The sequence below is a fragment of the Chiroxiphia lanceolata genome, chromosome 18, assembly GCF_009829145.1.
Source record: "Chiroxiphia lanceolata isolate bChiLan1 chromosome 18, bChiLan1.pri, whole genome shotgun sequence".
NCBI lineage: Eukaryota > Metazoa > Chordata > Aves > Passeriformes > Pipridae > Chiroxiphia > Chiroxiphia lanceolata.
Genome location: NC_045654.1, coordinates 24,558 through 137,795, shown reverse-complemented (window position 1 = coordinate 137,795; position 113,238 = coordinate 24,558). Strand labels below are relative to the sequence as shown.

Sequence of the window (113,238 nt, the reverse complement as noted above, 5' to 3'; positions counted from 1 at the left end):
CGACCTAGAACTTCAGCAGCTTCTGTCATGACATCTACAGAGGACCTTGCACCCAAAGGTAATGCCATTTTTTCCTTCCAGAAAAATGAAGGATAAAGGAAAGACCAGTAAGCCCCTGAGGATTACTTGTGATCTCTCAGATTTATTTTTCACTGCCTGCAGATTATTTCACTCCGACAGTGAAAACCTCATTTCTACAATGCAAAGGTTTACATTTCTTCATGTGCATAAACACAGAATAAAGCCACAAACAGTTAATTTGGGAGACCTCATGAGAGTGTGGAAAAGATACTTTGCTGCACTCACAGCACTTGTCTGGTGCAGAATCTAGTACTCGCCATGGCGACTCATGCATTAAATACTGGCTTGGAAATCTGGTTTCTTAAAATATAGGGGAGACAAAGAATAATCGTTAACTCAAGGCTCACACAGGTGTAGAAGCAGTTACCTTCGACTTGCAGAACAATGGCCACATAAACAAACTATTCAACAATCTCAGGCTATGGCCTGGACTTAGTGGAAAGAGGCTTAGCAAAATGCCATGCCAGGGTAAGGACCCAGCAAACACCGCATGGGACTGCACAGGAGCTCTCACACCACAGTCTAGAAACACAGACTTTGACCAGTGCAGAATCAAGACTAGTTTTACAAGGGGATTTGGGGATTATTTCAGAGTAAGAAACTCAGCCTTAAGGTTAAAGAAGAGCAGTACAGTTTGCCCTAAGCTCAACATGTACAGGCTGGACAAACAACCAACCCACAGGTCATTTATCATGAAAGTTATGTGCACCAGAGCAAACTGCTGCTTTCTACTGCACTGAGAGCCTTCAAGGGTGTGGGGGTACTGCCTGTGACACCTGAGCAGCCAGACTTGTTTTGCTCATTATTGTAAGGGATTTTGCAAAGATATTGCTAATACAATATACAGATACACGTAAGAGATACTGCAGAGATCCTGGTGCTGAACAGAAAGTCATGGAAATGGTTCCGGTAGCAGAAGGAAAAAAAAAAAAGGAAGTTGCCTGTCATAACCAGTATATCTGAAAGATCTACAACTATTTAAACAAAGTTTGTGGAGAGAGTTTCCAACATAAAAGTGCTGCCCCAAAAGAGGATAAATGTGAATTTGCAGTAGGAAGACTTCCATCTCCAAAATACTGAGGAAATTAGCAGTTTGCAGCAGCAGCAGCACATAGGCCTAACAAGCCTATTATCTCTCCATCCACAGACAGAGAGGTTCCTACCAAAGCATAGCTCTGCCATGGCCAAGGCAGAGCTTGGTGTGATCCAAATGCTGCTTTGCAAAATGTAAATTCATTTCACTACATCTTGGAACAAAATCTGGCAGCTCAGAGAGCCAGATAACAAAGAAACAATCCTTTCCAGACTTGGGCAAAAGAGATCAAAGAGCAGGAGTCAGTAGCATGCCTGAAACCTACTGCAGAACAGCTATGGAAAGTGTAAGAATTTAATTTTCATTTCACTTTTGTCAAAGAAAATAAAAAAGACGTGGAATTCACCACCACCAAACGGCGGAATGAAAATGAGCAATTTCCTGCCTGGGACTGGCAAAATGAAATGGAACTGCCAAGTACCGGTCTTCTCCCAAGGGACAGATGAAAAGGACTGGCATCCAGCCAGCCCTCCCTTGGAACAGGTCAGATCTCACAGGAGCAGCAAGAAGGTGCCCAACTGCTCTGTTCCACAGCACTGCAGTACTAGGATGACGTTGTCAACCTCACCAGTGTCAGGAAAGGAACACTAATTCCTCTCTGAAGGTAAGATGATGCTAGGAACAGAGATGTTTAGAGTACCTAAGAGGACAAGGCTGATGAGATGCATAAGTTCAGGTTCATCTTCCTCAGGAACATGTATCTAGGTAGCTACTTTGCCCTTACACTGATGGGATTTACATTGCTTTTGAACATCTGCTGCTTATATTGACTGCAACGTGACAGAATAAAAGCTGAGCACAACAGATGATGTTATGATCCTTAAAAGACTCATGTTGATTATTGTCATAAACCTAATGACATGTAAGTACAGTTCTTGCCAGTAATTTTCCCAATTCTTTCATGCAGCTTTGATGTCCTGCTGCGTGCAGCTTTCCAGAGATAAGGCCTAAAAGAGCCACTGCAGTGGCACGTACGCAGTGATTTTTTTGATGCTTACAAAAGAACACACAGAGAAATTCCTGTCAGCAGGAAGGATATAACTTCCTGGCCTGAAGGAATCTTTAGATGTGAATGGGCTAAACCGAGAATGAACAGAACTAAATGCTGCACTGGGAAGTGAAGTTCTCAGGCCAAAGCTGCAGACTTGGCAGCACAGGCTCACACACCACTGGGGATGAGGGGCAAAAACCTCAAATATGAAACTCAGGTTTTAGTCATTCACCAATCAGGATTAACAGATTTAAATTTGACTTTTCACCAGATAGCTCGGATACCACAGAATCATGGATTGGGTTGGAAGGGACCTTAAAAATCATCTCATTCCACCCCCCTGCCATGGGCAGGGACACCTTCCACTAGACCAGGTTGCTCCAAGCTCCATCCAACCTGGCCTTGGACACTTCCAGGGATGGGGCAGCCACAGCTTCTCTGGGCGACCTGTGCCAGAGCCTCACCACCCTCACAGGGGACTATGTCTTCCTAATATTTAATCTAACCTACCCTCCTCCAGTTTAAAGCCATTCCCCTTGTCCAAAGTCCCTCTCCAGCTCCATTGGAGTCCCTGCAAATACTGAAAGGCTGAACTAATGTCACCTCATATCCTTCTCTTCCCCAGGCTGAATAATCCCAACTCCCATACTTTTTTTTTTTCCTAATGGATTAGATTTTATTGCTGGAAAATCCCCAGATAAAATTAAACTGCTTCTTTCTTTTATGAAACCTTTACCTTTCCCCTGTGATGTCCTACAAATAATCAAATAATGTTTATTCTTTTAAAACCTGCAATCTTACATGTTTCATTCTTGCTGGACATTCTTCAAGAAGGAATACGCCACATCAGTTTCTGCACAGACTGAATTCCTTCAGATTTTGGATCTTTAGTTCAGATTCCTATTATCCAAGACATGGGAGATGCAGCCATTCTGTTTCAGTGTCCATTTCAGAAGGAAAGTGGGGTGTGTTATTACACGGCACAACTCAAGTGTTCAGCAGAGTACTCCTGGCCTTCAGGGCTTCTGGGTTCGGGCTGTGGTTTGGGGGCACAAGGTGTGTGCAGGGCACAGGGAGGACAGCTCTTGAGCTCAATCCCTTGGCGTTTCAAGATGAACGAAAGACACAGGATTGAAGCTAGAATGATTTTACATATCGTCTATATTAATGTTTTTGCTAACTACGGGCACGTTCAGGCGCTTCTCCTCGGTGACTTCCCGGAGCCTTCACCAACACCGCAGGATCGGCACCCGCCGAGTTCCGTGCGGAGCCTCCAGAGGGGTTCAGCGGCGGGATCCTCCCATCCAGCTGCGTTCCGGAGCCGCTCCCACCGTCTGGGGCCGAGGGGCCTACCCCGCTCCGCTGCGGCACTCTACAGTCACCGTCAGCTGGTGCACTCCCTCTCCTCGTCGGCCCCGCGGCGGTGGGGCCGCCCCGCTCCGGCGCGTTCGCCCAGGGTCGGACGTGATTCATGCTACCGGGCGGCCTCTCCGCGCGGCCTCCGGCCTGGCCGTCCTGGGGAAGCCGCAGCGGCCGCTCCTGCGGCGCTGAGGCGCTCGGCGGCTGCCGTCGGGGCGGAGCCTGGGGAAAGAGTCCCCTGGGATCCCGGGGGAATGTTACGGGGCGGGGGGAGCTCCACGGGGGTCCCGAGGCGACCGCGCACTCACCGCGCACTCACCGCGCACTCACCGCCGCAGCTCCCTCCCGGCGGCGCGCGCCCGTCACGCGGCGGCGCAGAGCCCGCATTGGCCGCGCTGGGACCCTCCCGTCACGTGCCGCGGCCCGGCCAATGGGTAGCCGCCGCGTGGCCCCGCCCCCGCCGGGGCCGTTGCGGCAGCACCGGGTGCGATCGCGGCGCGGCGGAGACAAAGCGGGGCCGGCCGGGGGCCGGGGGCGCGCGGGAGCAGCGGCGGGGGCAGTGCGGGAGCAGTGCGGGAGCAGTGCGGGAGCAGCGGCGGGGGCAGTGCGGGAGCAGCGGCGGGGGCAGTGCGGGGCGGCACAACGCGACACAGCGCAGCGCCGGCCGCCCTGTGGGGGCCGTGACCGGCAGGGGGCAGGGAGGCCTCGAGGCGCGCGCGGCCGCCGGCGCACGCGGCGCGGGCCCGAGCCCGGCCCCGGTGACGGCCGCCATCATGTCCCTGGGCAATTACAGCAGCCTGAACCGAGCCCAGCTCACCTTCGAGTACCTGCACACCAACTCGTGAGTACCGGCTGCGGCGGAGCGGGCCCGCGACACCTGGCCTGCTTGGGGCGACGGGTCAGCGCGGTGTGCCCGGCCGAAGCCACGCGGGCCGACGGGGAGAGTGGTCTCCCTGCCTCAGGCCTGGCTGTCACACCGCAGGCGGGTCCGTGGGTCATGGAGAGCCGGTGTGTGGGGACGGTAGGCCCGGGGGGAACGGAGGGGCCCCTCGGGCACTCGGACCCCCGTGGCCACGCCTCTGCGGAGCAGCGTGTGCGCTGCTGTGCCACCCGCCATCCTGCTTTGGCATCTGGCTTCATGCGTGCCCGCTTGTGTTGTGCAGATTTATTTTCAACAGGAATATGACAGTCTTCTTCCGATCAGATTTTTGCATGTCATCAGTGAATCCCTCAAAATAACACATCCTGAGAAGAGGCAAAGCCCTTGTTTAAAATGAGGTTCTTCTGAGTACCTGCCTAGAAAATGGGAAGCATCACCAGCAAACAGTGCTTAGTGGGGTCAGGCACCTGTTGAAACCTGCCTGCCCCTCCTAAGCCTTGTAGTTGCCACGTACAGAAGAGATGAAAGAAAATGCTTGTTCTTCCTGAACTGGCCCAGAAGAACGGTGTTGAACCATATTTGGTATTGCTTCATTTTGATTAGTTGGTCACCGGCCTAAGATTGTCCGCTGATGTTCTGCAGAAGAGCTGACTCTTAGTGTTATCCATCGATAGAAGAAGTTTATCTTTTTACTTCCCTTTTCATTGCGTGAAGGACCACAGCAGTTTACAGCAGTCTAAAGATGGCACAGAGACATGAGCGACTTGATTTCAAAGTAGATCTCTCTGGTTGTGTTGGTAAACAAGATACATCTGCAAGAGCAGCCAAGACTAATCTCCCTTATGTATGCCAAGAGCATACGATCCATTTCTTTTCATAATCAGAAAAGCAAAGGGCTGTTGCACAGGAGAATAAACCTAGTAACAACTCCATGTCACCTTTGGCTCTGTGTCCTGTGGCCTTGCTCTCTGGCCCAGCTGGTGGAGAGTGAACACTTTGGTGCATGAAGGTGGACAATACTGAGTCATGCTCTAGTGCTGTTGTTGATTTGTGAAATTCTGATGCCCAGCTGCAGAAGACAGTCTTTTTTATGGATTAGAAGACTGCATGGCAGAACTCAGTCAGCAGTTTGTTTGCCTTCAGAACTCTGGAACTATGTCTTTTTAAGAAGATAACATCTGTGCTGCAGAAAAGACTGAGGTGTTGGTGCTCTCCTCGAGTATATTAAAGCTACTTCATGTTACCACCGTGCTTATGCTGCCTGGTCTGCTTGCAGTGTGCTGCATGTCTACAGTGATACCCGCATGACCAAATTGTTGGGAGGAGCTGGAAGCTGATTCTTGGATAAGACAAAGCTGGGGCTTCTTGTCCATCATGAGCAAAGAGCCTTCTGAGATTATGGGAATCAGTGCATAAACCAAATGCTTCCCTAAGAATGGGAATGGAAAAAATGGAAGTAATTTAAAACCAAGACTCCAAACCAAGCCATGGCAAACAACCTTTGTGTTCTTCCAGTAAAACAATGACCAAAAAAAAAAACCCCACTCATACCTCAAAACAACCCAAAACCAGCATAGGACTTTTCATAGAGGAAACTGGTCTTTTGGACTGTTCTCTCTTGCCAAGGAAGACCATCCCATCTCAGATAAATTCTAGTTCAGTGCTAAAAGTGTTCTAATAGTCAAGGAGGCAGAAGTTCTTTAAATTGGAGTTAAAGACCAGCTGTCTAGCTGTTAGGGTGCAGAAGGAAACCATGACTTTTTTTTTTTCTCCATTTGTAAGACCTTCTTTAGGAAAAGTTTTGTTAAGTCTAACCCAGAACACTCAGTCTGAAGTGCTTTATAGGAGACTGTTGATCTGGTCTCTGAGCTTGAGGACTTGCAGCAGATCTTTCCAATAGCTGTTTAATGCTTCCATGTCTGATGGCAAGGTTCACAGCATGTATATGAATCACTTCAGTTGCCATTTTTTTTTTTTAAATAGAAGCACCACTGTGGTTTTCCAGGTGCTTTATTTGATGAATAGGTGAATGGGGACAGACTTTTTAGAAGGTCCTGTAGCAACAGGACAGAGGGTAGCAGTTTTAAACTAGAAGAGCGTAGATTTAGACTAGATATAAGGAAGAAGTTCTTCCCTGCGATGATGGTGAGGCCCTGGCATGGATTGGCCAGAGAAGCTGTGGCTGCCCCATCCCTGGAAGTGTCCAAGGCCAGGTTTGATGGGGCTTGGAGCAACCTGGTCTACTGAAAGGTGTCTCTGCTTATGGCAGGGATGTTGGACTGGATGACCTTTAAAGGTCTTTTCCAACCCTTATGATTCTGTGTGAAAGTCCTTTTGGATCCTAGAATGAAAACCACTGTACGTAAGCACATGAAAATTACCCATGTGTTGTTTTTACGACTTCCCAGAGCCATCTGCTTGCCTTCACATTGGTTTTCCTTAAGAATTAAATGCTTTTACTTTAAGATCTGTCCAAAGTAATTCATTGAGACGATCCCAAAACCACACCTGAGCCCAAACAACTTATGTCTGTATATTTTTAATATTTGTTATAAACATTTGAAGGTGTTTGTTAAAAGTCAAACACCTGAAATTGTCTTCTAGCAGTAGGTAGCCTTTAGCTTGTGATGGAACTTAGTGGTTTCCTGTAACTAGACTTGTCCTATTGAGTACAAATAGACAGACTTCAAGATGACTGAATGGTGGACTTGAAGAAAACTAGTAATAATAGACTGCAAACATTTCCCCACCTTCCAAACTCTACTTCTTCTTGTGTTTGTTTTCCGTTCTGACCTGAAAAGGAGTGCAGAGTACTAAGAGGATAGCTCTTTTTCCTAACACACATGCCAAAACCCCCCCGTGTTTTCCCAGATGTGACCACCTTTAGAACAAAATTGAAGTCTTACATCTGTCATTAGTAATTAGGTACTTGTCTGATTATGCAGGGTCCAGAGTCAAACTGGGTTCAAAAAGGGGTGATCCTGTAGGAACCGCTCACAAAACAAGCTTAGCTTCCCTTGGCACGTTACTCCAAATGATTGTTTGTAGAGATGTTTGAAGCTGGTCATGTTCTAGAACAGTCTGACTTGACCTTTTGTAACCTATGTTTCAGTAAATCAGCAGCATTGGACTACCTGTTTGTTCCTTGTCAAGCCTGTGCTCCTGAGTGAAGCTGGCTTAAAAAGAAGTTGTGGGAAAGTCCGAGCCAGTCTGTCTGCCAAAGATGAGCTGTTGCTGAGACTCTGGATTTTGATAACACTTCCCTCTCTTCCATGTGTTGTTTCATCTGTTGTATGACCAGTAATAGTTGTATTTCAAATGCTCTGATGCTGGTTGCTGTTGCCTCTGATGATGCCCGTCTACTTATGCTCAGATATTTCCGGGTTACTTGATAAGACTTCATTTTGCCAACAGCTTGCCTTGTGTTTTTTAAACTTGTGTTGCAAGCTAAGTAATCCCAAAGTTTTTCTGGGAGGTGGGAGAAATTATCATTAGTCGATCATGCTGGGTATGAAGTATTTGAGGCACTCTTGGCTATAAGACAAGACCATGGGGTTTGTTAAAGATTAGTTGATTGAACCAGGCCAAAGCACTTCATGTGACTTTAGTTAGATACTGACAAGTGTGTTGAGATTCATAAACTGAACAGAAGATTTTTATACTATATATTCATTTTTATTAGTGATAAATAGCTGGAGTGAATTTCACTTGCTTGTAGCATTGCTTCCCTTCATCAGCAGGAGAGGTTGCAGTTTTGGAAGATTTTCAAGTTCAGTACGGTGTCAGGCTACATGGAGATGTTTTCTTGCCTCTCTTACCACCTGCAGCTGTGTTCCGCTGTTTTGTTCCAGCATCTTTCTTTGGAAATTCTTATTTGTATCTTATTTGCATCTGAGACTGGATGTGACACTTAGTGCCATGGTCTAGTAACCACGGCGGTAGTGGAGCAAGTGGACTTGATCATCTCAGAAGTCCCTTCCAACCCAGCTGATTCTATGGTTCTATGATTTACTTACTTTGAAGTATTCATTAAGTTGTGGACTAGAAGCTGCTAATGAAGCATAGTTACTAATGCTAAAGCATCCATTTGCTTATGGGTTACTTCCTAAATAAACTTCTGGGATGTTGATTTGTGGAGCTGAATAGGTAATAGGTTTACAATAGCTTGTAAACTCGAGAGTGCTTGAAATCTGTGATTGTCCCACACACCTTCTCTTTCACCACCCCAGTGGAATGGGGAGGTGAATTAGAAAAAGGTTAAAACCCATGAGCTAACCTAAGAACAGCTCAAAAATTGAAGTAAAGTAAGATATGGTAATAATAAGAAAGAGAAATAAAGCTCAAGAAGGTCAAGTGATGTCCAATACAATTGCTCAGCCTCCACTGACTTGTGCCCAGCCTATCTCCCAGCAGTGATTGGCCTCTCCTGGCCAACTTCTCCCAGTTTATACACTGAACAGGACATTCTGTGGTATGGAATATTCCTCTGTTTGGTTTGGGTCAGCTTCTGACATTTGTATTCTAACACTTGTATTAACCCCAAGCCACTTCTGTACTCTGCTGTCAGAGAGTAGAGTAGAAAAGCTGCTTTTCACTAAGAGGAGGCAGGTTGAAGGGGTGTTGTGCTATTTCAGTATATCACAGGCACCATGTCATTTAACACTGGCAGACATTATGGAAGGAGGTAATAGAACTAATCAATTCCTACAGAAGTCACAGTGTCATTCTTCATGGCAGAGTTGTACTGAAGGACAGATCGAAGTGGTTCTTTGCTGGGAAATGTGAGCAATGGAGACTTGGTGGCAATTTCACAGACACCTTCATACCACTCTTCTGGCCAAAGACCTGGAACAGAAGTATAAAGAGGAAGGTGGGGTGAGGGAGAAAAAAAAAAAGTTTCACAAAGTTACCTGTGTTACCAAGCTTGGCACTACTTCCTAGGGCCAATGTTCCATGCACTTGAGCATGAACAGTCAACACATGTTGACTGTCCTGACTATGGTCCCCCCAGGTTCTTGCACAGCTGACTAGCAGAGTACTCATGGCTTGGCACCAATCAAAACATCAGTATGTTATTCTCACACTACATCCAAAACACAGCACTGTAACAGCTACTGAGAAGAAAATTAACTCTACCCTGCTGAAACCAGGACAGCAGGAAATCTTGCTCAAAGGAAAAAACCAGCAGGATTGCATTTCTGTAGAAGCTTTCTGATTGGATAGATAGTCTTCTAAACACTATTCCCATCTGTCTTGTCTCTGCATGGGCAAGTGGGAGCTTGCAAAGATGGAAATCTCCATTCCCATGGTCCTAGTGATAACTTTGAAGGCTGATATGTTTTACCTCTGACTGTAGCTTGAGTTGGTAGGTTTGGTGTCATGACACTGAAGATGGATACAAAAGCTTCTTTTGTGGTTATTAGCAGTGTGGACTGCTATATATTTTATATGTAGGAAGTACCTATGTGTCTGTTCTTGGAAAGCTGAAAATAGGAATAAGTGTCTTCTGTTTAGTCACCTGTTGGCCTTTTTGGGTAGTGGTGAGAACAGGTTGTTTGTGAGGGTTTTGTGCAAACTGAAACACATTGATAAAACCAGTTTCTGAGGCCTTGATCTCTCCATCAAGCATCTTAGAAGAGCAACAAATCCCAGCAGCTGTTTTTCCAGGTCTTACAGCTGCTGTTAATATTGTGGTCAATAAGGCTCATCTGCATTTGAAATAATGTTGGATTTTGAAGCCAAGTTGCCAGTTTGGGCACTAAGTGGAGATACAGCATTTATGTTGGCTGACACTATATTGTAATGATTTTTATTAGCTCCTTAAGGTTTCTCACCATGTATCTTCCTTCAGTGTTGAGGCACATAACTAATGGCTTCCAAATAGGTGCTGCTTCTAAGAGATGGCAGTTAAGAGGCTGGAAACTAAACATGGCTCTTGAGATTGTGCTGAAGTGGTAGCTGGGTTCGTGATTTTAGCATGGAGTTGCGAAGGCCTTGTGGTACCGTGGTGTTAGAAGACTCTTTGTCTGGATTAGCAGCAGTTGTAGCTATTGAAAGTCTCCCAGGATCCTGAAGCTTTTTCGTGTCAGAAATAACTTTTACGATGAGACTGTGTACATGGGGGAGACCGACCTTGTGCATAATGTTGTCCATGTCTTGTTGCCCAGAGCAGCTGTGGCTACCCCATACCTGAAAGTGTTCAAGGCAAGGCTGGATGGGGCTTGGAGCAATCTGATCTAATAGAAGGTGTGCATGCCCATGGCAGGGGGATTGGAATGAGATGAGCCTTCAGGTCCCTTCCAACCCAAACCATTCTGTGATTGTGTGATAACCCTCACTTGTCTGTGTTTACATATAGGCAGTGTTTAGTTGCTCTAAAAAGACCTGTCAATGATGTGAGTAAGGATTGCCATGAATTATTATCCGTGTCATAGGCTGGTTCATTGGGTCCATCATTTTCTCTGCTGTGTCTGCGTACCTGCCGTATGTTTTAGACCATATTGAGCTGCAGTTTGGGGCAGCCTGGCTTCTGCCTGGCTGCCTCTGGGAGGCACTAAATTGCTCATTCCTAGCCTGCTGTCAGCCAGACCATAGTGTGGTAGACATTTGATTGGATTTGTTTAAAATGTGGTTGAGATTCTTGTTTATTTAAAGGTCTCTCTTTTTAAGTGTTGCTGTAACCCTGCTGATTTCTGTGGTTTGTTCCAGAACTACCCATGAGTTCTTGTTTGGTGCCCTTGCTGAACTTGTAGATAATGCCAGGTACGTACCTGAGACTATGTAATTCCCAAAGGTAACTTTGGTTGAGATTTAATTCACCTATCTATTAGTTGATCTTGAGGAATTTTCACTTCTAATAAACTTTATAAAAAATACAAAATATGACTTCTGTTAAAAAGCCAGTGATACTCCCTGTCACCAGATCTGGTTGTGTACCAGCAATGTCTTGTGCTGGAGTTTAAGTTCAAGTAGGCAAAAAGTAGGAAAATATGTCTTTTACTTTTCTATCAGTGCTGGCTGTGGGACCTCTGCAGACTTTGATGTGTGCAGCCAGCTATTTTGGAAATTATTACATAGGCCTGGATTTTAGTTTAATTTCTCTTTGACATTTGAATAACAGTTGTGTTTTTATTGCTTTGTAGAGATGCAGATGCCACGAGAATAGACATTTATACTGGTAAGTCACTCCTACTGCTTCCTTGCATGTCAGCAATTAAGTCAGTAGTTAACTTGGATTTAGGCTGCAAATGTGTGCTGTCCTTGATAGAATAAGAGTGAGGGTGTTTATGCCCCAATCCTGGAGTCAGTTTTGGGCCCCTCACGACAAGAAAGGCATTGAGGGGCTGGAGCATGTCCAGGGAGCATGACCCTGGGAAAGGGTCTGGAGCACAAGTCTGGTGAGGAGGAGCTGAGGGAACGGGAGAAGCTCAGCCGGGAGAAAAGGAGGTTCAGGGGGGACCTTCTGGCTGTTTACAACTCCCTGACAGGAGGGTGGAACCAGGTGGGTGTTGTGCTCTTTTTCTAGGTAACAAGTGATAGGAACAAGAGGAAATAACCTCGAGTTGTGCCAGGGGATGTTTAGATTGGACACTAGGGAAAATTTCTTCACTGACGGGATGGTCAGACACTGGAACAGGCTGCCCAGGGTAGTGGTGGAGTCACCATGTTAGGTTTTTGGTTGGACTTGATGATCTCCAGGATCTTTTCCAATGTAAATGATCTAGTTTTCTACCATTTCTCCTGTGCCCTGGTGCCTGTTGTCTTTCAAAACGGAGTACTTTTACAAATACCTCGGGGAAGCACTTAGGTCAGCCTTCACCTGAGGTCAGGTGAAGTGAGTTGCAGTTTTTACTGGGTGCTTAAGAAATCAGCTATCACAGTACACTCTTGGAGCACATGGTTACATACAGTATAAAGTGCAGGAGAAGTTCTTAGTCATTCTGTAACAAAAATCTGGTGCTCTTTCTTACAGCTTAGCCATATTGGTGTTGTAAAAGTCCCATTTGTTGTGTTACTTTTGTTGCTAACACCAATCCCATTTTATGGAACTTTTGTTTGTGGGAGCAGTGAATGACCTTTCTCTTGCAGAGCAACGAGAGGACCTACGAGGTGGATTCATGCTATGTTTTTTGGATGATGGAACAGGAATGGATTCAAGTAAGTGACAGGAAATTACACTTGCATTTGCAAGCTGAGGTTTCATGTTATGTCTTAGGCTGAATTAACATCTTAGTTCTGTTGAAAAGAGTGTGTTTCATGCCTGTATGTGTGTTCCTACCTCTGCACTGGTTCTTTTGTACCATGTTATATATAAAACTGTTCACCTCTTCAGTTGCAGAAAACTAATCTGGTCAAAAGAAAATTGTTTTGCTGCATTGTAGAGTTGGGTCAGCCTGGCCTGTAGGTTTCGAGCACACTGAAATTTGCCTTAGGGCTGAAAGGAGAATAGTGTAGCCAGATGGGAAACAAGCACAAGCTTTGATGGGCATAAGCCTTTTCCCCATCCATGGCTGCCAGGTGGTCAGTGTATCTCAGCTCTAGTCAGGTGTGTCACGGTGGAAATTGAAGACTCAGCTTTGAAAGCACTTTGCCGTTGTTTCATCATTAACATTGTGATGGACAATGCTGGACAATACTGGACAATATAAAATCTTAGGAATATGAGAAGAATATAATATGTACTTCTGTCTTGTTATAAGGATTTATATAAATCTGTATTATATCTATCAGGAGAAACCTAAAAGCTCTCCTGCTTTGCTTCAGCATCAATAAACCTACTGTCAACCCACACCACCTTCTTTCAGTCTTGGGGACTGGTAAATCGTCCTGTGAGGAGTTCTCCATGGGACAGAAAAGTTGGGTGAAATTGGGAGGTTTTGAAGAAGGCAGGGGAGGTGGGTGAATAAGCAGCGACTAACATTTTTGTTCCGATCCCTCAGTACTTTAAGTTCCTCTTGTGATATTGTTATAGTTTAACCCCGGCTGGCAACTCAGCACCAAACAGCTCACTCCTCCTCCTGTGGAGTGATGGAGAGAGTCGGAAGGGTAAAAAGTGAGGAAACTCATGGGTTGAGATAAAGACAGTTTAGTAGGGAAAGCAAAAGCTGTGCACACAAGCAAAGCAAACCAAAGAATTCATTCCCCACTTCCCATGGGCAGACAGGTGTTTGCCATCCCCAGGAGAGCAGGGCTCCATCATGCGTAACGGTGCCTTGGGAAGGAGAGTACCATAACACCAAACATGCTCCCTTCCTCTTCCCAAGCTTTATCTGCTGAGCATTACACCCTGTTTCATGAGGCCTGGAGCAACCTGGTCTAGTGGAAGGTGTCCCTGCCTATGACAAGGTGGTTGAAACGAGATGGTCTTTAAAGGTCACTTCTAATCCAAACCATTCTAGGATTCTGTGATATGGTCTGGAATATCCCTTGGGTCAGGTGGGGTCAGCTGTCCCTGCTTTGTCCCCTCCCAACAACTTGTACACCCCAGCCTACTTGCTCGTGGGGCGGCATGAGGAGCAGGAGAGGCTTTGATGTTGTGTAAGCCCTGCTCAGCACTAATGAAAACATTGCTGTATTAGCAACACTCTTTTAAGCACAAATCCAAAACCATAGCCCCATGCAGGCTAGTATGGAGAGACTGAACTCTTAGCACAGATACAAGACGATTCATTCCATTTGTTAGTGCACACAAGATGCATACACATTTGTTGGTGCATACACAGATTTGTGACCTCCATGAAAGAATTTGTTTGAACTCTAGGTACCTTCTGTATATTCTTAGAAATACAATTAGGAATGCTAGACAGGTCTTCTGAGAGTACTTTTCCACCACCTGTGGAACTGAAGGAAGCAATAAAGCCTCATCTATAAAAAAGGCTCTGAGACTGAACTATGGCCTTCTTGCAAGCCCTTGTATCAGGGAGAGGAAATACAACCTTTTCTACCTGTCTTGAAAACTACCTGTTTGTCTCTGGAAGGTGGCAGATGTCTGTTCTGGTGTCACCAAGTTTCATGACAGCTTTTACACTGTTGTTGCTTTCGTATTGCTGGTTTTGTGACGAAGTGGAATTTAAGTATTGGCTATGTATTAAGTTGCTTCCTTTGACTGATCTTTCAGCTAAATGTTGAAACATTTTATCCTGACTGTTAGTCTTAGATGCTCAGTAAAGGAGATTGGCAGCTACTACGGGTTGTAGTGGTATTTCACAGCACTATGCATCAGATACAGCAAATACCATGTAATTCATGTCCTTTGACTGTCTTGATGCTTGCATCAAATTTGGGTTCATTCTGTGTCTGAAAAAAAAATACTGTATTTGGTTTTTTTAGATACTATTTTTTTAAATTTTACCTAGGCTGTAAAGTTACCTTTGCCCCTTTCCAGGACATCACTTTTCAGAATGTAAAATCAGTATGCAGTGTCATTTAGAGCTTTCAAGAAAGCCTTTCTTAATTTTCTGTAGTCTCAAATACATTGTTTGATGTGCAGTCTAACTCTGATCACATCAGCACTGGGCATTCACCTTAAGGCTTGATGAGCATCTGAAAGTCACTTGACTAAGGGCAACTGGGTGGAAGCTCCATGTGCTGCACAGACTGCATGGACAGCCTGTCAGCATGAACAGAAGCAGCTGAGGAGAGTCTTTAATCCAAGCTCCCTGCATGGGACTCTCTTTGGTTCCATCCCTGGCTTTAGGGATCTGAACTTCAGTTTCTCATAATGCAGACCTGCCAGTTTTAATGGCATCCTGAAGATCTCCTTGATCCATCTCAGATGACTTTAAGAGATGTCAGCAGAAGACCTTTTATTGGGCTTTTCTCCTTTCATACCTTGCTTCAACAGAAATCACAGAGCTTGGGAGTGTTTTATTTTTGTGCATGCTACCTTTAATTAAGAATTAATTTTATCCCAGATAAAGCTGACATGCTAAAAAGAATAACTCTGTGACTTGCCATTGTGTGTTGGAACCCATGGGATCTTCCCAAGTACAGTGAAAGGACAGCTTGGAAGGCTTGATGAGTCACCATCTGGGGAGGATGAGTGCCTCTGGGCACTTCTACACAGAGGGAAAAACTGAAGGCTCTGAACATTCCATTGACACGTTCTTGTATTACTCTATTGCTGTTCTCATTGGTCTTGTTCTGTGTTGGACATTTCTAGATTTCTTTGGCAAGCTCTGAAAACAGAGCGAGGCAGTTGGCCAGATTTGAGTGCTCTGTCTGATGGCTCCTGATTAGCAAGCCAAATGACAGCTTCTCATTTCTAAAAACGAGGAGTGTTTGTCAAGTGGTTCAGGTTGCATTGAGTACTTGCTGCATTGGCTCTCTTAATGATCACTCTGGGTTGTGTGGTCTGAAGATCAAAATGCATTTGTACTCAAGCTGCAGACATCTCATACTGTAGAGTCATGAGTTATCAAAAGGTCTGAAGATTCAGCGATGCCACAGGACAGCTCTTTTCAAAAGAACCATCATGTCCCACAGGGAGATATCAGAATTATAGAATATCCCAGGTTGGAAGGAACCCACAGGAATCATCAAGGCCAGCTCCTGGCCCTGCACAGGACAACCCCAAAATCGCACCATGTGTCTGGGAGTGTTATCCAAATGCTCTTTGAGCTCTCTTAGGCTTGGTGCTGTGACCACTGCCCTGGGAAGTCTGTTCATTGCCCAGTCACCATTGGGGGAATAACTTTTTCCTAATATCCAGTGTAAACGACCCCCGCCCCTGACAGAGAGGGTAATAGTAGTAGCCCAAAAGTTTGGCTTTTTCATAAGGGACTAGATAGGAGTCCATTAGAAATCTGAACAACAGTTCTCATGCAGCCCGTCTGAGGTCAGCATTTCCCAGATTTTCAGTGGAATCACTACTGAGGATACTTGGGCTTGAGAATTTTACCTGCTGCCTGGCTCTGAAGGTGCTTCATGAATTCAGTGAATCAAAATACAGGTTGAATGATTCAGTGAGTCAACTTGTAGGTTGAAAAAGTGTAACAACTAATTTAGGAAGTGATCTGTAATGTTCTTAAGCGATTGAAGAAAAAGAAGTCTATAACTTGCATTTTAGAATCATGGAACAGCTCAGGTTGAAAAGGACCTCAAAGATCAGCTGCTCCCTTTCATGGGAAAGGGAGGAGATGATTTAGCACCCTGTTCCTCCAGCGATGGAGGCTTCACCACATCACTGGGGAGTTGTTCCAGGGGTTGATTGATTGATGTCTAAAAAATTTCTTACTTACATTAAGAAGAAACCTCTCGCAGTGCAACTTGTACTGTTGCCCTTTGTTTTTTTCCATGTGGCTCCTAGGGAAGAGAGAGCCTCCATCCTCTTTGTAGATACCCCTCAAGTACTGGAATACTATGATGAGATTCCCCCGGGCCTTCTCTTCTCCAGGAAGGAGATCTAGCTTTCCTCATAAGGCAGGCTCTCCAGCCCTCTGATCACCTTCTCCTTCGCACTTTGTCCAGTCTATCTGCATCCTTCCTGAACTAAGGAGACAGAACTGGGCACAGTACTGCCAGAGGGGCCTGACAAGCAAGGAGTTGAGTGGGATGATCACATCTCCATCTTTGTGGCAGTGTCCCCATGGATACTGTCCCTGTTTGCCTGTTTTGCTGTCATGGGACGCTGGTCGATCATGCTCAGCTTGTTGTCCAGCAGGACCTCTTAGTCCCTTCCAGCATGGCAGCTCCCCACACCCTGCAGATCCCAGTCTATGCTGGGCTCTTGGGTTATTTCATCTCAGGCGCAGGACCTTACGCTTCCCTTGAACTTCAGACAAGTCTTGCTTGCCCACTATTCCAACCTGTCCAGGTCTCTAAGAAAGCTTTCCCTATGTGCCCAGTTCACCCCCATCAGCAAAGCTGATATGGGTGCCTTTGATCCCATCATCCAGATCCTGTATGGAGATGCTGAGCAGCATGGGCCACAGCATCAATCCCCAGGGGTCTCCACTTGTGACAGGCTGCCAACCAGAATGAAAACCACTGATGATCACCTCTGAGCACAATCTGTGAGCGAGTTCCCTTCTTGTCTTGCATATGACCTGTCTGGTCTATGTCTCCCCAGTTTGTCCAGGAGTAGGCTGTGGAAATCTGTGTCCGACATTTGGCTGAAGTCCAGCCAAACAATACACACTGCTCTCCACATAAACAGAAAGGGCTGCCTTGCAGAAGGCAACCAGATCAATCACCATCAGTGACTTGCCTGGGTAAATCTTTGTGGACTTATCCCAGTCACCTGTCTCAGCTGGCTTGTAATACTTTTTTAAGAGGACTTGTTCCATTGTTTTTTGAGAGATTGAAGTAAATATATCAGTTCTTGCTCTTTTAAACTGTATTTTTGAAGTTTGGAAGCTCAGAACAGTTTTTGTTTTCCTGGAAGCAGTTAAATAAGTACTAGTGTCTTGGTTACTTTATTAGATCTTATATTTTAAAAATACTATTTATCCAAGGCTCACAATGGTGAGGAACACTGTTTAAATGTAAATGGGATTTCAGCACTTATTTTAGAGTGTGTACACACTTGTGTGTGTGGGCAGAGACTCTTGGAGACCATTTTCAGGGGAGCGGTCTACACGTTTCTCAAGGGAAAATGTCTGTTTAACCTTGTTTAAGATTAAACCATAATCTTTAACACTGACATTTCCTCTCAAGTTAACAGATTTTTGAAATAAATTGCAGAAACATGTATCAAAGTGATTTGTTAATCACTGGTGGTTTCCAGCCATCACCCAGTGGGGCTGGTGTCTTGTGTGGTGGTTATAAAGAACCTTGGAGCTTCTCCCTTTTTTCCCCTGTTCCAAGGAAAGCTCAACTTTACTTTAGGCTGATTTCCCCTATGTCGTGAATTAGATTCTTTGGCTCTGAGCTATCTTTTGTGGATGCTGTTGAGTCCTCTGCAAGTACTCTACCTAATATGAATATAGCAGGTGAATTTGTGGAGAAGGTAGGAAGAATAATTTTCTCTGCTCAGATCAGGACCTTCTTTAGTATATTCTCAGCTGGAGAACTTTGAGATATGAGAGGACTTTCCTCAAAGGGTGAAGCCAGGTCTGACTTCAGGAATGCTCCGGAACTAGACAACTCCATCTACCGATTTCTTCATCTCTGAGGTCTGATGTTCCTTATTAAGAATCGTTTTATATGTGCTGTCATGGTTTGAGAGCTCCAAAATCTAATTCCCTAGTCCAAGCCCCCCTCCCACATCTCAACCCAGTGTGAGATGGGTTTTCCAGACACCACATGAGACTCAAAATGGGGGGAAAGGGTTATATATTACAATGACTGTACAAAATAAATACTACAATACATTATATACAATCTTAACTATTTCTACCATGACATAACAGTATTTACAATGGATCAAATCTCTTCTCCCTTCCAAATAAAAGTCCAGGAGGGAAGAAGGAAAAGATCCTTTCCACTTTCAGAGCAGCATTCTCTTCAGAGTAGCAGTCTATCTCTCTCTCTTCCATGCAGCAACTGTAGCTGGATCTCTGCCAGTACACACGAGGGGATATCCAAGCCCTCTCGGCCACTCGTCTTCAAGCGAGGGTCTTATCTTCCGTGGGCTGCGTTCACCCGGACAACGGTTGCCTCACCATGGTCATATCAATGAAGCTCAGGGGTCTTCGTGGCAGTCCGTATCTTCAGGGGATTCAAGTCCCCTTTGCAGAGCTCTGTGCTCTGTCTCAAGCAGCGAGGGGGCCAAGGTCACCCCCTCCACATTCCTTCTCTGAGCTTTTCAGCTCCTTTCTGCAGTGCTGTAGCACTCCAAGACTAAAAGTCCATCATCCTCCTCTCTCTAGGAGGTCTCAGAGGGGTTTGGGGTCTTTTGGTTCAGTTCTTACCCCAAAACTCTGTCTCTGTCTGTAGAGCGTAGTCCTGCTCTCTCTGCTGCTGGCTCTCTTTCTCTTGAGACAACTCTGTGTCTCTCATCCTTGGCTGCAATGCCTGTTTGCTGCTCGTTCTTATCTCTTCTGGCTCTCTACCACTTTCTCCGTCCGCTGCTGTCTCTGCTGCTGCTCCGTCTGCCCACTCACGGTGGAGGAAACTTCTTTAACTTTCTAGCTACAGGTACTTAGCCCGGCCTTATGCTGTTCCAAGTCCCTGTAGCCCCCCAGCCGGGGGCTGGGGGGGCTCAGAGCCCCCCAGGGGGCTCCTGCCCTTTCTTCTCGTGGCTTTACAACATGGCCACTTCTCCAACAACAGCTACAACAACAACAACATCACCTTCTCTTCCGGTCTGCTTGTGATATGTTTATATTTTGCAGAAGCACTCGTTGGCTCAAACCCCAAGAGTCTCCACCCCCTGTGGGTTTACCATTTTATAACTTCAGGGGGAAAACTGTTTTCCCCCACCACAACTCTACTTCCACCCCCCCCTTCTGCGAAAAATCATATATCGCAACAATTCCAATACTCTACAACTAACATATAACCTAAAATGAAATACAACTCCTTCTACTATACATTAGCACAACATTACTATGAACTTAACTCCATATCAAGCACTTACATTCTAACTAAAGCTCTACCTTATCAGCCCTGGTACAGTTTGTTATGTCTGAAAGCTTCTCTTGGTTATGTCAACAAGTCTCATGTTTTCTACCCACAGCCAATCAGATTATCCGAGTCACGGCACCAAAAGTTGTGGCAGTTTGAGCCACATTAGAAATCCCAAATACAATTTTCCAGGCTCCCCGCACCCCTTCCCAACAATTTATCCTAACACCGGAGAGAAACTTTCAGGCTAGAGGCTTCTGTAGGGGAAGAGGGAAGTATATACATTTATTTACACAAATAAATACTATACAAACTAAAGGCAACTATTTATATATTACATTTCTATCAGTCAGTCCTTTCAAGCCCCTGCTTTAACTTTAGTCCAGGAGCAGCTTTTCAAGGCTGATATGTAACACAGTCTTTTGCTGTGGGACTGTTCTGGGCTCCTGAACGCTTCCCCCTCACCAAGTTCCAATTGTTTGTTGCAGTCTCTCCTCCTCATGAAGTCCAAGAAGATAGCTTTGAGTCCTTGCTCTTCTGCTGCTGTGTGATTTCTCTCTCTCATACCTCGGTTCATAGGCTGCTGCAGTGTAGTTTAGCTTATCAAGCGTCCACGTCCTGGAATGTTGATTTCTCCTCGGGTTTTCAGCTGTCCTGCGTTTTAGATCACAGCAGAGACATCCTCCGGGCCCCCCTCTCTCTCTCTCTCTGGGGGTCCACCTCCAGTTCTTGCCTGGGATTTTCTCCCTAGCAATCGAGCTTCCTCCAGCCCGTCCACTTGGCTCTGCTCCAATGCTGAGCCTCGCATCCACTCTCACTAAACAGCCCTCCTCTGCAGCTTGGCTGCAAAGGTGGGGGGGAAAGAAGAAGAGGGCCTGGCCGCAGGGCCTGCCTCTCTCTCTCCCACTTACCAGTTGTTTGTGAGTCGCATCCCTCACAAACACGCACTCATTCCAATGCTGTCTCTAACTCTGGCCTAGGCAGAGTTAGGGGGGCTGCAGGGCTCCCCTCTTCCCCTCGGAGGGGGAGAGAAAGGGAGCCCACCCACCCCCTGGCCTTCAACACCTACCCGCAGCAGACACCAACAGCAAAACAACCAAGACAGAACTGCCAACAGCTTCCGGTGCTGTGATATATGATTTTGAGCAGAAGCAAACAACATGAGAAGTGCTGATTGGCTCTCCAGGGAACACTGCCCTGGCACCCAATCACCTCTGAGCCCCCCCAGCCTCTCAGGGGGGCCAGTTTCAGCCTATGACAATGTGCCCTTGATTTCTTGGGCTCTGAAGATCAAATCTGCCATATTGAGTGAATTTCTTCAACTTGTTTTTCTCTCATCTGTTTGGCATAGATCCCCCCCTCTCCTCCTTTTTCTTGCCAGGGAGTTTGCCTTTTTTTAATCTAGTAGCTCTGAAACATGACAGAACAGAACCACTGTGACTAAAATAGCCTTAAGTGAAACTCCCTCCAGAGCCTTAACTCAAAAGAGCTGGAAAAAAATTCATTTGTTTCTTGATTCTTTAGAGGATGTAAAGATTAAATCTCTCCCAGAGACAGACAGTCTGGAGCAGAGAGGTGCTCCCTCACAGTCCCCTCTGCTCAGCACTGCCTTCATCTCTCTGCCCTGAAAGAAGAGTCGTTATAGAGTGGTTTCAGACACCCAGCACTGAGTGATGAACCATATGGTCACCTTTTCTAAAAGAGGAAATGCTTTGGATAATTACTCTTAACTGTTTTAGCTTCCTGAAGGCTTCTTAAAAATAGTTACTGAAAAATGTTTATACAACAAAAAGGTTCCAGTAGTCCTTCTCTTCTTAGAATATTCCCTATCCCCTTTCCTGACCAGGCTTTAAAAATAACACAGTCATAGTAGTTAGAGTAATAATAATAATAGTAATAATAATAATAATAATGTCATCATGGACATCTTTACCCATATCTTACATACAAGATATTCCAGTGTTTTCTTTGGCTAGAAAATACTACAGTAGGCTGAAGGGAAGGCAGAGGTACCCTCATCCAGTCCAAAGTTGGTTTTGGAATAGCTGTGGAGCTCCATTATGAACACCCGCAGTTGAGACAGTGAGGGGTTTGCACAGTTGCTTTCCTGTATTTGTGGCTTTAAATCTGAATATGATTTCAACTGAAAATGGCATTTTGACACCAGCTCAGTGATGCCATGTCAGACCAATGTTGTTAATACTGAATATCTTACTGTAAAACTGGCTGTCATGGCCAGTGAGCCTGGGTGCTGAAATCTAGCCAGTCCATGGGCTCAGCCTCCCTCAGCCTGGTGGGGTGAGTGATGTCCTGTGCTCCCTCACAGCTTGTGTATGCATTTGAGAGCTGTAATTGTTGTTAGCCTTCCTGTTAAGGCACTTTGTGTTCCTTGTCTCTGGAATTGCACTTCATTTCTCCCAGTAAACCCTCTGGTGGAATGATTGCTATCTCTTGGGGGAAGGGAAAGGAATCATTCTGTCCTAGGGATGATGTTAAAATTTTGGCTTTATCCCTTGAAAGTAGAAAGGCTGGAACTAAAAATGACAAACCCTCTCAGCTGTAAAGCCATCATATCCTTTCATTTTGTCCTGTGCTAATGAGATACTCCACTAATTGCTGTGGGACCTGCTCATACTGCCTTTCCTCCCAGCTGTCCTGCTGCCAGGGGTCCAGCAATCTGCTGCCAAAGTTAGCTTCTGTCTTACTAGTGCTTTAATTAACCAAAGTGTTCAATTCAGCACTGTGAAGAAATAGTAGTGTTTATTCTGGATTCCTGACCTTTTTTATAGTCCTGACTTATGCTCTAGTTCCAGTGCTCTCAAGTGTGTGGTGTCAGTGGGACATGGGATGCAGCAGAGCTGCCACTTCCCAAGGTTTTGGTTTATGAGTATTGATAACTGTGGTGGACATAAACAGCCCATTTTTATGGATTTTTTTTTTTTTTTTTAACAAAAAGAAATGTCTTCATGTAGTTCAGATGGGACACTGGACTAGGCTGAAACTTAAAAACTCTTTTTGTCAGCATCATGCCACCTGTAGAAAGTTTCTGATAACGTCAGTGCCCTCGAGCAGCACACACCTCACAGGGCTCTGTGGTACAGCTTCAGGATGGAACTTCAGCTTGGGCTTTTGTCCTCTTTCATGCTATAGTCTTTCTGTGCTGTTTCCAGCTGGTGAAGTAGTTATCTTCCTTCTTTATCTAAAAGATGTGTGTGTGTGTCTGTACATTAAAATAAGCTCTTTTTGTTCCCTGTCTTTTGTTGCAGACGAAGCTGCCAGTGTTATCCAGTTTGGTAAATCAGCCAAGCGATCACCTGAGTCCACTCAAATTGGGCAGTATGGGAATGGCTTGAAATCGTAGGTATAACAAAAGCCAGCCTTCTGAGGTTGGGGAGGTCAGAAGCCAGGTGGTTGGTTAATGTATTTTTTGCTTGAAGGTGTATATCTTTTTTTCCAGAAAAAGCAGATGAACTCTAGATAAGATGCCCTGGTTTGGTAAGGCAGGAACTCTGTCAACATCTGCTGTGGTTCTCCCGTGGCCAAGAAGGCTGTCCACAGCTGATGACAGTATTTTGGCACTATGTTTGCGTGAGACAGAAGGTACAGGTCAGAGCCAGGGAAAAATAATGAAAGAGCTGGAAACCAAACCGTAATCTGAAAAACCTGCCTGCAACAACCAAGTAATAAAATTAGAACAAAATAGTGTTGCAGCCTCTCAATAGGAAAGTTGTCTGGTGCAAGGCAGATGGACTTTAACTGTTTCTTTTTGTTCTTAAACCAAACAAAAGCAGAAAAAGGGGGAATGATGGAAGGAATGAGAGGAAGAATGGGATTAAGTGCAGAGGAACAGAGGTGGGGAGGAAATCTTGCTGGAGGGGATTTGCTAGGAAAGAGGAAGATGCTTGCTATGTCTTTGGAAAAGTTAGAGAGCTTTATGGCTTACTCTGTTCTGCTTTGTCCTGGCATGTGTGGCTTAATTATATGCATTCTACTGGGAAATTGGCAGGACTCTATAATCTGGGAGGAAAAAAACCCAGGATTTAGGGGATCTTGAGACAGTATTGATTCAGCTGCAGCATAGGACATATCCCAGATTCTGACCTGTGCACTTCCAGGACAGATCTGTGTCCCTTCTTAACCTTGAGTAAGAGTTGTACTGTATTACAGCTGAGAAATGCTGCCTGAAGCCCCAGCATGTGAAGGGTGAGCTGTGGTATCGCTGTGATATGGCCTTAAGCCAGTCTCAAGTCAAATGCGCTGATGTAAGACTGATACCTCTTTCAATGCAATGTTAATTGTTATCTGTTAAGGTTTTTTGGATGAGTTTGGTAACAGCGTAACAGAGAAGATGCAAAGACACTATTTTGGATAGGAGAGTGAGGAGGAAGATGGGACTGTCCCTTTTTGTGACAATGAGCTGCTAAGCTGCCTTGGCTGAAGTGTCAGTGAGGCTTTAGTTAGATATTAGGAAATTAATTTTCTGTCTCCAGACTGCTGCTGTTCATTCCAGATACAGAGAAATGAGAGGTATGCTTGCTTTGTCACTGACATTTCTGCTCAGAGGTTTGAAGGTTACTGTCACATCTCACCCTAGTTATCTTTTTAAATGTTTTTATTTAAACTGTCTACATAGTAGGAGTCTGGAACGCTGTGCTGTACTTCTGTATGTTTTAACTGTGACTGGTGTTAAATGTTTTGAAACACTGTGAAAATGTCTAGATTGAGATGTCTTCTGAAAGGAATGAGATGTTTAGAGAGAAATGGTAGTTGCTCTTTCTGCCCTTCTGCCTAAACTGGTTTTGGCATCTTATAATTGAACATAATGGGAAGAAAGCTCAGTAAAGTGGTCTGTGTTTTGAACAGTGTGGTACATCAGGTGTAACACGGAGCCCAATCTCTGTCTACAGGGGTTCTATGCGGATTGGGAAGGATTTTATCCTCTTCACGAAGAAAGACAACACCATGACTTGTCTCCTCTTGTCACGGACATTCCATGAGGAAGAAGGCATCAATGAGGTTTGCATGTGCTTGTTGTAATGAAGTAATTTAGTGAATGCTGCCTTGTCTGAACTTGCCCAGCTCTCACAGGAGAATGGTCTGTGTCAGGGCTGGTTGCCACTCTTGTAGGATCGAGCATATGGTTTTCTTTTAGTGATATGCTTGTAGGGCTTCTGCAAAGTCAACAAAGATTTCTTCCTTTTGGTTTTAATTCTGTTTGAGAAGTCTCTCTACAGCAAGTTTGAAGGGCTTGTTTCAGTCACTTAAAGGTGCTTTTGCTGAGTTCAGAAAATGCTCAGACTTCTTGCATTTTCCTTTTCCCACAAAATTTGAGTGTGAGATGTATTTAAATTTATTGCTCTAACTTGATTTTCTGTAGAGAATAAAAGGTGGTGTTGAAGTTGCTACGCATGGGTCATAAACTCCAGGCATGTCTCTTCTTTCAGATATTCTTCTTTTTAATAAAAAGTCAGTGTGGTTCAACCTATGAAAAACTTGTATATCTCAATAGATAACTCAGGCAATGTTGCTCCAGGCAAGGCCGATAATGAAAAGTTTTAAATTTGCGTTGGGATGGTATCTCAGGAAACATCTTTTGTCCTGAGGGAGGGAGTGAGTGTAGGGAACTGTGCAGAGCAGCTGGGGAGGGGCAGTGCATGCTGGCTGCCAGCCCATGACTGAAGTCCTTTGTGCAGTTGCAGTTTATAATTCTATCTGTGTTTTTGCTCTAAATAATAGAAACCACCAGTAACCTTGCTAGAACCCCATAAAATAAAGAGTAAGATCGGGATAAATATGAGTGAAGGATATTTGAGTTCATGAGAGAAATTAAGCCAGAGGTTTACATTTTTAAAAAAGGCAAGTTTGAGTGGTTTTTTAGTGTTATGAAAGTTGCTACAAGGGGAGGGGAAAAAAAGCTATTGAGTGTGTGAGTAGCTGGTACCATATGGGTGACTCAGAGGTGGTTCAATCTGAGACTGGTGTTGTAGGAAAGCAACTCAGAGGCTGGCAAAGAGGGTCTTCAAGCATTTGACAGAAGTGCAAACCACTGAAAAGCTGGAAAGGACTCATGGTGAATTAGGGGGCTGTCAGGAGGGGTAAGTCACTGGGCTGTGACCCACAGGAGGGGCTGACTGGAGTGGGAGAGCTGGAGTCACTCTCAGTACAATGGGATTTGCAGGTCATTGTTCCTCTGCCCACCTGGAATGCACGGAGCCATGAACCTTTGACAGACAACATGGAGAAGTTTGCTATTGAGACGGAGCTCATTTACAAGTATTCCCCTTTCAAATCAGAACGGGAAGTGATGGAGCAGTTCAGTAAGATACGTGGTGAGAAAGGTACATGTGGATGGTGCAGGTCATGGGCGAGGTATTTGGGGTTTGACTGGGATTTGCCTGATCGTCTTGTTACTTGCTCAGGCACCCTGGTGATCATCTTTAACCTCAAACTAATGGATAATGGAGAGCCAGAGCTGGATGTGACTTCTGACCCACAAGACATTCAGATGGCAGAAACACCCCCTGAGGGAACGTAAGTGTGATGACCAGTATTACAGGCCCTGATCAAACTGGGTGTGGGGTTTGGCTATATAGTGTGTGCATGGGGTTTTCTAGAGCATCTCTTTCTGTACTGAACTGGAGAATGTAGAAGATCTGTAGTTTATTCTGTAGTAGTTTGGGATTCATGTGTGTGTTAGCCCAAGGGTGTTGTGGCTGTGTTTTGGGTGAACACCTGTGCTAGCTGGTCTCAGCTTAGCCAAAGCAGCAGACTCAATGCCCTTTAGACAACTTAAAACAAGGAGCCCTAAGCTATAGGTTTAATTTTCTACACTTATCAAAGATGTTTTCATCATCAGTCTGTGCTGCTTCTAAACTTCTGTTTAATTTTGTGATTAAATGGTAAAACATGAGACGCTGTTCAGGTCAGCCTCTATGGGTGGATGGTGCAGGGGGGCAGGTGGGGTGTATAATCACATCTGTCTGGGAGCAGGGGCCGTTCCTGGACCTTCCTGCATAGGAAGAAGAAGGATGTCCTCTGAGGGCAGCTGGAGGAGCAGAAGGCCCTGTTCAGAGAGAGCTGAGTGTTTGCTGGGTTGATTATGTGTAGCCTGAAAAGGAAAGACTGAGCTGATATGAGCCAAATGTTTGATCCCAGAGCTCTGTGGGGACACTTAGCAAGCTTTACCTTTCTAATGAGATTACATGCTTCTTCCCTGAAGTGCTTGAATTTTCCATGGGAAGTTTCAGACCCTGTAAAGCAGCTCTGTCTCTATGTATTAAGAGTGACGTTATTGAGTGCGCAGTGCAGCAAACTCCTTTGATCCCTCCAGGGATCTCATGTGCTTCTCAGCCTCTTTAATGCGAGCTCTCAAGGCATCACTGCTTCTTCCTCCTAATGTTGTGGTACCATGTCTGTGTGTGAGTAGTGCAGGTTCTGTGGCAGCACACTGTTGACTCACCGAAGGGTAAGAAAGCTCTGGCAGATGGGCACACAGTGTTAAATGGTCCCTTTTATAGCTTTGACGTTTATTATGCAGATGTATTCAAACTCCCTCTTGAAACTGCAGTAGTGTATATCAGTATTTGGTAGAAGTAGTTACAATGTACAGTTCAGTAGAGAGTCTCTGGAGAAGAGAAGACACAGATAGAAAAAAACTTTAAAGAAAAGCCTCACTTAATGTAGCTACATGGTAGTTAAAATAGAAAAGCCTTTTCTTTCACCTGGCTGTCTTGCTGAGGGCATTGTTCTGAAGTAAATGGCTCTCTTGCAGCAAGCCGGAGCGCCGCTCCTTCCGTGCTTATGCTGCTGTGCTATACATCGATCCCAGGATGAGGATCTTCATCAACGGACACAAAGTGCAAACCAAACGACTCTCGTGCTGCCTCTACAAGCCAAGGTAAGTGTTGGACCCAAAATCTGCAGATGTGTGGGACCTTTTGGCATTAGAGAAAAGGTTTAGCATTTTGCTCTCCAGCAAACATTCTGCATAATTCCATGTTAAAGCCACAGAAACAGACCATAAGAAAATGGCATGTGGTGCTGATGTCATGGAAAAAGAGGTACATTTTGGAAAATCTAATGTTTTTAAAAATTGCATGAGTCAATGGTGCAATTTGGCTCCCTTTCAGAACAAACTAAGAAATGAAGATCCTTGTTCAAAATACTATATTCACACAAAACTGTTGGGTAACTGTGTTGTTTTTTTGAGCAGGACAAGGAAATACATATAGTTGGTGTTGGGATTATTACTGAAACGAAACTAGACTGAGCAGTTTGAAACAGTTGCTTTTATATGTAGCTAATCTAGGTTTGAATAGAGATTGAGAAATAGCTTTCTCTCTATTCTTTTAAATTCCCTTAAACAAAAAATGTGACAGCTGAGGTGTGCTTCCAGTTGGCTGAACAGAGACTGGAAAAGGTTAACAGCGTGGGAGGGGAAAGGGAAACGTATTTAAGTCTGCTTGAGGCAGTAGTGTTCTTCTGTCCCTGGGAGCACACAGTCTGCATTCTAGATACTTTAGCATGATTTGGTTTAATAAAATCGTAGTAATTTTGTAGAGTATTAGCTGATTGTTTTAGTATAGCATTTTGGCTTGCAGTGGTATTTCAGTAGTATGGGCCCACTCTCAGCCCACTAAGGCGCTGTTACCTACCCCAGGCCAGTGTCATGTGCCCAGTGGCGCCTGAAGAGTCTGGCTGGTTTCTAACTCAGGGCATGGTCTGTCTGTCAAGCTCATACTTCCTCAGCTCCTTATGTGAGAACGTGTGAGATGTTATTAGAAATCTGAGCAAAGTCAAGGAATGTTACACCCGCTACTCCCTGTGCTGACCAGGTCAGTTGTTTCCCTGCAGATGGCAGGAAACTTGCTACTGTAAATCCTGATTTGCCGGATAGAGAATTTCTGGATTTCTGACTCTGTTTTTCCTACATGGGCTCCTTTGGGGTCAGCTGATGCAGCATCAGTGCTCAGCTCTTTAGCATGACTGTGTTTCTAGCCCAGTAGCCTGGACCAGGTAAGTGTTGAACTTTCCTGGTCCAGCAGAGGGATGGAACAGGCAGCAGAGGTGCTGCTGCGTTACACCCTGCGTAGCTGGTGTGGGACATCCTGGGGGGCTCTTTGCCTTAAGTGGGGGCTCCCTCCTGCAGTAGGACTGTCAGTCAGATTGCCTTCATCTCTGAAGTGGCTTGTCTGCAGGTTCCAGTGTTGGTGTTAGAGAACAAAGAATGGAAATCCACCATGGATTTAGGGGATGTAAATGCCTTTACTGAAAATTAGGGGTTTGCAGCCCTTGTGCTGTTTTTCAGGAATAACAGTGTGTCTCCTAAGCTAGGCACTTGTTTTCTGTTTGTCATCTGCCCCTTTTGGAAGCCATGTTTCTGTGGGAGAGGCTTCTGCTCATCTTTCTGGAGCCAGTAATGTGCCAGTGGCAGGGGCAGGCTGGTTTTGTGGAGATCCTTCACTAGCAGTCCCAGCTTCCTTGGGAATGGCTTGTGTCTCCTGAAAGGTTACTTCCATCCCTTCCCCAGTACCAGCTGGAGCGTAGGTTGTGCAGGTAGAAGTAGCCAGACCATGTGCAAGTGTGTCCCTTTACAAGGACACTCCAAGGCAGTTGGAATGAATGTCATGAGGCTGGTGATGGCTCACGGTGCCATCATCTGGGACACCCTGCAGTTACTCACAGTGCTTCCTGCTGTCCCTATAGTCCCCTCAGGAGCTGCCCTGCCTCTGAGCTGGGCATGGGGGGATAATTCAGCTTCACCTTGCTTCTCTCTTTTTTTTTTTCCTCAGAAAAATCGGTTGGATATGGATGAGGTAATGTGGTTATGCCAGCATGTTGAAAGCAGCCTGGCTTTCAGTGTGCTCTCTCTCTTGCCCCCAGGTAGCTTTCATCAATCTTACATAAGTTAGAGATGATACTGCCAAAATCCTGCCTCTACAACTCCTGTCATAGTGACTTCACCCAACTGAGTGATTTCTGGAAGCGTTAGCACCTGCCTGCTTTTTTGTCACTGAGGAAATCCTTATGAATAGCAGAAAATGAGTTTAGCAAAATGTATTTCAGGGAACTGTGCTTGTGGTGTGAATTTTCTAGATTTGGGAGCAAGGGATTCCTGTTGGGGAGACTATTTCTGACCTCAGTACCAACATCCGTATGTGCTCACCCACAGAAACAAACCTAAACAAAACTTTTCATCTGTACAGTGTGGTTTCTCATGAGTCCTGACAGTTTATCTGCCATTTGGAGGTAATCTTGTCTCTCATTGGGATCTAAATGTGATTCCAGTCAATTGGTCAGTCAAGCCTTATGTCCCTATGTAAAAAGCATTTCTAGTGGCTTTTGCTTTGGCTAAATGCTGGAAAGGTTTATTTTCCATAAAGAGTTTTTTGGAGTAGGATTTTCCTCTTGATACATCTAAAACCTTGTGTCTTAAGATGATCTGAGTTCCTGCAGGCTTTGCTTGTCCTTGGTGTCGTCTTCCCTAATTACGTGCCTCTGCTCAGAGGCACTCATAAGCTTTGGCCTCACACACGCCCGTCTCTGTTTTTCTGCTTTGAGCTAGCCCTGTGTGAGATGGACCTGTCAGATGGCACTCGTGGATAGCTGTTTCCAGGAAAAAGGAAAGATTATTTAGCTGTAGTGGGAGGATTTTGAGAAGCTTTCCATATATATTCATTCTTCCTTTCCACTTCTGAAGAAGAAATTATTTCTCTAAGTCTTGCAATTTCCTCAGAGTATGGGTATATTTTGCCCCCACTGGCTAGTGCAGAAAAAGACAGGTTATTGTGGTTGCAACTTCTACTAAAACGTCTCTGACTTAAAGAGATTTTTGCCTAGGTTCAACCAAAATGTTCAGTTCCTGATATGTAAACCTCTTCCATTTATTGAGTCTGTTGGGAGGAGTATACAGTAGCTACTTGTAGGGACTTTTTTCTTTTTCTCTCATGCAGTGATGAAATCTTGGTTTGACCTTTCTGCTGAGTTTGCTGATTAATAAATTTTGATCATCACAGGATGTACAAATATACTTCAAACCGTTTCAAGACCCGTGCAGAGCAAGAGGTGAAGAAAGCAGAGCACATGGCAAGGATAGGTGAGTCCTCAGGGTATGCATATGCCCTCGTTCAGCTGTTGCGAAGGGAAGGTCTGAACGCTTGCTGGATTGCTTGCCTCTGGGATCATTGGAATTGCTCAGGAACTGAGTTATTACAGTGACTACAGACGACCCAGACTTACTTCCATGCAATGGAAGGAATGTACATTGTTCTCTGAGATCATTTCATCTGGGTAACAGCTGTACAGGATGCCCCTTGGAGTCCCAGCTGTCTGCCCTCACTCCAGCCAAAGCCTGGTTGAACCCTGTCACCCCACAGTTCTGTTCTCACCTTTAGCATATCACGAGCTCTTGGTTGTGTTCTCCTTTTGCCCTTTTCTGTTGAGGCAGCTCAAAAAGTAGACTTTTGTTCCGTCACTTGATGTAAAGGGATTGGTCCACTTAGAAGTGGAGCTCTAGTGTCTGACTCTGAAAAATGCTGCCATTGGTGTTCCAGTGCTGAGAACAGGTCTCATTGGCATGGAAACGTTACTCATTTCCATCACCAAACCTGCCTGGTGCCTCTGGCTGTGCAGGGAACCAGCACTGTGCCCAGGTGGCCAAGAAGGCCAATGGCATCCTGGCCTGTTTTAGAAATAGTGTGGCCAGCAGGACTAGAGAAGTGATTCTTCCCCATCTGTACTTGGCACTGGTGAGGCCACACCTTGAGTACTGTGTCCAGTTCTGGGTCCCTCACTTCAAGAAGGACATTGAGGTGTTGGAGCAAGTCCATAGAAGGGCAACGAAGGTGGTAAAGGGTCTGGAGCGCATGTCCTGTGAGGAGTGGCTGAGGGAGCTGGGGTTGTTTGGCCTGGGGAAGAGGAGGCTCAGAGGAGACCTTGTTAGTCTACAACTCCCTGAAAGGAGGTTTTAGCAGGGTGGGGGTTGGTCTCTTCTCCCAGGCATCTAGTCACAGGACCAGAGGACGTAGTCTCAAGCTGTGCCAGGGGAGGTTTTAGGTTGGACATTAGGAAGAATATCTTCACAGAAGGGGTCATTTAGATGTTGGAATGCCCAGGGAGCTAATGGAGTTACCATCCCTGGAGGTGTTTAAGGGAGAACTGGATGTGGCACTTAGTGCCATGATCTATTTGATGTAGTGCTGTTAGGTCATAGGTTGGACTCGATGATCTTGGAGGTCTTTTCCAACCTAAATGATTCTGTAATTCCGTGAACCGGCCCGGTGCCTCCAGGGGTGCAGGGATCACTGAACTGTCCCAGTGCCCCCTGGGGGAGAGGAGGTGCTGAGCAAAATGCTTAGGATGCGGTGGTGAAAACTCCCAGCTGACCTCAAACTGTTACTGCAAGATTGGGTCACATGGAGCCTCTAGGACTAAAATATGCTCATAGCATTATCTTCAGCCTCAGCAGCACACATCTCATTGCTTTGCTTGTAGGAAAATGGATTTAATCTGTAACAACCAAGCTCTCTTGTCCTGTTGTTGATAGAAAAGATTAATTTCTTTCTCCAGCTCTCCTGAGGGATTCTCACCCAGGAATGATTTGCAGTGTGCTCTTTCAAACCCCGGGAGTGCATTGTGAGAAATGGTGGGTCTCAGCTGAGCAAACAGCAGTTCCAGGCTGCCAGAGCAGCCTGCCAGAGATGTGTTGGAATCCATCAGACCGAGAGAGTGCTGATTCTCTGGAATGAGCTTGTGGAATGAAAACTTAGGATAACCAGAAAATAGCTGGAGGAGGAGGATGTGTGGCCAGCTGTGACTATTGGTGACATGGCTTTGGCATATTGTAGGAAGAGCCGTGTCTAAGAAGTAAAGACATACATATGTTTAAGGTGAGGAAAAGCCATTTTTTTCATTCCATGGGAACTGACTTCCTGCTTCATGTGATAGGCTGTAGTATCCAGATCCCTAAGTGAGTGGGTGGACCTAGGAAAAAAGTACCATTCCTGGGCAAGGTGGCTGTGAAAGACCATCAGCTGCTTTCTGTGTCCTTCAGAACCAAGACTGAGTACTGCACTGAGGCACCTTGGTGTTGCCATTGCCTGGCTTCTGGAAATCCCCTTCCAAAGTTTGGAAAGCAAACAAACAGGAGAGGTGAGGAATCATGCAGGTGTCCGGTACTGGAAATCGTTAACAACTCTGTGCTGCACTGAGTATTATTTTGGAGTATTTTGGTGTGTCCAGTGCCTTGCTTGGCAGTGCCATGGGTATACTGTGCCTTTTGTCCTCTGGGAGGATGTGGATGCAGGTACCAGCTGCTGTGTGCTCGCTGTCCTGCGTAGGACACGCATTTTACCCACTGGGGCCTCAGCCCTGTCAGCTGTCTCAGTTGTCACTGTGTTAGTGGAGCAGGTTTGACGTGTGCCCTTCTGGATTACTGCTGTGTTCTTTCCACTAGCCACAGATATTTTTAGCCCACCAGCAACTTCCCTACAAGCTCTGATTGAAGTGGACCGAGTGCTTTAAACAGTCTCCAGATTCCTGTGGGTTTGATTTAGCCAGGCTGTCTCTTGATGATGGTTGCTCACACAGCACAGTCCTGCTGTGACCTGCTTGGTGGGCAGCTGTGAACTCAGAGAGTGCTGCTGTGGGAATGAGGGGAACACAGCTCCAATGAGATGCTGCATAGGAAGGAAAAGGGATTGTTATTGTAGTGGTATAAGTGAGCTGACTGGCTACAGACTTTTGTTTCCTTCTGTCTGGCAACTGAGTGCTGCTTTTCAGAGAGATGCTGGTAATCCCTAGGAGCCAGTTGCTACCCTGTCATCTTTCTGCTTACCCCGTCCTCTGTAAATCTTAGACAAGGTTGTTCCTCAATTGTTGTGTTTCTTGTTTTGAGAGTCTCACAGCTGCAGTTTGTCTCTGTGTGAGGAGAGCAGAGAGGGAGATGGCTTTTGGGTGTGCTGTAACCGTGCTGCTGCCCCCCTGTTGCGAGGGTGTGGGCCTTCTGCTCACCTTGGTGTGAGCCACACCGTCCCTCAGCATGCACCCATTGTATTTCCAAATCACAGAATCACAGAATGGTTTGGATCGGAAGGGACCTTAAAGCTCTTCTCATTCCATGCCCTTCCACTAGGCAGGACAATTTGCTCTAGACCTGGATGCTCCAAGCCCTGTCAAACCTGGCCTTGAACACTGCCAGAGATGGGGCAGCCACAGTTTATTTGGGTAACCTGTGCCAGTGCCTCACCACCTTCACAGGGAAGAATTTCTTCCCAACAGTTCCTCTAGCCCTATTCTCTGTCAGTCAGAAGCCATTCTCCCTTGTCCTGTCATTCCAGGCCCTTGTCCAAAGTCCCTCTTCAGCTCTCTTGGAGCCCCTTTAGGCACTGGAAGGCGCTCTAAGGTCTCCCTGGAGCCTTCTCTTCTCCAGGCTGAACACTCCAAGTTCTCCCAGCCTGTCTCCAGAGCAGAGCTGCTCCAGCTCTTGGAGCATCTCTGTGGCCTCCTCTGGACTTCCTCCAGCAGCTCCATGTCCTTCTGATGTTGAGGCCCCAGAGCTGGAGGCAGCTCTGCAGGTGGGCAGCGTCTCAACGGAGCGAAGCAAAGGGGCAGATTTCTCCCCTCCCCTGCTGCCCACGCTGTGGGATGAGCCCAGCACACGGGGGGTTTCAGGGTGCCAGTGCACACAGCTGGGGCATGTCCAGCCTCTCACCCACCAGCACTCCCAAGGTCCTTTTCAGGGCTGCTCTCAATCCATTCTCCTTGCTGAAAATGAGGTTTATTGAATGAATCTTAAGCGGTATAAGGGTTGTGTGCGCCTATCGCCAGCATTCCTCTTGCTCTAGGAGAGAAGTGGAAAGGAGAGTATCTTTTATGTATTAAGTTTCTTGCATGCAAGAATCAGGTACAGGGTAGGTTTTCAGAACGCTGGGTCCTATTTCGTGGATAGCACAGATTTCTCTTTTTCCAGGCAAAATTTAGCTATTATCAGAGACAAAAGCATTTCTGAGAGTAGTCTTTTCCCTTCATCTCTGCAAGAAAATGATCTCTTTGGAATTCCTTTTCAAACCTGTTTTTGTGAGAATCTTTCTGTGAATCATTGCCAGGCAGAGCGGGCAGGGCCACTAGTATCCTTATGCTTTCCAGTTCTTTGTTGACTTCCTCTAGGATCCTTCCTTTAAACGTGCTTTTGCAGAGTTTATCCCTGCAATTGTGACAGTGTTGACTGTGACCTCTGAGCATGTTTGAGATGCTGTGTTGGTGGGGCCCTCTCATGTAAGGTTTGATTTTTGTACCTTTTTGTGTTTCTTTGTACCCTTGTAACACATCTGTGCAGCAAAGGCTCTCTGGAATCGCTCTCCTGTACTGACTGGCTGACATCATCCTTGTCCCTGTGTGTTTCAGCAGAGGAGAAGGCTCGTGAGGCAGAGAGCAAAGCTCGTGTCCTTGAGCAGCACCTTGGAGGGGATCTCACGCGGGAGTCCAGGGTGAGCCTTGTGCTTTAGCAGCATGGTTTGTTTTGGGCACTGAGGGACAGTTCAGAGCACTGGCAGTGGAGCAGTGCTAGCTGAGCAGCACCTATGGCAGCCCCCCCCGGCAGCATCCTGTGTGCTGGTTAAGCAGGTGGTGACTCCAGTCGATGGTGAGCTGCCAGCAGCGTTCAGGCAGCTCCGTAATCTCCTTACCACTGTATGTGCTTCACGTTCTGCACTTGATGTCAAGCCCAAGTGGGACGCATGCTGGCATTCCCTTGCCCACACCCCCCACATATCCTGGGTGGGAAGGCGACCTCCAAGCCCCAGATGCTGTTTGCTGTCAGACTGTGGAAGAGGCCTGGGGAACAGGAGGTGTTGGAACAGGAGTAGAACTGGGGGCTTTTTGGCTGTTCCCCCCTGCCTGTGCAGCTGTCTCTAAGGCATTTGGGCAGGGGCTTTTGGAGAGGGGCTCTTTGCTTTCTCCCAGTGGGACTGTGGCTTTGAGAGGGGCAAGGCTGACCCCAGTGCCGCAGGGGGGGAGGAGGGCTCTCAGGGATACCGGGAAGGTCAGCAAGTGACACCAGCTTAAAATCAATGGGCTTCCTATTGGCATCAGATGGAAACAACAGTATCCAAGTGCCCTGGCTGTTTCCCTGTGCTCAGTTGCCTCTAGTTTCAGTTTCCTGGGACCTTTAATTACATTTAGACATTTTTTTCCAAGCAACTGTGTAGCTGCTTAAACTACAGAGGGTAAGTGCTGCCCTACATGTGGAGTCATGCTGGTTGTCACCTGCCACCCGTCATGAATTCTTTTATATTTAGAACGATTTCTCAGATTTTTTTTGAAAGGGGAAAAAAATCATAATTTGAGTGAATTTTATGAATTTCCCAGCAGCAGCTTTACTGTGCAATGCCTTTTTGCAGGCAACACTGCGTCAGGTCCAGAACTCAGCCATCACCATGCGGCGGGAGGCTGATGTCAAGAAAAGGATTAAGGACGCAAAGCAGCGGTGAGTGCAGGGGCTTCCAGGCTCTAGAGTTCCCAGTGGTTAGTGCAGGGGCTTCCAAATTCTGGAGTTCCGTGGCTGTTCGCTCCCAGGTGCTCAGATGTCTCTTGTGTTTTGTGCATGTGGTGGAGGAGGAGGAGTTCAGCTCAGAGCTTAAATATCCATGGGCATCCAGTATGCCCAGGCTATTAAACCAAGCAGCTAGGTCACTATTCTGGTTGCCTCTGCTGCTCCCCTCTTATCTGCTGAAAGACATGTGGGTGCGTGGGTTAAGTTGTTTGCTATAGATGTTTACTTGGTTTTCACATCAGCTGTTTTCACTCTTTTACTTTTCCACCTGCAGGTAAGATTCAGGCTGGTGAACCAATGTTCACAAGTTACAATGAAAACAGCTTTAGGAATTGTAGGGATGTTTTCTGAAAACATGCTGAATTTTGTTGTGGTCAGTGCTGTGAAATTTGAAGATATGCTTCTAGTTTAGGTCTGATTGCAATTAACTTTGGCTTTTGATGTACTCACAGGAATATTTCACTCTTTATATACATTTTTTTTGCATTTCTCAAATTAAGTGGTAACCAGAAACAAATGCTCTTAAAACAAATGCTGAGTCTGAGGAAGTTGGGGATTTGCGTACAGCATGTCTCTCTTCCCACCTGGTTGTTTGCATACTAGTTTACATGGCTGCCTAGGTCAGAACTATCCCAGACTTGTTGCCAGAGATAGATCTAATGCATCTTAAAATGCTAAAAGGAAAGACATAAATACAGCTTTAATTTAAAAGTGCTAGGGCTGAGATCTGAAGGATGTAGAAACTCATGGGAGAAACTATTTTGTTGAGCTTCCACGTACTTTTCCATGTACAGTTTGTCCTTTAATTCTTGAGTTTGGTGACATTAGTGTGCAAAGGAAAATTTTGTGAATGGTCTTCTGCCCCTTGTGCCCATGGGCAAAATACTTTTTCCTGTTAATAAGCTGACCCTCGAAAAAAGGTCTGGGCAGGCACATGGTTTTCCCTGTGTCCCTGCATTCATCACTGGTGATCAGAGACAGTTCAGAAGGTCAGGCTTTTCCACAACCTTGTACTTCATCCAGAAAACAGAAGAAATTCCTGAAAAATGTATATAATAGGAAACCTTCTGTATGAACCTTTTGGAAAACTCCTGAGTTAGAGAGGATGTCCTAGGACAGTTTTCTGCTGTTTCTCTGGTGCTGAGTGCATCAATGAAAGACGTGCTTTCTGTTTTCCAAAGCCTGCATAAGATCAGGTTATAAGTCCAAATGATAGGACAGGTACTAAATTCTTAGTAATGAAATCCCTAGCTTTTGAACCACCACTTAATTTTCCATGGTTTGGTTAATAATTTGACTTCCCATCCTCTCTGATAAAAATGAGGAGATGCCCTTCCTATTTTGTGGGGGAGTGCATGGTATTACTTGAAATGTAAGGCTCTGCATCCTTTTCCAGAAGTTATAAAAAGAAAATAAATCCCTGAGATGGGTGTTTTGCCACACCTCCTCATGCTCTTGAATCACAGTTGTCCACCTTGATGAGCTGGGACCAAAGGGTCACATTCCAGCCCAGCAGTTGGCAGTGTTGAAAACCCCTATTGGCAAAAGTTTAGATTTAAAAGTACTGAAAATTGCTATTACAGATGTTTTCCTAGAAAAGTATTACAGTCACCTACTTTAAAGGAAGGTGTAACACAGGGTGCTGTTACATCTGTGTGGGGGAGGATGGCCTTAAACAAAAAATGAATATGAATTCCGTCTATTTTGGGGATTTATTCTGAGGTGTTTCACCATTAAGACAGACTTACATCTCATATATGCAGGTGATCACAGTGCAGGGCTCAAGCATGCACAGCTCAGGTCCTCCTAATGTCTGATATTAGTAGACAGCATGTCATGGTTTGAGATAGCCCAAAATCTAATTCTCTACCTCCATTCCCCCTCCCACATCTCAACCCAATGTGAGATGGGTTTTTCCAGACAAAACACAACCAGACTCAGAATGGGGGAAAGGGAATATATTGCAATGACTGTACAAATAAATACTACAATACATTATACACAACCTTAGCTATCTCTACTATGACATAAGTATTTACAATGGATCAGATCTCTTCTCCCCTCCAAATAAAAGTCCAGGAGGGAAGAAGGAAGAGATCCTTTCAACTCTCAGAAGCAGCAATGTCTCTAAGGCAGCAGGCTCTCTCTTCTTTTCTTCTGTCTCTTGCAGCAGCTGATAGCTGGATCTCTGCCAGCACACGCGAGGGGGAATCCAAGCCCCTCGTGGCCCCGTCGCCAACCAACCGAGGGGTCTTTCGTGGACTTCGTCGCCCCAGACAAGGTCGTTTCACCAGGTCATATCACGAAGCACAGGGGGTCTTTGTGATGGTCTGGTATCTCCAGGAGATTCAAGCTCCTTGCAGGGCCTCTGTGCCCTGTCTCAGGCTGCGAGCTTCTTTGTAGCTTGCAGCAAGGGAGAGCCCTCAAGGCCAACCTCCCACACTCCGTCCTGGCTGAGCTCTCAGGACGACCGAGCTTCTTAGCTCCTTTACCTATTTAGGACTTCTAATCAGTAAGAGTCCACCCCTCCATTTTTTGGAGGGATCTCCAAGGAAGTTTAGGGGAGTTTTACAGTTCTTACCCCCAAGCTTTCTCTCTGTAGAACTTAGTTCTGTTCTCTGCTGCCGGTCTTTCTCTCTCAGGTTTGCAGAAGTTCTGCCTGCTTTGCTGCATGGTTGTTTTGCTGCTCTCTTATCTTTTGGCTCTGTGCCGCCGCTTTTCCTCCGGTCAGCGCTGGTCTGCTGCTGCTGTCTCTGCTCACATTGAAGAACCATTCCCCAGTTCATAGCTACAGATACATAGTCCAGCTCAACACTGTTCCAAGTCTCTGTAGCCCCCAACTGGGGCTGGGGGGGGGCCCAGAGGCCCCGAGGGGCTCAGAGCCCCTTCCTCTCGTGGCTCACAACATGGCTACTTCTTCTAACCTAAAAACTACAACTCTTCTCTTCCGTTTGGTTGTGATATGTTTACATTTTTGCAGGAGCGCTCATTGGACAGAATTTCAGAATTTCCAGGGGTCTACCACTTTTCTTATCCTCTGGGGGAAAACAAAGTCCAAACCACTACACAGCAGAACATTGTAAAGAATTCCGCTGTCTTCAACTAACCGCTGAAGCAGAAGTCAAATTCCTAAGTGGAATAAAGCACATAAGTGCTAAGAACTTTATGAGGGTGAAAGGGGGGATATAAGTGAGGTCAAAATTGAGAGAGTTGGGCAGGACTGTGGTATAGGCTTTGCTTTGCAGTAATTACAGGTTTGGACCTTGCATTTGAGGATACCTTCAGCCTGAAGCTGAGGATCCTCCCTATGAAAAATCCTCAGCGTGGATTTCAGGGAAACTGTGGAACCTGATTAATTTAATCTGGTAAAGAGCAGTAGTTCTGTTTGTGAGACACAGGGATTTTGTTTGATTTACAGCACAAAGAGATCAATCTCAAGGCTTTCTGCCTCGCTGGAGACAGAATTTCCGGTAACCAAAGGTTCAGATTCGGAAATCCCTATGAGCTCACAAACATATTTGAGGCCAACTTTTGTTGGAGTCATCCGCTGCACAGATAAAGGAGAAATCATGCAAATTGATATCCTGGCATGAAAGAAAAAAAGGTCTGTTTGGGCTGTGCGTTGTATCCTCCAGCTTTCCAGCTTAAGGAACAGCCTTTCAAAACTTGGAATTAGGCGAACTTTCCAGAATTTGAAAATCAAGACTACAGTTTTGTATCAAAATCTGAATTTTCATGGTTTATCTAGACAGGGATCTGCATCTGGAAAATACAAACCAAAATAGCATTGGAAAGGACCAGTCTGTACCAAACAACACTCTCATGAAACTAGTTCACTGTCGTTTTTTGAACAAGCACATCTGAAGTAAAATCCAGAATCTGTTCTGAAGGAGAAAACACAACCAAATGAATGTCCATCCTAAAATAGTGTCTGTATTGCAAAGTTTTTGTATTTTGTTCATGTTCAGTTGTAATGCCCATTCAACAACTGCTTTGTATTTTTCAGAAATAGGAGATTACAGGATTAATTTAATGCTCAAGGATGCCAGATTTCCATACCCTCTCTCTAACACCAGTATATAATATGCTTTATTTTCAGCATCTCTGAGGCTCTGTTTCGTTCCCTTCCAGGGCACTGAAGGAACCCAAAGAGCTGAATTTTATCTTTGGGGTGAACATTGAGCAGCGTGAGCTGGACGGCATGTTCATTTATAACTGTAGTCGGCTGATCAAGATGTATGAGAAGGTGGGCCCGCAGCTGGAGGGCGGCATGTGAGTCTTGCATATTTTTCTGCAGTCTTTTTGCTTAAGCCTGGCACATTTCTACATCTAACTTAGGTTGTGCAATAACCTGGTTATGCGTTAATCATTCTTCATGAGCATGAGGCCTGCTCATTTTGTCAGCCTTCAGTTTGCATTCTGACAAATAAATTATGTTTAATACTGCTTAATATTTCCCCAGTTTCTTGGTATTGAGTTCTCTACATGAATTTTGGTCATCCCTGCAGCCGTATGAAGTACTTGGGCTCAGTGCTGGCGTGTGGCACTGATGAGTGCTGATACCAATAGTGCCTCATTCTAGGGACAGGGAAAATAGGTCTTGACAGCAAATACAAATATTTGAGCCCACCTTACTTTTTGTATGATGGCTCAGGTTGCAAACCTGGCAGTTTAATGTTTGTGACTGTGTGTTCCTCTTCTAGGGCATGTGGAGGAGTGGTAGGTGTGGTCGATGTGCCCTATTTGGTTCTGGAGCCAACCCATAATAAACAAGATTTCGCTGATGCCAAAGAGTATCGACACTTGCTGAAGGCCATGGGAGAGCATTTGGCTCAGTATTGGAAGGATGTTGCTATAGGTAATGAAGCTTCATGATTACCAGGGGGTGAAAGGAGAAACTTGGGTGTCTGGAGGGCAGCCGAGAGTGCAGGTGGTGATTTTGTGATAATGGCTCCGTACTGAGCAGGATGTGGTTTGTTTTCCAGCCCAGAGAGGTATCATCAAGTTCTGGGATGAATTTGGTTATTTATCGGCAAACTGGAACCAGCCTCCGTCTAGTGAACTACGCTACAAGCGCCGGAGAGCCATGGAGATCCCCACCACGATTCAGTGCGGTGCGTCTGATCTGGCTGCTCCTCCCTGGGGAAGGAGGGGCGCTCCTGGCTGCAGCTGGGGAGCAGCTAAATGCGTAGGACATTTGAGATGGGCTTCATTATTGTTATCCCCTCTTAGGGCTTGTCTTCTCTGTGAGTTACCTCTGTCTGCACACGATGGTACACTGTGACATCCTGGCATAAGGCTCCTTTCCTGCACAGTTCACCAACTGCCATGTTCCTCAGATCCCCTGACAGAGCGGGGCAGGTGTGGCCAGTAGCAGTGTTGAGAGTGGGCTCAGAAATGTCTTATGAACTGGAACTGGCCAAAGCCACCCATCCCAGCAGCAGAGTAAAATCCAAAACTTCCCCGTAGGCAATGGGAAATGGCCAAGTAATTTGCACCCTAATGCACTAACCTGCTGATCAGTACTGGGTGTGAGCACAAAGGGAACATTTTACAGTTTCCTTGGAATGTAATGCAAGTTCTCTTCTTTGCACCTCTAAACAGCTCTGGGTAAGCCCTTGCCAGGGTTAGGGAGAGCTCAACACTATCACTTTGTCTCCTGGTAGAGGGACACCAAACTCCCTTATTTTCTCCCCAGGACTTGGGGATGAGGATGTAAGAAAAGAATGGGAGGCCATTCTTGTGGAATTATTTTGTTAGGTTCTTCTACTTCAATGGTTTTCTCAGACCTTTCAAAGTTCCTACCAAAGAGGAGGGGCTTTACTCTCATTCTTCTTGTCCTCCCATGTTGACATTCTTGCAGAGCCTGATTTAAGGACATTTGGATTTTCCTGGCAAAACTTGATTTTGTGAAGCTGTTGGTTTCCTGGTAGGCCAGCAGTACTCTCAAAGTGTTCCTGGTTCATCAAAACTGTAATAATTATTATAATTTTTTTTTTTCTTTTAGTGGATAAGTCTCTGACTTTTGTTGTGTTGGTATCGGTAGGAGACAGCCTGATTGCTGGGCTGAGCCATGATGTCAGGATTGGCTGTTCTGACTGATTTGTACATGCCATTGTTGCAGCAGGAGCGTGAGGTCCTCTGGTATCAGTTGATGCCAGGCTTCATTGCATTCTTGTTAGGGATGTCTTTGAGGGTTTCATCCAAGCATTTGGTGAGCATGAAGCAAGAATTGACTCTGTATCCTGCGACTGTCTCACTTTTTTTGGCCACTAATCTTATTGTTGCGTACACTTTGGTGTGGTACTTGGGCTTTGAATGGGCTGTGGGAAAAAATGAGGTTATATGTCAGACTGTGTATTTTTAATTTGCAAAGTGTCTGTGTGACAGATGTATGTCTGAAGTGGCGGACTCTCCCGTTCCAGCTAAGCTCTGTGGAGAAGAACTACCCTGATAGCTGGGTGTGCTCCATGAACCCTGATCCTGAACAAGACAGGTAAGAATCAGTTAATATTAAGACTTTTCTGCAGTGTGTCTTGCCTGTACATTTGGAGCTTTTTTCTGGTCATCTGGTCCTTGAGAATAGTTGGAGGGATTGGCAGTAATTCGGTACCTTTAAACTGTGCTCACAGCCTGTGAAAAGGCAGTGATGACGTGTAGAGCTGAATGTTGGTGGACATTTGTGTGATGTGCAAATTGCAGAGGGCACCCTCGGCAAGTGAGAGATGACATCAAACTGGGAGGAGCAGCTCACAAACCAGGAGGTCACGAATTCATCTAGAGGGACCTGCACAGGCTGGAGAAATGGGCCAACAGGAACCTCCTGAGGTTCAAGCGGGAGAATGCGAAGTCCTGTCCCTGAGGAGGAACAACCCCGGCAGCAGTGTGTGCTGTCCATCCTGGAGCTGAGCAGGCTCAGGGAGCTCTCATCAATGTATACAAACACCTGAAGGCAGGCTGCAAAGAGGACAGAGCCTGGCTCTTCCACTAGTGCCCAGTGGCAGGACCAGTGGCCATGGGCACAAAACGGAACACAGGAGACTCCCTCTGCATGTCAGAAACACTTTTTTCCCCTTTGAGGGTGACCAAGCCCTGGTCCAGGTTGCCCAGGAAAGGTGTGCGCTCTCCATCCTTGGAGATATTCCGGGATGTGGTCCTGGGCCCCTGGCTCTGGGTGGCCCTGCCTGAGCAGGGGGTGGGATCAGAGGGACCCCAGAGCTCCCTCCAGCCTCAGCCAGTGATTTGGTGAAGTTTGGATCCTTTGTGGCTTTTCTGCACTGGCACTGGCAATACTACTGTAGCCTTAGATCATGTTAATTTTGCCATAGGCAGCATAGATAACAGTTGGAGAATTGTCATGGTGAAGGCGGGGAGTGACACATCTTCAGGGGGGCTTTGCAGTTGTCTTTATTGCTCCTACAGCTCCCACCCATCAGACACCAAACTGCAGCAACTGCACTGGGTTGGGGTGAGCCCAGGGGGGACATTTTGCATGCTTGAGGGAGCAGCACTTCCCAGCGATGAGTTTTACAGTTATAAAACATAGATAGAATCTTGTAATTTATTTGAGTGAGGAAAATGATTGCTCCAGGCTGCTTCTCTGTGGAGAGCAACACTGCTGGAAGCCCATTCTTGTCTGTGTTAAGGAGGGAAGCTGCTCTGCTGAAATTCAGATGCCTTGGCTCAGGGCTTAATGACAAAGGGGATGAATCCAGGTGGTAGCTTTTAATTGGAATAAAAATTTTAACATCTGTGGCTGAAAAGGCTACAGAGTATTGATGTTTCTGTTTGACAGTACTGATTTTCTGGCTTCTTCCTTTTGGCGCCTGCCATTGGAAGAATACATATTCTGACTTCCCTGTTGCTCCGTGTGTGTGTGTCCCGCTGTGGAGCTCTGAGGAGTGTGGCTGTGCCAGGGTTGTTTCTGGCCAAACTGCTGGGGCAGGGCTGAGCCTGGAGCCTGAGGAGGGGCTGCCACATATCCAGCCTTTCAGGTGGAAGCAGTAGCAAAGCTGGGAAGGTGTTGCTGCTACACACACACGCAAACATAGACAGACCATGTATGTACACAGACATGTACATCCAGCCCCGCAGATCAGCACAGGTGGGTGCTCTCAGCACTCACACAGACTGCACCAGCAGCCTCATCCTTTTCCCTCTTGGTTGGTCAGGATGAAGGACCACTAGTGGAAATACTCATGTCCATATCTGGCCCCTGTCTCTCTGATAATTTGCACTGGCATAGATGGGCCCTGCAGCCTGCAGTCCCAGGGAGCGAGGGGTACAGACCTCCTGTGGTTACACGTAACATACACACTACAAACCTCCCAGTGTCTCACCTTGAGCATCCTTCCATCCTGATCAGATGGAGATCCTTGCTCTTCCCACGTGCTTCTTGCCTAGAGACACCCACAGCTCTGCCTACGGCCCCATACCCATCTCTATCAGGCAGGACTCCCTGGTCCCTCCGGTAGTCGGCTCCTGCGGGTCACCCTTAGACATCCCCTCCCCCTGCTCCCAGGTCACCTCCTGGCTGGCTCCTCTGGCCCAGCGTTTGCTGTGACTCATGTTCGTGCACATGCCAGTAGTCACTGCAGCTGGTGGCACTCACACCACTCTACCCAGGTGCATACGTGGAATGGAGCCCCTCACCCAGGAAAAGAGGAGACATAAGGTTACAGAGGTGTCCTGACCAGCTGATGGGTTATTTACAACTGGTCGGTTTTAGTCTATTATTTCTTTGTTTTCCCATGTTTGTTCTTCCCCAAATCATCTCAGTCCCTTTCTTTCCCTGCTTTTGGTTCCTCCCATTGGTCCAGAAGATGTTTCAGAGGACTGCTCCCACTGATTAGACACTGGGGCTGAGGCTGCCCTGGGACAGCCCGGGCAGTAGCCCAAATGGAGTATCTGTTCTGCTGAACAGATTTGCATTCCCCAATTCCCAGAAAACCCAATTTGCATCCCCTAGACTGCCTTGGGCCTCTGGGCTTGTGGAAATGGACCCTAGATGGGCTAGTGGCTCCTGGAATGGCCTGGGAGTAGCCATGGAAGGTGTCAGATCCCCCCACCTGTCTTTGTGCTCTTCCATCTGTGTGCAGACAGGGTTTTTATCATGTCACCTACCAGGAACTTGATTTACTCATCAAAGAATTTAAATTTTGTGTTTACAATACCATGAAAATTCAGTGGGTGGGGGGGTTGACTGCATTTCATGTGAGATGGATGTTGGGATGTTTTTTGGAGTGAGCCTGAGTGTCTGCAGTGCATGTTGTGCCATCCCATATCCTCCATGCAGGGAACTGGGAAAGGGCAGAGAGGCATTTGACACAGGTGATCCAAACTTCTGGTCATTTCAGCTTCAGAAGGGATCTCAGGAGTCTTACTCTTGGAGAATAAATAACTCCAGAACATTTTTGGATTGAGTAGGCTCTCGTGTACTTTCCAGCAATAAGTGCAGTTGTGTCCTTTACACAAGGCAGAAGATTTTCAGCAGAAGTTGCTCCAGCACTCATCTGGCTTTTAGCTGGGACCAGTTCCAAGTGCTGCACTGCCTGATTTTTCCTGCCATGTCCTTTTGCAAAGAGTTTGAACACCTTCACCTCTCCGTCCTGACTATTTCTGGTATTTGTAGTGTCTGAAGGATAACAGGATTTGAGAAGCACAGCCACCATGGGTGGGGTCCTCAAGCCTGTGTGCCATGAGGGTCTGTGCAGAGTGTCATTCAGCCAAATCAAAAACGAAGCAGTGTCAGAGCTGGTGTTGAGACTCTCCTGGCATCAGAGACCACATGGTGGTTTTTGCTGCCTTGGCACAGTGTCTGCTGTTGGCACTGAGCTGTTTCCCAGCCTTCTGGTTTGTCCACCTACACCTCAGTGGCTGCTGGTGGTATGTTATCCCAGATCATGGGAGCTGAATGCTCTTCCTCTGTCATGTGAAGCAATCACCCCTGCCAGTGCCACAGTCTGTGTTGGGGTCAGCACTAGGTGCCACCATTGTTCACTTTGTCACAGGAAAGGCAGCGTGCCTGTTCACACTGCAGTGCCAGGCTTGCTTGCCTCTCTTCTCCTACCTGACGTCCACTTGGGTCCTAAATGGTATTTGAACTGGTGGCTGAAGCACCAGCTGAAGATGACTCTGTGTCTCAAAGCTCCTTGAGCACCACCAGAGTCTGGGTCCTGAGTTCCTGGCCATTCTGACTACCAAGATAATTCCTTTGTTCTGACTTGCTGCTTCCAGTGATATAATCTGTGGGTTTGAATGCTGTGAGTTGTCTGAATTTTTCCTCTCCAAGAACTAATGGCGCTTTCATTCTTTTGTGTGCTGTAAGACACAACTTGGCAATGCTTCCGGCCTCAGGCAATGCCACAGGCTGGGAGATGCATTTCTCCACTGAGAAACCTGTGTACGGTGCCACTTGTTCAGCTTTATCTTTGGAAACTGCAGCTCTGGTGTCAGTCATTTTTCAGTGATGACACATGAAACTACATGGAAAATGCCCCAGCAGTGCTTCAGAGGCTGATGGAGAAACTGCTGCTTGTGTTCCAAAGCTGATCCCAGTGTGTATCTGACAGACTGCGAGATATCGCATCAGTTGGCAGGTTCAGGATCAGAGATCTTGATGAAATCATCTCTCCTCAGCATCTTGGAGCTCTGAGTGATCTACAGTGAGAGCACGGTCCTCCTTTTACCTGTAAGGTTCACACCTGCAGGTTGGCAGCTTGGCTCAGACTCAGTGTGGGATCTGCTGGATCTCTTGTGTTGTACAGGGGCCGTCTCGGTGCTGCTGCTTTCCTGGCTCGCACAATCCCTGCGTGATCTTGCCCCACCCGGGCTGATCCTGGTGTGTCTGTCCATGACTCCATTTGATGACAGGAGATGACCTGGGCACTGCTCAGTCCCCTCCTTCTCCTCTGACAGTGCTCCTGAGGGACAGCTGCTCAGCCAGCACTTTAAAGGTGATGCCAGTCCACTTGAGAGAGTATTTCCTACCTGTGTTTTCCTCCTCTCTCAAGGACTCTTCCAGGATTCTGCACCTGAGAGGACCTGGGGGAGTAGGATACTCACCACTGTTTTGTAGGCCATGGGCTGAACAGGACGGGAAAAGCAAATAGCTACAGGATATTGCAAAGGAAATGGTGTGGCCTAGGGTGGCAAGCCAGAGGGCATCTGCTGCTGGAAGACTTGTGGGAATGATGTCTTAGTCATGGGTTACTAGTACTGTGCTTTCCTTTCTGAAGGGAAAGGAAGTCTGTAAAACGAGGAACTGATATGAATACGTAATAAGCTGATAGGAAGGAAAATTGCTGAAAAAGTCTGGAGTACAGATGCAGTACAGAAACCAGTCACAGCTGTTCCTGGGCTCTGAATTGGTGATTCCCAGCATAAATGCATTTTATTAACAACTGTGCCTTCGCTCCTTAAATCATATCTGTTTCCCAAGAAGAAAACCACTGCTTTTGCGATTGTGGCTACTGCAGAAAGGAAAGTGGTTTTCCTGCTGCATTTGGGATGGGATGTTGGGGCAATCCTGTGTGAGAATGGCACAGGTCCTGCCGTCCTTGCTGATCTCGTCTGGCCTTCCCTCCATGCTAGATGTGAGGCTGCAGAGCAGAAACAGAAGGTACCACTGGGAACTCTGAAAAAAGACTCAAAATCACATGAGGAAAAGCAGAAACAACTGACAGAGAAAATCCGCCAGCAGCAGGAAAAACTGGAAGCTCTGCAGGTGAGTCTGGAGGTCTCCAGCTAAGCAGAGCAGGTTTGAGGGACCTCCTAGTGCAAAGAGATGCTCCTGAGTCTGATGCCACCTGTGTTCCTTCATGGGGCAGGGTTTGTTTTAATAACAGAAAACGAGCATCTAAGCTTGCATTTCATTTTCTGATGGGAAAATGGGAGTGACGTCTGTCTCTTGAAGGACGCGGAACACACTTTCTTATAATCGTTGGTTTTAACCTGGAAGACTGTTGGGCTGGGTTCAGGCACTGCCTGGCAGCTTGTAAATTGACCTTTCTGATTTATTTTTTTTAAATAGAAAACCGCTCCAATTCGATCTCAAGCTGACTTGAAGAAACTGCCTCTGGAAGTGACTGCACGACCTTCAGGAGAGGTAAATGGCGTACTGCTGTAGGTTTTTACTCTTTTGTGCTTCCTTAGCTGCTCTGAACAGCAGTTCCTCACTCTGCCACCCTTCCTCTCTCTGTACCCACATTTGTTCCAGCACACCCGACCTCAGCGCCCACGATCTCCTCCTTTGCCTGATGTAATCAAGAACGCTCCCAGCAGACCACCAGGATCTTCACCTCCTCCCAAGTCCAGCAGTCAGCTGAAAAAGAGCTCTTCAGATTGTCCAAATACCAGCTCTTCCAAGCTGGCCAGCACGCTCTTCACAGAGGAGGCCAGCACTTCCAGGACACACCAGAACACTGTGACATCTGGGAAGTCTAACAGCGCTTTAAAAACTCTTGCCAAACAAGGTACAGCCACGAAGTCCCTCTCTGCTGGCCTGCAGAGCCCTAAAAGCCCACGTGAGACACCCAGTCCAAAAGCTGCCAAGGTGCCAGCAGTAAAGAAATCTGCCTCTGGCAAATGCTCACAGGTGAGAATCAACAGGATAAAACCCCTCAGCTCCTCACCCACTGTCCTGCTCAGCCTGTCTACTCTGTCCCATGAGATGTGCACTGTGGGCCCTGCGCAAGACAAGAGAACTTTTACTTTACTCTGGGGTTAGGGTGCCATTTACACCCCTCAAGAAGACTTGTTTCATCTCTCTCCTGTTAGGCCAGATTGTTTCTTTAGGAAAAAAAGAATGTGAAGTGGTGGGGTGAGCATTTGCACGATCATGTAGCACCTCTAAAACCTTTCAGAAAAGCTGATCAACTTCCAAATTAAACACTGGATGTTGGGCGTTTTTTCTTTTTTTTTTAACTTGGCTGAAAGAAGGTTTTTGTTTGATAGCAGGGTGGAATTAACAGCTAGAGCTTGTTTGCTTCCTAAAGGCCTCCAGCACTCGGAAGAGGACCTTGAACATCCCAGAGGATGGGTCTGAGGAGGAGGGGGAGCACAAAAAGGAGAGGACAAAACGAGGAAAATTTGTGGCAGTGAAAGAAGAGAAGGATTCCAATGAGGTGGTAGTGGAGGTGAGAGTGTGCTGCTTTCCCCAGTAGAAGGTATTTGTCAGGTGTTTATAATCTTGGTGGGAGGCAGCTAATGTGAGCTCTCTCTCTGCTCCCAGCTCACAGACAGTGCTGGAGAGGAAGAGCTGGTGGAACTGAAGAAAGCTCAGAAAGGTGAGAAATGAGCCATTGGGCTGCTGCTGGTATCTGACATAAAAAAGAACTTGCAGAACTAGACTCGTCAGTTAAACGTGTGATTTCAGTAATGAGCTTTTTGAATAAGAAATAGTGTAAATTTGAGTCCCAGACCCTGAGATGACTCTAACTTGCATGAAACATTTTGGCTGGGAACCCTTTGATTAGGCCAGAGGCAATTGTGGCATGGGAGGCTCTGTGGTCAAGGGCTGCATCATGCTGACAGGTGTGGGACTGGGCTGTGGGGTATAACTGACATGTTCACCCTTCCTGAGTGGATCATGGAGCCGTGCCAGCTGGCAAATGCTCAGGACTGTATCCAGACCTGCTGCGCTGCTGTGAGAGAAGAGGGGCTGGGACACCCCAAAAAAGGTGATAGCCAATGTGGTACTGCACCTTCTGCCAGAGAAGGGCATCTCTTCAGCATGCTTCCAAGGAGCTGTCTGGAAACTAGGGACATGGGGCAAATTGTCCTAGAGACCTTCACGAGCCTGGAAAACCCATGTCAAACAACCTGGAGTACAGGAGAAACCTTCTGTCTGGAAAGCCAGGTCATTTTCATGCATCTTAATGTTTCTCAGCAAGAGCTGAGCTGTGTGCCTTTTTGTGTTTTGATGGTGTCTGTACTATTTGAGGGCATTGTCACAGGTTCACATGTGCTCCCCGCTGAGGTGCCTGAATCTCAAGAGCTCCTACGGAATGTGCTTTCCAGCAGCTGAAGGTTTGCGAACACCTTTGCTTCCTCCTCACAGATAAGGGGCTGCATGTGGAGGTGCGTGTGAACAAGGAGTGGTTCACGGGCCGTGTCACAGCTGTGGAAAGGGGCAGACATGCGATCCGGTGGAAGGTGAAGTTTGATTATGTCCCTACAGACACCACACCACGGGATCGCTGGTAACTATCTTGAGCTACTGGATTTTAGAGGCTTGTTTTGCTTTTGGGAAGAAGGGCCTGCTTTACTGCCATAGATGCTGAAGACAAATATGTTGCTGTCATGTCAGGGAGCATGTGAGCTCAGGACAGTGCAGTGGCTTCATAACGAATGGGCATGACAGACTCCATCAGTTATGCCATGGAGGCAGCTGTTGTTTGTCTAGAGGTCTGAGTGACACTTGGGTACAGGTTCTGATTAAGCTATTAATGGTGTTTCAGATATGTCCAATGTAGAAGATTCCTGACATTCCCTTAATACTTTTTCTCAGGGTAGAGAAAGGCAGTGAGGATGTGAGGCTGATGAAGCCTCCCTCTCCTGAGTACCAGGCTCCAGACACACAGCAGGAAGAGGAGGTGGTTGTGGCTGAACCTTCTACCTCAGACTGCGTCAGAATCGAGCCCGACACCACTGGTCCCAGCAGCAGCCAAGAAACAGTTGACCTTCTAGTCCAGATCCTTCGGTGGGTTCACTGCAGACCCTTGGGAGCTCTGCAGTCTGATTGCTTCAGCCTGGTTAACTCCCAGTTCTGGCTTTGTTTTTCTTTCCTGCACAGGAATTGTTTGCGGTACTTCTTGCCTCCAAATTTTCCAGTCTCCAAGAATGAGCTGAGTTCCATGAGCTCGGAAGGGTTGTTGTCATTTCCCTTGGTAAGTCCACTACTTCTCGGAACGTAAGTTTGGGGTTTTCCCATATATATTCCATTCTTATGGCAAATGTGCATACTGTTGATGCAAGAGCACACTCTTGAAAAGGTGACCTGGATCCTCGGCAGACTGACATAGCTGAGGAAAAGAATGAGAGCTCTGAGAGATGCCCTGAGTCTTGTGACAGTTGTCTGAGGATATTTCTAGTTACCGTACATCTATGTGGGAATGCTGTTGGCTACTACCATCCCAAATTCTTATCTATCACTGTTAAACTTTTAAAATAAGAGAGGCCAGGTTAGAGGTTTGTAGAAGCAGGATGCAGACATATCTGTAGTTTTTGCTCCCAGCCTTGTAACTTAGGGGGAGGCAATCTTAAAAATGGAAGAGAACATGGCCTCCATTTGTCTGGGTACAGAACAGGTGGGGCTGAGCTTCCACCAGTGTCTGTGAGCTGGTACTGGGAGATCCAGTGCTGGCTGGAATGCAGAGCAAGGGAACTGGCCTCTCTGACTTCTCCCTTCTCTGACATACCAGCAAGGGAGACCTTTCCAAGAGGCACACCTGTACATGACAAAAACCACCTGCAGATGACCAAAGCCAGTTCTGTTTGGTACTCCCATGCTCGCAGTGTGTGTATTGGCAGTTTGTCTCTTGTCTCCTCCTCTTCTCTCTGTTAACTCAGGCATCTGCTGGAGTTACCACTCCCACTGCTTCCACAGTATACCTTGGTCATGTCTGGGGTATTTGGCGAGTGCAGGTGTTCCTACCTCACAGTGACAGGCTGTGTTGTCTCGGTGATCTGTACCAAGGACACTCACAGTGTACAGGGGCTGTCAAGTCTTGCTGCAGCATACCTGTGAGTTCAGGCTTTTTAAAACACGTTGCACCCTTAATCTAAATTCAGGCAGCTTTGGGGGCAGTCCTGATACTGGAAGAACGTAAAAACCCCTTAGAGTTTCGTGCTAGCTGCAGTAGGCAAATCAGATACAAATGTGAGCGTGGGCAGGGCGTGCAGAGACATGCTGTGGGGAGGATTTGGTCACAGAGGCCAGGAGTTTGGTTCTTCTACAAGCCTGTGAGTGCTGCTGTTTTTGTGAGCTCGGTGCTTTCTCTTAACATGTCATCTGTTGTGTTTTGTCTGCTGCAGAAAGAATATTTCAAGCAATATGAGGCGGGTCTGCAGAACCTGTGCAATTCATATCAGACACGCGCCGATGCCCGGGCCAAAGCCTGTGAGGAAAACCTCCGGAACTCGGAGAGGAAGCTGAGGGAAACAGAGGAGAAACTACAGAAACTGAGGACTAACATCATGGCCCTTCTGCAGAAAGTGCAGGAGGTGGGTGAGGAAGAGAGGCAAACCCTGAGCTGCCCCAGAGTAGCCACCTGGCCTAGCCCCTTCTGGGCATTCCAGGTGCTTCAATCCAGCATCTTACTGGGCTCCAGCTCTTCCTCAGCTGGGAGCAACGTGGACTCAGCCCATCAATAGCAGACAAGAGCACAGCTACTGTCCCTGCCCACTCTTGGGATCCAGGCCCTTGGGATCCCATTGAGTATTAATTCTCACAGGATGATTTGTCATGGCATGTACATACTGCACAAGTTCTGTTTGTTCTCTGCATTCTGCTGCAGAATTTCCCCAGGCACAGGCAGTGCTCTGTAAGGAATTTTTGCCCCATTCTTGGGCAGATCCTGAACCCCTTACAGAAATGCAAACTTTTAGCAAATAATATAAAAAAATCTTATGGTGAAACCGATTTATTAATTATGCTATTAAATATTTAATTAAAATAGCAAAAATATATTTAAGTAAAACCCTTAAATAATTAAACTTTAAGTTAAAAAACTACTTAAAATTAGAATCAACCAATGGAGAAGCTAGTGAAAACAGCTGGAAGCAGTTGTTCCCTGTTAGGAAAATGTGTTAAAGCTAAAAAATCCCAAACAAACCTAACTTGACTCAGATCCACTCAGTAAATCCATCACTTGAGTGCATTGTTTGAGCCTCAGGTGCTGATGGGTTTCCAGATGTTGTCTGTCAGGTGCTGACAGGGAAAGCTGGGGGTGCTCTCACCACAGCTGTCAGCAGCTGATGGGTGCTGGAGGTTGCAGCATAGAGGCTGAGCAGACCACATGTTGAAGAGGACGCTGAGCTGCTCTGGGTTCTTCATTCTTGCACTCTTCTTCAAGATTCACTTCTCACTGATATTTCTTGTTTCAGGACATTGATATTAATACAGATGATGAACTGGATGCATATATCGAGGACTTGATCATGAAAGGAGACTGAGCAGCCCTAGTACGAGTCCTGGAGAAGTGCAGAGGAGCTGGCTGCTGCAGTGGGAGATGTGGATTCCTGCAGGGTTGGCCTGGGGCAGCTGATGACGGAAGAGGGTTTTTAAACAGTGCTCCTGTTGGTGTGCAACTTGTTCCTGTGACTGTACATGCAAAGCATTTGTGCTGTTGACAGGAAAATTTTCAACATTGTAGTTCTCTGAATCTCTTTTGTTTATAAATATTTATTTTTAAAAGAAATAGGAACTGTGCCTGATACGATGGGTGGGTTGCTGCGTGTTTTTAGCGATGTGAAAGTGTGAGTACCCTTCTTGTATCTAAACCTGGGAGCCCAGAGCATCCTGCCTAGCAGGTTGTCTGCAGTAAGAACCTGGCAGCAACTAAAAAATAAACCTTGAGTTCTAGCAGAGAAGGTCAGGACTTAGACATGGAAGATACTCAACTTGGGCTACAGAAAGCCAAGCCATGAATTTGAGCTGTTGAAAGGAAATGTCCCTGTATGAGCATGAGTGGAGGGGATGGAACCTCAGTAGATTGGGGGGGTTGGCACTGGCACATTCCTGAACAGGAGGTCACCATAAGCAAGTGGAACTGCCACCATGCTGACAGCGAAGAGGCTGAGGATCCTGGGCCTTCTGGGCTGTCATGGTGAGCTGTGAGCATCAATGGGAGAACACGGGAGTTCAGGTTCTCTGCTTGCAGTCACCTGTTTCTTTGAGACATAATTGCAACATCAGAAGAACTCGACCACCTGACAATAAAGTGACCCCTGTTCTGTTGTCACCTCCTCAGGTGTGTGTTGTTTTGATCAACTTACACTTCTGGGTAATTATTAAAGTGCTGGAATTTGGAGCCTTCAGAGCCCTACACCATTGAATGGCATCTGGCCCAGTGCCAGCAGCAAGGAAAACACCTGTCCTTTGCCCTCTGGCTGCAACCAGCTCCTGGCAGGCCACTTGTGGCCAAGGGGACTCGGTCTGAGTTTGCCAGCTGGTCAACAACTTCTCAGGCCTGCTAGGACAAGGTGGCTATGGACTCTCACTCAGAAACAAGTCCCCCTGCCAGCCAGGCAGTTGGAGGTACATGGCGTGAGCAAGAGCTGCCCACCATCAGGGGGGTCAGGTGGAATGGACCTTTGGGGTTCACTTGGCATCTGGATGTATAATAGATGTTTTGCAGAAAACTCTTTCAAATTAAATGTCTGTTGCACAGAAAATCATTAGCACTAATTGTTTTTAGTCCTGAAGACGTCCCAAGTTCTACACACCACAGGAGAGAGGGAAGGCTTTTGTGCATTTTCTGAATTCCAGGTGCTTGTCACAGCACAGTGAAACTGACTGCTTCCAGCTGGAATCTGGGCCCAACATCCTACAGTATATGAAGGTAAGGACATCCCCCTGTCCCTGTACACCTTTCATCACAGAGAGGCAGTGTTCCTTAGCTGGAGAAGCAGGCTCTGCTGACCTCCATTTCCTCATGCATACTGGAGGTTTGTTAGTTGTAATGGCAGACTGGTGCTTCTGATGAAAATAATCTCTCTGGAGAAGCTGCATTTTTATTAAGGTGAAAGAAGAAATCTTTGTCCTTCCCAGGAACCATCAGACATTCTAGAGAACCAAGTTTTGTTAAATTGCAGTTCAGAGCTGCTACTTAATCTCTGACACCCAGGGAACACCAATATGGGACTAACAGCTCTTACACAGTTCTTAAGCTTCCGGCACAGTTCGATTCCCTACTTCTACTCCTGATAGGAAAGTGCTACTCTGGGGTTTTCCCTCTGTTCTGTATAACTTCTCATTTCCAGCGTTAACTCTTGTTTTTTATTGCATTTCATTTATTTTGGACCTTGTTCCAAGGTTTTTTGCTAGGAAAAGCAAGCCAAGAATTTTTAAGTGCCAATAAAAAAGGTTTTTCATTCTCAAACTCTTCCTGGCAATCCTCCGCAATCCTCCTCCTCCTCTTTATCGCAGTTTTGTTTTTGTAACCTTGTGTGTAATATCAGTTCTTAGTAACACCTTTAAAACCCATAGGATCAGAATGCCTCCAGCAGGGAATCAAACTGCCATCTCCAAGCTGGATGCATTCCAAAGCTGTTACCAGGTTGTTCGGGGCCTTTCCTTGTAGAGCTCTTACGAGTGGAGGTTGTCCCACAGCTCTGCACCACACACTTCTGCAGGTGTTCTTCCATGGCATAACACAGGGGTGTCCCTGTCACATTTCAAAGGCTGTTCCAGCTGCCACTGAGAACCTATCACCTCTCTGCCACCCTGCCGTGACACCTCTGTGCTGTGGTTAAGCCTGTCAATACCTCAGCTCTTCTTTCAGTCTTCCTCTTCACTTTCAGCTGTTTCTTACAGCAGAAATACTAAGGAGGACATTGTTATAGTTAATAAAGAGACCTTTTTTTAACATGAACTTGAGGGACTTGAGACTATTTTTTCAAGCCAACTTTGCCTCAGTGCCTTGCCTGCTGTAGCATACAGCCCTGGGGGGCTCCTGACAGCAGGACCATAGTTGTCCATACTGCTTCCCTTGCTGAAATGCCACCCTGGCATTCAAGGGCTCTATCAGTGATCCTCCACCTGACATGGATTCGCCCAGTTTCTCTTGCAGAATGACACGAGGACCCTGAGCTCATGGCAGTTGATCCCTCTCCCAGTGTGGTAAAACGAGAAGATGCAAAAAAGGAGCTCCAGAGTCAAAGACACATCCTCATGGAGGTACAGTCAATGCTCTAACTTTATTCCAAAAATACACACATTATCAAGGGTCCTACAGGGTTCACACGCTCTGTTCTAACTTTCTATTGGTTACATTCATTTTCACACACTAAATCTATAACTTTATTGGCTCTACTAGCCAAGGCACATTTCCAGGCCCCCCCATCTTCTGGTTTCTCACACCCTGGATAACAACCTCCTTCCTTGTTTTCCTCTATGCAGCTTTCTGATATCTACTGCTCAAGGACACGCATCTGCTGCTGGAGAACACAGGTCCCTGCCGTCCAGCACGCAGGCTGGATTGTGCAAGCAGGCCTGAAGCAGTATATGTCCTGCATCATCTAAGATTCTCTCAACAATGTGGTCCTGCCTGCACATCTTCATAGGACTGTGTACTGCCGCTGTTCCTTAAGTGGAGGCTTGAAATTCCATGTCACCAGTTTCAGATCTGGGATTTGATTTTATGGCAACAGGATCAACTTTTTTTTTTTTTTGCAAGTAATTCCTGCAGTCCATAGCAGAGACCAGCCGGGCTTTGGGTGCTGCTGCCTTTCAGCCCTCTAACAGGGTTGTGGGGAACGCTCAAACCTCCTCTCCTGCCACTGCCTTGCCCAAAAGGCATAGCAACCTTCCCTGCCAGAAAGTCTTTCTGGTCTTCAAGACCCAGAGAGTCTTGATCTACTTGTACCTTCAAATCCTGAAATCCCTCTTAGCAGCATCTGCATGTGTTCATGATCTCAGAGTTCTGGTCATTCATGACATAAAATGGCTGTGTCCCCTGTGTGGGGTGGTGTTGGATCTTTATATAATAAAGAAATGGAGCCTGCTCCCAGCTGAGGTGGTGGCCAAAGAGAAATTTATTCGAACCTGGCGCTCTTTTTATCCCTTAAAACCATGTGACCTTATAACCAATGAGAATATAGATTCTGGCGCATGTCCCCTGAGCTCCCTCGCCCTGGGTGCTTCCCCTGCACCCCTGGACATGCCTCCTACATCTCCCCCTTCTCAATTATTCATAATGGTCATGAAAACAATGCAAAAAACAACAGTGCAAACAACAGAACAATACATTATAAACTACCATAGCTTCGCAATGACCCAGCACATTGCTTGCTTTGGCTTTTCAACAACTTATACATCTATTGTAAATCTTCTAAAACCTTCTTATATTTCTAAGGGGTAGTGCAACTTGGAAAATAACTTTATTAACCTAGGGACCTTAGCTCAACCATGTGTTACCTATAGATTTATAACCTTTATTAATCTGAGGGTTTAAATAACTGGGAAATTCAACTTTATTTCAAAAACAGGGTAAACATAGCAATCTAAATTCTCTTAAAGTGACCATGTGGCTGAGGTAGTGTTATTCTTGTGAGGTGTTTGGTATTTAAGGTGCTTTGTCCAGTCATACAGCTCTTTTATTCATTCACACACACATTTGCTGACGGTCGTCCATTCCATTCATCATACACACACTCATGGGTTTTGTTTAAGCTCTGCATTTTGCCACATTGGTCATCCTCAAATGTAAACCTGAAACGTAAACATTATTGCTGAAAAATAACTGGTTTTATAACTTTTGCGTTGCTCTGGTTCTTGCTGCTGTGGTTGTGTAACTAGGTAGGGTCTAACACACCTGAAGGAATCCATTTCAGCTCCTTTCCTGTAGCTGCACATGCGTAACCCCGCCCCCAAGTCACAAGATCCTGTCCACTGCCCTGAAATCAGATCCCTTATCATGGCTGGTGGTTTGGGGGAGGCGAAAGCTTGAGGTCTGTGCTGCTTTTCCTGCCTGCTTTTTTCAGCACTATCACAATTTAAAAAATGTATGACATATGTGGCTTTCCACAGACGCTCTTGCAGACTACAGACGGATCCCCCCCTTTTCTGTTTTGTTAACGTATCTTTTAGGGTGCGATGTGCCCTTTCTACAATTGCTTGTCCAGTGGGTGAGTGTGGAATACCTGTGGTGTGAGACATTCCCCAATTTGACAGGAAGTTTCTTGGTTTTTCTGAAATAAAAGCTGGTCCATTGTCAGTCTTTTTCTGTTTTGGGACACCAAGGGTCGCAAAACAACTGAACCAGTGTCTTATTACATCCTTGGCCTTTTCCCCAGTGTGTGCAGTGGCAGTTATGTATTGTGAGTGGGTATCAACTGTGACGTGTACGTATTTTAATGTACCAAATTCAGCTATGTGTGTGATGTCTGTCTGCCATATCTCATTTGCCGTTAACCCTCCGGGGTTAACGCCTTCCTGAGATGGCATGGGTGTTATTTGCTGACAACCTGGGCATGACATGATTATGTCTCGAGCCTTATTGAGTGTTATTTGAAATTGTCTCTTCAGTGAACGTGCATTCCGGTGGAAAAATGAATGAGACAATTTCGCTTGCTCTAAGACTCTAGGTATGGTGTTAAACGTACCTGCTCTGTCAGCCTCCCGGTTCCCTTCAGCTATTGGTCCTGGCATTTCTCTGTGTGATCTTGTGTGCATGATGTAAAAATCAAACTTTCTGTGATTGACAAGAAACCATACAGAACGCATTTCAAACAACAGGTGAGGGTTAGCAACATCTCGAAGAAATGAACGTTCGAGATGGAATACTAACCCTGCAGCATAACGGGAATCTGTAACAATATTAACAGGTTGTTCTGAAAACTTTCCCAAGGCAATACGTATGACTGCCAGTTCCAGAACCTGTACAGAACCCTGGTTCATGGTCTGTACCTCTCGTTCCCATTGTCCTGTATCAGCGTTTACCCATGTCACTGCAGCTTTTCGGGTCCGCCCAGATGCATCTGTAAAGACCGTGAGGCCTTTTACTGGTTCATGTTTGCATCTGGTTGTGGCTTTTAGGGGTAAATTACCAATTTCTGCCCACAGTCTGTGTTTGGGAAAATGAATGGAAATGTCACCATCAAAGCTTGCCAAGGCAACCTGGAATCCTGCATCCTCGCCTAGTATCCAGTCAAGGTTGTCCTTTGTAGCCGGGATGTAGATGGTTGCAGGATCTCTCCCATCCAGCTCCTGTAACCGTCCTCTGCTTTTAATGACAAGCTTGGTAAACATTTCATGAGTAGTCCACACAGTTTTAGGTTGTGTGTGGGGCAGAAACAGCCACTCTAGGATTTTCAGTGGATCTTTTTCAGTCTGATCCCACTGAAACAAAACTGTGAATGGCTGGTACCTGCTGGTACCTGAGGGCAAGGCAGATTTGCAGTTCAGGATTTCTCCTTCTGCCTTGCAAACTCTCTTAGGTGTACAAGCCGTTCCTTTTTCATGGGCCATTGGTCTACCCAAACTGGTTGTTCGCTTCTCCAGACCAGTTTAAATGGTCCTTGTGAAGCCAGGCAAGGCCTAGAGAGCAAATGTAATATAGCAATATGAAAAGTAGAGAGTTAAATTCAGAATATAGGCTTTAAGCAAAAGCACGAAGGATGTGATCTTAGAAACAGCAGAGACCATAGTTCATTAAAGAATGCAGGATGCATTGACACAGAAGAACAGAAGCATATGTACACAGGAAAACAGAAAGAACTAAAAGGCTAAAATAAGTATATAGAGAGGAAAACAAAGACTGATAAGGAAGGAAGATGAGCCAAGACCTAGGTATCCTTGCCAAGGTATCAGGAACTTCTGTCAAATTCACTAGGAAGGTAGACAAAGTAGGAAGGTTCACAAAGTTCATGATGATGATGGAAAAAGGGACAGGGGCGAGTGAGGTTGAAGAACAGGAACGACCCTCCCAGATTCTCCCCAAATTGAAGACCACACCCCTAACTCCACCTAAACTCCACCTGTTATGAATATTAAAAATGTATGTTGCAATATTATGAATATTTATATTGTATGATGCAATTGCTTGGCAAAAATTGTATAAAAAGTCCAGCTGTGAATTGCTAGGAGGAAGCAGTTTGTCCAGGGAGACCTGGTTGCTTCCCGGTGCTGTAATAAACATACCTCCTGCTTATAGACTGAAAACTTTGTCTTTGAGCAGTTCTATCTGTGCCTTTTGGGGCATAAAATTGGCATCACTTGGGATGGCTAGTCAATGGCCCCTATTGAAAAACCTGGCTGCTTGCAGGAGCAATTTGCATTACTGTGCCGAACTGTCCGAGAACATCCCGTCCACACAATGTACACGGAATGGGAGCAACAAAGGGAGCTATTTTGGCTATTTGTCCTTCTGGCCCCAAGAGCACTCTGTATGGGCCTTTGTGTGCCTCCCACCACTTGAATGGTTGCAACTGGGCAAACAGTGGGCCAGTTTAGTGGCCATTCAGAGTCCTTTATGATGGTAACATCGGCTCCTGTGTCCACTAGGCCTGTGATATGGTTTGAAGCTGGCTCCCTGCCAAGTCTCCAAACCTTACCACAAGAAGTCCCCCCCTCCACCAAACCTCAGGGAGAAGAGGGAGAAAAAACAACTAAGAAAACCTGAAACAAGAGAGAGAGAACTAAAGTGATATATATAAATATATTTACACTTATGTTACAATTATATACAATTGAAATATTTATACAATTTCACAAGGGAAAGGGAAGGGGGAAGGGAAAAGGAACAAAACCAAAATAATATATATATATATATATATCCCAATTAGTAGCCCAATATCTATCCACTAAAAGAGTTAGCAAAGAAATATCTCACTACTCTCCTTGGGACAACCGAGAGTCACTCCGGAACGATCGCCGGCAACCTCCGCCTCCCAAGGTCGACAAGGCCTTACCAGGCCTCGCTCCCCAACACGGCAGACTCAACAGCAGGGAACCTGCACCGCCAAGCCGCTGGAAGGAAAGAGAGCAAAGGCCTCTCCTCCTTTCTTCTTATAGCCTGGCTTACGTAAAAATCGTAGGGAATACTGGGTAAATCTGGGCCCTTCCTTGATTACAAACTGGTCACCAAGGAAGGCCCAGACCAAACTACCACAACCTGTAATTCAGTGCTCATCAATCTGGCACGTCATGCACAGCTGTGTGGCTGTGATGGCTGGCCGTAAATTTGTGGCTGGCCTGTGTTTCCGAAGGCCCCTGAACCCCGCTCCCCTCCCCCGCTGTAGAAGGGGATTAGTTGGGCAATGTTTTGTCCCTTAGGGATGAAACAAGGGGGTGAAGGGGTCCAGGCCATTATTTGAAGTTCACTACGAGAGTCAGAGTCTATTACTCCAGGTAGCACAAATAAACCCATTCTGCTGGTTGAACATCTCCCAATTAGTAGTGCATGCACCCCTGGGCTAAAGGGACCCCAAAGCCCCATAGGGATTACTACTACATCTGTGGAAGTTATGATGACTGACTCTCGGTTGGATAAATCCAACCCAGCGCTGACTGAGGTGGAGGGACACAAATCGCAAGCCTGTTCCCCGAGTCGCATTTATTTGCTGTACCGGGGTGCACGACAACACCTCTCACTTCCAGTTTCCCCGCTGCGAGGAGGTTTTTGACCCCCTCCTCCCGTTTGAGTACTTGTGGGATGCTGCTGCAGAGGGTCTCCTTGGGCAAACTTTTTGCAAGTGGTCAAGGGCACCACACCTAAAGCAACCACTTTTGGGTCTGGCTCCTTCCTGCACTCTTAGTTGGGCGCTTAGGGCTGTAGCTAGGGAGGCAGACTGGTGTTCCACGGAGCCAACCCCTTGGCAGGCTTGAACCAACTCAGCAATGCTACAGCTCTCCCTTTTAGGAAAGGCCTGCAAAGCTCTTTTACAGTCGGGGTTTGCATTCTCAAAAGCCAGTTGCCTATAAAGCATCTCTCTGGCTTCATCATGCTCAACCTGCCTGTTTAAAGCAGATTGCAGCCGATCTAGGAATTGTGAGTATGGTTCAGTAGAATCTTCTGTATGTATGGCCAGTCTTCGCGAACGAAGATTTGGGAAGGGTCTTTACCCTTCGAGCCTGCGCAGTGGATTTTTTAGGTGAGACACAGTGTGCGCTGAGCTGAGCCCACCCTTTAATCCTGAGGTTCATCTGCCGGGGCCGAGCAAGCTTGGACAGTGGCAGTGAGGTCCTCAGGACGTAGGTTTGTTTAGAGTGACCTTCTCTTAGATGGATGGCCTTACAGGGCTGACGAGCTCCATCTGCTCGGGGGAGTGCCCTGACCGGGTTAGGGTTAGGGTTAGTAATACCTTTGTGAATGACACGTTGCTATCCCGATCTGTAGTGGGTAATTTCCTCATGGCTCTCAGGGCTTGTTTGGCTATTACTTCATATATTTCTCTGGGGTAATTGGACTGGGCATCTACTGTGCTGTAATTCCCCTCCCCGGTTAGTTGGTGTGTTGTTATGCCTGCTTGCGGGTTGTTAGCGTACACAGTGATGTTCTCCCAATAATCGGTTTACTAGATGCTGTACTGAATGTTAGTAAGAGCTACTTTCAGTAAGGTCTTCCAATCATGAGGTGTAAAAACATAGGTGGAACTCAGCATCTCCAAATATGCATAAGTATTGAGGACACACCAGTTTCCCTTACCAATTGCCTCAATTCCTTTGTCACCTCATATGGCAGAGGCTGGAATTGAGGGGGCTGACACTGGTGAAAAACAACTGGGCATGTATGTATAACCTGCAAGTCTCCCACCGGAGATGCCTCCTCCCAACACTGTTCCCACCTGTCAACCAATTTTTCCCCGCTTGTCCCCTCGTTCCCTCCTGGTGGAAGCATCCCTGGTCCCTCCTCCTCATTCTCCCATGCCTCCCCCCTGTGGCCCCAGTAAACCCGGTTCCCTGTGGGGGTTGGTGGTGGATGATGGATGCGGTATCGGGGAGAGGCCCTCCCCCTCCCATGCCTACGGCTGGAGCGGGGCAGGGCTGGGACCTGAAGAGACAGGTCGACTTCCCGTTTGTTTGGTGCACAAGATGGCAGTGCCCATGCCAGTGCACGTGGTCGCTGTTCATCTACAGCAAGAGGTGGTAAACAGGCTGGGTTCCCCCCGTCATCACTGCAACAGGGCCCCCTATGCTGACCCCATCAGCTGGGATCCCGTGTTAAAGGCTCCGTTCCCTCTCCACGCCCCGTGTTGCTGTGGCTAGAGGTGCCTGACCTGTAACTTAACTCGCAAGCGTTTCCCTCCCCTCCCGGTAAACCCCATGCATTTGTGTATCTACGTGTGGGATTTGGGTGTGACCAGCAGCATGGGTGGGCGTTTGTGTGTTAGTGGGGGATGATTGTACCGTTCACTCGTGGGCTCTGTGCAAGGCAGACATGATTTGCCAGGCTGGAATGGCATTATTAACTCAGGAGTCTCCTGCCTGAGCTTTCAGTCTCATGAGGTTTCTGATTTTGTCCCATATTTCTAAGTGTAGGGCTTCTACAAGCGGCATCTCTGGCACTACTGTTTTAATGAATTGTACAAGTTCTGTTAATTCAGTCCTTGTGGTTTGTATGTGATAAGATCTCAGTAGGATAGCCAAGGCATCTGTGTCTCGTGATATCTCAGTAGAGAGAAAGCTTCCCATGTTTGTTTACCTTCTGCTAGCCGCTGTGGGTCCACATGCATGCGGAGGGTCCTTTGTTCAGCAGCGGTGGCTCCGAATCTGGTTTTGGTTTCAGTGCTCTCTGTGGCAACTGTTGTTCTCCGGGTCTCTGCTGCTGCTGCTGCTGCTCCGGCGCTTGCAGGCGACTGGGTCGTTCCGACGCAGCGTTGGGGATTGGCGGCGGCAGGTCCTGGGACGGCTGTCGGCATCAGCGTCCTCGGCGGCTTGGGGGCTGTGTCCGATGACGGTTCAGTCTGTGGGCATCACGGAAGGTGCTTGCAGTTTGGCAAAAAACGGCGGCAGCGGCGCAGTCGATTCCTGGCGGTGATGTTCAGGCGGTGCCACTGCTACAGGTCCCATGTGGCTTCTAGCCTGGTGCGGGGCTCGCAGTGGGGGCTGGCGAGTGCAGGCAGGCAGTACTGCATGGAGCACGTGCGCTTCTCCGCTTGGCGGAATAGCATGTCGGCGGCGGGGATCGGCATCCCCGCGGCTTGTGCGGGGCTGTTAGGCAGCTGGTGCTGGGCTCCATTCACACGGCGGGCTGGGGCGGGCGGCTCCCGCGGTCTGTGGAGGGGCGGCGGCAGCCAGGACGAGGGGTCCCGGGGTCCCCGGGGCATGCGGGGCGGTGGCACGGGGGTAGCTCCAGCTGCCTCAGCATGGGCTCTCCACCGTTTTTCAACAGTAGGGGTCCCAGAAGCAGCTCGCGAGATGAACACAGCAGCTCCGAGTTCCTTCGGTGGGGCTGGGGGTTGGAGTGTTTGTACTCATTCCATTCCGCTGCTTCGCTGCCCGCTCTGCGTGGTCCCCAGCTCGGGTCCTCGCTGCCCGCCATTCTGTTTCTCTTCTTCCTTTTTTCTTTTTTTTCTTTTTTCTTCCCTGTTTCTGTGCACTTTTCCCTAATATTTTTTGAGCTCTCTGTACTAACCTGCATTTCTCAGAACTGACTGAGACAATGCTTTAAAGACATCTAAGTTTCTTTTGGTGAAAGAATTCCAAGTTCTGGAACGAACTCGTTCCGAATTCTACCGATTCTTCCCTGGTGCAGGGAGTTCTAGTCTACCTAATGTAGGTCCTATGGCCTCACGTTCGGGTTCGCCACATGTAGGTTCTTTATATAACAAAGAAATGGAGTCTGCTCCCAGCTGAGGTGGTAGCCAAAGAGAGTTTATTTCAAATCTGGCGCTCTTTTTATCCCTTGAAACCATGTGACCATATAACCAATGAGAGTATAGATTCCGGCGCATGCCCCCTAAGCTTCCTTGCCCGGGGTGCTTCCCCTGCACTCCTGGACACGCCTCCTACAAGGGACCAGTACAAACCAGTTTAAAACACTCTAAAACCCTTCTTCCATCACATAAACCACCTGGCATAGACCAGTACAAAGGAACGTGGATCAGTAACGACCAGTATGGACTGGTATAGACTGGTATGGACTGGTACAGATTGGTACAGACCAGTATAGATTGTTAGAAACCAGTATAAACCAATCTATAACCTTTCTTACATCCCATAAGCCACGTGGTATGGACCAACCCACAAGCCAGTGACTCCCAGTAACCCCAAAGCCCAAACCAGTAAGTCTAAACACCAAGTAAATACACCCAAACCCCATCCCAGTAACACCCAGTGACTCCCAGTAACCCAAGCCCAAACCAGCAAATCCCAGTAACCCCAGACCTAAGCCCTGCCCCTAGCACCTCCCTTCCATTCAAGTCAATACATGGGACCCCCCACTCATTTAAACCCCACCCATCAACAAACCCCACCCCCAAACTGAGTTTTGCCTCCAACCCCCTTGGCTCCACCCCTCCATCCCCTAACCTGACACTAGCACTGTCCAATCAGAGCCAGGAGGGCATGATTGGGCTGCCCCACCCTTTTAAGCCACACCCAGGCAACCTTACACAGGGAGTGGGTCCCAAGGGGCCCCCCCTTCTCCATGGCCCCCCAATGCTCCCCCTCCTCCACCAGAGCCCAGAGGAGCCCACCAACGAGAGACCTGGACCCCAAAACTACCTCCTGTGGGTATGGGGGGGGTGCGGGGATCCCCCGAAATTCTGGAGGGGGGAGGGAGGGGGCAAAAAGAGGGAGGGGCTTAAAGATTCTGGGGGCAACCCCTGGGATTTGGTGGTCTGGGGGGGAAAAGGGGGTCAGGAGGGGAGAGACCTCCCCAAACCCACCCAGGGAGCTCCCAGTCCCACCTGGGACCCCCCAAACACACCCAAAACCCGCCAGAACCCCCCATTAACAGTCCGAGGAACCCACCCAGAACTCCCAAAAACCGCCTAAAAATCCCCCTGAAAGAAACCCCACAGAAGTATGCCTGGTCTTAAACTTTTAATTTGTTTTTCTAACAAATGGGCATGGCCTAGAACTTGTCCACCATCCATTGTCTCTTTCACTGATTCAATCTCCTGCCAATAATTTCTCCCCACTGCTGCATGGGCTCCTTTGTCAAGCAATAGAACTTGTTGGGTAACAGGCCCAGTCCTGATTCATATTTTTCATGGGGATCTGATGAGGGGATTGAGTCTTCCATGAGCAAATTGGGAGATGACACCATGTTAGCTTGCAATGTCGATGTGCTGAAGGGTAAGAAGGCTGTGCAGAGGGACCTGGACAGGCTGGATCTCTGGGCAGAGACCACGGGCATGAGGTTCAAGGGTGCCTTCGGTGCCTCTGGCCACAATAACCCCCCGCAGCTCCACACCGGGAGCAGAGTAGCTGTAAAAGGTCTCCGTGGGAAAGGCCCTGAGGGTGCTGGTGGACAGAGGCTGAACCTGAGCCAGCGGGTGCCCAGGTGGGCAAGAAGGCTAACGGCATGCTGGTCTGTATCAGAAATAGCGTGGCCAGCAGGAGCAGGACAGTGGTTCTTCTGTTGGAATGGGCACTGGTGAGGCCACACCTGGAGTGCCGTGTCCAGTTCTGGGCCCCTCAATGCAGGAAGAACACTGAGGGGTTGAAGTGGGTGGAGAGCAGGGCAATGGAGCTGGGCAAGGGTCTGGAGTGCATGTCCTGTGAGGAGCAGCTGAGGGAGCTGGGGTTCTCCAACATGGAGGAGGCTCAGGGCTGACCTTCTCCCTGTCCACAACTTCCTGACAGGAGGGTGAAGCCAGGTGGGGGTCAGCCTCTTCTCCCAGGCAACAGGTAATAGGACAAGAGGACATGAGGACCTGCCTGTCAGGGGCTGTTTGTCAGGGACAGGAGCAGGACTTTTTGGACAGAAACAGGGACTAGGTATTGAAATGGGCTGCCCAGGGAGGTGGTGGAGTCACCGTCCCCAGAGGTGTTTAAAGAAAGATTGGACATGGCACTTAGTGCCGTGGTCTGCTTGACGTGCTGGGGATGGGTCGTAGGCTGGACCCCAGTTGATCTCCGAAGTCTCTGCCAACTTCACGGACTCTGGGCTTCTGTGCCATCTCAGCCTTTGGGGACAGCGTGCTGGTGGCTCAGAGGCTCTGTCCTTGCCTTGCCCTGCCCATCTCCTGGCTGCCAGGCAAGGGCCTTTTGACATCACAGCCTTTGTGGAACAGCACGGTAGCTGAAAACTGTCAGTGCTCCGTCCCTGTGCACAGAGCAGGGGCAGAAGTCAGCTGGTAGGGACGGCCAGAGACTGTGCAGAGGTGTCAGATCGTCCCGCAGCAGCACAATGCCCAGCCAGGGCATCTCCTGGCTCCTCAGGCTCTCTGTGCTCCTGCTCTTGCCTGGCACACTCGACCTTTGCAGCCGTGCCACAGGTGCCATTGCTGAGAACCGGGGTTTTCCTTGGATGGCACCTTGCCAGAAAAGGCAGGAGAGGCTGGAGAGAGGGGAAGGAGGGGGGTCAGGCTGGTGGGATGGTGCTGGCAGGTTGTGAGCCCGGAGCCAGCAAGACCTTGGGCCAACACGGTGTCAGGCGAGGACTGAGAGCCCCCAGGGCAGAGGAAAGCTGGGCAGGTCCCAAGGCTCCTGGGCCTCTTCCTTGCCAGCCCTTTGCCCAAGGCCCCGAGGCAGATGTGGGGCTCAGCCCCTGCGCAGCAATTGCGCATAGGCTGAGCCCCAGGGACACCAGACCCAGGCGGCCTGAACTCTTCTTCCTGTGACATCTGCCTGGGGCAGCCCAGCCAAGCCTGAGTCTCTCCAGGAGAGGCCAAGCCCAGCCAGAGAGGGCTCAGCCCTCTGAGACTGCACTCACTCCGCAGGGAACAAAGGGCTCTGAGCCAGAGAGGGGATGAGAGACGGGTACAGGCTTGGGAATTGCCGGGAGGGCTTTTGAAATGAATACAAGGGAAAGGGATGTCTGTATCAGGGTTTAATTACGCTGATACTTTTGGTCTGTGTTTGGCCCAGCCATCTGTGAGAGTTTATGGTTTTCCTGCCAAGTTATGAGAAAACAAGCACTGATAATCGGGAACTTTGTCCTTGAAGAGAGCTTCTTGTATCAACTATATTTAATTGCTGTTTTATGATTGACTCATCGTCCTCCAAGGTCACTGGAAAGAGAAATTGAAGACTAGGATGATGAAGTAAACCCCTAGACTCATTTGGAAAAGACCCCCCCAGGTGCAGTAGGACCGTCACGAAGACCCCTGTGCTTCGTTGATATGACCGTGGTGACACGACCATTGTCCGGGTGAACGCAGCCCACGGATCAGAAGACCCTCGCTTGGAGATGAAGGGTCGAGAGGGACTTGGATACTCCCCTCGTGTGTACTGGCAGAGATCCAGTTACAGCTGCTGCATAAGAGAGAGAGAGAAATAGAGCCTGCTGCCCTAGAGACATTGCTGTTCTGAGAGTAGAAAGAATCTTTTCCTTCTTCCCTCCTGGACTCTTATTTGGAAGGGAGAAGAGATTTGATCCATTGTAAATACTGTTTTGTCACGGTAAAGATAGCTGAGATTGTGTGTGTAATGTATTGTAATATTTATTTGTACAGTCATTGTAATATATAATCCCTTCCCCCCATTCTGAGTCTCGTGTGGTGTCTGGAAAACCGATCTCACAGTGGGTTGAGATGTGGGAGGGGGGTTGGGACTAGAAAATTGGATTTTGGGGTTCTCAAACCATGACAAGTGTGAAGGAACCTGAGAGGGGAACTTTGGTCAGAATGTTTCACTCAGTCAGTATGTGCCTTTGCCTTTGTGATTTTTTTGCAGTGGCCATCTGTATTCCCAGCGGAGCAGAGCCACAAAACATCATAGTGCAGTCCAACCCCTGTGCCACAGGCCCCTGTGTGATGTTATGACCTATCTTCTCCATTCCAGAATGGTCCCAGGAAACCAAAGAAGACATATAACACTCGCCCACATTGATGCCTTTCCTGTGTTCCTTGGGCCCCTTTGTGATGTCACGGCCTATTCTCTCCATTCCGGAATAGCCCCTGGCAACCCAAGAACCAGCGCCCCACATTGTCAGAATGCAGCCTCATCACGGCCTATCCTCTCCAATTCCTAAAGGTCCCTGGAATATAAAGAACACACATCCTACTCCCCTACATTGCAGCCTTACTTCTGTGCTATGGGCCCCTTTGTGATGTCACAGCCTATCCTCTCCATTTCAGAATGGCCCCTAGAAAACTGAGAACCAATGCCCAACAATGTCACAGTGCAGCCCCACAGGTGTGCCATGGGCCCCTTTGTGATGTCATAGTCCATTCCCTCCATTCCAGAATGGCCCCAAAAACCAAAGAACCAAGGCCTCACAGTGTCATAAAAAATCCTGAAAAATCAGGACTATGCCTCCTCCAAAACATCATTAATCCTAAAACATGTTGGAGTTCCTTTTTGCTTCCAGGAATTTTAACCTCTTCCAGGATAACTCTTTGTCAGGGGGAATGCATATAGCTCTTCCTCTCCACCATATACCGTCACCCTTGCAGTTCCTTGCCATGCCTGACCTTGTCTTGCCATGCCTGACCTTGCCTTGCCATGCCTGACCTTGCCTTGCCTTGCCTACCACTCCCTTGCCTTACCTTTCCTTACCTACCTCTCTGTTGCCTTGAAGACTCACCCTTTGCCTTGGTCTGCCTACCCCTGGCTTGCCTTGCACTGCATTATATACCCATCCCTCGCCTAGATTTGCCTACCCTTTTCTTGCCCTGCCTTGCCTTGCCTTGTGTATGCCTGCCTTGCCTGGCCTTGCCTTGCCTGCCCATCTATTGGCTTCCTTGTGTTGCCTATGGTAAACCTGCCTTCGTAGGATGTTTTCTACAGATATCCAGCCCAAATTACACTTTTTCACTCCTCATCCTTCATAACCTCAGCATTAGGGAAAGCACTCAGGTTCATTTTACTGTGGAAATAATTCACATCAGGTATAACGGCGGGGTCCTTGTATAACAAGGAATAAGTACGCTCCTCATGTGGTGGTGTGGACAAAGAGGCTTTATTTCAAAATTCCCGCTCCTTATATCCCTATATACCATGTGACTTTCTTAACCAACCAGTTTACTAACTCTGGGGCATGCTCTCTTGGCTCTGTACCTGGGCACATCCTTTGTGCCTTTAGCCACGTCTCTACAATCAGGTACAAGGCAGGAGCATCACAGACACTGAAACAGTCACAGTGACATCCCTGTCCATCTTTCAGGTACTGTGTCGTTTTTCCCACTCTCATATTCCTCACTGTGTTCCTTCTCACACTTTCCAAGAAGTCCAGCCTACCCCGTCTGGCTGAGACGAAGGTCTTCATTGCAGCCTGTTTGGTTCCATGGTTTGGATTTGTGACCAAACCTGTGTGGATAACTCACCCATGTTTTGGCTCTTGCTGAACAGTGCTGGCATAGGGCTGAGAGTTTTGCTGTTTTTTCCACTTTCCTGGCAGTGAGAAGGGTGGGGGTGGGCAAAAGGTTATGAGGAGACACAGACAGGACAGCTGGCCCCAAGTCACCAAAGGGATAACCTGTAATATATCATAAAATCATGGACTGGTTTGGGTTGTATGGGACCTTAGAGATCATCTCGTTCCAACTCCCTGCCATGGGCAGGGACACCTTAAGTGCTCAGAGCCCCATCCAGCCTGGCCTTGAAACACCTGCAGGGATGAGATCTCAACAACTTCTCTGGACAACCTGTGCCAGGGCCTCACCACATTCCCAGTAAGAATTTCTTCTTAACATCTCATCTAAATCTGCCCCCCTATAGTTTAAGGCCATTCCCCCTTGTCCTATTACTCCACACCCTTGTGAAAAGGGTCTCTCCAGCCTTCTTGTAAGTCTCCTTTAGGCACCAGAAGGCTTTTCTTTAGCATGACTGCGACATGCTTAGCAATGAAAGCTGGGGGAAGAAGGGAGAAGACATTCAGAGGTATGGTGCCGACGCCTAAAAACTATCTGACACAGTTCTACACCTTTAAAATGTCTCTGGCTGTTAAATAAGACAATCTGACTGCATCACTAAAATAGAGGCTTTATTCTTCAGTCCTTGTCATCCTCGGGTAATGGCAGAAAGGCATGCAATGTTTACATTAAGACATTTTTATCACACTTAGCACAATGATTTCTAGGCTACAGGAAAAGAGGCGTGCAGGGATCTATTTTACACACCATTACATACATCTTTCAAATTTACACACCCTATTCAAACTTTTTAACAACATACAACTATTGCTAAATATATACCGGTATATATTTCATAAGTGGTGTTAACTTTAACAGTCTCTTCTTCCTTATTTTTAACTTTGGTTGCAGGTATTCATCACAGGTATCCTTCAGTTGGAGTTAGCAGCTTCTTTTCTCACTTTCACAGGCTGCCCAAGGTTGCTTGGTAGATTCCAGCATTATCTCTGAGGCCTCTGGCTGAGCTGCTGCTTCAGGGCCTCTAACCTGAACACCTGTTTGGTTTCCCACAGTATAGCGGTTTTTCTTCCTAATTGACTGTTGCAGTACCACATGTGAAGTACCACTACATTTCATTTAATCCAGAAGCCATGGTACAAGCCATGGGGCTGCAGCTCCTTCTGCCTGCGATCCACCTCCTCCTGGCTGTGTACATTTGGGCTGCAGCAGCTCAGCTGTGACTCCAGGCTTGGGTGCAGACGGTCACAGGGAAACCTGAGCACTAATCCGACCACAGACTGTTCTACATGGAGCAGTGAGTGCTGGGCTGCAGGTACAGCCCAACCTTCACATCTGTACTGTTCTACAGATCGACCTTCACCCGTGTTGTGCTGTGCTGCAGCTACAGCCTGACCTTCACACCTGTGCTGTGCTGCAGCTACAGCCTGACCTATCCATTGTTGCAATGCTCTTCAATAGCCTAACTCCTGGGTACCCGTGAATCCATATGACGGACTTTTATAGCCAGCCCACCCCCCGCCCCCCCGAGTTAACAACCCCCTCTGGAGTACAAATAACGGGCCAGCACCGTTATTATTATATAATGATATAGAATAATATTATATATTATAGTATAGTACATATCACCGTTGTTTTGTTGTTGTCGTTGTTGTTCTTGCTGTTGTTGCTGTTTCAAAGGGAAAGGTTTGCATTTGAAAGGGAGTTTGAGGACAGGTTACCCTTTAAGTTCGACATTTAGACTGGCCAGACACAGCAATACCTGTTAAAGAAAAAATCCTGTTATTTTGGGAAGAGGCGAGCATCTGGCGTCTGCGCTTCGGCTCTGTTTTGATGCTTCTGAGTTGTTTTTTAACTTGGAATCCCGTGAGGGCGCCCGGGGCGGCGGGGGCGGCGGGGGCGGGGCGGGCGCGCATTGGCGGAGCGGGTAAAGGCCGGGGCGCGCGGGGGAGCGGCGGCAGGTGAGGGCAGAGAGGTGTGTCCTGTGTGGAGGGACCGGCGCCGGGGGGTTGGGGGTCCCTGAGGCGTGGGGAGCGGGTTTGGGGGTCCCTGTGGCTCAGGGGAGTGGCCAGTGGCGCCTCTGCCCTGCCCCTGCCCTGCCCCTGCCCGCGCTGGGCTGCCCGTGCCCGCCTGTTGCTTAGGTTCCGGAGGAGGGTGTTATCCCGGGAGGGCACAGACGGGGGTTGTTACCCCCGGGAGTTGTTACCCTGGAGTGTGGCACAAAGGGAGTTGTTGCCCTCGGGGGATGTACTGGGAGACAGGGCTTTATACCTTTCTCCTGCAGTCCTGAAACAGGAGCTTTAGGCATAATAAATCATAACTTTCAGGAATGGACTTCCTCAAACCATCCTCTCAGTCCTTGCAGTGAAATTCCAGGATCTGTCAGCAGAGCCCGTGAAATGTGCCCGAAGTTTGATTGCCTGAGGCATAAGGAACAAGAACTGAGGTGGTCTTTGCTCTGCTGTCTTCAGCAGACATCCCCTGTGAAACAGCACGGCAGAATAAGGAGCCTGTTTACAGTTTAGCTTTCCAGCAGGGAACAGATGGGAGGATGAATGGCCCATCAGGGGCCGTTGGCAGGGGCGGACACAGGCATGAGAGTGAGCTCCACCTTTTTTGTGGAGTCTTGTAGCATGTGCAGAGCACGGGGTGGCTTGTTCTCCAAAGTATTGGGTTGCTGGCAGGTCCCCAGCACCGGTGGCAGATGGTTTAGGGAAAGAGGATTGAGACTGTACACCTGTCTACAGAATTATAGAGTGGTCTGGGTTGGAAGAGACTTGAAAGATCATCCAGTTCCTACTCGCCACCATAGGCAGAGACACCTTCCATTAGACCAAGTTGCTCCAAGCCCCATCCAGCCTCGCCTTGAACACCTCCAGGGATGGGGCATCCACAGCTTCTCTGGGCAACTTGTACCAGTGCGCCACAACCCTCACAGAGAAGAATTTCTTCCTAATATCTAATGTAAGCCTGCTCTCCTTCAGCTTAAAACCATTGTCCCTTGTCCTGTGACTGTCTCTCCCTGTAAAAAGTCCTTCTCCTACCTCTGGAGATTTTCAAGAGGGTCCTAAGCACCCTGATCTGAGTTAGCCCTGCTTTGAATGTTTGGCAGGGGGAGTGAAGAAGGAGATGGATAATTTCCACAGACCCCTTTCCAATCTTCAAGAAGAAATTTATCCACATGAGAAATTATCTGCAGCACTGCATTTTATTTTTCCTTCTAGCACTTGACTTGTGGTTCCTAAAAGAATTAGCAAATCTATGCAGGACTTGGAAGTAACTTCCCCCACAAGTTGGTTTGGATCTGACAGCACTGTGAAAACTGGTTCCTGGAGATGAGGGTGCAAGGAAGGGTTCCAGAGAATTCTCCTTTGAAAGGAATTGGATCAGGAAGAGGACAAAGCAAGGACATCTAGGAAAGAAAGCAAAAAAAAAGGAGGCAAGGCACTTTCCCTGGACCATACCTCCTATTTCCTCTTTCTTGCCTTCTCCTCTCTTCTTTTTCTCTTCTTCTGCTCCTATAGGTGATGGTAGTTTGGGCTTCTAAATTCATGAAACCCCTGAGGCTTAATATTGGTTTGAGAAATCAGAAGGTAGTGTGGGAGAAAGGATTGTGCCAGTGCTTATTTGCTCATTGAAATAAAAGCGCTCAGAAATATTTCTGATCTGCATTCAGTTTAGCACTTAGTATTGGTTTGAAACGAAGGGAATATTCACCTTGAAATTGAAAACTCAAGCGGCTCAGCTTTGAAAAACTGGTAGGTTTTGAAATAATCCTGATCCAGTTCTAATGGCATCAGTTTTTTGTTGGTTTATGGGAGCCACATCCAGAGCCTTTCCAGTCTGGATTATCAGTCTGGCTTGGTCAGATGAAGAACTGTGTATTTGAACACAAAACTCCATCTCCATCTAATCCTAAGGAATTACTTTTTGCCAGCCTGAAACTCTGCTCTCTTGGAGTGAACATTGGACAACTTCTGGCTGCAATTGTGCCTGACCTGGACCTGCAGCAAGGAAATGATGATGTTGATGCTGTGGATGAAATGTTAGGGCAAGTTGCAAAACAAATACTCAGTAGTACTTAGGTGATCTTCCATTATAACCTTTCTGTAGGTTCCAAATTGTATAGAGTGCTTCTCCACTTGATCTCTTTGACATAGTGTGATCTCTAAGTGTATATACTTGACAAGTTCCCATAGGTGCAGTGGGTGTTCCCTTCACTTCCTCTTAAAGGAAGGAACACTGTCCATATTGACCAACCCTGATATACTTAGTTAAGGATTTTCCTTTTGAAATGTATTTGTAATTAAATTTGTAAGTGTTTTTACTATTAAGGATCTTAATACTTTTCTACAGAAGCTTTTTCGTTGACTTTGGATCCTCTATAAACATTAATACTTGTGGTTATTTCCTCTACTAAAGTGTCAGTAGTGGAATATTATCATAGAAATTCAAAAAAGAACTTCCTTGATTTCCTTGCCCGTCAAATCTCTGCAGAGCTCTTGTATCCTACAGTATTGTTCCATTGATCCCAGCAATGTTGTCTGTTGTATTAATGGGATAGAAATGTAAGTAGTAGTTGAAAATGTTGACCAGATGGGTAGTATTTGTGTTTTGCTATTGGAAGAGGAACGATTCTGTAAGGGTTTTTTCCTGAAGGTGATGAACTAATTGAATGGGACCCCTTGGAAAAGGCGGGATGTTTCCTTCCCTGTGGTGTTAATTACACAGTGAGCTAGAGATGAAAACATTCAAATTTAGCTATTTTAGACATCTTGAATTATGGGCAAGATAAGGGAGTCCCTCTTTGCCACATTGCCCCTTTTAGGGTTCTGTGCTCAAAATGTTCCCATTTTAACATGGTCATGAGAAAACCTTCAGGAAGAAAGAGTCTTGAGAGAAATAGCTGTTCTAGCATTCCCAGCCACTGGCATGGTTTTCTTTCCAAGTCATCAGGAATGATCAACCCGGTGGCAAAGACAGCAAATCCACCTTTGATTCCGTGGTAGGATTTAGCACCCGAACAGCCATCAAGAAAAGGGTTCTTGCTTTTAAAAACAAACAAAAAAAAATAAAAAGAAAAGAAAAAATCAAGTGTTCAAGATGTTCATTCCTAGGAAGTGGGGTTTTTTTAACAAAGCAAACATTTTTGGCTTTTGCACTGCTCCTGTCCTGAGTTCATTAGTTCATGTTCCTTGCAGCTGTAGTTCAGTCGTTTTCTTTCCATGAACAGTGTTTCAGTTTTAAGATCTTGTTATAGGTTAGAAATTCAGGTTAGAAATTTTTCTTCCCCTGCTCCACTCCAAGGAAAAATGGAGGGGCGGAGGGGTGAGGGGAGGGGGGGGGAAAGGGAGGTCATTAGCTTTACAAAGGATGTAACCAGCTGAGCTACATTCCTTGCTAATGGCCCATCAGAGGCTGGAGGCTGGTGGCTCTGCTCGAAGAGGGGAGAGGCAGACTGTGGAGTGGACGCTCAGAGGGAGACAGCGGTCTGCGTGCAGGCATTTGGGGAGAGGGACTGAGGATCTGGTTTTTGGCTTCTCATCCTGGTCAGTTCGGACTGCTGGCTTCAACTTGCCTGGCTGTCCCACTCCCCGGATCTGCTGTGTTTCATCAGAGAGTTGCATGCCCGCAGGAGAGAAGGGAGGAGTTTTGAGACACCGTCACCTGGGACAGCAGTGAGCCCCGTGGGAGTAGACTGCTTCCCTTCCCTTTTTCCTCCTACTGAGGGAAGGGTCCCCCATTTCCTTCTCGGATTCTCCCACGGTCCGGGACCACCCCCCCGACCCCTCTCCCCACGTGGTGACCACCGGAGCCCAACAGCGCTCCCTGCTGACCGCGACTGAGAACTGCAGGCTCTGCACCTTCAGCGATCCAACAGCGCCCCCTGTAGACCATGATTAGGACTGCGCTAAAGGACAGAGAAGTATCTCCTTCAGACCTTTTTTCTTTTTTCTAGGACTACTGTCTATTTTTTTTTGTGTTCTGTTACTATTTTTGCCAACATACATATATCTTTTAATAAGGGGTTGTTATTTCTTCTGGGTTTTTCCACACTTCCTTGATTAAAACCCCTTAATTTTGAATTTACAATTGCTGAGAGAGAGGAGTTCGGTCTACCTTATAACTCATCCTCTTTAGTAAACACCCCAGTCTCCTCAGACTGAGACAGATCTCTGTTCAAATATGCCAATAAGTGCCGTGGTCCAAAAAGGGGGGGGGACCGTGGCATTACATGAGTCCGGGACACGAGGGTAGGATGCAGGTAGAATGATTTGTTCAGGCGTGCGCAGGATTCTTATCGGTTCAGACAGGGAAAGGACCAGAACATAGGGTGGGTGTGGCAATGGATTTGCCATATGCAGGATGGAAGAAGTCCTGTCAGAGATGGACTAGTGAAGAAAATGAAAATAGTTCAAATGTTATAGAAACCGAAGTTTTTAAGGTGGTTTAAACAGGTTTTAAAACGGTTTTTACCTTTTTGCAGAGTCATTGATCTTCTTCCCGACACCCCCTGTGCTCCCACACAAGGTGTCCTGGGAAGGTGCCCTGAGGTGTTTCCCATTGACCTTTGTTAACCTCTTCCTATTGGCTGTTGACCCTTCACCTGATTGGTTTTTTCTATGTGACACTGAACTTGTGATTGGTCCCCTTTTGACCCTCCTGAAAGCCTTATAAATCCCTACCCCACAATAAACTTCCTCTTTCGTCCGTCCCTCCCTGGTGGTTTGTGTGCTCCTTGCGGGGTCGCAGGGCCACGTGCTGGGACGGGGGGAAGGGCATTCACCTCGCAGGTAATGGGCTAGCAGCCTAAGGCCTGGAGGTCTCCCCCCTCCCACTAATCCGTCGTAGGTGGGGTATCAGACAAATGGGAGAGCAGATCAGGATAGGGTCACAGGCGAAAGAGGGAGGAACGTGAGAGGAACTGGGGAGAGAAGGGGCGAATGGAGGCTGTTTCCTCCCTGCAGCTCCTTCAGCCAATCGGCAGAGAAACAGGGGAGCAGGGAGGTGAACAGGCTGGGATATGCCCGGAAGATACAAATTCTGGGGGAACATACAATGTGTGTATACATAATAACTATGAAGTCTGTATCATAAAGTCTGTTCAATCACTGTACATCCTTTTCCACTTCTGAGATTTTCCCCATTCTGATTCCTGGTCCTTCACAAATAAGGGCAATGCAGTACCATTGTACTTTATAAAGAAGAAATCGAATGTTTGATTTTTTAGTTGATGGCTGTAATAGAACTGAGTATGACTTTTTAAAAGTTTATATTTTCCATTTGTTGGTGTGTAGGGCTCTGGGCTTTGAGCACAGCAGGGGCTACAAGTCCACAAGCCCAGGGGCTGCCCTGTACTGGCTCCAGTCGGTTCTGCTGTTGATGGGGTGTCGGGTGTAGCCCTTTATGACACAGGCACATTTCAGGACCCTTTGTGATGTGCGACATTTTGGTGCCCAGAGAGCCTTGGGACATCACCAGAGCCTTGCCCTGCCCAAGGAGTATATAAAGGAGCAGGGAGCTTAACCCACTCCCAGGAGATCCACTCTCTCAAGAGGAAGTAGTTCACTGGATTTCTCTCTGCAGGAGACAACGACAGAGATAGACAAGAGATGGAGATGGAGAAGGGGAAGGGAACCCCAACTCCCGACCTGCCGTGGTGTATTTGTGCTTAATCAGATGCTGCTATTTTTTGGTCTGTGTTTGGCCCAGCCACTTGTGAGAGTCTGTTCTTTTCCTGCCAAGTTATGAGAAAACAAGTACTGACAAATGAAAACTTTGTCCTTGAAGGAAGGCATCTTGTATAAACTGAAATTAATTGGTACCTCACTACTGGCTGATGGCCCTTCAAGGGCATTTGAAGAAGAAAGTGAAGAGGAGGGTGATGAAATACGCCCCCAGACTCATTTAGGAAAGACCCCCAAAGGTGCAGAATGCAGGCATGGGGAAATGCAGAGTACCCATGCATGTGCAGAAGAGATGCCATTTGCATAACGGAGGGAGGGACTGAAGGCCTCTAGCTGGGCGGTGCTGGCCACACCTGCCCAGGTAGACGTCACCAATTAATTGCATAAAAAGCAGAGAGCTTGTGCTGGGAGTGGAACTCAAGCTTCACATTGAAGGACAACATTGCCTTTTGTGGGAACGCCCGCCATCTTGTGAGCCTGCCAACACTCCAAGAATGCAACTTCTGCTATGGGTAATTCTAGGCATTCTGGAGTCAGTAAGATAACTTTGTAAGCAACACCTGAGTTAGTGGGGGAGTCATACTGAGGGCTTATTTTCCTCCTCCTTCCTCTCTCAAGTTTTCGTTTTGTTGGCTACTTTTTTGGTAATACTGTTGAACTTTCAACAGTGTATGGTTTCAGTTCAGCATCCTCCCTCCCTGCTACACCTGGGCCCATGGCTGGACCTGCAGATGAGGCCAAGTGGACATCCCATCAGCCAGAGTGATGCAGCTGGATCAATGCAGAAATCAGGATTAAAATCAAGATAGATCAACACTGGAACCAGAACTTTTTCTATCTCTCTCTCTCTCTTTTTCTCCCTGCCCTATGCTTTTAGAGTGGGTTTAGGACTTTTCCAGTCATGCCCGTCTGTTCCTGGTCCATCTTGGGAGCAAGGCGAGTGTTGGCAGCATTGATAATCATGGAATCACAGAATGTTCTGAGCTGGGAGGGACCCACAAGGATCATCCAAGTCCAACTCCTGGCCCTGCAAAAGTCACCCCAACAATCCCACCATTTCCCTGAGAGTGTTGTCTAAACGCTCCTGGAGCTCTGGCAGCCTTGGTGCTGTGACCACTGCCCTAGGGAGCCTGTTCAGTGCCCAACCACCCTTTGGGGGAAGAACCTTTTCCTAATATCCAACCTAAACCTCCCCTGACACAGCTCCAGCCATTCCCTCGAGTCCTGTCACTGGGTCACACAGAGCAGAGATTGGTGCCTGAGGGAAGAGAGACTCACCTAGAGATTTCCTGACACCATCTCACTCTTGTCCAGCACTTCTCAAGAACGTGACAGCACACAGGGAAACTTTTAAAAACCTGGATTTATTCTTGCATCACTTCACTTGCATAACCAGCATATAATTTTTGTCCAACATTGCTCAACCTAAACCTGGTAGGTGCCCCTGTGGTGACTGAGGCTGGGAACTGCCCAGTTCCTCACACAGGGGGACACATTTAGGACCTTTGCTTAACTGGACCTTATCTGTAAATATTTCTTTTTTTTAAGAAACAAAGAAGAAACTATACCATTTATTTAGCAGTAAAAAGTGCACCAAATAGTAACACTACTAGTGGGGAGGGAAATTTCACAGTTTCAGGTATTAACATTGACAAAATAATGCAACTGCCTTTTTTTATTGACACTCGACCTCGACGAAGTAGAAGGTTTCCATCCCTTGATCATCTCAAGGATGAAGGAAATGCAAAACATCTGTTCCCAGATGTTCCCCTGAGGAATTAAAAACAATTAAGAATAAGCTTAAAACTTTACCAAAGGATAATTAAAATGCTCCCACTCTGCCACAGACCCTGTTAGATGAGGGAAATATGCTATGGGAACCAGAAAGATGCTCTGGTTTGCCTGTGGGAGAGATGCAGTGGTGCTGACTGGCACACTGAGGTCAGGAAACATTCCCAAGTCCTCCAAGTCCTCCAGTCCTCTCCACAGCCCCTACACCCCTTTGTCTGTCACTGCTGCAGGAGGATAACAATGCTTCAGGCAAGGAAGGAGAATGAGAGTGACTGTTACAAACTGCTGGCACTCAAATTAGTGGGGTGATGCAGGGATCAATTCCTCTTCAGCAGCTTGAGGACTGGAATAGGGGAATTCTGCACAAACTGTTACCAACACCAAAGCCTTCCTGGAAAACCTGCCACAGATTCTGTGGCTGCCCTGTCCATGGAAGCGTTCAAGGCCAAGTTGGATGGGGCTTGGAGCAACCTGGTCTAGTGGAAGGTGTCCCTGCCCCTGCATGGGGCTGGAATGAAATGATATTAAAGGTTCCTTCCAACCTTCTACAAATCATCCCAGAAGGGCAGGGTAACCCAGGTTCTTGTTAATAAATCCCTTGGGGTGGGCTACAGTGAAACAGTGTTTGTAAATATATATATGTAGGGTTTATTTTAGAACAATTTTGTTTCAAAAGTAAACAGATATGTTGCCGTTTTGGGTGTTATCATCTATAGTGGTACAATATTAAAGCATATTAAAGTAGGCAATATTAAAGCATAAAAATAATACTTGAGGAAATGTATAAGGAAAGGTAGAGAAAGAAAGGATAAAAGTGGAAAGGTATATATAGTCACCACCTGCTGAATCCAGCAATGAAACTTGGTAAGGGGATTCCAGGGGAAAGTGGGGGCTGCTGGGGATACCGATGTGGCTCCCACATCCAGCACAACATCCCTGTGGATCCAGTACCTATCACGATATCCCCTGTCTGTGACAGGATCAAGCTACCCATTCCCAAATTCTCCAGAATGTCAGGGTCACTTTTGCAACCCAATGAACTGTCCCAACCCCCATGCCCATTCCCCAGATTCAAAACCCAAAATCTGCATTTTTTTGAGCCCATCCCTTCCCATGGGAAGTTCCGCCAGGGGTTTCTCAGGAAAACATGAAGAAGCCCCTTCGAGTTTAAAAAGGAAGATTTTTGGGACAAAACCTTTAATTTGTCTAACAATAAGAGCCCTTGTAACTCTCTCTTTTTAACGATTTTTTTTTTTAAGGAAGAAACCCATTTTATTTGCCTTATTTTAATTTTTAAGAATCCTCATTCCTTAATTACTACTTATTTTTCAACAAAAAACCTGTTATTATCTCTAGTAAGGAAAAAAGTTTATTTATTTCTTCTTTAATAAAAACCCTCCACCTTTATTTCAATTTTGATATCCCTCCAAACCTTATTATTTCTTACCCCAGAACATCCTTATTCCCTGGGGCTTTTTAATGAAAAACCACTTAATCTCCTGCTTTTTTAGACATATTTTTTTTAAATCAAAGAGTTCTTATCACCTTTTCATTGGTTTAGGTGGTTTTTTCCCAGCAGAAGCCCTAATTTTTCTCCATTATTCCTTGGATTTGTTGGATTTTTAACTAAGAAGAAAAAAAAAAACCTTAAGTTTTTTTAGGTTAAAAAATAGCATTCTGGGTGGGAAAAGCCCTTAATCCCTGAAATTTCATAGACGATAAAGCCCATAAAAATGATTTATGATTCTTTTTAAATAGATATTATTTGTGTATTTTTATATATTTATATCTGTTATTGTCTATGATTATCTGTAGGACCACGGCCCAGCTCAGCAGCAATGACACCTGGTGACACCCCGTAACAGCTGAGGTGAGCCAGGAGAGGCCCTTACTTCCTCAATCCCTTCCCCGCTCCCCTGCTGTACCATCTCCCTGCTGATGTCATAACGCACCTTCCCAGGCCACTGGTGATGTCACAAAGTGGTGCCCCACATCACCGGGTGCACTCCACAGTGAGGACTGGGGGCTGCTGGCCCCTGCCCAGAGCCCGGGGGGGGGTGGTCAGGGGGCTGTTTTTAGGGCTGTGGGGGTTGTTCTGGCCCTTGGGGACAGGCAGGGCAGGGGTCATCAGACGGGAATTTGGGGAGCAGGATGGAGGGGTACTGCAGTGTCAGCATCAACAGGAAGCAGAGTTGCTTGTTCCCCACACTCTTGCAGCTCTCCACTGAGGGTGAAGATTTGGGGAACTCCCTGAGGGCTGGTGGAATGGTTGGAGAGGGTTGGGGCTACCTCGAGGCTCCTGTGAGTACGGCGTGTCCCCAATCCAGGGCCAGCTTCCAATGGGAGCTGACTCTTCTCACAGTTCTAGTTCTGGAGTGAAAAGGGGTCTGGGGTCCTGTGGCATGGGAGGTCCAACAGCTCTCACTGGGTTCTCAGGAGCTGACTGGGCATCAGCCGTTTAACTAGTCTCCTTTGGGAGACCTTCTGGTTCTTCCCATAGGATCTTCTTGTGACATCAACCTGGGTTTTGGGGTGCCATCTCTTTTTGGGGGTTGGATGATCACAGCCCTGGTCCTGAGCCCTTCCCACATCCCCAGTTCTGCCCCAGCCCTGCTCAGTGAGCAGAGGGAGGCAGAACCTGGGGAACGGCCTAGTCCAGGCTCTTTATGAGGCCCATCTGTCACTTCCCGGATGTCACTTCCGAGATGCCGCAAGTGGAACCTGATGCCTCTTTCTGGTACTTTCCAGAGGTGGTGGCCATCTGGGATGTTGTGTCTGTGTACATCCTGGGGCAGATGAAGCAGGACAAGGTGGGCTGGCATCTTGGTCCCCTGTAGTCCCCCCTCCCTGAGCATCATGGCACCACCCCAAGAGAACCCCATGTGCCTCAAGCTTCCAGGACTGGAGAAACTCAGGATCATGCTGGGTCTATGCCAAGGATCATCCCCAGGAATCATTCCCTGGGTTTGAATTCCTTGGGATCTTCTTTAGCCAAGGAATTTTGGCAAATAATTTGAAGAGGGGAAGTAAGAAAATGGAGAATGTGGGGTTTTCATTTTTCCCACAGTTTTAACATTTCTTATCTCCAAAGTATTCACTCAGCTGTTTTGTCTTCTTCCTCGGCAGGGTGTCCTGGTCCCAGGACTAGGGACCTTTGCTGTGGTCCCTGAGCAAGTTGATGGTGCAGAAGAGGTATATGTAGTGCGAAGACCTGTGTTCCAGTTGGACATGGATGTGTCCTGTCTGCAGGAGTTGATGTTCCCCACAGTGATGATCCCTGGTGAGAAGGGATCCTGCTTCACATTTGGGAGAGGGGTGTGCCCCTGCTCTTTGGGAGGGGGAGGGAATTGCCTCCAAAGTTGGGGGACAAAAACAAATCCCTCTTTCTCTCTGGCATTTTGCAGTGAATTCCATGTGGAAATTTGCGCAGCTGTGGTCATGACAATGGTCATCCTCTTCCTCCTTACAGGTGACATTGAGATCGCACCACTAGACTACTGGTGGCTGTCACAGACCACGTCCCTCCCGCCAGACATATTGAGGGACTGTGTGGAGGAGACCGTCCTCCTATACTCCTTTCAGCTGAGGGACAGGCAGCACCTTGCCTTTGCCTTTGGGGACACTGGCGTCCTGTCATGCCAGGACAATGTCCTGTGCATGCAGTTCCACCGCAGCTGCGTCAAGAAGCTGGAGAACTGGGACACCTGGGTGGCTCTACTGCTCACTGTGAGCTGGAATCTGGGGACACTGATGTGCTGGAGTGTGTCCAGAGAAGGACAGCAGGGCTGGGGAAGGGGCTGAAGCACAAGTCTCATGAGAAGCAGCTGAGGGAGCTGGGGTGGCTCAGTCTGGAGAAAAGGAGGCTTAGCAGGGACTGTCTTGTTCTCTGCGTCTACCTGAAAGGAAGGTGTAGCCAGGTGCAGGTCAGTCTCTTCTCCCAGATAACAAGTGACTGGACAAATTCCACCAGGATATGTTTAGGTTGGATTTTAGGGAACATTTCTTCATGTAAAGGTTTGTCCAGTAGTGGCACAGGCTGCCCAGGTTGGTGGAGTCACCATCCCTGGAGGTATTTAAGACGTGTGGATGTGGCATCTGGGGACATGGTTTAGTGGTGTCCTTGGTTGGACTTGATGGTCTCCAGAGGCTCTTCCAACCTTAATGATTCTGTGATTCCACGATCATAATATTCATGGATGAGGTTTGGGAAAAGGGGGTTGGAGAAGTGGCTCCTAAAGGAGCAGGAGACAGGTCTGCTTCCTCCATGGGAATCTCCTGATGGCTCCATGTCACTCTGCAGAGGCTGTGTGTGCTGGATGCTGGTCTCAATGATGGAGTTGGGGGGATGCAGGCTGCATGGGCTCACTCGTTCCCCAGGTGAGTGTGCTTCCTCAGTGGCTTCCTGGTTCCTTTCTATCCTGCAGGGTGTGGGAGTTGCCATTCCTCAAGCCTGTGTCCTCATTCGCTTCTGCAGTTGGCCTCAGTGATCCTTGTGAGTCCCTTCCAATTCAGTATGTTGTCATTCTGTGATTCCAGGTTTCAGCTTGCTGTGTCTGAGGCTTTCTCCACCTGGCACATGAAGGTTGCAGAGAAGCACAGGGTCAGAACAGGTACAGGATGGGTCCCTGCTGCTCTACCCCACATGGAGTGATCACAGCCTGGTGATCGCTCACCCTCACAGGGCTGTTCCCAAGAGCTGCCTCCTTTCCCAGGGGCACAGGAACATCCTGACAAGTTTTCCCTCCCCATGCTACCAAAGCTGAGGCCAGGCATGAGGCAGCAAGAGCCAGGGATGAAGCCACCTGCCAGGTGAGACCCTCGTGGGAAGGGATGGGAGGGGTCCTTGCACCCCTGGGTGATAGCCTCCTCAGACACTTGGGCTGTAGTGACTCGGAAAGGACCACGGGAAACAGCCCCAGCTCTCTGCTTCTCTCCAACATCTGGGAAGCTTTGGCCCCAGAGGAAAACAGGATATCTGCCTGCCCTGTGCTCCTGCTGACTCCTCATGTCTCTGCAGTGTGCTGCCCCTGTCCCCAGGCATCTTTCCTGGGATGGGGGAGACAGATGGGCAGGAGTCAGCTCCTTCAGCTAGGCTTGACACCACACTCCTGGCCTCTGAGAACTGCCAGAGAGCGCTGCAGGTATGTGCCAGATGGATCAGACCTGAAGAAAGCTCCTCCAAAGCTGAACCTAACTGTGCCTGACACCTCCAGGAGGTCTGTCAGCTGTCTGCAGAGTGGGAGCACGGGAATTCCTGCTGGAGAGAGCAGAAGGTGGAATGGGTGGCATGGGAAGCCTGGGCTGCCAGGGAGGATCAGCAGGTGCCCCAGGTATGGGCAGGGACCCTGTGTGTGAGGGCACCTTGGCTGCCTATAGAACCCTCCCAGAACAGGGGCACGGGGGGTGGAATTGAGGGTCAGAGGGGACCTCAGGGGGATCAGGGAAGGACCTCTGGGGGGTGGGGGAGGGGTCTCTTCTAGGCGTTGGAGATTCCTGGAGGGCTTAGGGTATCTCAGGGGGCTTTGAGGGTCCCTGGGGTGGTTTGGGGGTAATCCCTGGAGATTGGAGGGATCCTGGGGTTTTGGGGGACTCTTCCCAGGGAGATGGGAGTCCCTGAGGACCTGGATGGAGGGGGGCAGTCTCTGAGAGGGTTTGGTATGCCCTGGGGATTATGAGTATCCTGGGGCTTTGGGGGGATTCTTAGGATTGAAGGAGATGGGATTCCTTGGGGGAAAGTTGGGGGTCACCCAACCACAGAGCAGAGTTTGCCCACTCATTCCCCAAGGGAGAGCTCTGGGAAGCACCATCAGCTACCAGCCATGGTGTGGTGCGGAGTCTCCCGGCTCTCACCTTTCCAGGGATACTAGGAAGTGTCACCTCTCGTTTATTGAAAGCGTCCCCTCCTTGGCAGGTATCTGGCCCTGGAGGTCCTTGGGCTCCCCATCCTTCACTCCAGCCCCAGAGAAAGGGGGTCACTGTGACATGGGGGAGGGCTGGAACCCCCCTCCCTGTGGACGAGATGGTGGAGAGATTCCAACCTGGGACCAGGTGGGTGAATGCAGGACCAGATGGGTGGATGTGGGACTGGGTGGGCACAGGTTGGGATGAGGGGAGAGGCAGATGGCAGCTCTGGGAGAATGATTTCTTGTTGTTGCAGGCACCTTTCCCCACGAGCCATCCAGGTGCTCCATGCGCTGGAGCCACATCAGACACGGAGGAACATCTTCACGTTTTTGGCTGAGAACAAGCGGCGGCGGCAGGAGCAACAGAAGCAGCTCTGCAGGTAACTCCAAAGGGATAGAGTTCCCCCCATCCCTCCTCTGAGGCAGCCCTGGGGGACAGAAGTGGGTTTGGAGGCTACCTTTGGGCTGGAACCCCCTGATGCCCACTTGGACACCCAACATTGGCTTCCCCTGTAGGACAGAAAAGTCCTGGCTGGAGTCAGAGGGACTCTGACGGCTGGCTGCCTGCTTCCCAAACCCTGAGAGCCCTTCCTTGGTAGAGTTCTACCCCACGACACCTTGTCCTGACCAGGGGCACCCGTACAGGACACATATAGGGGACACCCAAGGTCTCAGCCCAACCTGACTTTGCCCCAGCTGCACCATAGGACCTTCTCATAGGCTGGGAAATCACCAGGGGCATCTCCCACTCCATGGACACCTTGAGGTGATTCCATCCCTGGTGCCTTAGCCAATCCCACAGGAATTCTGTGCCTTCTCCCTGCCCGTATGACCAGACACCTCTCTCTCCCACCTCAGCTCCAGGTACTCGTCCAGCGGCCAAGGAGCAAGGGCTGGAGTGGTGGCTGCAGCCATGGCTGGTAGTGACAGGTCTGGAAGGCTGCTCACCTGCTGAGGTCCACCCATGGATACAAAATAAATACTGCCAGGGATGTTCCCACCTGGACTGAGTGGCCTGGGCCTGGTGATGGAGCCATCTAATGGTTAGGACCGTGCTGGCACCATGGCGGTTGGGGAGCTGTGTGTGGGGGACACGGGCTCTTCAGGAAGATGAGGAGGTGGCTTACCTTCTGCTCAGGGTGGGACTGAGCAGCAGATAGGCCAAGGTGGGCACCATCTTAGTAGGTACCTGCTAGAGACCTCCTCTACAGGAGGAACAGTAGGTGAGGTTCCTTCACAAGCCTTGATCTTCATGGGGCACATGTACCCCCCTGCTACCTGCCAGGAGGAGAATTCAGACACCTGGGAGATCTCCAGAGTGCATTTTCTGGCACAGGTGATAGGGAATTGAGAGAGAAAGGTGCCTGTGGAGATGCCACCACTGTGGGATGAACTGGTTTTAATCCACCACTAGGGTTAAAACTTAGGGAAGACTAAGAATTCTAGAGTAAAATCCCTGGATGGAATGCTCCCCATACAATGATAAGCATCTGCTCAGCAGGATGGAACAGAGACTATGCAGCCCACTCCATTCAAATCCTGGCAGAAAGAGGGACATTGTGGTACTTTGTTAAGGAGACTGTGCGGTACCTATCAACCAAAGGAGATGGATTGAAGTGTTCTGCTGCTGAGTCAAAGATCATGTCAAACCCTCTCTTCAAATGCCAAGCCACATCCACCACCCCACCACCCCCATTAGGCGTGGCAGGAGAACTTTACACCAATCAGAAATCCAAAAAAAAGTAAGTTGGGAATAGGGGAAAAATTGAGGAAGACTCCAACAAAACTGCTGGGATCAGTCAACAGGCTGAACCTGTCTTCTCCCCTATAGGGACACCTATTGGGTAAGAAACATACTCTATGCACACTAAATGCTGCTTTTATGACTAGAGTTTTTGTTTGTGCTTGCTTTGTAGTACAGTAGGTTGCTTTAAACACATTTTTGCAGTCAGATGATCCTCAAACCTTATTAACCTGTCACAATTTATTTTAGTAAAGAGTGTTATTCCCTAAACTCTTAGAGTGAGCCTTTACAGATGCTGGCAGTTGCCAGCAGCAGATAACATGTTGGGAAGGCCAGCTGAGGGGTCTCCATGCTGTTGGCTTAACCCCCCCCCCCCCAAAAAAGGGCAGTTGAATCACCCTCCAGTCTTGTGAATCTGTTCAGTGAAGGGTCTCCCCTTACAAGATGCCAACAGACTGGTCGGACACTGACAGACAAATAAATCACTGAGGGTTGAGAAAATCTCCCCTCTCTAAGGGTAAGGTAAACCCCCTCCCCTTTCACATGACAACCACCCACAGAGTCATTGAAGCCTGCTGGGATGTCACTGCCCAAGAAGGTGCCACCATCTGAGTGGAGAGACAGGGGAACACTGGAGGGGGAATCGAGGATCGGTGAGGGAACACTGGGAGAGGGCACTGGGAAGACTGGGGACCACTAGAAGGTAGGTGCTGGGAAGTGGTGTGGCCCTGGGAGCACTGAGAAGACTGGGGAGCACTGAGGAGGGCACTAGGTGCACTGGGGCGACACGGAAGCACTGCAGAAAACTGTTGCTGGCCTTCACCTCCCCTGGGCAGCCCATCATCTGCCCCACCAACACTAGGGCTGGATATTTTCCTTCCCCAGGGAAGGAAGGCACTGTCATCCTCTTTCAGGAACCCACCTCCGAAATTTGGATACAGTACCAAAATTTAAACATGTCCAGGGGTTGCTCCCACACAATCAGAATCTCTACATACTGTAGAAGGGGATAAAATCCCTGTGATGCATATGAGAAATGCATTAGAGAAGAAAGTTTGGATCAGTCCTGCCGCAAGCAAAAGCAAACCCATCCATGGGACTGATTGTTTTTGCACCTAGTGGATGCACTTAGTGGGTCATGCAGAGGGACAGGGAAACATGATGTGTACCTCAAGGGGATATGATTTTTGGCTGAGCACAGTCTGTAATGTTGAATTGTATAGTATCAGTTGCTGAATGACACTGTCACTGCGTGCCATGACTACCATGGACGATGAAGATGGACTGCTGCAGATACACCAGTTGTAAGCTCCTGATGCAGCTTGCAACCAGTTGACTGTAGAGGATTTGGTTAGAAACGCGAGGACATATGAGCATGGCTAAGGCCATGTATGAGCTGCTAAAGTCTGACTAGGCCCGTGAGAACTCTGAGATAGCAGGGCCATGAGAAAGCAGCAATGTCCTTGGGCATTCTAAATTGGGCTGAAAAACAGGAGCTTGGCATTAACAAAACAAAGACCCTTAACGAGCCACCTGTGTAAACAATGAAAGGCAATTGAGATGATATCACCACCTAACTGTGTACCAATAAGGAGCCTAATCTTGTAATATTCATGAGCCCATTATAGAGTGTATATTAAGCTACTGTCAATTTTCAATAAACGAAGTCCCTGGATTCTTACATTAAGGTGTCCGGAGTTTCCCGTCGCGACAAATTTTTGGCGCCCGAGTACAGGGGACCAAGGGGGGTCCCTAGGGAATCAAGTCGGATTTCCTGGGTTAGGAGTCAAGTCGGACTCCCGAGAGCCAAGTCGGGTTCTCGCAGCCACGGTCGGACGTAGTGTTTCGGTCGGTCTTGCTGTGCAGCACAAGTAGGCGAAAGGGTTGGACGAAAAGAGCTCAAACCTGCCGCTGCCGAACGCCTCTCTTTCGAGGATTTTGGACGGCGAAGGAGTTTAGTTCCGCGTCCCACGTAGCGAAAAGAGCTCAAACCTGCCGCTGCCGAACGCCTCCCTTTTGAGGATTTTGGACGGCGAAAGAGTTTAGTTCCGCGCTTCCGGCAACTATTTAGTTGGACCCAGCGCCCGGGACGATTCCTGAAGAAGGACGCCCGCCGACAAAGCCGCAAGGAGTCTCGTGGAAAGGGCTGCACGAAGCGTGGTAACACGTTTTTTAAGTAATGGAGAGACAGGCGGCCTTATCATTGCTCCAATGCTTTTTAGAAAAGCGAGGAGTTAAAGGGTTAGATTTAAAAAGGGATTTACCGGAATTGCTTAAGGTGGGGTTTGCGAAAGGGTGTTTTGTGGACCCCAATACGGTTTTTGATGAGCGTGAATGGAAACGGTACGGGGATAAGTTGTGGGAGGATTTATTGAATGATGATAAAGTGGCTAAAAAGTTAGGCAAGCAGTGGCAAGCTGTTTCTAATGCTTTGCAACAACATAAAGCCGAGCAGCAGGCTGCTCGAGCCGCTGCGCAGCGTCTGGGAGACATCAGCAGTCCTTTCGGAGCTGAGTCTTCATGCCCGCTGCCTCCCTCGACTAATGTTGTACATATCCCGCCTGAATCCTCAAGGCAAACTCCTATTACTCCCACTGCCCCTTCCCTAGAGTTCCCTAGCCCGTCCCCTGAGTCCCAGCAGATCTCGTCTACCGAGGCTGCGTCACCCCCCTCACCCGATACATCAAACACTGTCGCGGCAGAGCGGCGAAAGCTCTGGCAAGGCATTGCCGCAGACGCTTTGCAAGCGGGAGATAAAGAAGCGGCAGAAACTTTAACTAATGCCTTTCCGGTAGTTTATGCTCCGGCACAAGGGGGTGGAATGGTAGCGAATATCACTGCCCTTGATTGGAAACTGTTGTCGCAATTGCGTGCTACCGTTAATGAGAGTGGAATCCAGGGTGAGCCTACCCGACAAATGTTAAATTATATCTGGGGTAGCAACTTACTTTTACCGGCAGATATTAAAGGCATCATAAAGTTAGTTCTTTCACAACACCAGCAAATGCTGCATAATGCGCACTGGCAAGCATTTTGCCAGGAGGCCGTAGCGGTCCAGAGACCGGCAGCTGACCCTTTGCACGGGGTTACGTTAGATGAATTAATGGGCTTCGGACAGTACACCAGAATAGAAGCGCAGGCATTAATAGGGCCAGATAAGATCAGGGAGTCTATGCGCCTAGCCCGTCTCGCTCTAGATCAAATCAAAGCTCCAGGAGGAGTTCCGTCGTATATGGGGATCAAGCAGGGAAGAGATGAGCCTTTTGGATCTTTTGTAGACAGAGTTGCTAATGCCATTCAATCAGCAGGGGTTCCTGAATATATGCAAGGAGCTTTGTTAAAGCAGTGTGCGCTGCAGAACTGTAATTCTACAACTCGCAGTGTCATTATCACTCTCCCGGGTAATTGGTCAATTGAGGAGCTATTAGAGCGAATGGCGCAAATACCCCAGGGGCCTAATGCTATGTTAGTGAACGCAGTTAAGGAGCTAGGTGATAGCTTAAAGGAGCAGGCGAAGGCTACTAGCTCTCAGGTTTTAGCTGCACTTGCGCCCTTACATGCTCCGACCGGAGCCATGCAGCGAAGCAGACCAGCAAAAAGACGCTGTTTTCGGTGTGGAGAGTACGGACACTTGCGAAGAGAGTGCCAGTCCGGTCCGGTGTGGTGTTCTCGCTGCCAGCAAAACACGCATGTTCCTGCTATGTGCTGGCGTGGGTCGGGAAACGGGAAAGTCAGCGCGAAGGGGTCTCGCGCCAAGACACAAGTGACGGCTCCAACCACTCACAGCTTCCCGGCTCAGACCTCACACTGCATCCCGCAACCAGAGGGAGCCTCGGCCTGGACCTGGCAACCGCAATAGACTGCACCCTAATAGACCAGCGTCCTCAGAGAATACCGACAGGAGTACGCGGACCAGTATTAATTGACGGCAAACCAGTGGGAGCGTTGTTAATAGGTCGATCCTCGTCCACGATGGCTGGATTAACTGTTTTAGTGGGACTGATTGATGCCGATTACACTGGAGAAATATCAGTCATGGTTAATACTCTGTTTCCACCCTTGCATATACCAGCCAAATCTCGTATCGCACAACTGATACCGCTCCCTCAGATCGCTTCTGGACCATCAGATAAGCCCGAACGAGGAGATCAGGGCTTCGGATCTACTGGTGCATCAGCTCTGCTAACAATAGATTTGACCAGACGACCACAAAAAGCTGTTCAACTCCAATGGAATTCTCAAACTGTACATTTAATTGCTCTTTTGGACTCGGGAGCTGACCTCAGCATCGTTGCAGCTCGTGAGTGGCCAACATCGTGGCCCTTGGTGAATTCAGGAGCATCAGTTGCAGGAGTGGGTGGTCTGACTCTGGCAAAAAGGTCCCCTCCGATATCTATCACGCTGGATACAATGACTGTGAACTGTGCAGTGTCTGTTCTTCCCCTACCTGATGGAGTACAAGCTTTAATAGGGAGAGACATTCTCGCTCAGATGGGGATGGTTCTGACCAACGAACCAGGATCCCCTTTAGCATGACGGCCATTGTCTGGACTTTCCCGATCCCGCTCCAGTGGAAGTCAGAAACACCAGTGTGGGTAGAGCAATGGCCCTTAAAAAGGGAAAGTCTTTTACAAGCACATGCATTGGTGTCAGAGCAGTTACAACAAGGACACTTGCGTTTGTCAACTAGCCCGTGGAATACCCCTATTTTTGTGATCAGGAAGAAATCTGGGAAGTACAGGTTGTTACATGATTTACGTGCAGTAAATGCCCAGATGCATGCGATGGGGGCATTACAACCAGGACTGCCAAATCCAGCTATGATCCCACAAAATTGGTTCCTGCTGATAATCGATCTTAAGGACTGCTTCTTCACTATTGCATTACATGAGCAGGACTGTAAGCGTTTTGCATTCACTGTTCCTGCTATAAACAAAGAAGGACCAGCGCAACGCTATGAGTGGACAGTGTTGCCTCAGGGAATGAAGAATTCTCCCACGCTCTGTCAGCTCTACGTGGATGCTGCACTACAGCCAATCAGAAAATCATGGCCCTCGACAGTTATTTACCATTACATGGATGATTTGTTGTTTGCCCAGCCGACTAAGTTTACAAAGGATCAAAAACAGCAGCTGGTTAATCAGTTGCAGCAGCAAGGCTTAGTCATAGCCACTGAAAAAATTCAAGAATCCAGTCCCTGGCATTATTTAGGGTGGCAGATCACGGACTCTGTCATTCGACCTCAGAAATTGTCCATCAATATAGAGATTGCCACCTTGCATGATGCTCAGAGACTCTTAGGAGACTTACAGTGGCTGCGTCCAGTAGTGGGAATACCTAATGAGTGGCTAGAACCCCTCAGACCGTTATTAAAGGGTACAGACCCTTCAACAGCAGTGATTGTCACCCCGGAACAGCGAAACCTCTTACATCAGATTGCGGCCAGTATTGCTGATCATGTCACACATCGACGGATAGAGGGTGTACCTGTCAATCTTACAATCTTGGCAGGAGAAAAGCATTTTATGGGAGCCCTCACGCAGCAAAAAATAAAAACGGGGGACAAACAAAAGCGGTTTGCAACATCAGCTAAAGAGCAACAAATTGTATTAGAATGGCTGACAACATCCTTGCAACCATGCAGAACAGTCCAGGAAAAGATTCGGACTTTATCAGAGCTCATCATAAAAGGCAGAAGCCGGATTGTGCAAGCGACCGGGTCAGAACCACATGAGATACAAGTGCCAATAAGACAGGAGGACTTGGACTGGTATTTAGTCCATTCTCCCGAGCTGCAAGGAGCATTACTTGTGTCAGATGCCATCATCAACATCCGTCCTTTGCAGTCACCGACGCTAGCCTGGATGGCTAACCAGGCGTGGCTGCAAATTCCAAAGCGATCTGCGACACCGCTTCAGAATGCAGTCACCGTATTCACTGACGCTGGAAAAAGATCGCAGCGTGCCGTAGCCACCTGGAGGCACGAAGGGCGATGGCATCAACACTTCCTAGATGCTCAATTAAAGGACTCTTTACAAACATTAGAGCTCGCAGCTGTTGTGTGGGCATTGTCTCACTGGCTAGGTCAAGCACTTAATGTGGTTACAGACTCGATGTATGTTGCAGGAGTGGCTAATCGAATTGAAGATGCTAGCATTAGAGAAGTTAAGAATGCCAGACTCATGCAACTACTACAGCAACTTCACAAAGCTATTGCTTGCCGGTCAGCCAGATACGCTGTGTTACACATCAGAAGTCATCAATGGAATATAGGACTGGGAGAAGGAAATGCTAGAGCAGATCGTCTAGTGTCAACAGTAACAGAAGCACCTATATCTCCTTTCCTGAGAGCACGTGAGGCTCATGCTGTGTATCACCAAAATGCAAAAGGTCTCAGTCACTCATATGGACTGTCAATCGAAGATGCCAGAGCGATAGTGAAAGCATGCCCTATTTGCAGTTGGCAAAATAAAGGAGTAGGCCTCGGAGTGGGAGTTAATCCCAAAGGACTAAAAGCTAATGAGTTGTGGCAAATGGATGTCACACATGTTCCTGCTTTTGGTCGACTGAAATACATGCATGTGTCAATTGACACCTACAGTCACTTTGTATGGGCTACACTGCAACCAGGAGAGAAAGTCCAAGATGTGAAGCGTCATCTGACAGATTGCTTTGCTGTCATGGGTGTCCCTAAAACGCTGAAAACAGATAATGGGCCTGCTTATGTGAGCAAGATTCTGGGACAATTCTTGCAGCAGTGGGACATAAAGCATGTTACGGGCATAGCTCATTCACCTACTGGACAAGCTATAGTAGAGCGAATGAATGGAGCAATCAAAAGCTACCTTGAGAAATACAGAGACATCAGAGATGCCCGAGAAAGAGTCAGCAAAACTCTTTTTGTCCTTAATCATCTGTGTATTTTCGGGGATGATTCAGTGCCTCCTATCGTCAAACATAATCAGAAAGAGCAGGTGTCAAAAGGACCACCCATGAGGGTTCATTATCGGAATCCTAAAACCGGGATGTGGGAAGGTCCAGCAGAAGTCATCTTTATAGGGCGAGGCTACTTCTGTGTGTCTACTTCTACAGGTACCCTGTGGGTTCCCAGTCGTTGGGTCAAGCCAGCGGTTGAGAGTCCTGAAGGACGGAGAGGAGAGACACCTGCGGTGCCTGCAGCCCCACCTAACCTCGGACCACCACCTCCAGCCTCTTCAACACCTGATTCCCCTGCACCTGCTGATGAGGGAGACACTGGAGCAGCATCTGAATTAGCTGAGTAACTGTACACAGAGGAACTGCAAGACTTAACGTGCCCAGACTTGATTTACTGTTTTTATGTATTGGGATAGCAAAAATGTTAAGATCTCTGTTTATTTCATTGTACAGCTGTGTAATAAGTTTTCTTCTTTTCAGAGGTATGATTGCCAATGTTGAGGCTCTTCCCACCATTGACCCTCGAAAAAACATGTGGGTCACCTGGGCAAATCAAACAGGACAATCATCCTTTTGTTTGTCTTTAGCATCTGCCTCAGATCCTTTTCGCACTTGTTTATTTGGTATGCCTTTTAGTTCCGTGTATAGGTTGAACTTAGTGTTTACTGGTTGGGTTTCATCGTCGTGTGAGAGTGAAACAGTTATCTCTAATACATCTGCGTGCATTATAAAAGCTCTCAATACCTCTTTACCCCAGAGTCCCCAGGAGTTAGACTTAATGGGATCACTGTCTGTACGTAATACAAGTGATAATGGGACTCAAACTTGTTTTATGCTGGGAACATTTCATTCTAGGTTAAGTGCACAACAAAGCCATGATTTGTCTAGATGGACCAATGTCACTTCACGTACCCCAGGGTTTAACTATAAAAATGTAGGAGACTATTGTGGCACTAACAGTACTAACAACCAAAGCCTTGGAGCGTATGGAGCTGAAGTCAAACCTTCCTCGCCAGGTATTTGGGTTAACAACACTGCCCGTGCCTTACCACCAGGTGTATTTCTTATTTGTGGTGACAGAGCTTGGCATGGCATTCCTGTGCGTGCCTTCGGAGGACCCTGCTATTTAGGGTCACTCACGCTGTTATCCCCATCCTTTTTACAACTTGTTAATCTAACTTCATCACGCAGACAAAAGAGGAGCCTAAGCCAACTTTCCTCAGATTGTGATGACAAGGTAGAGCTATGGGGTAAGACAGCTACTGTCTTTGGATCTATTGTCCCAGGTGTAGGCACAGCACAAGCATTAACATCTGTTCGCAAACTTGCATGTTGGGCTGTCAAACAATCAAATGTCACCACCCGAGTAATAGCAGAACTTGCACAAGACGTTAGTAGTTTACGTCATGCTGTCCTACAAAATCGAGCTGCTATTGATTTTCTGTTGCTGGCACAAGGCCATGGCTGTAAGGACTTTGATGGTATGTGCTGTTTTAATCTTTCAGATCATAGTAACTCCATACATAAACAACTGCAATGGTTAACAGATCACACAAAGAAAGTGACAGTAGCAACTAGTCCTATAGATTCATGGCTTCAATCTGTCTTTGGTTCTATGTCTGAATGGGCTCTAAGTTGTATTAAGGAAGGCCTCCGATGGGTATTGACAGTTATTGTAATCTTAGTAATAACTCGTGTTGCCTTTTCTTGTATTACCAGGCGTATAAATGCTACGACAAGGAAAGCATTGTTGGCCCAAAATAAAAACGGGGGAAATTGTAGAGGATTTGGTTAGAAACGCGAGGACATATGAGCATGGCTAAGGCCATGTATGAGCTGCTAAAGTCTGACTAGGCCCGTGAGAACTCTGAGATAGCAGGGCCATGAGAAAGCAGCAATGTCCTTGGGCATTCTAAATTGGGCTGAAAAACAGGAGCTTGGCATTAACAAAACAAAGACCCTTAACGAGCCACCTGTGTAAACAATGAAAGGCAATTGAGATGATATCACCACCTAACTGTGTACCAATAAGGAGCCTAATCTTGTAATATTCATGAGCCCATTATAGAGTGTATATTAAGCTACTGTCAATTTTCAATAAACGAAGTCCCTGGATTCTTACATTAAGGTGTCCGGAGTTTCCCGTCGCGACAGTTGACAGCATACCAACTATCCTGCACTGGAAGAGATCTAGGAGGGGTAGAAGACACAGCCATGGACTAAATGAACTCAACAGACATCTTGGAGGGGTGACCACTGACTATGGAAATGATACCTCTGCTTGTGTACATATATATAAATGTATATTTATATAGTGGGAAGGTATAGGATCTGGGCATGACTTTGATGGTATAGAATAAGGGTTAGGCCATGAGCAGCTGCTCTAGTTCTGGCCCAGATCAGTGGGAAGGCATGTGGCCAAGACACTGTGTTATTCAATAACATTCATGTCATTTTCAGGAGTGGGGGAAAGAGATTTTCTCTCAATTCCAAGAAGAAGGGGTGTGGTTTCTGGTCGGGAGCAAGCATGGTGGCTGCAGTGGTCTGGCATAGGGTCCTTCCACCACTCTTTTATTGTCCCAGGCTTGCTGAGCATTTTGCATGTAAACCGCCCTCTCTGAACACTTTCTTTATTAGTATTCTTGCTGTTATTGTTCATTTTCTTATCTCGTTGTTTGCAGTAAAATTGTTCTTGCAGCAACCTGTAACTTTCACCTTTTTGTGCCTCTAGTTCTCAACTCCACCCCTGTAGCTGGAAGGGGGAGGGGAACCGGGGGGAGCAAGAGAGTGGTGTTGGGTTTGGGAATATTTCGGGGGGGGGTGGCACACTAAACTGGGGAGTGTCATTCCTAAACCATGAAAACGTGTTTCAGACACAAGCTAACAGAATACAGAATCAGTCTCACGCTTGAGAATCCACCTTCCAAATTACACTGTTTCCATCTTGAGGTAGGACTCCCAGCTCGGTCCTACCAGCACATCTGCTCTCACAGTCACCAAGACAAAGACAAGCAAAGTGTAGAGGGCGTGTCCCAGGGGCAGAGAAATCAAGGGACATGCGCAGGGACAGACAACCCCATTGGTTAAGAAGGTCACATGGTATCTGGGTATATAGGGAAGCACCGAATTCAAATAAACTCTCTTTGATTACCACCTCGGAAGAGCATACATCTTTCTTTATCATACAAATGACCAGCATGTTACACATGGTGCACCCGAACATGGGATTTAGAACCTATATTAGGATAGTTTAGTATATCCTGAATCAGGCAGAAAACTCGGTAAACCCTGGTTATCGTATCGATTATTTGGATAATCGATAATTTGGGCTTTTAACTGAAAAAAAAAAAAACACAAGACGTCTGTAAATCCGTTGTCTCAGTAGCATATGAGAAACGGGAATTAAAATAGTGAGCTCAAAAATATTAGGGAAAGTGCACAGGAAAAAAGAAGAAAGAAGAAAAGAAAAAGCCGACATCAGGGCACCTGGAGAGAGTGGAGTAGGGCCAACATTTCTCAGAGTGGTGAGTGAGCTGAGAAAGCGGCGATACCAGCTAATACCATGGCCGAGGTTGCTCCCTGGGAGGCTGCAAGCCCCTGTGGCTCGAAAAACTCAAGCAGCGGAGCACGCCGAACCCTGCAGGGAGCCCCACCGCCTGCCACGGCTAAGCTGTGTGTGCAAAAGCGGTGTCGCTGCTGCCCGAAACACTCCCCGGACCACCGCGAGACCCCCGCGAACCCCACACCGGCTTTCCGCCCAGCGGAAAGCACTGCAACTCCACGCAGCCTGCAGCCCCCGCCCACGTCCGCCCACCGCCCCTGCCGGCCCCCCGCGCCACGTTCCAAACTGCGCGGGACCTGCTGAATCCGAGCCAAATGTGCGCCGCTGCTGCCGCCGCCGCTGCCAGAGCCGCGCTAGGACACTGTGTACCACCCCGCTGCCCTTCCCCCCGCGCCTGCCGCAGTCTGCAATGGCGGGGAAACAGTTAAGCCATGCTTGTGCCGCTGGCCGCCCCTCCCCCCACACACCTGCCACCGCAGGGACCCCATGCCGGACACACCGGGACTGCCGCAGAACGAAACCCAGTGCCGCCTAAACATTGCCCGCACCGCCACACCACGACCTCCCACCGCAGTGCCGGAACCCCCGCACTGCCCAGCAGACCGGGGGAGCCCCGGAGCCGCCTTCTGCCGACCCGTGCCTGTCTGTAACGACAACGCAACACCTCCACGCCGAGGAGAAACCCACCAGGAGCAGCGCAGACCATGAAGGAACCTCCCACCGCTTTCCCACTGCTTGCAGCTGCTGGAGCCGCGCTGCAGCCTGCACCGCCGTCATCCACCACCGCCCCCAAGCCAACGGAGCCAACGGAGAGCCCCACCGGACACAGACGGAGACACCGAGAGGAAAAAAGCCACAGAGAACCAGCAGACCCAGAAACTGAAAGTAAACTCAGCAGCCAAAGAAAGAACTCCCAGCCACGTGGGTCTACAGCACCGAGACTAAGGTAAACATGGGAGGCTTTGTCTCCATGGAAACCTCACGAGACATTGAAACATTAACTTTACTGCTAAAATCTTACCACATTCAAACTACAAAGGCAGAGTTACCAGAATTAATAAGATTTGTTAGGTCTACACACCCCACACTCCCACTAACAGAAGTGTTACATTTAAACACATGGGAAACACCGGGACACATTCTAAACCAAAGGACCGAGGCAGGCAACTGCAGAACTTGCAACATAGTACCAGTTTATACAGGGATAATGTCAGCCCTCCACAAAGCACACGAGCAAACGAAACAATTAACCCACATCTCACCCCAACCCTCCCCCTTCCCCCCCTTCCCCCCCTTCCCCCCCCCCCCCCCCCCCCCCCCGCTCACACTGCTAGCAGCAGCACAACCCCTAGGCATAGTAACAGAAATATACGAGATGTACTGAGAGAGCTGTTCGTGAGTTAAGTTGAGGGTCAGGAGCCAAAAGCCACGGGAACACAGGTCGCTGGGAGAGAACAGAGCCTGAAATGCGGGATCCCAAACCATGGGATCAGTGCACAGAGTTCTGTTACAGTGATGAGGGGGGTAACCCAGCCCCTCTGCCCCCCCACGCTGAGAATGAACAGCGACTGGGCTGTGTCTCGGACTGGGCGCAGCCATCCTGCCCACCAAATGGACCGGAAGCCGATCTGTCTCTTCCGACCCCAACGCTGCCCTGCCCCTCCTGTAGACATGAGGGGGAAGAAAGCCCCTCCCCCACACCGCCTCCGCCACCCAGCACCACCCCCCCCACAGGGAACCGGGCTCACTGGAACCCCAGGGGGGGAGGCAAAGGGGGATGAGGAGGAGGGACCACGGATGGTTCCAGCGGGAGGGAGCAAGGAGGCAAACAGAGGAAGGTCAACTAACGAGTGGGAGCAATGTCAGTATGAGGCATTTCGAGTGGGAGGCTTGAAGGATATTCAGGTATGCTCAATCGATACTAGCCAACGTCAGCCCCCTCAATTTCAGCCTCTGTCATGTGAGGCTACGGAGAAATAGAGGCAGTCGGTAAGAGGTGCTGGCATGTCCTTAACCAATACTTTCAAGTATTTGGAGACATTGAGTTCCATCTATTTTTTCACCCCACATGACTGGAAGAATCTAATGAAATTAGTTCTTAATAACACTCAATATATAGTCTGGTTAGCTGACTTTCGGGAAAATTGTGCTAAGTATGCAACTAACACCCAAGCAGGCATAACAACAAACCAATTAACCAGAGAGGGAAATTACAGCATGGTAGATGCCAAATCAGTCTTTCCCCAGGAAATGTACAGAGTAATAGCCAAACAGGCCTTGAAAGCCATGAAAAACCTTCCCACTACAGACCAAGATAGCAACCTGTCCCCTACAAAAGTGTTACAAGGCTGTACTGAACCAAATTCACAATGTTTTGATCAACTGCAATCTACTTTAAACAAGCAAGTTGAGTACAATAAAACCAGTGTTGCCATGGGATTTATGGTGCTGAAAAAATCTCCCGGAGCAGTTCATTAGGGGTGAGATAAGAAAGGGTTTCTTTTGCCAAGGCTAAAGATGTTATAAGACGCGAGTCGGCTGTGCCTGATACGTTACATTTTCTAATACCATCCATCCAATCCCAAATGTGTCCACCCTGTGGCCTTTACTCTGGTCCGCCCCGGGTCCACCCCCTGAAAATGGGTCTGGGGTGTATTTTGGGACCCTCTGTTCATCCCATCTTCACCATCATCAGAGCACAAAGGGTACATTGTCACCCAGTTTTTGACCGTGTTCTGTGGTTTAGGCCCTGATGTGCTGTTCTGCCAAAAATCTAGGCCTTGCCTTGACAAAAGACTAAACATTTCTGCTGTAGTCAGGGGTAGGAGTGATATAGGGAGCATAGAATGGGGTAAGAGGGTTAAGGAATGTGTAAACTAAGGGTGCTAGAGGGAAAGGGAAAGGGACAAGGGACAAGGGAGGGAGGGTTGCTGCTTTTAAAATCTACTTATAAAACTTACAAGGCTTAGAAAAATAAAAACCATTAGGGGCTTAAGGCATCACCAGAGAGATACTGTATAGGCAATTGGTTTTTAAAAAGGCAAACACAGGCTGTGAAAGAGCTTTACAGGCCCTTCCTGAAGGGGAGAGCTACAGCATTGCTGAGCTGGTTCGACCCTATGAAAGAGTTAGCTCTGTGGAGCACCAATCTGCCCCTCTTGCAAGTTGTAGCAAGAGGTTGGACACAGAGCTAGTTGTGTTAGATGTGGTGACCCTGACCACTCTCAAAGGGATTGTCTTTGGAGACCCTTAGCAGCAACATCCCACAAGTACCTAAACAGCAGGGAATGGGCTGAGTTATACCAGGGGTGCCGTGAGCGAGGCAAAAGCCACGCCATGAACATCGTGTTGCTTGCTGCCGTGCTGTTCGCTATCCTCCTCTTTGCCACCTGCTTTCACAAGCAAGAGAGGAAGCAGCTTGAGGCAAGCCACAATGTGTCAACAACCAGCCCCAAAAATACCCCTGTATTCTGCACCCCCAAGAAAGGTGAGAAGTGGAGAACACTGCAAATGTTAAGAGCAGTAAATGCAGTCACAGAGCTTATGGAAGCATCGCAGCTTGGACTTCCCTCACCTGCTATACTCCCAGCAAATTGACCACTAGTGGTAATTGATTTAAAGGACTGTTTCCTTACCATCTCCCTATACCCTGAGGACACGCCAAGGTTTACCTTCCATCATGGCCTTGAACAATACACAACCCATGCAAGGCTATTGCTGGGTTGTCCTTCCTCAGGGGATGCAAAACAGCCCGACGAGAAATCAAACAGCTATCATGCACCATCATGTAGATGACATACTAATAACCGCGGCCACAGGAAATGAACTGCCATTTACTCTTACTGTTCTAACCAAAGCTGTCTAAGATGCAGGGTTACAGGTTGCTCCAGAGAAGATCCAACCATCACAACCCTGGACTTACCTTGGATGAGAAATCATGCAGCCAGAAACCTCTCCACAGCCACTGCAGCTCGAGGTAAAAGACAATTTAACTTTACATGAGTTGCAAAAAATTCTAGGAGCCATCAGCTGGTTAAGGTCTATTTTAGACATAACCCCAGAGGGGCTATACCCTCTATTTGAGCTGCTAAAGGGGAACTCCAATCTAACGTCTAACAAGTCTCTGACAGCAGAGGCAAAACAGGCGTTAGACATTTGTGCCAAGGCAATAGAAAGCAGACAAGGCAGAAGGAGAAATCCTGAACTGCAAATCTGCCTGCCCCTTGTTCCCAGCAGGTACCAGCCATTCGCAGTTTTGTTTCAGTAGGATCGGATTGACAAAGACCCACTGTGAATTCTAAGTGGTTGTTTCTGCCCCACACACCACCTAAAACTGTGTGAACTACTAATGAGATGCTTCCCAAACTTGTCATTAAAGGTAAAAGACAATCACAAGAACTAGACGGAAGAGGTCCTGCCACCATCTTCACCCCAGCTGCAAAGAGAACTTCGATTGGATACCAGCTGAGGGTGCAGAATTCCAGGCTGCCCTGGCAGGTTTTAACGGTGACATTTCAATCCATCTCCCTAAACACAGAATGTGGGCAAAAATTGGTAGTTTACCTTTAAAAGCCACAACCAGATGCAAACATGAACCAGTGAAAAGCCTCACGGTTTTCACAGAAGCATCTGGAAAAACATGAAAAGCTGCAATGACTTGGGTAAATCCTGACACAGGACAATGGGAACGAGAGGTACAGACCATGAACCAGAGTTCTGTACAGGTTCTGGAACTGGCTACCATTCCATTGCCTTGGGGAAATTTTCTGAACGACCTATTAATATTGTTACAGATTCCTTTTATACTGTAAAGTTAGTCTCCCTTCTCGAGAGTTCGTTTCTTCAAGATATTGTTAACTCTCATCTGTTGTTTGAAATGCGTTCTGTTTTGTTTCTTGTGAATCATAGAAGGTTTGATTTCTATATAATGCACACAAGGTCACGCACTGACATGCCAGGACCAATAGCTGAAGGGAACCGGGAGGCTGACAGAGCAGGTACGTTTAACACCATACCTAGAGTCTTAGAGCAAGTGAAATTGTCTCACTCATTTTTCCATCAGAACGCACGTTCTCTGAAGAGACAATTCCAGATAACACTCAATCAGGCTCGAGACATAATCATGTCATACTCAAACTGTCAGAAAATCATACCCATGCCATCTCAGGAAGGTGTTAACCCCAGAGTGTTAATGGCAAATGAGATTTGACAAACAGATATCACACGCATCTCCGAATTTGGCACGTTAAATATGTACATGTAAATGGATACACATTCCCAATACATAACCTCCACAGCACATGCAGGGAAAAGGCCAAGGATGTCATTAGGCACTGGTTCAGTTGTTTTGCTACCCTTGGTACCCCAAAACAGATCAAGACTGATAATGAACCAGCTTTTATCTCAGAAAAAGTAAGAAATTTCCTGTCAGAATGGAGAATTTCACGTCACAGGTATCCCACACTTACTAACTGGACAAGTAATTATTGAGAGGGCACATCACACCCTGAAGCGCATGTTAGATAAACAAAAAAAAAGAGGGGAATCTGTGTAGCCCGCAAGAGCATCTGTGGAAAGCCACGTATGTTATAAATTTTTTAAATTGTGACAGTGCTGAAAGAAGCAGGTACGAAAACCAGCACAAGTCTCAGGATCTCGCCTCCCCCAAACCACTGGTCACGGAGAGATTTAATTTCAGGGCAGTGGACAGGACTGTTAGATCTCGTCACTTGGGGACGAGGCTATGCTTGAGTGGCTACAGGAAAAGAGCTTAAGTGGATTCCTTCAAGGTGTGTAAGACCCTACTTAGGTACACAACCACAGCAGCAAGAACCAGAGTAACGCAGAAGTTAGATATGTTTCAGGTTTACATTAAGAGACAACCAGTGTGGTAAAAAGCAGTCTGTAAAAAATCTGTGAATGTGTGTGTGATGAATGGAATGACAGCCATCAGTGAATGAGACGTGAATGAATAAGAGAGTTGTTTGACTGGACAAATGTATGAAACACAAAAACACCTCATAAAATAACACTACCTCCGCCACATGGTCACTTTAAGAGAATTTAGTTTTGCTAAGCTTAGCCTGTTTCTTAAATAAAGTTCAACTCCCCAGTTATTTAAAACCCTCAGATTAATAAAGATTATAAGTTTGCACAGTTAAGATAAGGCCTTTAGGTTAATAAAGTTATTTCTCCAAGTTGCACTACCCTTTAGGAGTGCAAGAAAGTTTTATAAGATTTACCATAGAGGTATAAGAGACCAAGCAAGCAATGTGCTGGGTCATTGCAAGCTTTGGTAGTTTACAATGTACTGTTCTGATTGTTTGCATTATTGTTGTTGTACTGTTTTTGTGACCTTCTTAAATAGTAAAGAAGGGGGTGATGTAGGGGGTATGTCCCAGGGGCAGAGAAATCAAGGGACATGCGCAGGGACAGACAACCCCATTGGTTAAGAAGGTCACATGGTATCCGGGTATATAGGGAAGCGCCAAATTCAAATAAACTCTCTTTGATTACCACTTCAGAAGAGCATACATCTTTCTTTATCATATAAAGGACCACCATGTTACAGCAAAGAGTGATAGCTCCTTCTGGTACCTTTAGTTTCCTCCTCATCTTCAGAGGGTTCACTCCCATTTTCAATCAGCCTCTCAGACTCAGCTGAACCAAGAGCAAGATAATATACCACTGGCTCTGATCCTCCCTTCTCCAGCTCCTCTGTCAAAGAGTCCACATGAACCCAAGCCCAAGTGGCCACCTGAGACTGGTTCTGGAGAACCACCACCAACTCCTGGAATAGCTACATCTTCCAGCTGTTGAAACTGAAACCAAGCAGACAAGCTGTGAAGGCAGACACAGAAGAGCTAGTAGTGACTTTGAATTCAAAGATATCACTTTCAACAATGTAAAAAAATAAAAATCCCTTAAGGAGGAGTTAATTTCACACTCACCATGAGCACTGAGAGTGACTCAAGGCTTCTCAAGATCTTAGTCTTCCTCTTGCTTTTTTGCAACTTATGTTTAAAAAGTACTTTAAAGAACAAAACAACATTAAAAAGAAAAAAATGTACAAGTTAAAGGTGACAAAACTCATAACTAAACCTGAAAAGAATCAGATTTGTCATTAAACAGATGTTCAACAGCCTGTTTCTGTAATTGGATAAACCTCACTCCTTTCTTACACCCTGATGGGATGGAGGGGATGTAACCAGGAGAATAGGCAACTTCATTCAGACATTCACTCTAAAAGCACAGAATTACATGTTCACCCAACACAGGGAACAGCTTGCTATGCTCCTTTCAGCACAGACAAAGAAATAATCCTATTCATCGTGAATCATTCTCTGTCCAGAACAGTAAGTTGAATGAAACAAACAAGCTCAAGTTCCAAAATTCAGATGACAGCTCCCCATCTGACACTGCTGTCCCAACCAACACTGGCAGTGCATGAACACAGGCCAGCTGAATCCAGTAGTAAGGCCTGACATCAGACTTTTTTGCTGCAGGACTTCAGGTTTCCTTGGCCCCCAGCTATTCATCCCTGAACAACTCCAATGAAAAACTTTCTCAAGAATCAAATGAAGATGTGTTTAAGGATCAACTCATTGTGACTCTGGAAGTCTCTACAACACTTCAGTTGAAATGGTACAGTGCTGTTTGAGCTTCATCTCCAGACTTGTAGCCAATGAAGCCAAATTTCTATAACTTGCCATCTTTGGTGATTTTCAAGCAACAATCAGTCAGCATGCCAAAGGTAGTGAGCAAGTTCTGAGGGCCATCTTCCTTTTCCTGGTAAATGATAGGAAGAAAAATCAACCATGGACTACAGTTAGAGAGAGGCTTTGTGTCCAAACCAAAAGTTTTTCTGACTTCAGAAGTGCTGCAGAAACCACACCGTATCATGACAACACTGACAAAAACCCCTACCTCAGCCACCAAAACACCTCATCAACACCCCAAATCCATTACACCTACAGATCTCCAGCAGCAAGACTTCTGCAGCTAAAGGGTGCATCCAGCACCCGGGCAGCCCAGGATCCTGCGGCATTAACCTGACACAGCCAAGTACTCTGGTCAGCCCCCAGCACATCAAGATAAAAAAGAGAGTTTATCACCTTTGGAAAAAAGGGCAGGCAATTCAGAAAGTGTTTAAGGATGTCGCTAAGTCATGTAGAAAGAAAATGAAAATGGCAAAAGCAAAATCTGAACTTACTCTGGCCACTTCCGTAAAGGATAATAACAAGTGTTTCTATAAATACATTTATAGCAGAAGGAGGAGCAAGGAAAACATCCATTATTTATTATATGCAGGGGAATATAGTTACTAAAGATGAGGAAAAGGATGAGGTACTTAACACCTTCTTTGCCTCGGTTTTCAACAATAAGACAGGTTGCCCTCAGAACAGCTGACCTCCTGAGCTGGTAGACAGGAACGGGGAGCTGAGAAGTCCTCCTGTTATCCAGGAGGAAGCAGTTAGTGACCTACTGAGCCACTTAGATGCTCACAAGTCCATGGGACCAGAAGGGATCCATCCTGGGGTGATGAGGGAGCTGTTGGAAGAGTTTACCAAGCTACTTTCCATGATTTATCAACAGTCTTGCCTCACCAAGGAGGTCCCAGATGACTGGAAGTTGGCGAATGTGACGTCCATCCACAAAAAGGGCTGGAAGGAGGTTTTGGGGCACTCCAGGCTTGTTAGCTTGACCTCAGTGCCTGGCAAGGTTATGGAGCAGATCATCCTGAGTGCGATCACACGGTACCTACAGGACGGCCGGGAGATCAGACCCAGCCAGCACAGAATTAGGAGGGGAAAGTCCTGCCTGACCAACACGATCTCCTTTTATGACCAGGTGACCCAACTGGTGGATAAGGGGAAGGCTGTAGATGTGTCTACCTGGACTTCAGTAAAGCCTTTGACACCGTATCCCACAGCACACTCCTGGAAAAACTGCAGCCCACAGTTTGGACAGGGGCACTCTGTGCTGGGTTAGGAACTGCCTGGAGGGCCAGGCCCAGAGAGTGGTGGGCAACGGTACTGCATCCAGTTGGCGGCTGGTCACCAGTGGTGTCCCCCAGGGATCAGTGTTGGGCCCAGTACTTTTTAATGTCTTTTATTGATGATCTGAATGAAGGGATTGAGTCCACCATTAGCAAATTTGCAGGTGACACCAAGTTGGGGGGGGAGTGTCGATCTTCTGGAGGGTAGGAGGGCTCTGTAGAGAGACCTGGACAGGCTGGAGAGATGGGCTGAATTCAACGGTATGAGGTACAAGAAGGCCAAGTGCCGGGTCCTGTACTTTGGCCACAACAACCTCCTGCAGCGCTACAGACTGGGGACAGAATGGCTGGACAGGGCCAGGTAGAAAGGGACCTGGGGGTACTGACTGACAGCAGGTGAACATGATCCAGCATGTGCCCAGGTGGCCAAGAAGGCCAGTGGCATCCTGGCCTGTATCAGGAACAGCGTGGCCAGCAGGACCAGGGAAAGGATTCTGCCCCTGTACTCAGCACTGATGAGGCCACAGCTCGAGTGTTGTGTCCAGTTCTGGGTCCCTCAGTTTAGGAAAGACACTGAGGTGCTGGGGAGTGTCCAAAGAAGAGCAACAAGGCTGGTGAAGGGTCTGGAACACAAGTCCTAGCAGGAGTAGCTGAGGGAGCTGGGGTTGTTCAGCCTGGAGGAGGCTGAGGGGAGACCTCATCACTCTCTACAACTACCTGAAAGGAGGTTGTGGTCGGGTGGGTATCGGTCTCTTCTCCCAGGCAACCATCAACTGGACAAGAAGGCATAGTCTTAAGCTGCGCCAGGGGAGATCTACGTTAGACATTAGGAAGAAGTTTTTTACAGAAAGGGTGATTGGGCGTTGGAATGGGCTGCACAGGGTGGTGGAGTCACCATCCCTGGAGGTATTTAAGAGACTGGATGTGGCACTTAGTACCATGGTCTAGTTGACAAGGTGGTGTTAGGTCAAAGGTTGGACTTGATGTTCTCAGAGGTCTTTTCCTTGCAGTCAAGGAGCATGTTTTGGTTTGGTGGTGGTTTGTTGTGGGGTTTTTTGGTGGTGTGTTGTGTCTTTTGGCGTTTTGTTTCTTGGTTTTTTGAACTATGGAAAAAAATCTCTAAAGAAGTATGTTGCAGTACTATCCTGTGTAGACAAGCAGATTGAAAAACCAACAGATGAACATTTTGTTCCTTGATATGCAACTGAGAAGTAGTGGTAGCACTTTTATTTAAAGAGCAGAGTAAGTATCGAGAAATGTGAAGCCCCTGCTCAGGTATTTCCCCTGAGTTCCAAATCATTAAACTACAGGCTCTTACACTGCTTTCCATCCCCCTGCCCCCCCAGCACATGAGGTGGCATAGAATAACCTGAAAGTCTTAGCCTTGCCTCTCCTGGCTATTGAAAAAATTACCTTGTCCTGGCTGGAACTAAAAAGCAGGCTTGGAGGAAGCTTGGAGGCAGTTCTCCTCAGCTTTGCTGATAGGAAAGGGAACACGAGGATAATTCAGGAGCTGCCCATCTGGTCCCATCCTGTAGGAGGGGTGTCCAGGGGTGTGGGGGAAGCACCAAGGGCAAGGGAGCTCAGGGGACATGTGCCAGAATCTAAATTCTCATTGGTTATAAGGTCACATGGTTTTAAGGAGTAAAAAGAGCACCGGGTTTGAATAAATTGCTCTTTGACCACCACCTCCGCTGGGAGCAGGCTCCATTTCTTTATTATAAAAGGATCCAACAGGTGGCAAACCCGAATGTGGGACCCTAGGACCTAAATTAGGTAGACTAGAATTCCCTGCATCAGGGAAAGATTCGGTAGCTCCGGAAACGTATTAATTCTAGAATACGGGAGTTTCCACTGAAAAAAACCCAGACATCTTTAAACCGTTGTCTCAGTTGGTTCTGAGAAATGCAGGTTAGTACTGAGAGCTTGAAAAATATTAAGGAAAGTGCACAGGAACAGAGAAGAAGTAAAAGAAGAAGAAGAAGCCTAAAACCAGGACAGCAGCTGCCGCTGCCCAAACATCCCATCTCGCCCGCGGGGACGCCAATCCCCGCTGCCAGTACGCTTTTCCACCACCTTGCCACTGCTCCGTGCAGCTTGCTGCATGCCCACACTCGCCCGCTGCTGCTGTGCACCTCGTACCATGCTAAAAGCCATGTGGGACCCGCAGCAACCACTCTTCAAAAGCCCACCACCACTGCCGCCTTCTGCCAACCTGTCTGTGCCTGCAGTCACCGGATGCAACCTCCGCGCCGCTGAACCAGCGCTGCAGACGGTGAGAGAACCTCACGCCGCGCCACCGCCACCGCACCATCATCGGACGCAGCCCCCATGCCTCCGAGGACGCCGCCACCGACCCGCCTCGGGACCTGCGACGCCAGGCCGGGGGGACCTACCACCACCAGCAGCTGCTGGAGGAGCTGCTACAGGGACTCTAATGCCGCCGGGAATGCGGGGAGAAAAAGGCTGCGAGAGAGCAGCCGAACCGGAAACCGAAAGTAAACTCAGTCGCCGCTAAACAAAGGACCCTCCACACACTTGGACCTACAGCAGCTAGGGTAAGGTAAACAAACATGGGAACCTTTTTCTCTACTGAGATATCACGAGACACAGAAGCATTAGCTATCCTGCTAAGACCTTATCACGTACAAACCACAAGGACTGAATTAAGAGAACTTGTACAATTCATTAAAAGAGCCGTGCCAGAGCTGCTGCTTGTAGAAGCCCTACAGTTAGAAATATGGGACAAAACTGGAAACCTCATGAGACTGAAAGCTCAGGCAGGAGACCCCCAAGCTAATAATGCCATTTCAACCTGGCAAATAATTATGTTTGCTTTACACAGAGCCCAAGAGCAAACAGTATAATCATCCCTCACTAACACACAAACCCCCACCCTCGCTGCTGGTCACAGCCCGAATCTCACGCGTAGATACACAAACACACGGGGTTTACCGGGAGGGGAGGGAAACCCCTGTGAGTTAAGTTACGGGTTGGGTGCCGGTAGCCACAGGAACACAGGTCCCAGGGAGGGAACGGAGCCTTTAACACGGGATCCCAGTCCATGCAATCAGCGTAGGGGGCCCCGTTGCAACGATGAGGGGGGGAACCCAACCTATTTGCCACCTCTCGCTGTGGATGAACAGTGACCACGTGTACTGGCATGGGCGCTGGATGTCGACCCATCTCTTCCAGCCCCAGCCCCGCCCCACTCCAGCCGTAGGAGCGAAGGGGCAAGCGGGGAAAAATCGGTTGACAGGTGGGAACAGTGTTGGGAGGAGGCATCTCCGGTGGGAGACTTGCAGGTTATACATACATGCCCAGTCGTTTTTCGCCAATGTCAGCCCCCTCAATTCCAGCCTCTGCCATATGAGGTGACAAAGGAATTGAGGCAATTGGTAAGGGAAACTGGTGTGTCCTCAATACTTATGCATATTTGGAGATGCTGAGTTCCACCTATGTTTTTACACCTCATGATTGGAAGACCTTACTGAAAGTAGCTCTTACTAACATTCAGTACAGCATCTAGTAAACCGATTATTGGGAGAACATCACTGTGTACGCTAACAACCCGCAAGCAGGCATAACAACACACCAACTAACCGGGGAGGGGAATTACAGCACGGTAGATGCCCAGTCCAATTACCCCAGAGAAATATATGAAGTAATAGCCAAACAAGCCCTGAGAGCCATGAGGAAATTACCCACTACAGATCGGGATAGCAACCTGTCATTCACAAAGGTATTACAAGATTCTACTGAACCATACTCAAAATTCCTAGATCGGCTGCAATCTGCTTTAAACAGGCAGGTTGAGCATGATGAAGCCAGAGAGATGCTTTATAGGCAACTGGCTTTTGAGAATGCAAACCCCGACTGTAAAAGAGCTTTGCAGGCCTTTCCTAAAAGGGAGAGCTGTAGCATTGCTGAGTTGGTTCAAGCCTGCCAAGGGGTTGGCTCCGTGGAACACCAGTCTGCCTCCCTAACTAGAGCCCTAAGCGCCCAACTAAGAGTGCAGGAAGGAGCCAGACCCAAAAGTGGTTGCTTTAGGTGTGGTGCCCTTGACCACTTGCAAAAAGTTTGCCCAAGGAGACCCTCTGCAGCAGCATCCCACAAGTACTCAAACGGGAGGAGGGGGTCAAAAACCTCCTCGCAGCGGGGAAACTGGAAGTGAGAGGTGTTGTCGTGCACCCCGGTACAGCAAATAAATGCGACTCGGGGAACAGGCTTGCGATTTGTGTCCCTCCACCTCAGTCAGCGCTGGGTTGGATTTATCCAACCGAGAGTCAGTCATCATAACTTCCACAGATGTAGTAGTAATCCCTATGGGGCTTTGGGGTCCCTTTAGCCCAGGGGTGCATGCACTACTAATTGGGAGATGTTCAACCAGCAGAATGGGTTTATTTGTGCTACCTGGAGTAATAGACTCTGACTCTCGTAGTGAACTTCAAATAATGGCCTGGACCCCTTCACCCCCTTGTTTCATCCCTAAGGGACAAAACATTGCCCAACTAATCCCCTTCTACAGCGGGGGAGGGGAGCGGGGTTCAGGGGCCTTCGGAAACACAGGCCAGCCACAAATTTACGGCCAGCCATCACAGCCACACAGCTGTGCATGACGTGCCAGATTGATGAGCACTGAATTACAGGTTGTGGTAGTTTGGTCTGGGCCTTCCTTGGTGACCAGTTTGTAATCAAGGAAGGCCCCGGATTTACCCAGTATTCCCTACGATTTTTACGTAAGCCAGGCTATAAGAAGAAAGGAGGAGAGGCCTTTGCTCTCTTTCCTTCCAGCGGCTTGGCGGTGCAGGTTCCCTGCTGTTGAGTCTGCCGTGTTGGGGAGCGAGGCCTGGTAAGGCCTTGTCGACCTTGGGAGGCGGAGGTTGCCGGCGATTGTTCCGGAGTGACTCTCGGTTGTCCCAAGGAGAGTAGTGAGATATTTCTTTGCTAACTCTTTTAGTGGATAGATATTGGGCTACTAATTGGGATATATATATATTATTTTGGTTTTGTTCCTTTTCCCTTCTCCCTTCCCTTTCCCTTGTGAAATTGTATAAATATTTCAATTGTATATAATTGTAACGTAAGTGTAAATATATTTATATATATCACTTTAGTTCTCTCTCTCTCTTTTCGGGTTTTCTTAGTTGTTTTTTCTCCCTCTTCTCCCTGAGGTTTGGTGGAGGGGGGGACTTCTTGTGGTAAGGTTTGGAGACTTGGCAGGGAGCCAGCTTCAAACCATATCACAGGCCTAGTGGACACAGGAGCCGATGTTACCATCATAAAGGACTCTGAATGGCCACTAAACTGGCCCACTGTTTGCCCAGCTGCAACCATTCAAGTGGTGGGAGGCACACAAAGGCCCATACAGAGTGCTCTTGGGGCCAGAAGGACAAATAGCCAAAATAGCTCCCTTTGTTGCTCCCATTCCGTGTACATTGTGTGGACGGGATGTTCTCGGACAGTTCGGCACAGTAATGCAAATTGCTCCTGCAAGCAGCCAGGTTTTTCAATAGGGGCCATTGACTAGCCATCCCAAGTGATGCCAATTTTATGCCCCAAAAGGCACAGATAGAACTGCTCAAAGACAAAGTTTTCAGTCTATAAGCAGGAGGTATGTTTATTACAGCACCGGGAAGCAACCAGGTCTCCCTGGACAAACTGCTTCCTCCTAGCAATTCACAGCTGGACTTTTTATACAATTTTTGCCAAGCAATTGCATCATACAATATAAATATTCATAATATTGCAACATACATTTTTAATATTCATAACAGGTGGAGTTTAGGTGGAGTTAGGGGTGTGGTCTTCAATTTGGGGAGAACCTGGGAGGGTCGTTCCTGTTCTTCAACCTCACTCGCCCCTGTCCCTTTTTCCATCATCATCATGAACTTTGTGAACCTTCCTACTTTGTCTACCTTCCTAGTGAATTTGGCAGAAGTTCCTGATACCTTGGCAAGGATACCTAGGTCTTGGCTCATCTTCCTTCCTTATCAGTCTTTGTTTTCCT

At 47.6% G+C, this 113,238-nt stretch overlaps 2 protein-coding genes and 1 long non-coding RNA gene across 6 annotated transcripts; all 3 read left to right on the top strand.

Annotated features, from left to right (window-relative positions):
- The first annotated feature begins 4,227 nt into the window (after positions 1-4,227).
- Positions 4,228-54,423, top strand: MORC2 (MORC family CW-type zinc finger 2). Of its 4 annotated transcripts, none has more exons than XM_032705789.1 (26): positions 4,228-4,365; positions 11,113-11,166; positions 11,547-11,581; positions 12,493-12,561; positions 23,178-23,268; positions 24,819-24,927; positions 26,090-26,240; positions 26,331-26,442; positions 27,683-27,808; positions 30,927-31,006; positions 35,314-35,396; positions 36,309-36,394; positions 40,592-40,732; positions 41,164-41,318; positions 41,446-41,574; positions 42,851-42,956; positions 48,053-48,185; positions 48,492-48,566; positions 48,678-49,055; positions 49,456-49,596; positions 49,692-49,746; positions 50,520-50,661; positions 50,970-51,161; positions 51,255-51,348; positions 52,496-52,684; positions 53,567-54,423. In XM_032705789.1, the coding sequence occupies exons 1-26, from the start codon at positions 4,298-4,300 to the stop codon at positions 53,633-53,635; spliced, it is 3,063 nt and encodes a 1,020-aa protein (XP_032561680.1). In that variant the 5' UTR covers positions 4,228-4,297; the 3' UTR covers positions 53,636-54,423. The 4 variants fall into 4 exon arrangements, with proteins under 4 accessions (XP_032561680.1, XP_032561679.1, XP_032561678.1 ...); XM_032705788.1 differs by having other exon boundaries at positions 26,090-26,249; positions 35,317-35,396; XM_032705787.1 differs by having other exon boundaries at positions 26,090-26,249.
- A 27,706-nt stretch (positions 54,424-82,129) lies between these two features.
- LOC116795964 lies at positions 82,130-86,995 on the top strand. Its single transcript, XM_032706126.1, has 12 exons — positions 82,130-82,315; positions 82,834-82,895; positions 83,212-83,365; positions 83,555-83,811; positions 84,386-84,462; positions 84,622-84,695; positions 84,798-84,894; positions 85,103-85,226; positions 85,299-85,415; positions 85,997-86,133; positions 86,243-86,368; positions 86,847-86,995. Exons 1-12 carry the CDS (start codon positions 82,237-82,239, stop codon positions 86,941-86,943), a joined length of 1,401 nt encoding a protein of 466 aa, XP_032562017.1. The 5' UTR covers positions 82,130-82,236; the 3' UTR covers positions 86,944-86,995.
- Positions 86,996-96,238: 9,243 nt separating this feature from the next.
- Positions 96,239-106,229, top strand: LOC116795902. The gene is made up of 3 exons (XR_004360200.1): positions 96,239-96,512; positions 105,984-105,986; positions 106,218-106,229. It is a non-coding gene; the product is annotated as an uncharacterized LOC116795902 (long non-coding RNA).
- Positions 106,230-113,238: the final 7,009 nt, after the last annotated feature.

What these genes read in the sequence shown, in the direction of transcription:
- MORC2 (XM_032705787.1), top strand. Translation starts at nt 4,298, where the DNA reads ATGTCCCTGGGCAATTACAGCAGCCTGAACCGAGCCCAGCTCACCTTC. An exon ending in AGGAAGAAGGCATCAATGAG is followed by an intron (nt 24,928 to 26,089) that starts GTTTGCATGTGC and finishes TGGGATTTGCAG; the next exon opens with GTCATTGTTCCTCTGCCCAC. An exon ending in CTGCACGACCTTCAGGAGAG is followed by an intron (nt 48,567 to 48,677) that starts GTAAATGGCGTA and finishes CATTTGTTCCAG; the next exon opens with CACACCCGACCTCAGCGCCC.
- LOC116795964 (XM_032706126.1), top strand. Translation starts at nt 82,237, where the DNA reads ATGGAGGGGTACTGCAGTGTCAGCATCAACAGGAAGCAGAGTTGCTTG. An exon ending in GGGTGGCTCTACTGCTCACT is followed by an intron (nt 83,812 to 84,385) that starts GTGAGCTGGAAT and finishes GTCACTCTGCAG; the next exon opens with AGGCTGTGTGTGCTGGATGC. An exon ending in CAACAGAAGCAGCTCTGCAG is followed by an intron (nt 86,369 to 86,846) that starts GTAACTCCAAAG and finishes CTCCCACCTCAG; the next exon opens with CTCCAGGTACTCGTCCAGCG.